Source organism: Lutra lutra, chromosome 4, assembly GCF_902655055.1.
Source record: "Lutra lutra chromosome 4, mLutLut1.2, whole genome shotgun sequence".
Classification (NCBI taxonomy): domain Eukaryota; kingdom Metazoa; phylum Chordata; class Mammalia; order Carnivora; family Mustelidae; genus Lutra; species Lutra lutra.
This window is the reverse complement of record NC_062281.1, coordinates 149,982,759-150,126,937: the sequence shown is the minus strand read 5'-3', so window position 1 is coordinate 150,126,937 and position 144,179 is coordinate 149,982,759. Positions and strand designations below refer to the sequence as shown.

Sequence of the window (144,179 nt, the reverse complement as noted above, 5' to 3'; positions counted from 1 at the left end):
GAGACTTGAGGAAGAGCCAGTGCAGTAAGCCTGCCTGGAGCCAGCTCTTTCTTCTCCCCTCCCCTAGGTGGCTCTCCAGGAGGACTGCATATCAGTGTGGCAGCTTCCCCCATGCTCTGTTCTTGTCAAGAAAGAGAAACCCACCAGAGCCAGCCAGGATAATAGGGTCTGGAGGATTGTGCTCAGAAGTCTCAGGGAACCTGATAGGAAATCAAGCACAGCTAGTCCCGAGGGAAACTGAGGCATGGTCGCCAACTCACGGGCCCTGCAGGTCTCTGCTTTTCTCCCTGGGTCTGCCCATTATCCATTATCCTTTCCTTCCCTCTTCTGCTTGCACATCTGCTGGTATTTGTCCCCTCAGTCCTCCAGCTGCGGGTCCACGGAGCCTTCCACATAGTGGCAGCAGTCTCTCTAAGTTTCCCACTCCAAACTTGGGGGAAATAAATCAATGGGCTCTACTCAACTTTTAAAGTTTGCCACACAATTCTGGGCTGGGGTGACGTGCTCACCTCTGGCTCAGGAAGCAATCGGGTGAAGTAGAGGCTCAAATGGACCATGAACTCCTCCTTCCAGAGGTGGTGACAAGGGCAGACCCTTTGAAAAGTGTCCCTTGAAGTCACTTACAATGATGTTGAGCTATTGATCTACAACAGCCCCACAGGCATAAAGTCCAAACCATGCATCCAGCCACAGGGACAACTGAAGGGTAGGGGCAGCCAAGGAAGCCTCAGTATTAAGATATGGTGACCAGAAATACCTTTCAGAGGAGCAGAGCCAGGGCATTCGGGGAGGGTGAGCCCAGGAGGCCTGCTGCAGTAGTTGCTGACCCAGACTCAAAACTCACCTTGAGCAAAGGCAGCCACAGCAACACAGAACAGCTTTGCTGACAGATGAAGGGGCAGGCTTGGGGAGGGAGTGGGAGGGCGGACCTGTGAAGGGCAAGCAGGTGCCAGGGCAGGCAAGGAGAGGAAACCAGACTTTGAGGGGCACACCTCCTGCTTTCAGAGTGACCGCCTCCTCCTCCCCACGACCTCAGGACCCTCCTTTCTCACTCAAGTCTTGATGGAGACCCTGCTGCTTTGTCACCTTTGGTACAGACCTTTCTGAGACTTCATTCTGCCTGCTCCCGGACACCATGATCCTCCAGACCCAGTGTGTGACAGTAAAGTGCTGTCCTCCTTTCTGAGGAAAGGAGATATTTTGTCACACACTCTTCCTACCTTCAAGTATTCGCTTATTCTGGAAAACTCAAATTCCTCTCCTTCTCTACCACCTCATGATCACTACAACATGATATCCAAAACTGATACTAAGAAAGAAGGAATGAATGCTATCATATTTAATTCTTCATGAATTTGCTGGGAAATCTCAGGCTGGTTATTCAAACATGCTATTCCTTCCCACTTATGCTTCCTCAAAAACAAAAACAAAAACCAAAAAACCCCAAAAACCTGCCACAGATATATCCTGTAATTTGATATCTGTCACCCAACAGAATTGGTTCAGAATCTGTGGTCAAACAAGAGGGTGGGGGGGGGGTGCCTCCTTCCTCCCTGCTCCACACTACAGGCATAGCTCCTAGAGTTGTGAGTTCAATCAAAGCAGAGGAACGTCCCCAAAGGAATGGCCCTTCTTTTTATATCAGAAGCTCATAGCATGGATTCTGGTGTTGGTTAGTCTTGGGCAGAGGGACTCTGGCTCTGCCTCTTTTCGTTGCATGACTTTGGACAGGTTAAATAACTTTTCTGTGCCTTGCATTTGTCTTCTGCAAAACAGGCATAGGATGCTTGCTTCTGGGGGGATGAAATGACATAGGGCTGGAAAATATTCCATGTTATGCTTAATACCTCTATTGTTCAATTTTCTTTCCTTCTCCTAATAGGACAACACTGTAAGAGAGTCATATAGAGGAGAAAAACTGATTTCAAACAAAGATTGGGATCCTTGGATCCCTAGGAATCAGATGAGGGAACTAAGCACAGAAGGGTTTAAAAAAGCATCCAAGGCCACACAGCTAGTAAACACCTCAGCTGGGATTAGAACCCAATGTGGGTCCATAGTCTATGTTCATAACAATTGTGTCTCCCTGATCCCTCCTGAGAATGAATGCTGGAAGCCGGAATATAATTTAATAGGCTAGTAAAGAACCCAGAGGTACATTAATGATAGTCCAGAGCACTGAAGGCATGGCTGGGGATGGAGGAGTCTGACTACGAGGGAAGAGGATGGGAGAAGGAGCGATCAATGGGGATTTATATTTCACAAGCCTGGGGCTGGTTTTTGGCCTGTGTAATTTAGGGCCAGACAGCCAGGTTTGGAGAAAGATGTGATGGAAATGGTCTTAAAAATATGCATTGAATCACCAAATACTAAGTTCCAGCTATGTATGAGCAAATGCCTCCCCATTAGGCCATAAGTAAGATTCAGAAGCACCGGTGCAGCTTTTTCAATCCGAGCCCTTAGACCTCACCACAGACAATTAAGTCATAATCTCTAGGGGTGAGGCTGTAGACACTGTTATTTTTTAAAAGCACCCCAGGTGATTCTAATATGCAGCCAGGATTGAGGCCACTGAAATTCATGATCTCATCTACTCTTCACGGCATCCCTCTGAGGTTCTATTATTACTGTCCCAGAGAGGCTAAGTAACAGCTAAGAAGGAGCAGAGCCAGGGTTCAAACTTTACTTTCTGTAACCTCAAATCCCATACTTTTAGCTCCTATGGAAGCTTAGAGCTTAAAGAGGTTTTCAGGATCGCCACGCCCACTCCCCTCCCATTTTGCAGAGTAGAAAACTGAGGTTCAGGGATGAAAGGTGAATTGCCAGAGGTCAGCCACACCTGCGTGGTCCACACCTGTGTGGTCCACAGAGTCCAGACTATCTGTGTCTCTGAACCCCTGGCCCAGAGCTTGCGGCGCTCCCAGCCATGATTAGTGTTTTACACTAGAATAATGACCTAGAGAAGAAGCAACCAACAAACCAACCAACAACCCAGTGTTGTTGGGTCAGAGAGTCAGACGGCGCTCTCTCACTGGCAGGAGTGGAAAGACAAACGCTGCATAATAGGTGGGTAAACATGAAGGGGGCCCCACGAGGCCGCTCTCACCCTACCACCTCTTCATGTCTTCACAACAGCTCCTGCTCAGTGACAGCCAAACCCCTTATTAAGCGGCCTGTGCCATCTTGTCTCTTGCCCTCGCTGAACTTACAGCACTCATGTTGTAGGGATTAGGGGGAAAAAATCCCTCCACCCTGAGGCAGAACAGTAACAACACGGAAGCTGACTGGGAAGGCAGGTCATCGTGCTGGCTTGAAAAATAACGAAGGTGACATTTAGGGGGCTGCTCTGGCCTCCCTGTCACTGAGCCTCATCATTAATTTAACCATCTCTGTTACAGACAAACTTTCTAGTCAGCCTTGGAGGGATGAGGAGAGGGCTTCTTGTCCTCTGTGGCCCATTAGAGATGTAGGGGGCTTCTCTCCCTCCGTCCCCCCAGTCACCTGAAATCTAGTCTCTGTCCAATTCCCAGCTCCAATGACATTTCTGCAGGAGAGCATAATTGGCTGCTGTTGATGAGGGGAGAAAAGGCGAGAGGCGCACAGGCAGGAGGGGTCTGTCAAACATCAGTGTTCTGCCCAGCGGATGGATTCCATTGATCAAACCCCGCAACGGGCTGCTCACTCATTTGTACATCTATTCTTTCATTCAACAATTAACTACAGGGACCTTTTTTGTGCCAGGCGCTGTGGTAACTGCTGGATATGCTGTGGTGAGCCAAACAGGCGTGGTCCCTGCCTTCCTGCAGCTTACAGTTCAGAACTATGCTGCATAGTATGGTGGCCACTCGCCATGGGTGGCTACTTGAATTTAAACTGATCTTAACTAAATACAATGAAAAATTCAGTGCCTCATTTCTATGAGCCACATTTCAAGTGCCCAGTAGATACATGTAGATAGTGGCTACCATGATGGAGAGATAGAAAACACTTCCACCGTCAAGAAAGTTCTGTTGGACAGCACTGGTTTAGTGGGACAGGTGGACACATCGCAGGTCTTCCTGCATTGAGCCCTCACAGAAACTTTTTTTTTTTAAGATTTTATTTATTTGACAGAGAGAGATCACAAGTGGGCAGAGAGGCAGGCAGAGAGAGAGAGAGAGGAGGAAGCAGGCTCCCCGAAGAGCAGAGAGCCCAACACGGGACTCGATCCCAGGACCCTGAGATCATGACCTGAGCCGAAGGCAAAGGCCCAACCACTAAGCCACCCAGGTGCCCCAAGCCCTCACAGAAACTTTTGAGGTGGATGCTGTTTCCCTTCTTTGAGAGAGGAGGGAACGGTGATCACCTGGTGAGCTGTGAAGCCAGGAATTGTCCTAAAGACCCTAAGTAAATGAGGGGAACCAGGATCAAAGCCGCAGGTAGAAAGGCAAGGTAATTTAGAGCATATGGCTTCAAGTGTGACCTATCAATGTTTAAATACTAATGTGGGTCAGTTGATTTTTTTTTAACCTCTCTGAGCCTCGGTTTATTCACCATGTGGGGATAATCATATGGTCACTTCACATGCTGGTAGAGATGAGTGGCAGAATAACAGGTGCGCACACCCTTAGAATGGGATGACTGTTCAGTATTCAGTAGCCCTTGTTGGTGCTTGGATGAGGAAACTGAGCTCTAAACAATAGAGGTAGTGATAGTGGTTTGGCACCAGAAACAGGCAATAAAATCAGAAATCATTTGTTATAGAAAACTCAAGAAAGCAAAAATTAAAATCAGTGAGGAACAAAGAAAGTGGGCCCAAGATTTTGAACATTCTATTATTGATCTCATTCTATGTAACAAATTGCCCCAAAACTTAGTGCCTTAAAACAACAAATATTAAGGGAGAGGAAGCAAGATGACAGAGGACTAAGAAACTGAAATACCTACCATCAGGTCCAGATAGATAGTTATCAAACCATCTTGAACACCTACAAACACAACATGAGATCGAAGAGAAGAAGAGCAGCAATTCTAGGAACAGAAAAGCGACCACTTTCCAGAAGGTAGGACGTGCAGTGAAGTGAATCCCAAATGATGGGAAGATAGACCGCAGGGGGAGGAGCCGGCTCCTGGCCAGTGGCAGAGTAGTGGAGCACAAAATCAGAACTTTTAGAAGTCTGCTCCACTGAGGGACATGGCTCCACAGGCTTAGCAGGGGATGGAGCATTTATGGGGACAGTGTAGTCTCAGGTACTATGGGGTCACAGAAAGACGGGGGTGTCTGAGTGTGGTAGAGCTGCCAGGTATTGAAGCAGGGAAGCCAGCTGCAGAGACGGAGCTGAAGGGTGAGCTTTCAGCTCTGGCTTACCTTAAACTGATCCAAGGCACAGTCGGGCCACTGCTCTTCAAGGAGGGACCCTACAAGTGGCAGATCCAGGGAGAACGCCTCCTTCCTCCTTCAAGAGGAGCAGCACGGCAGCACGCTGCAAGAATCTGCTGGGTTTGGAGACTCCAAATGGGCCCAGGTGCCAGAGATAGAAACGTTCGGTCAAAGGCTGGGCAAGCATGGAGTGCAGCTGGAGACCAGGGAGACAGGAGGGATTGACTGCTTTTCTCCAAGGGCACACTGAGGAGTGGGGCCCTGAGCTCTCAGCTGCTATGGCCAGAGATTGGGAGGCCGCCATTTTCATTCCCGTCCTCCAGAGCTCTACAGAAAGCATTTAGGGAACAAAAGCTTCCAAGACCGAACCCGAGCAGATTACTTAGCCTGGCTCCTGGCAAGGGCGGCGCAATTCTGCCTCAGGCCAAAACATTTGAGAATCGCTGCAACAGGTCCCTCCCCCAGAAGATCTCCAGGAACATCCAGCCAAGCCTAAGTTCACTGATCAGTGAGAACTCCAGAACTCCAGAGTTAGGGGAAAGCAACACATAGAATTCATGGCTTTTCCCCCATGATCCTTTAGTCTTTCGAAGTTAAATTTTCTTAATTTTATTTTTTTCTTATTCTATTTTTAAAATTTTTTCCACTTTACTATTTTGACATTTCTTAACTATTTTATCTTATCAATACCTATTTTAAGAAATCTTTTGAAATTTTCATGGTTATACTCATATTATATCCCTTCATTGTATTTAACCTTATTTTTTGTATATACATAGGTTTTTTTTTTCCTTTAAAATTTTGGGATACAATTTCTTCTAATAGAGCAAAACACCCTAAATCTAGCACATGGCCTTGTTCTAGTCTCCAGCCTGATCACATTTTTTCTTTTTTCAACCAAATTCTTATCTTATCAATTCCTTATTTAGAATCTTTTTAAATTTGCATCTTTACAGTCATATTCCATCCCTTCATTGTGTTTAACCTTATTTTTGTGTGTTGCATATATATATATATACACATATATATACATATGTATATATATATATATATATATACACATATATATGGGAGGTAGTTTCTTCTAAGAGACCGGAATACACCCTAAATCAAGTGTGTGGCTCTGTTCTATTCACCAGCCATATATATATATATATATATATATATATATATATATATATATTATGCTGTCTACAAGAAACTCATTTTAGACTGAAAGACACCTCCAGATTTAAAGGAGGAGGTGGAAAATCATATACCATGCTAATGGACATCAAAAGAAAGCTGGGGTGGCAATCCTTATAGCAGATAAACTAGATTTTAAGCCAAAGACCAAATAAGAGATGAGGAAGGACACTATATCATACTTAAAATGTCTGTTCAAAAAGAAGATCTACCCATTATAAATATCTATGCCCCTAACATGGGAGCTGCCAATAATATAAAACAATTAATAACTGAATCAAAGAAACACATTGATAATAATACAATAATAGTAGGGACTTTAACAGCCCCCTTACTCTAATGGACAGATCATCTAAGCAAAAGATCAAAAAGGAAATAAAGGCTTTAAATGACACACTGGACCAGATGGACATCACAGATATATTCAGAACATTCCATCCCAAAGCAACAGAATACATATTCTTCTCTAGTGCACATGGAACATTCTCCAGAGTAGATCACATTCTGGGTCACAAATCAGGTCTCATCTGGTACCAAAAGACTAGGATCATTCCCTGCATATTTTTGGACCACAGTGCTTTGAAAGTAGAACTCAATCACAAGAGGAAAGTTGGAAAGAACTCAAATATATGGAGGCTGAAGAACATCCTACTAAAGAATGAATGGGTCAACCAGGAATTTAAAGGAGAATGTTAAAAATTCATGGAAACAAATGAAAATGAAAACACAACTGTTCAAAATCTTTGGGACGCAGCAAAGGTAGTCCTAAGAGGAAAATATACAGCAATACAGGCTTTCTCAGGAAACAAGAAAGGTCTCAAGTATACAACCTAACCCCACACTTAAAGGAGCTGGAGAAAGAACAGCAAAGAAACCCCAAACCCAGCAGGAGAAGAGAAATCATAAAGATCAGAGCAGAAATCAATGAAATAGAAACCAAAAGAACAGTAGAACAGATCAATGAAACTAGGAGCTGATTCTTTGAAAGAATTAATAAAATTGATAAACCCTGGCCAGCCTCATCAGAAAGAAAAGAGAAAGGACCTAATTTAATAAAATCATGAATGAAAGATGAGAGATCACAACCAACACCAAAGAAACACAAACAATTATAAGAACATATTATGAGCAACTATACACCAGGAAATTTGACAATCTGGAAGAAATGGATGCATTCCTAGAGAGATATAAACTACCAAAAGTGAACCAGAAAGAAATAGAAAACCTGAACAGACCCATAACCAGTAAGGAGATTGAGGCAGTCTCAAAAATCTCCCAACAAACAAGAGCCCAGGGCCAGATGGCTTCCCAGGGGAATTCTAACATTTAAAGAATACAAACATTTAAAGAAGAATTATTATGTATTCTCCTGAAACTCTTCCAAAAAATAGAAATGGAAAGAAAACTCCAAACTCATTTTAGGAGGCCAGCATGACCTTGATCCCCAAACCAGACAAAGATCCCATCAAAAAGGAGAATTATAGACCAATATCCCTGATGAACATGCATGTAAAAATTCTCACCAGAATACTAGCCAATAGGATCCAACAGTACATTAAAAGGATTATTCACCACGACCAAGTTGGATTTATTCCTAGGCTGCAAGTTTGGTTCAATATCTGCAAATCAGTCAATGTGATATAATATATTAATAAAAGAAAGAACAAGAACCATATGATACTCTCAATAGATGCCAAAAAAGGATTTGACAAAGTACAGCATCCTTTCTTGAGCAAAACTCTTCAAAGTGTAGGGATAGAGCACACATACCTCAATATCATCAAAGCCATCTACAAAAAACCCACAGCAAATATCATTCTCAATGTGGAAAGACTGAGAACTTTTCCCCCAAGGGCAGGAACATGGCAGGGATGTCCACTATCACCACTGCTATTCAACATAGTACTAGAAGTCTTAGCCTCAGCAATCAGACAACAAAAGGAAATTAAAGGCATCCAAACTGACAAAGAAGAAGCCAAACTCTCACTCTCTGCAGATGATACAATACTTTATGTGGAAAACCCAGAAGACTCTGCTCCAAAACTGCTAGAACTCATACAGGAATTCAGTAACGTGTCAGGATATAAAATCAATGCACGAAATCAGTTGCATTTCTATACACTAACAGCAAGACAGGAGGAAGAAATTAATTAGTCAATCCCATTTACGTTTGCACCCAAAACCATAAGATACATAGGAATAAACCTAACCAAAGAAGCAAAGAATCTGTACTCAGAAAACTATAAAGTACTCATGAAAGAAATTGAGGAAGACACAAAGAAATGGAAAAACGTTTCATGCTCATGGATTGGAAGAACAAATATTGTGAAAATGTCTATGCTACCTAAAGCAATCTACACATTTAATGCAATTCCTATCAAAATACCTTCAATTTTTTTCAAAGAAATGGAACAAATAACCCTAAAATTTATATGGAAACAGAAAAGACCCTGAATAGCCAGAGGAATGTTGAAAAAGGAAACCAAAGTTGGTGGCATCACAATTCCGGACTTCAAGCTCTTTTACAAAGCTGTCATCATCAAGATAGTATGGTATTGGCACAAAAACAGACACATAGATCAGTGGAACAGAATAGAGAGCCCAAAAATGGACCCTCAACTCTATGGTCAACTCATCTTCAACAAAGCAGGAAAGAATGTCCAATGGAAAAAAGACAGCCTCTTCAACAAATGGTGTTGGGAAAATTGGACAGCCACATGCAGAAAAAATGAAATTGGACCATTTCCTTATACCACACACAAAAATAGACTCAAAATAGATGAAAGACCTCAATGTGAAATAGAAGTCCATCAAAATCCTTGAGGAGAACACAGGCAACAACCTCTTCAACCTCAGCCGCAGCAACTTCTTCCTAGAAACATCGCCAAAGGCAAAGGAAGCAATGGCAAAAATGAACTATTGGGGTTGCATTAAGATCAAAAGCTCTTGCACAGCAAAGGAAACAGTCAACAAAACCAAAAGACAACTGACAGAATGGGAGAAGATATTCACAAATGACATATCAGATAAAGGGTTAGTATCCAAAATCTATAAAGAACTTATCAAACTTGACATCCAAAGAACAAATAATCCAATCAAGAAATGGGCAGAAAACATGAACAGACATTTTTGCAAAGAAGACATCCAGATGGTCAACATGAAAAAGTGCTCAGGAAACAAACTGAGGTCTGCTGGGGGATAGGAGGTTAGAGATAGGGTGGCTGGGTTATGGACATCGGGGAAGGTATGTGCTATGGTGAGTGCCGTGAAATGTGTAAGCCTGATGATTCACAGACCCGTACCCCTGGGGCAAATAATACGTTATATGTTAACAACAACAACAACAAATATTATTATCTCCTAGTTTCTGAGGGTCATGGATTTGGAAGCACTTGAGCTGGGGGGTTCTGGCTCAGGATTTCTCACAAGTTTACAGCCACGCCATTGGCTGGGCTGCATTATCTGAAGGCTCAACACTGACAGGAGAATCAACTTGTAAAAAGACTTAGTCATGGGTACCTGGATGGCTCAGTGGGTTAAGCCTCTGCCTTCGGCTCGGGTCACGATCTCAGGGTCCTGGGATCGAGTCCTGCATCAGGCTCTCTTCTCAACAGGGGCCCTGCTCCTGAGGGAGGAGCTCTCTCTCTGCCTGTCTCTCTGCCTACTTGTGATCTCTCTCTGTCAAAAAAATAAATAAAATCTTAAAAAAAAAAAAGACTTAGTCACAAGGCTATTGGCTGTTGGCTGGTCATGTTGGATATTTGCCATGTGCGCCTCAACACAAGGCTCCCTCAGGTTTCTTAAGACATGGAAGCTGACTTTCCCCATGGCAATTACCCAAGGGGGAGAGAGAGCAAATGAGACAGAATCACAGCTTTTTTTTTTTTTTTTAATAATCCAGTCGCATAAATGACATGCCATCACTTTTTCTTATTCTAGCTTCTTAAAATCAAGTCACTAGATCCAGCTCACATTGGACCAAGAGATGAACTAAGCTCCACATCTTAAAAAGAGAACTATCAAAGAATTTGTGGACATCTGTTAAAACTACCACAAGTATGAATTGGGCTGAGTGCCCAGACCTCCCTTCAAGCATAACGCATGGATGGATCAACCAGAGTTAAAGGCACAAAATCTACATACATAAACATCACTTAACCATCCATGAGCTGGAGTTAGATCTAGGAGGGCAGTTATTAGCCTTATCAGATGAAGAAGTTGGCATCAGTGGGAAAGACCAGCAGTATACATGTTTATGTGGAGCAGGCTAGGAAGGGCATATCATCTGAATTATAATAGGATGTTATTGTGCAGGCCTTTCTCCTATTTGGGGCATTGTGGCCTGGGAAGAATCACCAGAAAGACCAAAACAGAAATATCCAAAATTGTACTGTTTTACTTCTAGCCAGAATATCTTCCCTGAATCCATCTCCTTTCTTTAATTTGGCCTCAGGTTGAATAGCAGAGAAGGGGAAAAAAAGAATTAATACTCATTGAACACTTACTATACCATTTTATTTATTTCTCACAATTATCCTATCAGATAGGTGTTAAAGACAGAAATTAAAATATGGTACCCTCCCACTCAAGTATGTAACTGTCCATCATCCTGAATCTCATTGTTCTCCAGCCCAGTGGTCTCCAAAATGAGGTTGACCTACCCAGACAGCATGCACTATGATTCATGGAAGCTTTAGGGGACAACATATTAGCCCTCTATTTACATATTTAAATGTAAAATATATAAAATATTAAGGTCTACTAAGGTGTAATATACAGATGGACACTGATGCTGTGATATCTTATTTGTTACCTACTCTCTGTGAGGGATCCTGAGGAAACTGTTAAGTGTCTTACAAATGGCAGAAGGGCTACCTGTGGAGTCCTCATTCAATTTTAGGTTTTTGGTATTTCCTGGCTTATTTTAATTGGCATATGCACAGTTAAGTGGATTTACAGATTATATTATCTAAACTACTAGAGCTGGGTAAAGATAACAAAAACCTTCTACACCAAACAGAGGTTCACTAGTTATCCTAAAGCTAAGTTTTGAGGGAATTATCTAAAGTAAAGATGAAATATGCAATTGTTTTTCAAAAAGTCAAGAGTTTGCAACATTTTTGAAAACATTTTCTATGATGAAACTCGCTGTTGGTAGTCTCTTACAGCAAAGATAGTGATTAAATTCAACCTCTGGTATAAACTGAACATTGGACTAGGTCTTTAAATAACTATCTCAGAAAGTGTTAAACCAAGATCTTCAAAAACACAATATTTTAGTGTGCGCAAACATTTTTGTCTCATTAATAAATTATTTTTAATTATTGTTTATTTTTATCTCATTTTTTTTTAAAGCCCCATCTTAGAAATCTCCACTTGTGTCTGTCTCATGCATAAAGTATTAGTAGAAAAGTAACAATATAATTTGTGAACAAAGAAATATGCATACATTGGTACTAGATACTCAAAATTTCCAAGGCCAGTAGAGGCTCATGATCAAAAAACCAGTTGTTTCTCCTAATGTGGTTGAGACTTGCACTCACTCTCTTGAAATAATTCTAAATAAGAAAAAGATAGGTGAGATAGGTGAGAAAGGAGAGAGCAAGGATGGAGACACACCACAGATGGAGGTTTTAGAAGGCCAGGACTCCTCAGGGATTGGCAAGGAGAAAGTAAGATTTGTTCTTGCTTTCACATAAGCACAATACCTAAGGACAAAACCACAACTGACTCTTGTTAAACTACCAAATAGCTAAAAGAGTCAGAAGGTGTGCATCAAGTGACACAGAAGCAGACAAGCATGGAGATGAACAATGGTGGTCCTGGGGAGCCCCAAGAGAGTGCCCATAAAGAGAATGAAGGCTCTCTGCGGCTGAGTTATTCCAAAGAGCTCCTGGTTTTTCTCTGTTCTTATTTTCTATCCTGATGAGAAATATGCTGATTTCCACCCTGTCTCAGGACAAATACAACTTTGACATATAGTTCATAATTTACGTAACTGATTTCATATACCTCTGCCGGCCGTATCATGTTTCTGACAAATACAAATGTTGTTTTCCTCACTCAGAGGTGTTGTGGGGGCATCTGTGATCCCCCTCCTGTGCCCTTGTTGTTCCACTTACGGGTGCTATGGTTTCCATCTGACACAGCAGGGAAGCGAACCAGACTCAGGCAGGTGTGTTACCTGCCCAAGGACACATAAGAGGTAAATGGCAGAGGCAGGATTTAAACCCAGGTCAATCTTAGGAAGTACCTTAGCTAAATTCTCTTCCATATCTCGGGGGTCTCCAGCCTAGATCACCTCGATCCCAAAACACCTCAATCAGTAGCAATGTCTGGGATGTTCAAGGTACCTCAAGCTATTTCAAAACTTCAAATATCTCATAGAAATGGCATAAGACAAGCTATATCTTAAAAAAAAAAATTATTTATTTGAGAAGGGGAGGGACAGAGGGAGAGAGAAGCTGAAGCAGACTCCACGCTGAGCATGGAGACTGAGGTGGGGCTCATTCCCACGATGTTGTGATCATGACCTGAGCTGCAACCAAGAGTCAGAGGCTTAACCTACTGAGCCACCCAGGTGCCCTGAGACAAGGCATTTCTTAGTGACTGTAATGAATAAAATCTCTAAAGGGTGGAGTCAGCAATGTATGAAAATCCTATATGTGCTCATTGGTAGTCAGAACATGGGGAGTCATTGCTTTAGATTTTTACCCAAAAGACAAATACCCTGTACCAAGTGGCTTTAACTGCATACAGCATCTGACGTACCAGACTGCCCACCAAGTAGGTAACCTCAGTCTGTTCACATGACCTTATGGTGCTTCAGTTTCCTCTCTGTAAAATAGGGCTGACGACAGACCCACCTCTTAGTATCACCCTAAGAATTTCTAAAAATTGGGCACCTGGGTGGCTTAGTGGCTTAAGTCTCTGCCTTCGGCTTAGGTCATGATCTCAGGGTCCTGGGATTGAGTTCCGCATCAGGCTCTCTGCTTGGCAGGGAGCCTGCTTCCTCCTCTCTCTCTGCCTGCCTCTCTGCCTACTTGTGATCTCTCTGTGTCAAATAAATTTTTAAAAAAATCTTAAAAAAAAGAATTTCTAAAAATTTGAAGCATACAAAGTATTTAGCACAGGGGCCTGACACACAGTGGGAAGTCAGTGATAACTGTTGTTGCTGTTTTGGCCTCGCTGTCCTCATCTGTAAAATGGACTTACACCACCTTTCCCACAGGCTTATTGTGAGACTCAGATGAAATGGTACACAAGAGCCTTACAAGCCAGAGCAGGCTCTGAAGAGGGGAGCATGTGCTGTAATTTTTACTCCTATGACTCACTCGTGAAACAAATCTAAGAACAGCATATCCCAGCCAGGAAATTAAAAGCTTTGTTCCTTCGGAGTCAGAGTGTGCGCTTGTACAGATTAATGTTGCTGAAGTAAAGAGAGAGATTTAATTACCTCAAGCCTTAGCGCCTTCCCCGCTGAGAGCAGAGTGTGCTTGGTGAGAGGAGTGGAGGGAATGTGGAGGTAACAGGCCAGAGTGTGGCACCTGGGGACTCCCGGACCACAAGTTCTGGCTCTGCTCCAAGGGCCAGACAACCTGGCAAAGGCAGAGCTGGCCCCAAGAAGAAGGCACGAGACTGTGTCTTCCCTGCTGGGATGGAATCTTCCTTGGGAGGGGGCAGCTATGGCTGCCTTCCTTGCCCTTCATGCATGTGCGTGTCTCCACGTGGAGCACGCGGCACTGTGTTTGCACACCCTGGGGGATGTGCGCCCCAGGCAGCCTCAGTGGCACATGGTTACCGTGAGAGTCTTGTCTGTACATGTACTCTTCATCTGGGCATGCCTGTTGTGTATAAAACATGAGTGGGTTTGCACGTGGGCTCTTTGCTCCCCAGGACACATTGCGTGTCCCTGTATCTGCTCTTGGCCCAGTGGACAAGGATCGTGTGGCCGGGTGGACCCATCTGTGTAAGTCCGCAGCTTCACAGGTACAAATGAGTCTGCACCTGCACTTGCCATGTGTCTCAGCAGTGCCCGAGAATCTGAGACAGGGCAGGCTGTGGGGCTGCCCATGGACATCTGTGAAGCGGGCTCTGGGAGATTCCAGGTGAACGCTCCTAAGCTAGGAGGAGGCAAGTTGAGAAGAGAAACAGCTCACAGCTTGAGGGGTCAAGCAGGTGGGGATACGAAGTGAGAGGAAGAGCAGAGCCTGGGCTGCGAGGAGGAGAGAACAGGGAAGAACACAGTGCAGAAACAGGGAAGCCGAGCACCTGGCTAGCAAAACCACAGTCACTGGCAGGAAAGACAGGAGAGCAGTTGTTTTTTTCCATGGAGTTGTCCCCTTAACGGCGTCATACCAGCTACACCAGGCGCATGCATAGACGGTATCAGCTTGAGTAGTGTCTTACACGCCTGGGATCTGTACTTGCGGGGGGCTTTTCTAGAGTTCCACAGGTGATGGGGTTGCATCTCAAGCTTGTTGGCTTTTCCTCAGACAGCATTTAGGCAGCACCTACTGTGTATGTGTTTTAGAGGAACTAGAAGGAAGTGCAATCCTGTTCTTAAATTCTAAACAGAGGAATGAAACAGGCAATGCAGAGAAAAGACATAAGCAACATAAAGAAAGCGGGTAGGAACTCTAATTTTCAGAGTTGTGTTCATCTGAACTCTGCCTTTTACTAGCTGTGTGGTCTTGGGAAAGTTATTTAACCACTCTGAGATTCATTTCCTTCATCAATAAGATGAGATGAAAACACAAACATCACTAGGTTGTTGTGAGAATACAGGAAGTAATGTCTATAAAGTCAACTAATAAACAATAAAGTATGAAGCAAATGTGGTAGATGTGGGCTTGATCAGACAGGCTCCCTGGAGGAGGAAGGAGCTGAGCATGGGGATGACAAAGGCTCACCCTTATCCAAGAGAGGATGTGGGCAATCCTAAATTCCCACACCTCAGTAGGCACCAGATACCTGCTCTCACAAATCCTTAAATGTCAGGGCAGAAGAGTTCCTTAGAAGAACACAAATGGAACTCCTCATGTTACATAGGCAGAAACAGACTCAGAAGAGTTCATCCAGAAGTTTCTAGAAGGAGAGCTAACAGGCTGTGAGGCACGGCACCATTCTTTTGCACACGTTCGGAGCCCTGCTGATGGACAGAGCTTCTGTTAGCTGACAGGGCACCTTTTACAAATAAGGAAAGAGCCCTCCTCTGGGTAGGTACAGCTCTATGATGCCCAGCTTAGTGAGCAGTCAGCAACTTTGTGTGAATGCAGAATAGAACACTGTGCCTTCCCCCCGGGGCAGATACAATGCCCCTGAGCACACTGCTCAGCATCCAGAGCTTGAGCAAGAGGGCAGCCTCACTCCCCTCCCAGTTGGACGCCCTGCGAGACCATGCAGGATGGCCCTGTGTCTGAGCCTTGTGAGGGCTGGAACCAGCCAGCATGCCAAGCTCTGAAGACACAGCAGTGAGCAGGACAGCACCCCCAACCCCCGCCACGAACTCTCAGTTCAGTGGAGGGAATGACAGCCATGACAAAATCGCAACCCGTCATTGCAAAAAGTTCCACGGGAGAGGAGACTGCAGGATCAGAGAACACCAAACCAAGCCTCAGGGTCAGGAGAAGCTTGGCAGAGACATGGACAAAGGGTCAAGACTCCAGTGAGCCTGGCACACAGCATTTACAGGGGTACAGAAAAGGTTTTTACATTTTGATACAGCCCTGTAAAACCGATGCATGGAAACAACCTCTGAATCACAACGGCACCATTAAAATGATAATGGATAATGCTCATTAAGCACTCACCATGTATTTCAATTCATTGACTCCTACAACAATCCTAGGAGACAGGAAGTACTGTCATCCACATTTTCAGATGAGGAAACTGGGGGGCCAGGGACCCAGCCAGTAAGTGGCAGAGCTGGGGAGATGGGCTCCAAGCAGCCCTCCTCATCCTCCTCCTACACCACCTCTGGTCAGATGTGTTTCCTCTGCTGCAGTTCAGGAATAAGGACCAAAGGAGATCTGGACTTTGGGTGAAAGACCTAGGGCAGCAAGGTGGCTTCAAGAATGTGCCTCTTGGGGGCGCCTGGGTGGCTCAGTGGGTTAAAGCCTCTGCCTTTGGCTCAGGTCATGATCCCAGGGTCCTGGGATCGAGCCCCGCATCGGGCTCTCTGCTCAGCAGAGAGCCTGCTCCCCACCGCCTTTCTCTCTGACTGCCTCTCTGCCTACTTGTGATCTCTGCCTGTTAAATAAATAAATAAAACCTTGGGGCGGGGGGGGGGAAGAATGTGCCTCTTGGATGTCCAACCTCAGAGAGTGTCACTGACCGATGGTCCTACCAACTGCTCTCTGAAACCTGGCACCGCCTTTGTATCACACTTGCGCCCGACCTCTCCCAGCCAGTGGCCAAGCCAGGGAGGGCCACTCATGCAGGGCTTCTCCCAGGAGACTCAGCTCTCTCATGGGCAACTTTATCTCAAGGAACCCCAGGAAGTCTTGCTAAACCTAGCACTAAGATATTTCCTCCCAACCTTCCTTCCCTCTCTCCCTTGCTGGCAGTCAGGTCGGCATCATGGTCCACAGCTCAGCTGGCCTTCCCTGACCTCCCCCTCATTTTCTCTCATAGGCCGTTACCCTTCTGGATGTCTGCATGTGTGGTTCTGTCTCAGTTTCTGCTCTCTGCTTTCTCGGAGGACCTGGCCTCACACAGCTGGGGTGGGTAGGTCTGAGGAGAAGCAAAGTAGGTGCCCAGGAAAGGTCCCCGAAGCCTAGGATCCTGAACCTAGGGGACAAATGAGAGGGATACTCAGGGAGGACGCCCAAACGGTTGTCACGTAAAGCTCTGTCATTCTATTTCCCCCTCTTCAGACCTCAGAGAAGCTATTCTTTCTACAGGAAGGAGCCATTTCCCTCGCCGGCCACACACCATCTCTTGCCTTCACGTGGCTTTACCTGGCTCCCGTCTGGAGGTCACATTTCTAGGAAGACTTGACACCTTCTCTGGGTGATACAGCTCGTCTTCATTCTGCCACTGCCCCCTGGCCTTCCCCTACCATGCAACTCCCTCCACAGCACTGGCAACCTGGTTACGCCTCTGTCTGCCCTGCTAGGTGGGTGCTCTTTGAGGGGCGGGCTGAGACTGTGCTGTTTCTCACTGTCTTCTGGTGCCTGGGGCAGGAGCGCCTGCAAAATAGACATGCTGAATAAAGGGACACCTTCATACATGGAAGAGTGGCCTCTCAGAAGACAGACACATCATTTCTTCTGCAAAACAGACGACCTGGATGCAGAATCCCATAGTGGACAACTGAGACCACCAAGACTTTTGTGTGAACCTGAGCCTGCTCATTGGCTGCTGGGGGACTCCGGCTGCTCTCTACTTTGCCGAGCTTCCCAGTGCCTTTAACTTTAATAAGGGGTGATGATGCCCAACTCTCCAAGTGAGGAAGACTAAAAATGAAACCCATGAAGCCTTTGATAAAGTGGCTGGTAGAGTAACAGGAAGTCAAGTGTGTCAGACCCTCCAGCCTGGCCCCGGAGGAACGTCACCACGGATCCCACATGCACGTGCAGTGGGGCTCAGCAGGGCTCAGGCTCCGGCCTCCTGGCTACGTGGTAGACCTGAGTTACGTCTGCTCTGCCGTCTGCTCTACCTGCCCTCCTTCTCTCTTGACGATCCCATTTTCTTATCTCCTGATGATTAAAAACATAATAATATACGTATTGCTCCCCTACTACTTGTCATAGCCACTGGGGATTCAGAAATAAGGAGTTGAGCATCTTCTTTCTGAGAGCTCATGGTCCAGGAAGGGGCTGGGAGAGGGAGAGAGAGTAGAAACCAGCACAAAAATAAGTAATAAGTAATTGCTGCTCAGGGCAGGAACAGCCACAAGAGATGAAGCCCTAGCTACTGGCATGGGACAACACGGATCCCAGATTTTCCACGAAAGCCAGTTCCAAATCGTTTTAATGTTTGTTTGTTTGTTTGTTTGTTTTTTCAAAACAGGCACAGGGTTGGGTATGATTTAGTATGCATTAATTTTTTATGGAATACTTCAGGCATATAAAAAGTGTAAGTACAATGCACCACCTTGTACCCACTATCTGGCTTAAAACAGAAAAGCTGATTTCCTTCTCCTTTCTTTCTATCCCCAGTGGTCACCTCTCTCCTGAATTTGGTGCTTATCATTCCCTGGTGTGTCTTTTATATTTTTATTATATACATATCTACAAACAAGGTATCACCTTGTTTTACACATGCTCTTTTTGGCCCTCCAGGTATTTATTTCCATTCTTTTGCCTTTTTTCAAATGAAGCTCTACACATGTTAAAACTTCATAGAAACGTTACATACTGTATGTATCACTCTGCACCACTTTGGGGGTTTTGCTCTGCATTATTATATTTTTAAGATGTCTCCATGTTGATATCTATATTTCTAATTCATTCATTTGCACCATTCTATAGTATTCCATTCCATGACAATATCGCCCTACTGATCTGTGTTCCTGGCAGTAGACAGTGGGCTGGGGAAATAGAATCACTGAGTCTGTCCCTTAGAGCTCTCCAAGAAGCAGGCATGAAGACAGGACCAGATGTGTAAGAGAGTCATTGGGGAAAACACATGAGTGATGAAGGGTAGGGTAGGTGGAAGTAGGCAGGCAGAGCCTTCAGACCACGGGGCAGGGGACTGGGGAGGAAGGAGGATGGACTCAGAAGAGCTTCTGATTCTAGCATAGTTCTAAGAGACCCCGCAAGACCAACAGGAAGTCCCTGAGCAATCATCATCCATTACAGGTACCTCACTATAGGCAAGAGTGGCCCTGCCCAGCCCTGGCCCCCTGCTGCCCTCAGTCACCGGCTGGGGGCAGTCCAGGTTAAGCATCACTGGTGGATCTGGAGGTATGGCAGCGGGAGCATTGGTCTCCCATGGTCCCCACAGTGGGTTCTCTTGAAGAAGGGGAGGGGTCTGAGTGGTGCCACACCTTCCACGACTACCATACTGTAAACCAGGAGGTAGATTCTTATTCTGTTTGGCAGATATTCATTCATTCATTCACTCACTCATCTGCTATCCTGGGGTTGGGGGGAGGGGAAGTGAGATATTCAAGAAGGCCGTCACAGAAAGCCTCAATAATGATGGGTCCTGAGGGACTCTTTGAAGCCTCACTGCTGGAACCAGCAATCTCACTAAGTCACTTCCATTGATTCATTGCTGACTACATGGAGTTTGGCTGCCAGGGAGCTCCAGTTAAGGCTCCAAGAGGCTCTATGCTAAGGTTCTAGAGTCAAACAGACCTGCATTTCATTCTCTTCTCTGACACCTGGTCATTTACACAAGCCATCTTAAAGCTAGAGGTCTCACTCCTCTCCTCTGTAAAATGAGGATAACCAGACTTATCTCACAGAATTGTTACAGGGACAAAGAGAGGACATAAGCATAGTGTTTGATACACATAGTAGGTGCTTTCAAACTCTGTCCCTCTAGGTCATTGTTATGGATAATTTTGGATGCAATATATTTTCTCAAACTGAGAAATATTTAAAAACTTAGAACCCTAGCTCTGCAAACTCCAGCTATCTGTAGCAATCGGAGTGAATCAAAATGATGTCCACTGAACCTTCTTATTCATACCCATCACTCTTTCTAAAGCAGCATTTGTGATTAATCTCACTCTACAGCTAAATCGGTCCCAAGCGTGTCCGAGGCACTTGATAAAGAAGCTCTCTGATTTATAGCAAACACCATTATTGAGTGGTGGCAGAGTGAGGCCATTGGGGGATTTGTCTTGCTGGAAACTCTGCCTGTTGGAGCCATTTCTTCTATTTTCCTGGATAAGAGCTAAATTTATTTCAAAACAGATGAATGGGGTCCTTTTTTTTTTTTTTGCTTCCTTGGTGGGGTAGGAAGGAGAGAGAAATTGTACAAATTTTAAAAATAAAGAATAATACTTAATATTTTAAACTTGGAAAGCTCTTTGCAGCTTACACACACCTCAGGATTCAGCGGAAGGCTAGGCCCATAGTAGGTCCTCAGTAAATGTTTGTGAAAGTGTATCATCATTCATCATCTCCTTTAATCCTCACAGTGGCCCTGTGAAGTACACCAAAGCCATTCTTCCCATCTGGCAAAGGAGGAAGCTGAAGTTCACAGTTAAGGAATGGCACAGCCAAGACTCTGAACTTGACCAGTCATCACACCATGGCCCCCAGAAGCCCAGAAACAGAGCCATCATGCCCATTCTCTGAGAACAAATGCCTGAGACACTTCATCAGAGTGAAAACCTGGTCAGCCAAGGCTGCAACTTCTTTTTTACCTGGTTTTTGATTCATTTGGTTCTACTGCAGAATACATTTTTGGAACGTTTGCCTCTTAGAGTCCATCTTCCTTACCTAGTCTGCTCAGAGGCTGACTCTTCCCACCAACAACACTTAGAGATAGTCATCTTGGCTTGAACACTTGCAGTGACAGACATCTCCCTACCCAGTGGAGCTGTCCACTGCTGAGAGTGCTTCTTATTTGATTGGGCTAGTACACTGCCCCAGAATGTAATTCCCTGGAAGGCATTTAGACTTGGCTCCAGGCAGAAGAGCAGCAGTGAAAAGCTTAGGCTCAGAAGACCTGGCTTAAAGCATAGCCATTCCACTTGCTAACTCTGTGACATTGTTATTTAACTTGTAAAATGTATTATTTAACCCATAAAACGGAAAATGGAAACAGCAATATTTTATCAGCAGGAATTCGTTTGGGTACAAAGTAAGAAAATAATTAATAGTGGCACAAACAGTAAAGACATTTAATTATCTCACTTCACAAAAAATTTTAAGGGAGGCAGAGCCAGTGTTGGCTAAACAAGGTGATATTAGGGTTCTTGGTTGGTATTTTCATTATTCTTAGTTTGTGGGAAGGCCACAACAGCAATAAACTTTTTTTAAGATTTTATTTATTTATTTGACAGAGAGATCACAAGTAGGCAGAGAGGCAGGCAAAGAGAGAGAGAGAGAGATAGAGACAGAGGGAAGCAGGCTCCCTGCTGAGCAGAGAGCCCAATGCAGGGCTCGATCCCAAGACCCTAAGATCATGACCTGAGGCGAAGGCAGAGGCTTAACCCACTGAGCCACCCAGGCGCCCCTAAACTTCATATCTTACCACAGTACTTGCAAAGCAGAAATGGAAAACACGACTTACCAGAAAAGAAAAAAAAAAAAAAAAGATAGCCTTTATGTGGCCTCTCTCTTATCAGGGAGGGAAATATTTGCCATCTCTGGAAAATATCACATGTTCCTTTATTCCTCATTGACCAGATCTGGTCACCTGCCTAACTCCTAGATCAACCACTGTCTTTGGGGGATAATGTTGCCTTGATTGACTTAAATGATCATGATTTGTTATGATAAATAAAGACCTTGGGCAGAGTACAGCCACCTAAACAGAAGAAAGTTTTGCTAGAAAGGAAGAAGAAGAATAGCTGTTGGCTGGGCAGCAATAGTACTAGAGTTGAGGGTAAAAGGGAAGAACATACGCAAATTGTTTAGTAGAGTTTCTGACACATTATAAATCCATGCTAACTATAACTGGCTACTATTGTTATAAATGTTAATAAAAGTATCCAACTTCTCTCTGACCTTCTCCCCCAGCTAGAACTTGAGTTCACCATAAATTCTGTTCTACATTGATGGTCATGCTTCCTGGCAGAAAGGATAAAGGGGTTATAAAAGATAAGGCTGTTGTTGCTCAACTATACTGGGTGTTACCTACATTGTTCTGTGGTTGGATGGTACCCCCTGGAGGTGTGCGGTTTATACCTTGCGTGACCATAAGATTCAGTTCTAATTGGAGTAAAATAATTATTTCTGCATCATTTGTCTTCACATACCATCTTCTCCCAGAAGTGGTCCTCTCCTGCCCTTGGTATATTTGGTCCCAACATAACCTTTAGTTTTAGGGCACTTTTTTTTTTTTTTTTAGTTTTAATTTTTAGCTTTTTTAGTTGTTTTACTTTTTATCATAATTACTTTTTCTAAGTCTCACTTCAAAAATTAGCCTGAATCAACATCTTGTCAACATCTTGGGTAAAAGAGGCAGTTCCCTTTAAGGGAGAAAGTCAGTGATCAGTCATGGTCCTGGAACTTGACCGTGGGAGCTCTATCTACCCTTCATTTTTCAGTGGGGCCTGGGGTGAGGAAGACTCTCTGGCTCTACCAGGACATTTGAAATAGTTCAAGGAGAGAGATCTTGCCAGCAGAGGGCAGAAAACAGAGCAAGTAATGCCCCATTAATACCTAATGTTATCTTGAGCAGAAAACAAATGACTTTATTGAAAGAATACTCTTATATTTGTCTCTTGACATTCTCCACCTTACAAAAGAATCTCTTAATTTGAGGCCTGGCCTCAAAGAAATGAATATCCTCTCAGATTTTGGCCCCAAACCTTCCTTTGTAAATCATCTTCAGAAGTAAGTGGACTAGAAGCCACAAAGTTCAGAGGGAAAGAGAAACAGCAAGGAGGGACCATTTACCCAGTGCCAAGCTTCTACATGGACAAACCCACTGCCTTCTCACAGGTGCTCTGGGAGGCAGATATTACCAAATATTTAGTAGGAGTGAAATTAGTCCTGGGAAAGTGAAGTAATATTAATCTAGGGTCTATCTGGTTCGAAGACATTTCTCTACATCACACTGTATCTTTGTGCACTGTATCTCAACCAACCAGCCAAAGAGCCAACGTACTACCACCTAACACCTCCAGATGGCATTAATCTGGGGCCCCAAATCTTCGAAGGGCTAGGTTGTCCAAACCGTGATGTCTACATGAGGTCACAGAGGCTCTCTGGGTTTAGATTTTGTCATTCCTATATAAGGTGGGACAATCACAGGACCTCATGCAGGTCCTGTTGCAGGAATCCAATATGTCAAGTGTTTGGGGGCCTGGTTTGTACGAGGCCTCAGTGATGAATGGTCACTCTTATTATTGCTCAGTTTACTGATCTTATAGTCGTTAACGTGATCTTGCTGAGCTCTAATGACCACATCTCCAGAACAATCCAATCCCAAGTTCCTCTGCAGAATAAGTCTGAGTGCTGCTAAGCAGGCCTCTCCAAGCCTGGCATGTCTTCCCAGCGTGCCTTTCCTTCACGTTTTGACTCCTGATGGATTTCTATGCTCCGGACAAGGCTGCTGAGTGGTAAATTTACAATCTGTTCCAGCTGTTAAATGAACTTCTCCTGCTCCCGGACGAGCTGTCACATGTGCATCAATACCCCTTTATGCCCGGACTATGATTTCCAAGTCAAAACTCCCACTGCATGGGTAGCTATTAGGGTCACTCCAGATCCAGAGCCCATGAATCACAGATAATAGGTTCCAACGGAGAGGCTGCTCTGGGAATTGACTGTGGCCTGAAGGAGGGAGGACCAGCTATTGTACTTTAGGCATGTTCATGGCTACTCTGGGCATCTGAGGACCATTGTCCATGTCACCATCATTAGAGGAGGTAACATTCTGAAGGGAAAATAAGGAACTCATGGCCAAGACGGCCATTTACAGGACCCATTTAGAGCTGATAGTTGACTTATGACTTCCTCAAGACAATCCACACAGGGATTATTAGAACCATTTGTGATGCAGCCATGGGACATTACTTTATCTCTCTGAACTTTAGTTTCTCCTTCTGTTAAGTGGGGTTGTTATGGGAAGTCAAGAACAACAAGTTTGACAGTGAACTTCACAGTTTGGCCCCAAGGCAGGCGCTAAGATAGGCTAGGTGGGCACCAGGTCATTTGGCAGTGATCCTGGGGAAGCACATGCGGAGGATTGTGTGGAGAGAGAGGGAAGGGGGAAAAGCTTACAGAGTCTTCATTAAGGAGTGGGTTAAAGTTCTGGGCAATGGCGGATCTAGTCCTATCCACTAGCAAACTGCGGATCACACCCTAGAATCATCCTGAAAGGATGAGACATTTACTACTGTTGCTGATCCCCTGGATGTGGGACACCCTGAAAGAGTCAAACCCCCTGTTTTCCTAGGGTACCCCTGCTGGTGATGGAGCAAATCACGGGGTGGCAGAGAAACCCCTCAACAGTGAAGGAAGCAGCTGGGTGAGAATGGCACTGGAAACTCTGCCCCACCCCCCCACTCCCTCCTGGCTGCAGGTGAACTCCGGTGGGCCAAGGGGTGGGGTTGGGGCCTCCCACATGGTCCTGACGCACACTCCTGATGCATATACCTCCTACATGCTGGCAGATGCCTGAACCCCAGGCATACATTTGGGCCTCCCCACATAACCCCATGAAGCCCCAACTGTTACTACCTCCATTTTTCCAGAGGAAGAAAAGTGAGCCTTATGGAATAAAGTGACTTAGAATGAGCCTGCCCCAAATCTCGCCAATTGGGAAAATAACCTATGCCTTGAGGAGGTGCTGTGAGGATTAAACAGAGAGAGAGAGAGAGAGAGAGAGAGAGAGAGAGAGAGAGAGAGGTTGTGATGTCTTGTCTTTATCAGGGCTCACCAAACATGAATTTCCATTCTTTCAGTCCATCCTCTGGAGAATGGGCTGGACAGGAAGAGGCTGACTTAAGCATCAGAAAATAGAAATTGATGGAAACCAGGTATACTCTCTAGACCAAGGTCATTATAGGACTAATAGAATAACTAGGGTAGACACACACACACATACTCATAAATCAGACTAAAACAAAACATGGTACAAAAAAGGCTTCGCTTTGTCTCACACATCTTCAATTCTGTGTTGTACTAGATCAGGCAAATGGCCATCCTTTTGGAAATGCCCTCTGCTAACTAACGATCTTACAGTCCAGACTAAGACAGTGCTAGAATATAAGAATTGGCAGGGGGAGAGCAGTTTGGATGCTGCCCAAATCATATCCACATTGCTATATTCAAAACCCATAGTAATCCTGAGAAATAATCAGGGTAGATGTTACTATTCTGCACTCCATAAGACTGGTCATGTTGCCCTTGATTCTCTCAAGGCTACTATATCATCAGAGGAATAGCTGTAGAAAAATAAAATTCAACTTGTTTGAATTTGATTCAACTGTACAAAAACAATAATTAAAGAAATATATCCTTAAATATAGAACAACAGAATCTTTAAGTGGATCATCCATCATCCCTAACCCACAAAAATATGGTTCTACTTTGATATATTGGTCAAAATTAATACATGTCAATTTTACTTTCTTTTATAGTCTGAAGAAAAAAACAAAGCAATCTGCTTTAAACCCTTGTCACCCAGGATGAGGTCTCTGGCTCCTCGTGGCCCACAAAGACGGTGCTGGGCATCTGCCAGCTGTGCTTAATATTTCAAAAAGCCTAACTAAAATTTTTGCATTTTCTTTCACATAATTAGGCCACCCTAATTAAAATCACAAATTTTTCTTTTGGCTGGAATTTTGATAATAGCAGAGATCACGTGATGATCGGAAGTCCTGATTGGTCTTTGATGATATCACAGAAATTCCCAGACATGGAAGCAGGACTACACTGTGACTTCCGCCCCGCGCCTAACAAACTCATCCCCTAAACAGCCAGCACGGCAAGAAGCCCTGGTCATGAGCCGGGACCCTACACCCCTTCAAGACAGAACTCTGCTGTGAAAGTCCATGCACACAGCCAGGCCACACAAAAGGAGTCCTTGATGACTAAAAGGCTGGGAGTCACTGACCTACCTTTGGAGGCTACTGGTCTTCTGATAGAAGTTTGGGGGTAACTGTGAAGGGGTGAGTATATACTGATAGGGTTCTTTCCAGTAATGAAGTGAGAGAGATTTCTCACCACAGATTAAGGAACTCTCAAGGCTCCAATAAAAACACGTTATAAAGATGATTAACAGGAATTTTATCCCTCATGTATATGAATATACTTAAAATGACTATTTTTACCACCTGTCATAGAATATTAAAATGACTGCTCTTAAGAGAAAGGAGGGTATTGGCCCTGCTGTTCACAAATGAGGGGTGAAGGGAAAAGAGTTTTCACTACCACTTCCTTTATGAGATCTGTCAACCACAGTGGCAGTAACTGGATGACGAGCACAGACTTTGGAGTCGGAAGATGAGGGTTTGAATCTCAGCCCGGCCATTATGAGCTGAGCAATGCTGAGCACGCAGTTGCTTAGTATCTCCGAGCTTCAGTCTCCAGAGGAAACATGGAGGTAATACGTCCCTCTCCAAACGTGGTATGATTGAAGGAGCCCTGGATTACAAATCAGGAATCCTTTCCTTCTCATGCCAGGCCAGTCATTGACTTGCAGTGCATGCTGGGAGAACGTGCCTAATCCCCCCAAGCCTTAGTCTTCCCCTTTATAAGGAAGTAACACCACATGTCTTTCCAGTCTCTCAGGTCGGTTTTGAGGTTAGGAGATACTTCAGGTTGTAAACGATGAAGTCAATATACTAATGAAAATTTACTGTCATATCAGCATTGTTTTTACTCAGATTAAATATCGTTTTGGACCAAATCTACCAATTATCTTGTTTCTTTGCCTCCTTAAAGAAGATGAATGTAACGGGTTTTTATTCCAGTCACTTAGTAGACCCTGCGGTTCCATGCTGGTCACTTTGTTTTGTTTTGTTTTTTATGTTCAGTTAGCCACTGTATAGTACAGAATTAGTTTTTGATGTATTGTTCAGTGATTCAAGTGCTCATCACAGCATGTGCCTTCCTCAATACCCATCACCCTGTTCCCACCCACCTACCCTCCTCCCCTTTGAAACCTCCAGATTGTTTCTTGGGGTCCCCAGTCTCTCATAGTTCATCATTCTTTCTCTCGTTTGAATGGTGCTGACTGTAACCATCCTCAGCTCCAGCCAGTCAGGATTATCCCATCCCCTGTGCTGGTCATTGCTTCTGGGTTGCTCTTCAGAGAGTGCAATTAGTATTGAAGGTTCTGTTTCAATAGCTGTGAGGCGAGCCACTGTTTCCAACTAGAAGTGCATGAAGCATGTACCTCTGGCAGCTGCTGGCAGCCATCTTGACATCAGCAGGGAAGAGTGAAGCCAGAGCTGAGAAAAATCACAGAGAGAAGGAACTACTGCTCTCTGGACTGAATCATGTCCAAAGCTAGTGTACTTCTGGGCTTTTTTGTTAGGTGAAGCAATAAATTTCCTTGAGTTTCAGGGTTGTTGTTTTTTTTTTCTGTTCTTGCAAGTAAAATAATCTCAAGAAATATGTCGCCTAACATTGAGCAAGTTTCATTAACCCTCTAAACTTTAGTTTCCTGGTCTATAATGGGGCTAATAGAATATCTATCACATATAGGGCTGCAGTGAGGTTCAACAGTGCTTGAAAAAGGTTTAGCACAGTGGTTGGTACGAAGTAAGTATTCAATAAATCGTGGCTATTTTTATTATGTTTGGAGCTCTACGCATTATGCTAAATGATTTCAGTACATCATTTGCCTTAATCATCATGTCAACCTATGAGGTGGGACACTTATCCCCAATTTACAAATGAATAAATAAGGGTTAGAGAGTTGAAGTGACTTTGCCCAGGGTCCCATGGCTACAAAGAGGCAGAGATTTCATAAAGTGCCTTTCTTTCTTATTTTTCATCATCCTTTGACCAGAGGATATTGAGTGTACGGTATCACTAAAATACTAACTGAATACCTATAATGTGCCAAAAGTTATTAGGTACTAGAGACATAGCAGTAAATATATTCTTTTTTTTTCTTAAAGATTTTATTTATTCAGTTGACAGAGATCACACGTAGGCAGAGAGGCAGGCAGAGAGAGAGAGGAAAGCAGGCTCCCTGCTGAGCAGAGAGCCCGACACTGGGCTCGATTCCAGGACCCTGAGATCATGACCTGAGCCAAAGGCAGAGGCTTAACCCACTGAGCCACCCAGGTGCCCCTACATATTTTCTTTGAGTTTAGAGGGCAGTCCTACAACTACCTAGATTATAGGAGAGATTTGATTGAATCTGTGCCTCTATTTATTGGCATCACACTCCTAACCACTGAGCAACTAGCCAATGACACCTAAATCCTCTGGCCACATGAAAAGCCTTGACAGTATGGTATGCAACAAAATGTAGAACTTGAAGGGGTCGTTTCCATATACAACTTAGAGCATATGTATACATATTACATGCCAACTGCCATTTAATTTCCCCTAAAACCTTGAGCTGAAAATGTAACATTTCTTTAATATTTATCAATCCCATGGGTTAAAAATATTGTTTTCATATGCGCTATAAAGTTATTCTCTCTATATTTTCTCTGCTTTTTCTGACATGTCAACTTGTATATGTTTCCTAGGAAGTCTGACTAGTACAATTACATGTGATAATGGGATGGAAGGAGAAAAATAGACTAGGGCCTCCACACTATTTTCTTACGAAATCTACAGGGAAATCTAACAGTGTGCTTTACTGTTTACCTCTAGGTGACATTCTCCAAATGTCTTTACATGTTATGGAGTGCCTCTGACAGAACGGCAATCGCTAGGAGCATGAACAACAACAACGAGGAGAACAGTTCTTCTGAATCTCCTTCTTACAAGTGTTGTCTTGTGTGCAGATCAAGAAATTCCTTACAGCAATCTTCAGTAAGCCTGAAAAATTTAAAGGGTCCTTGAAATTCTCTTAACAACCAGGCACATATCGTATCTAAGGAAATGTGTCAGGACACATCCCAAATGAGAAATCGCCAGCTTTCACAGACAGAGGGAGAGGTTGTAGTCTCCTAACCTGCACCCAGGCTTTTCATGTACAATTTTTGAGAGAAGGGTCTGAGAGAAGGAAAGCCATCCTACAGGTAAGTGATCCTGATTTTATAATTAGATGTTTACCTGTACTAGCCATACATGAGGAAGCTAACACCTGAAAATGGTGCTTATTCCCTCTGGGAGCTCAGCTTTAGATACCTGCGAGTTGTGGAGATGGAGAGATGTGCAGTTAGACAGATCTAGGTTTGCTCTTTCTAGCTGAGAGGCACTGGGTGTACTACGTAACCTCTCCAAAATCCTGTTTCTCACTGCAAAAGGAAACTGCCACAACCTACTTCACAGGGTCTGGGAATAAATGGGCCCAGCTCAGAGAAGACACTCAATAAAAGATAGTTTCTTTCCCCTTTAATTCTCTAAGAAACTATGGAATATAATGTGTTTCAAGAAAAATGTCCCTCTCAGGAATAGAACCGCAACATCACTACACTTCACCAGTTTGGAAGTACAAATAATTTTATACAAATAGTACATTTTAGAAATTTATTTCCAGACTAATATAATATAGTAACTTCTGAGTATCACCAGGGATGTGCCTTGTGCTCCCTGTTCCATCTTCTTCCAGCCCTTGGCTGGTGTCTGCTGCCCAGGAAGGTCCACTTGGGGGTAGCACCTTCTCTGCCCCCCCCCCCCCGCCCCCGATGGTCCTCTCAGTGAGTACAGGGTGGATGCCTTGCCTGCGAACTCCCGAGATTCCCAAATCATAGTATTGTGAAGGAGCCAAGATGACACAACTTACTGTTAGGACCTCAGAACATCAGCGGCACACTGGATCTGCAAGGAAGTGACCCTCCCTTACCATTTTGTTTTGCAATTTGTCACCTGTACCACAACGAGCACTACTTTTGCCTCCCACTAAAACAGCTTCTTTAGCTTCTGCCTGTGTAGCCCTTTTCCCCTCAGAGTCCCTAAGTGAGGACCAGGAAATTCTCCATCCCAAGGTCCCCTATTCCACATAATCCTATCCCAGAGCAAATCAATTCCTGCAAACACATGCTTCAGATTGTCAGTTTCCCAGTTCATCATAAGCACCCAGACTCTGAACCCCAGTTTTGGCTCAGCTGGAACTCTCTCCACATTAAGAATTATTGCACATTCTGATTTCTCATCCACTAGAGGTCTGCCTTCCAAATGAAAAGCACGTATGAGACAGAGTAAAATGTGTAATATAAATTTATTCTGTGACACTTTCCTCATTGAAGATACTTTAAAAGAGAATAAAATACATCAATATTTCATGAAAATACCTAGAAGAATTTAGATAATACTTGTAATACACATGATTTGACCCTGAATATACATTTTTTAAATTTCAAACATCATTTTTTAAAAAATAACATAAAAATGGTAAGGACCGCTACATTCTTCATATATCCTGTGTCTCATAAATTTTAATTCAACTGCTAGTTCTTTTCTCAATTATATACGTTAAGGGTATTTGCTTCTGTTGTTGAATGGTGAGAGTATCCATTTTCTGTTTCTCGGCAGTGACTTTTAGGTCTTCTTTCTCTGATTCTTCCAAGAAATGCTTCATGCTGAGTTTGAAGAGTAATCGAGGGTCTGGTCCAGAAAGTGGTGGGCAATTACAGATCTCTCTAATTTTAAGAGCCTATAAATAAAGAATACAATACAATATTCTTTATTTAAATTTATTTATCTTGGGGCGCCTGGGTGGCTCAGTGGGTTAAGGCCTCTGCCTTCGGCTCGGGTCATGATCCCAGGGTCCTGGGATCAAGCCCTGCATCGGGCTCCCTGCTCAGCGGGGAGTCTGCTTCCTCCTCTCTCTGCCTACTTGTGATCTCTGTCTGTCAAATAAATAAATAAATAATCTTAAAAAAATAAATAAAAATAAATTTATTTATTTTAAACAAAATATATATACAAAACATATATATTTATTTAAATTTACTTATAAATTTAAATTTATTAAAATTATTCCAGTAATTTATAATATGTTCTTTGTAAAACAATGAAATATAAAAATACATTCTATATTTTTGGAATAAAAGGTATCTTAATCATAACATATGAAAGAGAACCATACAGAAATTTATGGTACAGAGTTATATTTTCATTGTTTGTTCACATAGTAAGTATTTGAAACAAACAACTCTATGGGCAGTGACTGCCCAATGTCCTATAAGCAAGCCTTCTTAGAGGTGTCTCTATGATTTCAGTCAAATGGGGCCTGTGAGAACACCCATCCAGATTTAAAAAGATCTGAAGACTCAACCTAAAGCAACAGCATACAGAAGTGGGAATTATGGAGGGCACAACTACACAGAGTATTGGGTGTGGTACATAACCAGTGAATCTTGGAACACTGAAAAAATAAAATTAAATTAAAACAAAAACAGAGGTGTGAACATACTGAAAGAAGATACATATAACTAGGGCAATCTGAGGGAGCCCTGATGCTAATAACTCAGAAAAGTAAGCAATTCAAAACCATCGTAATTTTTAATTCCAGGAAGAATAAAGTGCTAGAGGAAAAGTAATCATAATCTACAACATGGCTCAGCTATGACTGGTGTTTACAGTTCGGAAAGCACTGAATCTTGATCTACCCCAAATCACAACTCATACTGGGAAGAGGGAGAGTTGGATCATGTGTGTGTGTGTGTGTGTGTGCGCACGCACGTGTGCCAATGATAAAGGAAACCTTAGTTCTCATCATTTAAAGGAGAAAGTAGATTGGTAATGCCTAAAATTAAAAAGTTAGGAAGTAGCAATAGAAGTATGTTTGTTATGTAGATATGGTGGGAAATACTAAAAGAATCATTTAAGAGAGCTGATAATGGTTACCCTTAAAAAATTGAGGGTACGACAGTAGGGGGACTGCAGCTTTAAAAAAGTATACTTGGGAAGGAGGAGTCAAGATGGCGGAGAAGTAGCAGGCTGAGACTACTTCGGGTAGCGGGAGATCAGCTAGATAGCTTATCTAAAGATTGCAAACACCTACAAATCCAATGGGAGATCGAAGAGAAGAAGAACAGCAATTCTAGAAACAGAAAATCAACCACTATCTGAAAGGTAGGACTGGTGGAGAAGTGAATCCAAAGCGACGGGAAGATAGACCGCGGGGGGAGGGGCCGGCTCCCGGCGAGCGGCGGAGCAACGGAGCACAAAATAGGGACTTTTAAAAGTCTGTTCCACTGAGGGACATCGCTCCAGAGGCTTAACTGGGGTGAAGCCTGGGTGGGGTCAGCGCGGCCTCAGGTCCCGCAGGGTCGCAGAAGGATCGGGGGTGTCTGAGTGTCGCAGAGCTTACCGGTATTAGAACGGGGAAGCCGGCTACAGAGACAGAGCCGAGGAGTGACTCTCAGCTCGGGGTTGCCTTGAACCGGTCGCAGGTTCGGTCAGCTCGGAGCGCGGCTGGAGGCCAGGGTGACGGGAGTCATTGGGTGCTGTTCTCTGAGGGCGCACTGAGGAGTGGGGCCCCGGGCTCTCTGCTCCTCCGGGCTGGAGACTGGGAGGCCGCCATCTTCATTCCCGCCCTCCAGAACTCTACGGAAAGCGCTCAGGGAACAAAAGCTCCCGAAAGCGAACCCAGCAAACCCGAGCGGATTACTCAGCGCGGCCCCGGGTAAGGGCGGTGCAACTCCGCCTGGGGCAAAGACACTTGAGAATCACTACAACAGGCCCCTCCCCGAGAAGATCAACGGGAAACCCAGCCAGGACCAAGTTCACCTACCAAGGAGTGCAGTTTCAATACCAAGGAGAGCAGCAGAATTCCAGAGGAGGAGAAAGCAAAGCACGGAACTCATGGCTTTCTCCCCATGATTTTTTAGCCTTGCAGTTAATTTAATTCTTTTTTCTTTTTCAATTTTTTTTTCTTTTTCTCTTCTTCTGCTAATTTTTTTAACTTTTACCGTTTTCTTTTTTAACGTTTTTTAAATAGTTTATCTAATATATATATTTTTTTTTCCTCTTTTTATATTTTTTCTTTATTGGCTTTCTTTTTTTTATAGTTTCTTTTTTTTTTCTCTTTTTTCTTTCTGAACCCCTTTTATCCCCTTTCTCCCCCCTCACGATTTGGGATCTATTCTGATTTGGCTAAAGCATATTTCCCTGGGGTTGTTGCCACCCTTTTAGTATTTTACTTGCTCCTTCATATACTCTTATCTGGACAAAATGACAAGAAGGAAAAATTCACAACAAAAAAAAAGAACAAGAGGCAGTACCAAAGGCTAGGGACCTAAAAAATACAGACATTGGTAATATGTCAGATCTAGAGTTCAGAATGACGATTCTCAAGGTTCTAGCCGGGCTTGAAAAAGGCATGGAAGATATTAAAGCAACCCTCTCGGGAGATATAAAAGCCCTTTCTGGAGAAATAAAAGAACTAAAATCTAACCAAGTTGAAATAAAAAAAGCTATTAATGAGGTGCTGAGGTGCAATAAAAAATGGAGGCTCTCACTGCTAGGATAAATGAGGCAGAAGAAAGAATTAGCAATATAGAAGACCAAATGACACAGAATAAAGAAGCTGAGCAAAAGAGGGACAAAAAGCTACTGGACCACGAGGGGAGAATTCGAGAGATAAGTGACACCATAAGACGAAACAACATTAGAATAATTGGGATTCCAGAAGAAGAGGAAACAGAGAGGGGAGCAGAAGGTATGTTGGAGAGAATTATTGGAGAGAATTTCCCCAATATGGCAAAGGGAACAAGCATCAAAATCCAGGAGGTTCAGAGAACCCCCCACAAAATCGATAAGAATAGGTCCACACCCCGTCACCTAATAGTAAAATTTACAAGTCTTAGTGACAAAGAAAAGATCCTGAAAGCAGCCCGGGAAAAGAAGTCTGTAACGTACAATGGTAAAAATATTGGATTGGCAGCAGACTTATCCACAGAGACCTGGCAGGCCAGAAAGAGCTGGCATGATATATCCAGAGTACTAAATGAGAAAAACATGCAGCCAAGAATACTATATCCAGCTAGGCTATCATTGAAAATAGAAGGAGAGATTAAAAGCTTCCAGGACAAACAAAAACTGAAAGAATTTGCAAATGCCAAACCAGCTCTACAGGAAATATTGAAAGGGGTCCTCTAAGCAAAGAGAGACCCTAAAGTAGTAGATCAGAAAGAAACAGAGACAATATACAGTAACAGTCACCTTACAGGCAATACAATGGCACTAAATTCATATCTCTCAATACTTACCCTGAATGTTAATGGGCTAAATGCCCCAATCCAAAGACACCGGGTATCAGAATGGATAAAAAAACAAAACCCATATATATGTTGCCTACAAGAAACTCATCTTAAACCCGAAGACACCTCCAGGTTTAAAGTGAGGGGGTGGAAAAGAATTTACCATGCTAATGGACATCAGAAGAAAGCAGGAGTGGCAATCCTTATATCAGATCAATTAGATTTTAAGCCAAAGACTATAATAAGAGATGAGGAAGGACACTATATCATACTCAAAGGAACTGTCCAACAAGAAGATCTAACAATTTTAAATATCTATGTCCCTAACGTGGGAGCAGCCAACTATGTAAACCAATTAATAACAAAATCAAAGAAACACATCGACAATCATACAATAATAGTAGGGGATTTTAACACTCCCCTCACTGAAATGGACAGATCATCCAAGCAAAAGATCAACAAGGAAATCAAGGCCTTAAATGACACACTGGACCAGATGGACATCACAGATATATTCAGAACATTTCATCCCAAAGCAACAGAATACACATTCTTCTCTAGTGCACATGGAACATTCTCCAGAATAGATCACATTCTTGGTCCTATATCAAGTCTCAACCGGTATCAAAAGATTGGGATCATTCCCTGCATATTTTGAGACCACAATGCTCTGAAGCTAGAACTCAATAACAAGAGGAAATTTGGAAAGAACCCAAATACATGGAGACTAAACAGCATCCTTCTAAAGAATGAATGGGTCAACCAGGAAATTAAAGAAGAATTGAAAAAATTTATGGAAACAAATGATAATGAAAACACAACGGTTCAGAATCTGTGGGATACAACAAAGGCAGTCCTGAGAGGAAAATATATAGCGGTACAAGGTTTTCTCAAGAAACAAGAAAGGTCTCAGGTACACAACCTAACCCTACACCTAAAGGAGCTGGAGAAAGAACAAGAAAGAAACCCTAAACCCAGCAGGAGAAGAGAAATCATAAAGATCAGAGCAGAAATCAATGAAATAGAAACAAAAAAAAACAATAGAACAAATCAACGAACTAGGAGCTGGTTCTTTGAAAGAATAATTAAGATTGATAAACCCCTGGCCAGACTTATCAAAAGAAAAGAGAAAGGACCCAAATAAATAAAATCATGAAGGAAGAGGAGAGATCACAACGAACACCAAAGAAATACAGACAATTATAAGAACATACTATGAGCAACTCTACGCCAACAAATTTGACAATCTGGAAGAAATGGATGCATCCTAGAGACATATAAACTACACAACTGAACCAGGAAGAAACAGAAAGCCTCAACAGACCCCATAACCCAGTAAGGAGATTGAAACAGTCATCAAAAATCTCCAAACAAACAAAAGCCCAGGGCCAGACGGCTTCCCGGGGGAATTCTACCAAACATTTAAAGAAGAACTAATTCCTATTCTCCTGAAACTGTTCCAAAAAATAGAAATGGAAGGAAAACTTCCAAACTCATTTTATTGAGGCCAGCATCACCTTGATCCCAAAACCAGACAAGGATCCCATCAAAAAAGAGAAACTACAGACCAATATCCTTGATGAAACACAGATGCAAAAATTCTCGCCAAAATACTAGCCAGTAGGATCAACAGTACATTTAAAAGGATTACTCACCACGACCACGTGGGATTTATTCCAGGGCTGCAAGGTTGGTTCAACATCTGCAATCAATCAATGTGATACGACACACTGATGAAAGAAAGAACAAGAACCATATGATACTCTCAATAGATGCTGAAAAAGCATTTGACAAAGTATAGCATCCCTTCCTGATCAAAACTCTTCAAAGTGTAGCGACAGAGGGCACATGCCTCAATATTATCAAAGCCATCTATGAAAAACCCACGGCAATATCATTCTCAATGGAGGAAAAACTGAAAGCTTTTCCGCTAAGGTCAGGAACACGACAGGGATGTCCGTTATCACCACTGCTATTCAACATAGTACTAGAAGTCCTAGCCTCAGCAATCAGACAACAAAGGGAAATTAAAGGCATCCAAATCGGCAAAGAAGAAGTCAAACTATCACTCTTCGCAGATGATATGATACTATATGTGGAAAACCCAAAAGACTCCACTCCAAAACTGCTAGAACTTGTACAGGAATTTAGTAAAGTGTCAGGATATAAAATCAATGCACAGAAATCAGTTGCATTTCTCTACACCAACAACAAGACAGAAGAAAGAGAAATTAAGGAGTCCATCCCATTTACAATTGCACCCAAAACTATAAGATACCTAGGAATAAACCTAGCCAAAGAGACTAAGAATCTATACTCAGAAAACTATAAAGTACTCATGAAAGAAATTGAGGAAGACACAAAGAAATGGAAAAATGTTCCATGCTCCTGGATTGGAAGAATAAATATTGTGAAAATGTCTATGCTACCTAAAGCAATCTACACATTTAATGCAATTCCTATCAAAGTACCATCCATTTTTTTCAAAGAAATGGAACAAATAATCCTAAAATTCATATGGAACCAGAAAAGACCTCAATAGCCAAAGGAATATTGAAAAAGAAAGCCAAAGTTGGTGGCATCACAATTCCGGACTTCAAGCTCTATTACAAAGCTGTCATCATCAAGACAGCATGGTACTGGCACAAAAACAGACACATAGATTAATGGAACAGAATAGAGAGCCCAGAAATGGACCCTCAACTCTATGGTCAACTCATCTTCGACAAAGCAGGAAAGAATGTCCAATGGAACAAAGACAGCCTCTTCAATAAATGGTGTTGGGAAAATTGGACAGCCACATGCAGAAAAATGAAATTGGATCATTTCCTTACACCACACAAGAAAATAGACTCAAAATGGATGAAGGATCTCAATGTGAGAAAGGAATCCATCCAAATCCTCGAGGAGAACACAGGCAGCAACCTCTTCGACCTCAGCCGCAGCAACATCTTCCTAGGAACATCACCAAAGGCAAGGGAAGCAAGGGCAAAAATGAACTTTTGGGATTTTATCAAGATCAAAAGCTTTTGCACAGCAAAGGAAACAGTGAACAAAACCAAAAGACAACTGACAGAATGGGAGAAGATATTTGCAAATGACATATCAGATAAAGGGCTAGTGTCCAAAATCTATAAAGAACTTAGCAAACTCAACACCCAAAGAAACAAATAATCCAATCAAGAAATGGGCAGAGGACATGAACAGACATTTCTGCAAAGAAGACATCCAGATGGCCAACAGACACATGAAAAAGTGCTCCACATCACTCGGCATCAGGGAAATACAAATCAAAACCACCATGAGATATCACCTCACACCAGTCAGAATGGCTAAAATTAACAAGTCAGGAAATGACAGATGCTGGCGAGGATGTGGAGAAAGGGGAACCCTCCTACACTGTTGGTGGGAATGCAAGCTGGTGCAACCACTCTGGAAAACAGCATGGAGGTTCCTCAAAATGTTGAAAATAGAACTACCCTATGACCCAGCAATTGCACTGCTGGGTATTTACCCTAAAGATACAAACGTAGTGATCCGAAGGGGCACATGCACCCGAATGTTTATAACAGCAATGTCTACAATAGCCAAACTATGGAAGGAACCTAGATGTCCATCTACAGACGAATGGATAAAGAAGATGTGGTATATATACACAATGGAATACTATGCAGCCATCAAAAGAAATGAAATCTTGCCATTTGCGACGACATGGATGGAACTAGAGGGTATCATGCTTAGCGAAATAAGTCAATCGGAGAAAGACAACTATCATATTATCTCCCTGATATGAGGAATAGGAGATGCAACATGGGGGGTTGAGGGGGTAGGAGAAGAATAAATGAAACAAGGTGGGATTGGGAGGGAGAGAAACCATAAGTGACTCTTAATCTCACAAAACAAACTGAGGTTTGATGGGAGGAGGGGGGTTGGGAGGGGGGGGTGGGGTTATGGATATTGGGGAGGGTATGTGCTATGGTGAGTGCTGTGAAGTGTGTAAACCTGGCGATTCGCAGACCTGTACCCCTGGGGATAAAAATATATGTTTATAAAATAAAATAAAATAAAAAGCAAAAAAAATGTATACTTGTAGATCTAGGTTATCCTCTAAAGTGGCTACATAAATGACTTTAAGACACAAAAACTAAAATAGAAAAAAAATTTTTTTAAAGATTTTATTTATTTGACAGAGAGAGATCACAAGTAGGCAGAGAGGCAGGCAGAGAGAGAGACAGGAGGAAGCAGACTCCCCGCTGAGCAGAGAGCCCGATGTGGGGGCTCAATCCCAGGATCCTGGGATCGTGTCCCGAGTGGAAGGCAGAGGTTTTTAACCCACTGAACCACCCAGGCACCCCTAAAATAGAAAATTTTTAAGGAAAAAACATTTTATATCTAAGGAGGAGTTAAAAGAAAGATATTTAGGAAAGGGACTTAGTTTAATTTTTAATTACTTCTAACTTTTTTATAGTGATGCATGTTAAGGGAAGTAAGTAAAGCAGGGAAGGAGACAGTCAGTGTTTGTGGGGATAATAAAATTCTGGAAAGATTAGCCTTGGGAGGTCTCATTGATAAAGTAATGATGGTGGTGGGGAGGGGGTGCTGCTTGAAGGGGGCCACAGGGAGGAGAGGGGGAGTCGGGGAGACCTGAAAGACATGAGGTCACATGGATATCTGGAAGAAGAACATTCCAAGAAGCAGCAGCGGGGAGTGCAAGGACCTGACACAGAAGCACACCTAGACTGTTCCGGAGCAGTGAGGAATCTAACACAGCTGGAGCCAAGCAGGGCAGGGGCAAGAGCAGATTATATAGGATGTCTTGTGTCATGGTAAGGATTTTAGGTTTTACCATGAGTGGGCCTACCCCCGATATTTGTGGGGTCCATGTCAAGAAATGTAAATGGAAGATACCATGTGTTTAAATATCTAAAAGTGGTAAGTCAAGCTAATAAACCACTACAAAAAGTATGTTCTATTCTCCTACTTTTAGGAATACACATTCAAAATGACCTTGAAGGCCAGGTAAAAATTAGATTCTTGAATTCTGCAATGTGTAAGGTTGCAGCAAGCCTGCCGACCTCCTGTCCCTAACCTGCCATCCACTCCCGTCTCCTCCCATCCCTGGCTTAGCGGGCACTAAGAGGGGCCTTGTGTGCATATATCCAAGGGAAGAGATCCACAAGTCCCCAGAATTAGGCTCAAATGTGTTTGGGCAAGGAATTCCATTATCCTAAATACCCAGAGTGCCACGTGGTAGGGGCACAGGTTCTTAGGAATATTCCTTTAAGTTCCACAGGAGAGGAAGGCATGCAGCCAGAGGCAAGCCAGAAAAATGTCTTCTAAAAGGATGAGGTGATAGAAGGAGCCTGGATGTAGGAACACCTGATTCTGAAGGAGGCTAGGAGTAACCAAAATAAACTATCAAGGGAAAAGCATTAAAGGAAAATTCTGTGGTGACAGGGCCTTATCTGATTTTCTTTGTATGTCACAATCATCCATTGAACATTAAAAGAAAATGTTCATTAAAGTAAACTGAACTCGAAAATCAAGAAAATGTTTCACAACTCTAGCACTGAAGTAAACAGAAAGAGCCTTAGCTAAATGGCACCCTACTGTCTGAACCCAGCAACCTTTGCGCATGGAAGCTGCTCCTAAGTTTTACACTGAGACATCAGGCACAGACTGAGACTGCCCTGGCAAAATGGGGACACACAGGCTGCTCTGTTTTAACTCCTCCACAGCCGTGGTGATGTCCTTTTCCAAGGAGAAGCTGCTATGCGATGGTGGCTACATCACATACCTAAGACGTTCATTGGGGTCACTGAAGAGGCAAGTGTGGAGTCCAGCAGGTAACAGCTAGTACAGCTGAGTGGAGCAAAGAGAGATGCAAAGCAGCAAATGAAGGGAAAAGCAGAATGCCATCGAATCTTCTCTCTCCCCTAAGTTCTTTCTTCAGTATTTTTACACTCAGCCAATATTTAGAACACCACACTGAATGAGGTGCTAGGCACACATTAGTCTGAATAAATAGTCATGATCCCTGCCCTCACACAATTTACTCGGCATTTCCCCATTTCTGGGCACTTGAATTGTTTCCATTGTTTTGTTTATCTTATTTGACTTTAATAAATTGCCCTATAGGGACACCAGGGTGGCTCAGTGGGTTAAGCATCTGCCTTTGGCTCAGGTCATGATCTCAGGGTCATGGGATCAAGCCCCACATGAGCTCTCTGCTCAGTAGGGAGCCTGCTTCTCCTTCTGCCCCTCCCCACCACTCCTTCTCTCTCTCTCAAAGAAATAAAATCTTTAAACATTTTTTTTTAAAGATTTTATTTATTTTTTTGAAACAGAGAGAGAGAGAGATCACAAGTATGCAGAGAGGCAGGCATAGAGAGAGAGGAGAAAGCAGGCTCCCCGCTGAGCAGAGAGCCCGATGCGGGCCTCGATCCCAGGACCCTGAGATCATGACCTGAGCCGAAGGCAGAGGCTTAACCCACTGAGCCACCCAGGCGCCCCTAAACATTTTTTTTTAAATTAACTACACTATGAAAATCTTTGCTTAAAGAAAAAATGTTATAACTTCCATTTGGGTTTACTTGAAGTATACCCTCCAAAATAGAATGATCTGAACAGAGTATAATTTTAGTTTCTATAGGACCAGACTGCTTTCTATCAGAAAGGCTTTACCAACTTATGTCTTCAGCATACAGGCCTAAGTTATTCATAATCAGTATAATGTAAGATTTCATGACTGTTATCTAGATAATCATATCATTTCCAACCTCAGAACCCTTATAAATCATCAGCTACAGTTTAGAGATGGAAGAAACTGAACCCCAGAGAGGTGGTGAGTGGCGGGGAACAAAAAGTTGCTTGGCAAATGTTTACTGCAGCTTTATTCATAACTGCCCAAACTTGGAGCAACGAAATGTCCTTCAGTAGGTGAATGGATGAATAATCTGTGTTACACCTAGACAATGGAATATTATTGACTGCAAAGAAGAAATGATCTATCAAGCCATGAAAATACATGCAGGAAACTTAAATGTGTATTTTTAAGCAAAAAAAAAAAAAATCTATCTAAAAAATTTATATAGTGTATGATTCCTACTACATACATAACATTTTGGAAAAGGCAAACTATGGGAGATACTAAAAAGATCCATGGTTGTCAGGGCTAATCAAGGAAAAAGGGATGAATAGGCAGAGTATTTTTAGGGCAATGAGACTACCCTGTGTGACACTGTAGTGATGAATACAAGTCATTATATATTTGTCAAGACCTAAAGAATATACACCAAAAGTGAAACGAATATAAATTAGGGACTTTGGGTCATAAAGATGGGTTGGCATAGGTTCATCTTTTGTAATAAATGCACCACTCTACTGCAGGACTTTGATATAGTGGGGGAAATTGAGCAGAGGCAAGGGGTATATGAGATGTTTCTCCTGTACCCTCTGTGAAATTTTATTGTGAACCTAAAACTGCTCCTAAAAATAGTCTAATTTTAAAAAAAGGAAGCACCTGGGTGGCTCAGTGGATTAAAGCCTCTGCCTTCAGCTCAGGTCATGGTCTCAGGATCCTGGGATGGAGCCCCACATCGGACTCTCTGCTCAGCAGGGAACCTGCTTCCTTCTCTCTCTCTCTCTCTCTCTGCCTGCCTCTCTGCCTACTTGTGATCTCTGTCAACTAAATTTTTTTTAAAAATCTTAAAAAATTAATAATATAAATTTTAAAAATTAAGGAGGCATAGAGTAAAAAGGCTTAGGAAAAAAGGGATTAGAACCCACTTCTGTCATTTTTGTTTTTGATGCTTTCAAACTATAATGCTTTTGCACTAATTATTTTTTGCACCACACTTTTAAGTAAATCTTTTACTTAAAAAAAGTCCTTGCGATGTCTCAGCTATGCTCCCTTCTTATATATTCTTCATAGAGGCTTTCTCTCAATATTTCTACATGTTTGAATTGTTTCTCTCCTCCAACTACCTTTCAAAACAAAACCCTATTACAGACCATACACACTTCTATCAAAGCATCTATTTTGCATAGTAAGGTTTTATCACATATGTTGGTAATTTTATTTTTTACTTTCCTTTCCACATTTATTTTATTACACTTCAGGGTGTCAACATCTTTTATTTTTATAAGTTCAAATCTATCTTATTAAATGCACTTATTAGGGTATTATGCTAAGTGAAATAAGTCAATCAGAGAAAGACAATTATCATATGGTTTCACTCATATGTGGAATATAAGAAACAGTACAGAGGATTGTATGGGAAGGGAGGGAAAACTGAATGGGAAGAAATCAGAGAGGGAGACAAACCATGAGAGACTCCTGACTCTAAGAAACCAACTAAGGGTTGTGGAAAGGGAGATGGGCTGGGGGCTGGGGTAACTGCGTGATGGGTATTAATGAGAGCATGTGATGTGATGAGCACTGGGAGTTATATGCAATTAATGAATCACTGAATGCTATATAAAAAACTAATGATGTACTATATGCTGGTTATTGAATTTAAATTTTTAAAAAAGATGCTAACAAATAAATGATACTTTTTAACCAGGCAAAAAAAATAAATAAAAGAACCTATTAAATATCTCTTCAAAAGTGAGCAATATTTTCACACTATACAACTAGAATATGCCTTCCCATTGCCTTTATTTTCTGCAATTTAACTTTATGCACTGCACATAACAGATACTTAATAAATGCATGCAGAATTTTAAAGAAACACCTATAGAACACAAGCTTTGAATAAATCATTATGATAAATGTCATAGGGAAAACACTCTTATGAATTGAGAGTCTAGGAAAACAAGAATGTACTCTAAGAGCATACAGTTCTAAGAATCCCAAGGAAGACTGGAGTTAAATATGGAATTGACCAGCCTACAGATTCCCACTAGAAGTGAAAGAAACGAACATACACTGTTCACTTTCTACGTGCCTTCAACTACGTGCCAGGTATTTTACTTATGTTGTCTCAAATGGTAAAATAGTATGAAGCACTTTTGAAATCTTGGCCCAATGTAGAATGTTTAGCATTAAAATGTCTCAAAAGACAGGGAAGGAAGGAAAGAGGGAAGGAGGCAGGACCTTACCCACACAAACACTCACGTATGTACATCAAACAGCCAGGAAATGCTGTTATCGCAATTTTGCAGGTGAAAAACCTAAAGGTTAGATTAGGTAACTTCTTCAAAGTTAGGTGGGTGGATCAGAACTAAAACCCGTAGCTCCCAAGACCACTGCTATTTCTTTTTTTTTTTTAAAGATTTTATTTATTTATTTGACAGAGATCACAAGCAGGCAGAGAAGCAGGCAGAGAGAGGAGGAAGCAGTCTCCCCACTGAGCAGAGAGCCCGATGCGGGCTCCATCCCAGGATGGTGAGATCATGACCTAAGCCGAAGGCAGAGGCTTTAACCCACTGAGCCACCCAGGTGCCCCGACCACTGCTATTTTTATACTACTTCCTATGAGCAACCTTTTCCAATAATCAACTATTAGTTTGCTACATGCTAAATTTCTATAAGGGAATGTAACCGCTACTCAACTGCATTCATTGCCCAATTTTCCTATTTTTAACCCAATATTATTTTACTTCTCTTGCTTTATGACCTATCATGCAATCATGTAACAAATATTCATTAAGCATCTCAGAAACTGTCACAGGCACTAAGGAGATAGCAGTGAGCCAAGGGCCTTACATTCTTAGAGGAGGAAACAGGCAATAAACAAGCAAACAAGATCATTGTACTTAAGTACATGAAGAGACAAAACCATGAACTGTGTTAGAGCATGCCTACATGGAAGAAGGGCTATTTGAGACGGGAGGAATCAAGGAAAGCCTCTGAAGGGAGATGGCATTTGTGTAACAAGAGCTGAGGGAAGAATATTTCAGGCAGAGAAGTCAGCAAGTAGAGGAGCGGTGAGGAGGAAAGCAGCTCAGTGTGAAATATCTGCAGTCAAGGAAAACCTGGGGGAGAGGGACATGGGAAAAAGTTGAAGAAGGAAGCAGTGGCCAAATTTCCTGACTTAAAGACAGCGGGGAGTTTGGATTTTTATCCTGAATTTGAGAGATGCCACTAAAAGGTTTTACACCGGGAAATGACATTTAAAAGATGGTTCTGGCTATTGTACTGCAAACATGCTGTTGTTAGGGGATGAGGTGAAAAATGTAAGAGGAAGATTAAAATATGAGATGACCGCAGTTAACTCAGGCGAGGGATGATGGTGGTGGAGAAGGGGCAGTAGACAAGATCTTCTTGTGGGTAGGATATAGAGAAGGAATCAGAAATGAGTCTTGAGTTCCTTCCTCTGTGTTAACAGCACTGCTTTTATTACGCTACCCATGTATCTGAGGATAATTTACTTGCTCCGAGTAAATAATTATTATTACCTAGTACTGTACTGTTTGCTGGTTAATGACCCCAGTCTATAAATTCTGTTAAAGGTGGTATTTTTATCAATTTGTCAAAACAAAATGTTCAATCGAATAATTAACAATGTCCCTTTCTGTATTTTGAAGCTAGAGTTACTTATTCATCGAATAACTGTTCTTTAAACTTTCAGAAAATTCTCCAAAGTAAATCCCCATCAGGGTTAGGTGCTCTTTTCTTTGCTAATGTGTTATGACTCTGGGTTGCTGATACAGTTGTTTTCATTTATTTGATTTAATTACACCTTACCTCTTCCTTCAAAAACTAATTTGAGGAGGTTCATTCTAGTTACAATTTCTACTTCTAGCTGTACCCACTTTGGCAGTTCTCTCTCACATACACACACTCATGCATGCATACACTTTAATTACTTCTGATTTTGACCTGAGCCATTAATTAACATCATCTATCTAAAAATAACATTCTCTCAAGTATTTTGGTTTTCCTGCATGCAAATTATTGTAGCTCTTCTCCTGATCCTATTTACCTTTTACTCTTTGTCTAACTGATTTGATAATTTTCACTTTGACAAAATTTCCGAAACAATCAACTATTATAATTTTGTTTATTCCTGCTTAATTTTATTTTCCCTGTCTGGGGCATACTACGTGTCTCGATTTCCTTTCTCTTTTCTCTCTAATATAGACATTTAAATTGGTAAAGTTTTTTGGGGTTTTTTTTTTTTTTTTACATAAAGGTTTGACAGCAATCCATGAAAATACAAGTAAAACCGGGCACCTGGGTGGCTCAGTGGGTTAAGCCACTGCCTTCGGCTCAGGTCATGATCTCAGGGTCCTGGGACTGAGTCCCGCATTGGGCTCTCTGCTCAGCAGGGAGCCTGCTTCCCTCTCTCTCTCTCTCTCTCTGCCTGCTTCTCTGCCTACTTGTGATCTCTCTCTGTCAAATAAATAAATAAAATCTTAAAAAAAAAAAAAAGAAAATACAAGTAAAACCATTATGAATCTTTTTTAAATTTTAAGGCATCTTCATATTGTTATGGATTTCTTTCTTGTCTTATACATATAAAAATTTTAATTTTCATGTGGCTGCCCTTATTTCAGTTTTTGTTATATTAACTTTTAATATTCTGATAATCAAACCATAATATTTTTATATTAAGTATACATGTTTTTGTCGAAGTTAATGACCAATATTTTTCTGAAAGATATATGTACACTTGGGAAAAAAATACATCTTTTCCCTAGCATTTAGTTGTGTCAGTTGAATCTTATTTATCATAATTTCAACTCAACTCTTTATTAGTTCCTTACTTTATTTATGGTTTTATAAGAATAGGGTGCAAGCTAGAATCACATTCATATATAAACAGACTAAACTATAAATTCTATCAAATTTTTGATCATCCATGAATTCTGGAAAGAGAACTCCAGATACTAAGTACTTCAGTGATATATTGTTCTATCTGTTCCATATATTAAGTAAGGGATCTTCTATCTTAAAAGAAAGAAAAGTGGGTTTGGCTAGATGCATACCAAAGTGTATTGTTTCCACTGTTTTTTTTTGTTTGTTTGTTTAATTTCTTTTCCCCTAAACTCTAACACTTCTCCAAAACGTAAAAGGTAAAATCCAAAATCATTCTTACTCATATCCATCTTTATATTTTCTCTCTACACTTGGCAGCTTACAAAATCCTATTTTTGCAATGAAGATTGCAGATTTAAATCTTGGCAGATTGAAATATCTAGGCATTGTCATTTCGGGGCATCTCGGGCATGATGCTCTGAGGTTCTAAAAACCCATCTTGAGAAATGTTATCTAAATCAAATGTGTTATAGAAACCACAGCCAAAGAAATTAAGACATAAATGAAGGTACTGCTGCTTTCTATTGTTCTATGTAGCTTGATTTCATGTCTTTTCGGTGTTCTTCCATTTTTCAGACTTTTTTTTTAAGCTTTGGGTATTTTAATTTGGCTGGGCTATGTTCCTTTCTCTCCAGCATCAATGAGTCTTGGCTCCGGGGCATTAATTTTGTTCTTCGCAGCCTCCACTGAAAGTTTTACAGCTTGCCTGCCGTATTCACAAGTTTAGCAATTTTCTAGAATGGATGTATCTTACATTTGTAAAGTCATTCTTTCTTCTTCTGTCACTTTCAGTGTAGTTAAATCAGCCTTCTCATGCCAGCTTCAGGGGGCACCTAGGCTGTCCTCTTCGATGTAGGAAAGCTTTTAAATTATATCTGAGATTTGTTTTTTTACATTTCTCTACTCTTTGAAGCTTATCTTATTGGAAGAAAATGGGCATTTCAGAGGCTTTTTGTTGTGGCTATTGTAGATTTAGTTTAGATAAGGGTCCTTCTGGTATTATTAGTTAAGGACACTCATACACAAATGTCTTTTAAATACAATACCTATGATCATTTTTCTTTTCAACTCTTATGTACTCATCATCATTCTGATTTTTTAAAAATATCTTCCATCTACCTCTTAAGTCTACTCTTGAATGGGAGAAAATGTGGCCGTAACATCTTTTTTTCCATAAGATTTCATTTGACTGGTCTGAGTTCCTTCTTCACTGTTCTATATAGATTCCTCCTGAAGACACACATGTAGGTTAGCCTTTTGAGTCAGAGGACAAGACAGTTCCTGTCAATCAAAAAAACTTACCAGAAGACAGACCGCGTGGGGAAGGGCCGGCTCCAGGCAAGTGGCAGAGCAACGGAGCACTAAATCAGGACTTTCAAAAGTCTGCTCCATTGAGGGACATCACTCCAGAGGCTAAACCGGGGTGAAGCCCACAGGGGCCAGTGTGGCCCCAGGTCCCACAGGGTCACAGAAGGATCAGGGGTGTCTGAGTGTCACAGAGCTTGCAGTTTTAGACTGGGGAAGCTGGCTACAGAGACAGAGCCAAGGAGTGAGCTCTCAGCTTGGGATTACCTTGAACCGGTCGCAGGCTGGATGAGCTCAGAGGGCGGCCGGAGGCCAGGGAGACGGGAGCGATTGGGTGCTTTTCTCTGAGGGTGCAGTGAGGAGTGGGGCCCCGAGCTCTCAGCTCCTCTGCGCCAGAGACTGGGAGGCCGCCATTTTCATTCCCATCCTCTGGAACTCTACGGAAAGCATTCAGAGAACAAAAGCTCCCCAAAGTGAACCAGAGCGGATTACTCAGCCTGGCCCCTGGTAAGGTCAGTGGAATTCCGCCTCGGGCAAAGACACTTGAGAATCACTACAACAGACCCTCCCCCAGAAGATCAACAAGAAATCCAGCCAAGACCAAGTTCACCTACCAAGGAGAGCAGCGGAATTCCAGAGGAGGAAAAAGCAAAGCACAGATCTCATGGCTTTCTCCCCATGATTCGTTAGTCTTACAGTTAATTTAATTTTTTTAAATTTTTTTTCTTCTGCTAAATTTTTTTTAACATTTACCCTTTTCTTTTTTAACTTCTTAAACTAGTTTATCTAATATATATATATGTATGTATATATATATATTTCTTTTTTATATTTTTTCTTTATTTGTTCTCTTTTTTAAATTTTTTTTTTTTGAACGGCTTTTTATCCACTTTCTCCCCCCATGACATGGGGTTTCTTCTGATTTGGTTAAAGCACACTTTCCTGGGGTCTTTGCCACCCTTTTAGTATTTTATTTGCTCCCTCATATACTCTGATCTGGACAAAATAACAAGGTGGAAAAACTCACCACAAAAAAAAAAAAGAAAAAACAAACAAGAGGCAGTACCGAAGGCTAGGGACCTAATCAATACAGACATTGGTAATATGTCAGCTCTAGAGTTCAGAATGACGATTCTCAAGGTTCTAGCCGGGCTCGAAAAAGGCATGGAAGATATTAGAGAAACCCTCTCTGGAGAGATAAAAGCCCTTCCTGCAGAGGGGTGCCTGGGTGGCTCAGTGGGTTAAAGCCTCTGCCTTCAGCTCAGGTCATGATCCCAGGGTCCTGGGATCAAGCCCCATATTGGGCTCTCTGCTCAGCGGGGAGCCTGCTTCCCCCGCTCTCTCTCTGCCTGCCTCTCTACCTACTTGTGATCTCTGTCTGTCAAATGAATAAATAAAATCTTTAAAAGAAAAAAAGCCCTTTCTGGAAAAGAAAAGAACTAACCAAGTTGAAATAAAAAAAGCTATTAATGAGGCGCAATCAAAAATGGAGGCTCTTACTGCTAGGATAAATGAGGCAGAAGAAAGAATCAGTGATATAGAAAATGAAATGACAGAGAAGAAAGAAGCTGAGCAAAAGAGGAACAAACAGCTACTGGACCACAAGGGGAGAATTCGAGAGATAAGTGACACCATAAGATTAAACAACATTAGAATAATTGGGATTCCAGAAGAAGAAGAAAGAGAGAAGGGAGCAGAAGGTATACTGGAGAGAATTATTGGAGAGAATTTCCCTAATATGGCAAAGGGGACAAGCATCAAAATCCAGGAGGTGCAGAGAACGCCCCCTCAAAATCAGTAAGAATAGGTCCACACCCCATCACCTAATAGTGAAATTTACAAGTCTTAGTGACAAAGAGAAAATCCTGAAAGCAGCCCGGGAAAAGAAATCTGTAACATACAATGGTAAAAATATTAGATTGGCAGCAGACTTAGCCACAGAGACCTGGCAGGCCAGAAAGAGCTGGCATGATATATTCAGAGCACTAAACGAGAAAAAGCATGCAGCCAAGAATACTATATCCAGCTAGGCTATCATTGAAAATAGAAGGAGAGATTAAAAGCTTCCAGGACAAACAAAAACTGAAAGAATTTGCAAACACCAAACCAGCTCTACAGGAAATATTGGAAGGCGTCCTCTAAGCAAAGAGAGACCCTAAAGTAGTAGATCAGAAAGGAACAGAGACAATATACAGTAACAGTCACCTTACAGGCAATACAATGGCACTAAATTCATATCTCTCAATAGTTACCCTGAATGTTAATGGGCTAAATGCCCCAATCCAAAGACACAGGGTATCAGAATGGATAAAAAAACAAAACCCATCTATATGCTGCCTACAAGAAACTCATTTTACACCCAAAGACACGGGCAAAAGTAAAGTGAGAGGGTGGAAAACAATTTACCATGCTAATGGACATCAGAAGAAAGCAGGAGTGGCAATCCTTATATCAGATCAATTAGATTTTAAGCCAAAGACTATAATAAGAGATGAGGAAGGACACTATATCATACTCAAAGGATCTGTCCAACAAGAAGATCTAACAATTTTAAATATCTATGCCCCTAACGTGGGAGCGGCCAACTATATAAACCAATTAATAACAAAATCAAAGAAACACATCCACAATAATACAATAATAGTAGGGGACTTGAACACTCCCCTCACTGAAATGGACAGATCATCCAAGCAAAAGATCCACAAGAAAATAAAGGCCTTAAATGACACACTGGACCAGATGGACATCACATATATATTCAGAACATTTCATCATCCCAAAGCAACAGAATACACATTCTTCTCTAGTGCACTTGGAACATTCTCCAGAATAGATCACATCCTGGGTCATAAATCAGGTCTCAACCGGTATCAAAAGATTAGGATCATTCCCTGCGTATTTTCAGACCACAATGCTCTGAAGCTAGAACTCAATCACAAGAGGAAATTTGGAAAGAACCCAAATACATGGAGACTAAACAGCATCCGTCTAAAGAATGAATGGGTCAACCAGGAAATTAAAGAAGAATTGAAAAAATTCATGGAAACAAATAATAATGAAAACACAACGGTTCAAAATCTGTGGGACACAGCAAAGACGGTCCTGAGAGGACAATACAAGAAAGGTCTCAAATACACAACCTAACCCTACACCTAAAGGAGCTGGAGAAAGAACAAGAACGAAAGCCTAAACCCAGCAGAAGAAGAGAAATCATAAAGATCAGAGCAGAAATCAATGAAATAGAAACCAAAAAAACAATAGAACAAATCAACGAAACTAGGAGCTGGTTCTTTGAAAGAATTAATAAGATTGATAAACCCCTGGCCAGACTTATCAAAAAGAAAAGAGAAAGGACCCAAATAAATAAAATCATGAAGGAAAGAGGAGAGATCACAACGAACACCAAAGAAATACAGACAATTATAAGAACATACTATGAGCAACTCTACGCCAACAAATTTGACAATCTGGAAGAAATGGATGCATTCCTAGAGACATATAAACTACCACAACTGAACCAGGAAGAAACAGAAAGCCTCAACAGACCCATAACCAGTAAGGAGATTGAAACAGCCATCAAAAATCTCCAAACAAACAAAAGCCCAGGGCCAGACGGCTTCCCGGGGGAATTCTACCAAACATTTAAAGAAGAACTAATTCCTATTCTCCTGAAACTGTTCCAAAAAATAGAAATGGAAGGAAAACTTCCAAACTCATTTTATGAGGCCAGCATCACCTTGATCCCAAAACCAGACAAGGATCCCATCAAAAAAGAGAACTACAGACCAATATCCTTGATGAACACAGATGCAAAAATTCTCACCAAAATACTAGCCAGTAGGATTCAACAGTACATTAAAAGGATTATTCACCACGACCACGTGGGATTTATTCCAGGGCTGCAAGGTTGGTTCAACATCTGCAAATCAATCAATGTGATACGACACACTGATGAAAGAAAGAACAAGAACCATATGATACTCTCAATAGATGCTGAAAAAGCATTTGACAAAGTACAGCATCCATTCCTGATCAAAACTCTTCAAAGTGTAGGGACAGAGGACACATACCTCAATATTATCAAAGCCATCTATGAAAAACCCACCGCAAATATCATTCTCAATGGAGAAAAACTGAAAGCTTTTCTGCTAAGGTCAGGAACACGGCAGGGATGTCCATTATCACCACTGCTATTCAACATAGTACTAGAAGTCCTATGCCTAGGACTAGATCAGCAATCCTAGCCTCAGCAATCAGACAACAAAAGGAAATTAAAGGCATCCAAATTGGCAAAGAAGTCAAACTATCACTCTTCGCAGATGATATGATACTATATGTGGAAAACCCAAAAGACTCCACTCCAAAACTGCTAGAACTTGTACAGGAATTTAGTAAAGTGTCAGGATTTAAAATCAATGCACAGAAATCAGTTGCATTTCTCTACACCAACAACAAGACAGAAGAAAGAGAAATTAAGGAGTCAATCCCATTTACAATTGCACCCAAAACTGTAAGATACCTAGGAATAAACCTAACCAAAGAGGTTAAGAATCTATACTCAGAAAACTATAAAGTACTCATGAAAGAAATTGAGGAAGACACAAAGAAATGGAAAAATGTTCCATGCTCCTGGATTGGAAGAACAAATATTGTGAAAATGTCTATGCTACCTAAAGCAATCTACACATTTAATGCAATCCCTATCAAAATTCCACCCATTTTTTTTTCAAAGAAATGGAACAAATAATCCTAAAATTTATATGGAACTAGAAAAGACCTCGAACAGCCAAAGGAATATTGAAAAAGAAAGCCAAAGTTCGTGGCATCACAATTCCAGACTTCAAGCTCTATTACAAAGCTGTCATCATCAAGACTGCATGGTACTGGCACAAAAATAGACACATAGAGACCAATGGAACAGAATAGAGAGCCCAGAAACAGACCCTCAACTCTATGGTCAACTCATCTTCGACAAAGCAGGAAAGAATATCCAATGGAAAACAGACAGCCTCTTCAATAAATGGTGTTGGGGAAACTGGACAGCCACATGCAGAAAAATGAAATTGGACCATTTCCTTACACTACACACCAAAATAGACTCCAAATGGATGAAGATACTCAGTGTGAGAAAGGAATCCATCAAAATCCTTGAGGAGAACACAGGCAGCAACCTCTTTGACCTCAGCCGCAGCAACGTCTTCCTAGGAACATCGCCAAAGGCAGGGGAAGCAAGGGCAAAAATGAACTATTGGGATTTCATCAAGATCAAAAGCTTTTGCACAGCAAAGGAAACAGTTAACAAAACCAAAAGACAACTGACAGAATGGGAGAAGATATTGGCAAACGACATATCAGATAAAGGGCTAGTGTCCAAAATCTGTAAAGAACTTAGCAAACTCAACACCCAAAGAACAAATAATCCAATCAAGAAATGGGCAGAAGACATGAACAGACATTTCTGCAAAGGAGACATCCAGATGGCCAACAGACACATGAAAAAGTGCTCCACATCACTCGGCATCAGAGAAATACAAATCAAAACCATAATGAGATATCACCTCACACCAGTCAGAATGGCTAAAATTAACAAGTCAGGAAATGACAGATGCTGGCGAGGATGTGGAGAAAGGGGAACCCTCCTACCCTGTTGGTGGGAATGCAAGCTGGTGCAACCACTCTGGAAAACAGCATGGAGTTTCCTCAAAATGTTGAAAATAGAACTACCCTATGACCCAGCAATTGCACTACTGGGTACTTACCCTAAAGATACAAACGCAGTGATCCGAAGGGGCACGTGCACCCGAATGTTTATAGCAGCAATGTCTACAATAGCCAAACTATGGAAAGAACCTAGATGTCCATCAACAGATGAATGGATAAAGAAGATGTGGTATATATACACAATGGAATACTATGCAGCCATCAAAAGAAATGAAATCTTGCCATTTGCGACGACGTGGATGGAACTAGAGGGTATCACGCTTAGCGAAATAAGTCAATCGGAGAAAGACAACTATCATATTATCTCCCTGATATGAGGGAGAGGAGATGCAACATGTGGGGTTAAGGGGGTAGGAGGAGAGTAAATGAAACAAGATGGGATTGGGAGGGAGACAAACCATAAGTGACTCTTAATCTCACAAAACAAACTGAGGGTTGCTGGGGGGAGTGGGGTTGGGAGAAGGGAGGTGGAGTTCTGGACATTGGGGAGGGTATGTGCTATGGTGAGTGCTGTGAAGTTTGTAAACCTGGTGATTCACAGACCTGTACCCCTGCGGATAAAAATACATTATATGTTTATAAAAAATTTAAAAAAAAAATTAAAAAGGGGCACCTGGGTGGCTCAGTGGGTTAAGCCGCTGCCTTCGGCTCAGGTCATGATCTCAGGGTCCTGGGATCGAGTCCCGCATCGGGCTCTCTGCTCAGCATGGAGCCTGCTTCCTCCTCTCTCTCTGCCTGCCTCCCTGCCTACTTGTGATCTCTTTCTGTCAAATAAATAAATAAAATCTTTAAAAAAAATTAAAAAAACAAACCAACAAAAAATTTCCCAGGCTGCTGAAAAACTGGATATTTACCGAGTGCTAAATCCTTACCCTGCAATCACTTGCTGGGCAGATGAGGGAGAAACATGTTGACAAAGGAAGGGTCAGGCCATCATCATCCAAACCCCTGATCAAATAAAGCATCACTAAATGTGGAGCAGCCAGATCAAGAGAATCCTGATGTGAAACAATATGAAGCACAGATGCACTGCCTATAAAATATTCTTGCCAAAATTTAACTTCTGCTTACAGGTATACAGAGAAACAAGTGTTTAAAAAAAAAAAAAAAAAAGAGAGAGAGAGAGATAATAGGCCCAAAACAGACTCGCTTGGGGTAAGCCCCACATCACCAAACCAAGACTTAACAGCGAACCTACTACTTCCAGTAGTTCCAGCGAACTACTTCCAGAATGGAATCTTAAACCAGTAAATATGGAATTTCCCTGTTAGCATTTAGTGCAGTAATCTGCTGGACAGACCCCTTCAGTCACGCAAAGAAAGATGAGGTTACTCCTCTTTCCCTGTCCCAGCCCCTTTCTGCTTACAAAAATCTCCCATTTTATTCAATTTTTTGGAATTCCTTTCTATTGCTAGAAGGATGCTGCCCAATTCATGAACTGCAGAATAAAACCAATTTGGTCTTTAAATTTACTCAGTTGACTTTTGTTTTTTTACACAATTTAGATGATATTATAAAAAAGCAATCACATAAATCTAGAATGTGAGGCTAGATTTATTCAAGTCAATGGCATGTTTAAAAACAAAACAAAAGGGAGGGGGCACTGTTCTGAAGTCAAAGAGACTAGGGACAAAATAAGCAAATGCAACACATAGATTTGATAGATCAGGATTTGAATAAACCAATGGGAAAATTATATTTTGAGACAGAGAACTCTGCAAATGGGCAGGATATGATATTAATTTTTAATAAGGGATTACTGTAAATTTTCTTAGGAATAATAGTATAATTGTGGATGAAAATGGTACACTTTCTAAAATACATCATATTGGAGTAACTGGGGAGAAAGCCCTCGTCTGCATTTACATTAAAATACAAATGGGAAAAAATAAGAGAAGATTCAAATGAAACAAATGTACAAAAAGGTTGATACTAATGAATGTGAGTGGAAAGTGGGGATTCATTACATTATTTAAATTATTCTCTATCTTTACATGTGTTTTTAAGATTTATAATAAAAATTCTTTTAAAGATGTTTTTCCTACCTATCCTCCATTGTCTTGTCATTTCTGCATTTCTGTGCCCTCATTCTTGATTTTATATCTATAACTTTAGTTCAAAATAACTCATCAAAGGTTTAAATGTTTTTCCTTGAAGGGGTGCAGAAAAAGTTTCCCTAAAATGTGCCATTTTGGCATGTGGACTGTTTTGAGTTGAAGGCAATAAAACCCTTTGTCCTCAAGAGAAGATTTTGCTCCTCTCCTAACTACCTTTAGAAGAATATTAACTGGGGGGGGGGGGGGGGGGGTCCTTCCCCAGAATAAGAGTTATTACCAGAAATAAATTTTATCTCAGTGACCCATCTGTATGAAAGGGCAAACATCTCCTTACCAAGTATCTGTTCTTCCTCTTGCCCTGTGACTTGCTCTCCACCCCTCTGAAGCCATAAGGCCTTATCCCATTCCTTAGCACACAATGGCAAATATACTTCACTTTACCTGTCTTTGAACCTCTCAAGTATGCAAGGTTCCCATATTTACAAAATTAAACTCGTTTTTCTCCTGTTACTCTATTTCATGTCAATTTAATTTAGATCAGCCAGAAGAACCTTTGAAGGTATATAAAAATGTTTTCTCCCCAACATCCTAAAAAATGAAACCAATCCCTCTATACCCCACTTCAAGCTCTCTCCCTTAATTTCCATAGGCAAGCATACACAATAAAAAGAAAAAAAAAAGCCTAGGATTTTAACATCAATAACATCAATCAAAATCTCATTAGAAACAAATTTAACATGAATGAATGAGAATAGTAGTTTGTTACTTTAAGAGACAGAAAAGAAATACAATAAGGATAATGGCTATGTGGCTACTTACAAACAACAAAACAAAAACTTCTGTTTATATATTAGCCTGACAGATGATTTGATTTAGTGTCTTCACTTGAAAGGCAAATGGATGACCATAGAAAATAAAAACAGAAGAAATTGTGAAAAACTTTCAAGTGGCGAAAAAGAACACTGGATATCCTATCAAGTGCATCCTTGAGTGTCACCTCTGCCTTTCAAGGCCTTAGAGCTGTTTTACAACTCCATAATCTGTAGAAAACTAATAACAATGCAAATAATACATGTCTGTAGGAATGTAGGCAAACTGGTGGAATGCAATTGATCATTGTCTCATGAATAGATCAGTTTTGCATCTGTCTGTAAAGTCAGTTCAGCATTCCTGATTGTCTATGTACATATGGTTCTGAAATTTTCTGGAGAGCAGCTCTAACATATTACTGGCTCCCTCAGTAATAATAAGTTAAAGAAAATCTCAGATATTGTTCACCTTACATTTGTGTAAGTCATGATTTTACCTCTAAAAATGTTTTCCCTCTAATTCATTTCATTTCCTTTCATAAACTGCAATGGGAATTGGAATCTGACTAGTTTTTGAAGTGGTCTTTAAAAAGTTAATTAATTAATTAATTAATTATTTTTTAAGATTTTTATTTATTTATTTGACAGACAGAGATCACAAGTAGACAGAGAGGCAGGCAGAGAGAGAGAGGGAAGCAGGCTCCCTGCTGAGCAGAGAGCCCGATGCGGGACTCGATCCCAGGACCCTGAGATCATGACCTGAGCCGAAGGCAGCGGCTTAACCCACTGAGCCACCCAGGCACCCAAAAGTTAATTATTTAAGTAACTAAAAATTTTAATAAATACAAAAAATTTAAAAATTAAGACCACCTTGACACATGTCAATCTTCCTCTAGAACTATGATAAATATGAAAAAATTTTCAAATAAATTTTATAATCAACCACTCCTGACATAGAGGAGCAATATATTATGAAATGGCTGTATTTATTCCTGATAACAACTGAAGTATTTATGAAAAAACTGCTGGTACACATCAGGATTCTTCTAGGTACTACATATCAAGTAAAACAGCAATTACTTTTTCATAAAAAATAAGCCACAATAATTATGTTTAAAAAAAAGAGAAAAAAAGGAGAAAAAAACTTAGTGGCCAGAGAAGCTTCATAATTAGATTAAAAGCTTCCTTCGAAAGTAGAAACCAAGTCATTTCAAGAAAAAAAATCACCTCCATTTTTTTAACACGTTTTTCTAAAAATATCATACTTTTCTTTCCCCCTAAAAGTAATTTTTTCTAACAGCCCATTCACTTCAGCCTCAAGTAGATACACATCCCATGAACCATAATATTTTTTTAAGGTTTTAGACAATGTTACTGTCAGGCTTCCTGGCTTTATATGATTCAGAGGCCAATTCAATTACAGTAGCTGCTATGATATTTGCCTTTTCCTCAACACTCTCCATGTCAGACAAAATGAAATTCTGTAAGGTGAACCGTGTATGTTTGTGTACACTGGCCAACAACGACATTTCACTTCAATGTTAAAGACTCATATTTTCTACTCATGAGATTTATAATATTAATGATTTATGCATTTACTTTGTCCAATTATAAATGCATGGGAATGATTTATAAGATCTCAACCCCCAGCTTCCTGAAAGTTTAAAGAATTCAAGATAAAATGAGATTAAAATGAATGCATTTACAGCCTGCCAGTATCTATAAAAACTGAATGCTGTAAATGTGAACACCAAGATTTAAAAAACAGTTTACAAATAAGGCTGACATTGAAAGTTCTAAGAGTCATTAAAAAATAAATCCTACTCAAAATTATTATAACATAACCCTAAACAAAAGTAAGGCCAAATTAAATGTTTTTCCTAGACATTCTAACATTCTCCATATCCTTCCCCCAGATGGCAGAGAGTAAGTCAGTGAGAGAAACAGAAAATAAAAAATTCAGTCTGAATCCTTTCCATTGTACAATAAATCTTTCAAGTAAATTTCTATCCTGGGTTATCATACCATTTCCTTTATTCACATCTATTCATCCATATTTTATAACAATCTTTATAGAAAGAAAGTTAAATAAGGGATCTCTTTCAAGGACAACTTATGTTACACATAAATTTAAAATCTGAACAGTGTTAAGTATAATTTTAAAACTGTCATACCATTAAACATCAACAGGTTGATTTAACATCTGTTCTTCAATTTTTCACCCAAGTTGTTATGGTAACCAAAATGTGTGGAATATTTGTTTCTTAAATTTAACTGATTATTTCAAGTAAATAAAATTATAGCATATCATCTTATTAACTATAAATATTATTAATACTATAACCCTATATTTATCATTTTTAAATGCTGGTGGATTACAGGATTATATTTAGGCATTTATACATGCTTCATTGCAGAATACACATTAAAAAATAGCAAAGGTACATTTTTTTTCTAACTTGGGGGCATTTTCTTGATTTTTAAAAGCAAAACAAGGGGCACCTGGGTGGCTCAGTGGGTTAAGCCTCTGCCTTCGGCTCAGGTCATGATCTCAGGGTCCTGGGATGGAGCCCCACATTGGGCTCTCTGCTCAGTAGGAAGCCTGCTATCCCCTCTCCCTCTGCCTGCCTCTCTGCCTACTTGTGATCTCTCTCTCTCTGTCAAATAAATAAATAAAATCTTAAAAGCAAAACAAAAGGAAATCAGTCTATATTCTGAATGACATACTATATTAAAATACTTAAAACAATATGATTTTAGTGCTTTGTAGGAGCTATTTATCACATTCTTTCCAAACATAAGTCAATCCTGTTACTCCTCTAGTTCTCTGCTTAAAACTTTCCACTGGTGTCCCATCTGTAAGCAAAAGCCAAAGTCCTTATACTGGCTTCAAAATCCATCCTCTCCACTTTCCCTTGTTTACCCCATCCAGCCACACTGGTCTCCTTGCTGTCCCTCAAATACACCAGGCTCAATCCTACCTCAGAGCCTGCTATTTACATTTCTTCTGCCTGGAAGCGTGTTAGCCTAGGAAGCCACATGGCTCATTCTTTCATTTATTTCATTTCTTCCTTTAAATACCATCTTCTCAGTGAAACCTTCTCTGACTAACCCCATTTCAAACAGCTATTCCAGGACCTTGACCATGTCTGCTCACATATTACCTATTCACTATAGACTGGCTGTCCCCTCACCCCAGATTCTTATGTTGAAGACTTAATCTCTAATGTGATTATTTAGAGATTATTAGAGATCATTTAGAGATGGGGTTTTGGGAGGTAATCTAGGTTTAGATGAGGTCGGGAGCCTTCATGAGGGATTAAATCCCCTTACAAGGAAAAAGAGACACCAATACACTCACTCTCTCCACCAGGTGAGGACACAATGCTCTAGAAGGCAGCCATCTGCAAGCCAGAAAGACCTCACCAGAAACTGAATCTGCCAGGAAATTATTGGACTTCCAGCCTTAAGAATTCTGAAAAAATTAATTGCTATTGCTTAAGTCAGAACCTTGACCTTAGACTTCTACCCTTCAGAACTGTGAAGAAATAAATTTCTGTTGCTTAAGTCACCCAGTCTCTAGTATTTTGCTATGGCAGCCCAAGCTGACTAATACATTTGTTCTTCCTTTATTTTCCTCTTAACACTCATTACTGACTAGTATACAGGATATCAGTGATCTAGTCTATACATTACTAATTAATGTTATTTATTGTCTGTCTCCTTTTACTGCATAAGCTTCATGAGGGCAGGGATTTCTGTGTATTTTGCTCACAACACTTATAACACCTATGGTCTGGCATTAACAAATAATCAGTAAGTATTTGTCAAATGCACAAAGTATAGATTTAAAATATCTTCAATCTTGATATGCTATGGTAGGAAATAATACATTTCTTTGATGATATTCAGGGAATCCAGTAAGAAATAAAAAATATACCATCTTCAATAAGTTAATTTAAAAAAAATAAAAAATTATCAACATTTGTGTTTTCATAGAACCAAAGAATCTTACTTTCCTGATTTTCTTGATCTTTTCTCCTCCTATAAATCTGATTTATTACAGGCTCACTCTTCTTCCTACCAGTCAAATAGGTAACCTACTTTATACTGTTAACTCTGCCCAGGATCTTTTTCTGTTTACTTCCTAAGTGAACTCATCTACCCTGCTTCAACTATCACATTTTTCAGGTGATTCTGAAATCCTCATCTCTTGCCTAGATTTTTCTGTGTTCTGGTGCTGTATTTCCAACTACCTTTGAGACATACATCACTCAAGCATACTGTCAGGAATGTCAAAGGACAGGAGCTTTATAGGTAGAATGTAACACTGTACTCACGTAAGTTAAAAAAACAAACATACAAAAGCAAAAGAAAAAATCCCTTAAATAAATCTTAACTACAACAACAAAAAAAGTAGTCCTTAGTAGTAGTCTATAGACTCACATAATTCTATAAATTGCCTGAGGAATCACTTTGTTTCATTATAGAAATTAGACTTACAATGGTAGGGAATTCCAATCTAAATTATGACCATGTCTTCTAATTAACAGTATACTCTTGCACTATCAGCTTCACTTCAACTGCTGAATTATTCCCAATATTGTAGTAGAGTTTTATTACTTTCAACTTGAATTTAATCACTTGGGGGGAAAATATAAGAAATTATATGAGGTTTTCAAATTAAGTTTCTGAACTAGGATAGTTTATTTTTAGAAGAAAAAAAAAACCTCCCAGTGTTTTTCATCATTGGTTCCCAAATAACATATTTGTTTCTCCAACCACTTTTCCTCATACACACTAATCAATTCATTATTATTTTAAAGACTTCGCTAAAGCACATTTTTTTTCAGAATTTACAACACGCTTCAGATGAAAGTTGGCTAGAATTCATTATTCAGTTTAAGCAAGCCATGTATTTTTAGAATTTCACTGAGCAAAAATGCAAAGGAAGGGGATTCTAAAAGAAAACCATGTGATTATTATGTCTTTAGAAATAGGCTAAACTTCCCAGGGTAGTACAAGGTCCCTGAGTTGTGGGTATCACTAAGAAGACTCTCAGAACCAGTGAGCTTCAGTACACATCACTCACTAATGAAACACATATGATCCCAATCTTATGTTGCCCTTTTAAGATGAATGATTACTATCTATTATATCAAGTAAATTTCACTGCTATATCTTTCAAAAAAATTTTTTTCTCTGAATTAGGAGCATAAATGAAATATATTTAGGAAAGGTCTTAAGAACCCATGTGTGGCCATCTCCAATGCTCATGAAAGATACAAAGCATGCCCAAGCTGTCAATAAATTCTGTCATCATTCCTTTCAAAATATATCCAAAATGTGACCACTTCTCTTACTCCCTTCTGCCTCCATAATGTCTTACTAGGATTATTGCTAGAGCCTCCTAAATCGTCTCCCTGATTCCACCATTGCCCCATTACATTCCACTTTCCACACAGGAGCCCCAGTGATCACTATAAAACACATGAGTCAGGTCAACTCATTCCTCTGCCGAAAATCTTCTACTAGCTTCCCTCGTCACTTGAAATAAAAGTCCTTACAATGGTTTAGAAAACCCTTCATGGTCTTGTCCCTCCACATCTCAACCATTTTCCCCACCTCCCTTATTCAATTCAGCTGCCATGTCTTCCTGGCTATTCCTTGAACAAACCAAACTTACTCTCACTTTAGGTCCCATACACTTGCTACTTCCTCAGCCTAAGAGACTCCCTCCATATAGTCACAGGATTTGCTCCAGGGATTTTCCAGGTTCTACTCAGTGGGGCCCTCTCTTTGACCCATGAACACAGACCAGTAAATTTTCTCTGCTTCCCAGCCCGCATTACTACCTTTAACCTGCTTTATATTTCCCCCTCATGCATATCACCGCTGGACATATTGTATGTTTGTTTATTATTGAATTACCTAATGAAAATGTTTGCTCCAAGAAAACAAAGACTGTTTTGTTTTGTCCTCACTCACTCCCTGGCTACAGAACACATAATAGCAGATTAGAGATGAGTATCAACAAATATTATTTTTAATTTTTTATTTCTTTTCAGCGTTAACAGTATTCATTGTTTTTTGTTTGTTTGTTTTTAAAGATTTTATTTATTTATCTGACAGAGAGAGATCGCAGGTAGGCAGAGAGAGAGAGAGGAGGAAGCAGGCTCCCTGTGGAGCAGAGAGCCAGATGTGGGGCTCGATCCCAGGACTCTGGGATCATGACCTGAGCCGAAGGCAGAGGCTTTAACCCACTGAGCCACCCAGGTGCTCCAGTATTCATTTATTTTTTCACCATACCCAGTGCTCTATGCAATCCCTGCCCTCCCTAATACCCACCACCTGGTTCCCCTACCCCTTCAAAACCCTCAGGTTGTTTTTCAGATTCTAGAGTCTCTCATGGTTCACCTCCCCTTCCAATTTCCCTCAACTCCCTTCTGCTCTCCATCTCCCCATGTCCTCCATGTTATTTGTTAAAATGTCTATACTGCCTAGAGCAATCTATACTTTTAATGCCATTCCGATCAAAATTCCACCGGTATTTTTCAAAGAGCTGGAGAAAATAATCCTAAAATTTGTATGGAATCAGAAGAGACCCTGAATTGCTAAGGAAATGTTGAAAAGCAAAAATAAAACTGGCACCATCACATTACCTGATTTCAAGCTTTACTACAAAGCTGTGATCACCAAGACAGCATGATACTGGCATAAAAACAGACACATAGAGGAGTCAAGATGGCGGAGAAGTAGCAGGCTGAGACTACTTCAGGTAGCAGGAGATCAGCTAGATAGCTATCTAAAGATTGCAAACACCTACAAATCCAACGGGAGATCGAAGAGAAGAACAGCAATTCTAGAAACAGAAAACCAACCACTTTCTGAAAGGTAGGACTGGCGGAGAAGTGAATCCAAAGCGACGGGAAGATAGACTGCGGGCGGAGGGGCCGGCTCCCGGCAAGCGGCAGAGCAACGGAGCACAAAATCAGGACTTTTAAAAGTCTGTTCCGCTGAGGGACATTGCTCCAGAGGCTTAACCGGGGTGAAGCCCACGCGGGGTCAGCACGGCCTCAGGTCCATCAGGGTCACAGAAGGATCGGGGGTGTCTGAGTGTCACAGAGCTTGCAGGTATTAGAACTGGGAAGCCAGCTACAGAGACAGAGCCGAGGAGTAAGCTCTCAGCTCGGGGTTACCTTGAACCGGTCGCAGGCTCAGTCAGTTCGGAGCGCGGCCAAAGGCCAGGGTGACGGGAGTAATTGGGCGCTGTTCTCTGAGGGCGCACTGAGGAGTGGGGCCCCAGGCTCTCGGCTCCTCCGGGCCAGAGACTGGGAGGCCGCCATTTTCATTCCCGTCCTCCGGAACTCTACGGAAAGCAGAAAGCGCTCAGGGAACAAAAGCTCCCGAAAGCAAACCCGAGCGGATTACTCAGACCAGCCCCTGGTAAGGGCGGTACAATTCCGCCTGGGGCAAAGACACTTGAGAATCACTACAACAGGCCCCTCCCCCAGAAGATCAACAAGAAATCCAGCCAAGTTCACCTACCAAGGAGTGCAGTTTCAATACCAAGGAGAGCAGTGGAATTTCAAATGAGGAGAAAGCAAAGCACAGAACTCATGGCTTTCTCCCCATGATTCTTTAGTCTTATAGTTAATTTTTTTTTCTCTTCTTCTGCTAAATTTTTCTTAACTTTTACCCATTTCTTTTTTAACGTTTAACTAGTTTATCTAATATATATATATTTTTTTCTTTTTTATATTTTTTCTTTATTCGTTCTCTTTTTTTAATTGTTTCTTTTCTTTTTTTCTTTCTGAACCTCTTTTTATCCACTTTCTCCCCCCGCCCCATGATTTGGGATCTGTTCTGATTTGATTAAAGCATATTATCCTGGGGTCTTTGCCACCCTTTTACTATCTTACTTGCTCCTTCATATACTCTAAACTGGAGAAAATGACAAGGCAGAAAAATTCACCACAAAAAAAAGAACAAGAGGCAGTACCGAAGGCTAGGGACCTAATCAATACAGACATAGATAATATGTCAGATATAGAGTTCAGAATGACGATTCTCAAGGTTCTAGCCGGGCTCGAAAAGGCATGGAAGATATTAAAGAAACCCTCTCTGGAGAGATAAAAGCCCTTTCTGGAGAAATAAAAGAACTAAAATCTAACCAAGTTGAAATAAAAAAAGCTATTAATGAGGTACAATAAAAAACGGAGGCTCTCACTGCTAGGATAAATGAGGCAGAAGAAAGAATTAGCGATATAGAAGACCAAATGACAGGGAAGAAAGAAGCTGAGCAAAAGAGGAACAAACAGCTACTGGACCACGAGGGGAGAATTCGAGAGATAAATGACACCATAAGATTAAACAACATTAGAATAATTGGGATTCCAGAAGAAGAAGAAAGAGAGAAGGGAGCAGAAGGTATACTGGAGAGAATTATTGGAGAGAATTTCCCTAATATGGCAAAGGGGACAAGCATCAAAATCCAGGAGGTGCAGAGAACGCCCCCTCAAAATCAGTAAGAATAGGTCCACACCCCATCACCTAATAGTGAAATTTACAAGTCTTAGTGACAAAGAGAAAATCCTGAAAGCAGCCCGGGAAAAGAAATCTGTAACATACAATGGTAAAAATATTAGATTGGCAGCAGACTTAGCCACAGAGACCTGGCAGGCCAGAAAGAGCTGGCATGATATATTCAGAGCACTAAACGAGAAAAAGCATGCAGCCAAGAATACTATATCCAGCTAGGCTATCATTGAAAATAGAAGGAGAGATTAAAAGCTTCCAGGACAAACAAAAACTGAAAGAATTTGCAAACACCAAACCAGCTCTACAGGAAATATTGGAAGGCGTCCTCTAAGCAAAGAGAGACCCTAAAGTAGTAGATCAGAAAGGAACAGAGACAATATACAGTAACAGTCACCTTACAGGCAATACAATGGCACTAAATTCATATCTCTCAATAGTTACCCTGAATGTTAATGGGCTAAATGCCCCAATCCAAAGACACAGGGTATCAGAATGGATAAAAAAACAAAACCCATCTATATGCTGCCTACAAGAAACTCATTTTACACCCAAAGACACGGGCAAAAGTAAAGTGAGAGGGTGGAAAACAATTTACCATGCTAATGGACATCAGAAGAAAGCAGGAGTGGCAATCCTTATATCAGATCAATTAGATTTTAAGCCAAAGACTATAATAAGAGATGAGGAAGGACACTATATCATACTCAAAGGATCTGTCCAACAAGAAGATCTAACAATTTTAAATATCTATGCCCCTAACGTGGGAGCGGCCAACTATATAAACCAATTAATAACAAAATCAAAGAAACACATCCACAATAATACAATAATAGTAGGGGACTTGAACACTCCCCTCACTGAAATGGACAGATCATCCAAGCAAAAGATCCACAAGAAAATAAAGGCCTTAAATGACACACTGGACCAGATGGACATCACATATATATTCAGAACATTTCATCATCCCAAAGCAACAGAATACACATTCTTCTCTAGTGCACTTGGAACATTCTCCAGAATAGATCACATCCTGGGTCATAAATCAGGTCTCAACCGGTATCAAAAGATTAGGATCATTCCCTGCGTATTTTCAGACCACAATGCTCTGAAGCTAGAACTCAATCACAAGAGGAAATTTGGAAAGAACCCAAATACATGGAGACTAAACAGCATCCGTCTAAAGAATGAATGGGTCAACCAGGAAATTAAAGAAGAATTGAAAAAATTCATGGAAACAAATAATAATGAAAACACAACGGTTCAAAATCTGTGGGACACAGCAAAGACGGTCCTGAGAGGACAATACAAGAAAGGTCTCAAATACACAACCTAACCCTACACCTAAAGGAGCTGGAGAAAGAACAAGAACGAAAGCCTAAACCCAGCAGAAGAAGAGAAATCATAAAGATCAGAGCAGAAATCAATGAAATAGAAACCAAAAAAACAATAGAACAAATCAACGAAACTAGGAGCTGGTTCTTTGAAAGAATTAATAAGATTGATAAACCCCTGGCCAGACTTATCAAAAAGAAAAGAGAAAGGACCCAAATAAATAAAATCATGAAGGAAAGAGGAGAGATCACAACGAACACCAAAGAAATACAGACAATTATAAGAACATACTATGAGCAACTCTACGCCAACAAATTTGACAATCTGGAAGAAATGGATGCATTCCTAGAGACATATAAACTACCACAACTGAACCAGGAAGAAACAGAAAGCCTCAACAGACCCATAACCAGTAAGGAGATTGAAACAGCCATCAAAAATCTCCAAACAAACAAAAGCCCAGGGCCAGACGGCTTCCCGGGGGAATTCTACCAAACATTTAAAGAAGAACTAATTCCTATTCTCCTGAAACTGTTCCAAAAAAATAGAAATGGAAGGAAAACTTCCAAACTCATTTTATGAGGCCAGCATCACCTTGATCCCAAAACCAGACAAGGATCCCATCAAAAAAGAGAACTACAGACCAATATCCTTGATGAACACAGATGCAAAAATTCTCACCAAAATACTAGCCAGTAGGATTCAACAGTACATTAAAAGGATTATTCACCACGACCACGTGGGATTTATTCCAGGGCTGCAAGGTTGGTTCAACATCTGCAAATCAATCAATGTGATACGACACACTGATGAAAGAAAGAACAAGAACCATATGATACTCTCAATAGATGCTGAAAAAGCATTTGACAAAGTACAGCATCCATTCCTGATCAAAACTCTTCAAAGTGTAGGGACAGAGGACACATACCTCAATATTATCAAAGCCATCTATGAAAAACCCACCGCAAATATCATTCTCAATGGAGAAAAACTGAAAGCTTTTCTGCTAAGGTCAGGAACACGGCAGGGATGTCCATTATCACCACTGCTATTCAACATAGTACTAGAAGTCCTATGCCTAGGACTAGATCAGCAATCCTAGCCTCAGCAATCAGACAACAAAAGGAAATTAAAGGCATCCAAATTGGCAAAGAAGTCAAACTATCACTCTTCGCAGATGATATGATACTATATGTGGAAAACCCAAAAGACTCCACTCCAAAACTGCTAGAACTTGTACAGGAATTTAGTAAAGTGTCAGGATTTAAAATCAATGCACAGAAATCAGTTGCATTTCTCTACACCAACAACAAGACAGAAGAAAGAGAAATTAAGGAGTCAATCCCATTTACAATTGCACCCAAAACTGTAAGATACCTAGGAATAAACCTAACCAAAGAGGCTAAGAATCTATACTCAGAAAACTATAAAGTACTCATGAAAGAAATTGAGGAAGACACAAAGAAATGGAAAAATGTTCCATGCTCCTGGATTGGAAGAACAAATATTGTGAAAATGTCTATGCTACCTAAAGCAATCTACACATTTAATGCAATCCCTATCAAAATTCCACCCATTTTTTTTTCAAAGAAATGGAACAAATAATCCTAAAATTTATATGGAACTAGAAAAGACCTCGAACAGCCAAAGGAATATTGAAAAAGAAAGCCAAAGTTCGTGGCATCACAATTCCAGACTTCAAGCTCTATTACAAAGCTGTCATCATCAAGACTGCATGGTACTGGCACAAAAATAGACACATAGAGATCAATGGAACAGAATAGAGAGCCCAGAAACAGACCCTCAACTCTATGGTCAACTCATCTTCGACAAAGCAGGAAAGAATATCCAATGGAAAACAGACAGCCTCTTCAATAAATGGTGTTGGGGAAACTGGACAGCCACATGCAGAAAAATGAAATTGGACCATTTCCTTACACTACACACCAAAATAGACTCCAAATGGATGAAGATACTCAGTGTGAGAAAGGAATCCATCAAAATCCTTGAGGAGAACACAGGCAGCAACCTCTTTGACCTCAGCCGCAGCAACGTCTTCCTAGGAACATCGCCAAAGGCAGGGGAAGCAAGGGCAAAAATGAACTATTGGGATTTCATCAAGATCAAAAGCTTTTGCACAGCAAAGGAAACAGTTAACAAAACCAAAAGACAACTGACAGAATGGGAGAAGATATTGGCAAACGACATATCAGATAAAGGGCTAGTGTCCAAAATCTGTAAAGAACTTAGCAAACTCAACACCCAAAGAACAAATAATCCAATCAAGAAATGGGCAGAAGACATGAACAGACATTTCTGCAAAGGAGACATCCAGATGGCCAACAGACACATGAAAAAGTGCTCCACATCACTCGGCATCAGAGAAATACAAATCAAAACCATAATGAGATATCACCTCACACCAGTCAGAATGGCTAAAATTAACAAGTCAGGAAATGACAGATGCTGGCGAGGATGTGGAGAAAGGGGAACCCTCCTACCCTGTTGGTGGGAATGCAAGCTGGTGCAACCACTCTGGAAAACAGCATGGAGTTTCCTCAAAATGTTGAAAATAGAACTACCCTATGACCCAGCAATTGCACTACTGGGTACTTACCCTAAAGATACAAACGCAGTGATCCGAAGGGGCACGTGCACCCGAATGTTTATAGCAGCAATGTCTACAATAGCCAAACTATGGAAAGAACCTAGATGTCCATCAACAGATGAATGGATAAAGAAGATGTGGTATATATACACAATGGAATACTATGCAGCCATCAAAAGAAATGAAATCTTGCCATTTGCGACGACGTGGATGGAACTAGAGGGTATCACGCTTAGCGAAATAAGTCAATCGGAGAAAGACAACTATCATATTATCTCCCTGATATGAGGGAGAGGAGATGCAACATGTGGGGTTAAGGGGGTAGGAGGAGAGTAAATGAAACAAGATGGGATTGGGAGGGAGACAAACCATAAGTGACTCTTAATCTCACAAAACAAACTGAGGGTTGCTGGGGGGAGTGGGGTTGGGAGAAGGGAGGTGGAGTTCTGGACATTGGGGAGGGTATGTGCTATGGTGAGTGCTGTCAAGTGTGTAAACCTGGCGATTCACAGACCTGTACCCCTGGGGATAAAAATATATGTTTATAAAAATTTTAAAAAAAGAAAGAAAAACGAAAAAATAATAATAAAAAATAAAAAATAATAATAAAAAATAAAAAATAAAAAAATAAAAACAGACACATAGACCAGTGGAACAGAGTGGAGAGCCCAGATATGGACCCTCAACTCTATGTTCAAATAATCTTCGACAAAACAGGAAAAAAGACAGTTTCTTCAATAAATGGTGCTGGGAAAACTGGACAGCTATATGTAGAAGAATGAAACTTGACCATTCTCTTACACCATACACAAAGATAAACACGAAATGGATAAAAGACCTCAACATAAGGCAGGAATCCATCAGAATCCTAGAGGAGAACATAGGCAGTAACCTCTTCGATATCAGCCACAGCAACTTCTTTCAAGATATGTCTCCAAAGGCAAAGGAAACAAAAGCGAAAATGAACTTTTGGGACTTCATCAAGATCAAAAACTTCTGCACAGCAAAGGAAATAGTCAACAAAACAAAGAGGCAACCCATGGAATATGAGAAGATATTTGCAAATGACAGTGCAGACAAAAGGTTGATATCCAGGATCGATAAAGAACTCCTCAAACTCAACACACACAAAACAGATGATCATATCAAAAAATGGGCAGAAGATATGAACAGACACTTCTCCAATGAAGACATACAAATGGCTATCAGACACATGAAAAAATGTTCATCATCACTAGCCATCAGGGAGATTCAAATTAAAACTACATTGAGATACCACCTTGTACCAGTTAGAATGGCCAAAATTAGCAAGACAGGAAACAACATGTGTTGGAGAGGATGTGGAGAAAGGGGAACCCTCTTACACTGTTGGTGGGAATGCAAGTTGGTGCAGCCACTTTGGAGAACAGTGTGGAGATTCCTCAAGAAATTAAAAATAGAGCTTCCCTATGACCCTGCCATTGCACTACTGGGTATTTACCCCAAAGATACAGATGAAGTGAAAAGAAGGGCCATCTGTACCCCAATGTTTATAGCAGCAATGGCCATAGTCACCAAACTGTGGAAAGAACCAAGATGCCCTTCAACAGACGAATGGATAAGGAAGACGTGGTCCATATACACTATGGAGTATTATGCCTCCATCAGAAAGGATGAATACCCAACTTTTGTAGCAACATGGACGGGACTGGAAGAGATTATGCTGAGTGAAATCAGTCAAGCAGAGAGAGTCAATTATCGTATGGTTTCACTTATTTGTGGAGTATCAACAAATACTGATCACATAAATGAATGAATGAATCTTGTGATTGCTTCCCAATCCAAACTAGATGCCAGTTATTATTCCTTCAAGTTGCATACCACCACATTTCTACTTTTCTTATGGTAAGTCATATTCCCTGTTGTATTAAGAATCAATTTGTATCTTATCTTAGTATGAAAGTATCAAGAATCATGTCTTATTTCTCTTTGTATCCCTTATACTTACTAGCATCATTTCTTTCTTACAAAAGAAACCCAGTATTTCTTAACTGAATTTTAAATCATACTGAAAGTCCTGGATCTCTTTTTATCCTTTAGCAAACAGACCACTACCAATTCTTAAATTCATAAAGTATATTCTGCATTTATAACCAACCAGCAAATTTAATTCAAGAAGAGAGATGTAGCCTGGCTTAGAGATGCCTGACATCCATTTTGTACTGATGTGGTAACTACAGAAAACATTTTGAATGATGTTAAGTCGAAAGATTTTTCAGAAGACAGTAAAAACTACTTGTGAGAAAGCTGCTTCAAACTTGATCCATTCAGGGGGGTATAGCTCAGTGGTAGAGCATTTGACTGCAAACTTGATCCATTCAGGAATTCTACGAAAAAAGAACGAACACCACACAGCACATTTCTTATAAACAAATAACCAAAAAGCAAACTAATACAAAAAGATTTTTTTCTAAGAAAACAAATTCCAGCATCACTATCAAAATTAATAATTAATTGAGCCAAACACAGTTCATTAACTGGTATTTTTTTTGAAAGATTTTATTTATTTATTTGACAGCCAGAGATCACAAGTAGGCAAAGAGGCAGGCAGAGAGAGAGAGAGCATGGAGGAAGCAGGCTCCCTGCTGAGCAGAGAGCCGATACGATATGGGGGCTCAATCCCAGGACCCTGGGATCATGACCTGAGCCAAAGCAGAGGCTTTAACCCACTCAGCCACACAGGCGCCCCATTAACTGGTATTTTTAACAACCTTTTTAACAAAACTGAAATCACCAAGACTAAATTATGATCAATATGTTGAAAAATACATACTTTGAGTTTTAGACTTTCGCCAAGTCAGTTAAAATTAAAAGGTATGATTCTAAAAAGGTTAAACTTTCACCATCAAGAAAAGTAAACTGAACAGGAATTTATTTCCCAAGACTTATGGACAAGCAGGACTTTTATTTTTTCGTCAAATTCTATGAAAACCGATAATCCATAATCACAGTGATCAAAATTTCTGATAGGCTAGACTAGAACTCTCTAAGCACAAGAAGTAACTACATTAAAAATAAATGATACAGTAAAAACAATGTCTTGCCTTATACAGTGTTAGCTCACCTGAGGTATGAGTCTATCCAAGTGCTCAGCTCGATTTCCATGAGAAGGGTGTGTGGATAACCATTCTGGCAACCTGGGATGGCCCTGGAGATGATCTGCAAATTCCATCTGCTGCCAAAACACCGAACTGGCTCTGACGTCCACACAAGCCTAAAACCGGAATTAATTTTTAAAAAATGAGCCTAGTTATGAGAACATTTTTAAAAATGTATATCATTATGTTTTAAAGATATTTTCTATCATTATTTGCAAATGACGTATCTGATAAAGGGCTAGTGCCCAAAATAGAAAAAGAACTCATAAAACTCAATATTCAAAAATAAATAATCCAATTAAAAATGGGCAGAAGACATGAACAGAGATTTATTTCATCAAAGAACACACACAAATGGCCAACAGACACACAAAAAGATGTTCATCATCACATCATCAGGGAAATGCAAATCAAAACCACAATGAGATACCACCTCATACCTGTCAGAACGGATAAAATAAAAAACAAAAGAAACAACAGGTAATGGCAAGGATCTGGAGAAAAAGGAACACTCGTGCACCGCTGATGGGAATGCAATGTGGTGCAGCCACTGTGGAAAATAGTATGGAGGTTCTTCAAAGAATTAAAAGTAGAGCTACCCTGCAATCCTGCAATCACACTACTGGGTACTTACCCAAAAGATAGAAGAACACTAATTCAAATGGATATATGACCCCTATATTTATAGCAGCACTACTTATAACAGCCAAGATATGGAAGCAGCCCAAGTGTCTAGTGATCAATGAATGAATAAAGAAGATGTGGTATAATACACACACACACACACACACACACACACACACACACACACACACAGGAATATTACTGAGCCATCAAAAAGAATCTTGCCATTTGCAGTGACATAGATGGAGCTAGACAGCAAAATAAATCAGAGAAAGACAAATACCATGTGATTTCACTCATGTGCAGTTTAAGAAACAAAACAAGCAAAGGTAAAAAAATAAGAGAAAGACAAAGCAAGAAACAGACTCTTAACTACAGAGAACAAACTGATGATAACTAGGTGGGAAGAGGATGAGGGGAAAGGTGAAATAGGTGGTGGGGATTAAGGAGTTCATTTATCATGATGAGCACTAGGTGTTGTATGGAACTGCTGAATCACTAAATTATAACCTGAAAAAATATAACTCTGTATGTTAACTGGAATAAAAAATAAAAACAAAATAAAACAAAGCAAATGAAAAGGTAGCAAGAAACAAAAAAAAATAAAAATGATTGCAATGAAAAAAAATTTTCTAGCATTTTAATTAAAAGTAGAATGTGCTCATTGCTTTAAAAAAAAACAACTCATACAACATGGTATTAAAGAAGCCAAATCTACTCCTGTACAATACTCAACAGTAATCGCACTCCCAGAGATAACCCACTATTTTCAATATGACAGGTATTAAGAACACATATTGAGGGCAAAAATCTTCCACACAAATTAATATTTTGTTTTCATAAAAATAAGGATTTAAAATCTCATCTATTATTAAACTGCATTATAGAAATTTTATTCTTAATCTATACCACTAGAATAATTAAAAGACTTCAACTTAAAGAAATGAAATTATATTTTATTTTTAATGTGCCTATCAATTTTCCTAGTTTTCCTCAGTGTGTGTGCTAAAGAACATACTTAAGTCATTCAAAATATTTATAAAAGTTTATCTTTTTTAACAAATAAGATATACATGTCTTGTATATTTGTGCATAATTCCATCAGACACTCATACACATATACTTATCTATACAAAGAACAATTCTAGAAGGAATTTAAGAAACTGTTAATAATAGTAGCTACCCTAAGAGTATAAGTAGGGTGTTTGATGATGGAGAAAGAGCAGGACTTTTATTTCTGAATTATATGAAGTATATTACTTTTATAATATAATTATTTCCAAATCCTATGTAGGGTGATTCACTAAATATTATAATAAGCCTGTTCAATTTATTGACATTTCCAATTTTTTCTGTAAGCAGTGATTGGCTAAAGTGATTATATTTCTCAACTAGCTTACTTTTGATTATGACAATTAAGAAAAAACTCATACTGTACTGTAAAATGTGATATCAAAAAGCATTAATATGCTTTTGGCCTTAAAACAGTGAGATTGTGACACACAAAAAGGCAAATACACAATATCACGCTGATCTAGTCAACATCCATGCCACTCTGTTTTTAACAAACACCATCAAAATATTTTCAAATGCTGGGAAAATGAAAAGAAAAAATAATTTGAAATCCAAGTAGATTTTATTCAGTGTTTAAAACATAATTGTTTTTATTGTGGTAAAATATATGAAAAAATTTGCCATCTTAACCCTTAAGTGTACAGTTCACAGGTATTAAATACACTCACACTGATGTGCAGCCACCGCCATGAACCATCCTTATAGCTCATTTTGTATACAGCTCTTAAATAATTCCCCCTTCTCCTCTCACCCCCATCCTGGATGACTACCATTACAAACTCTGTCTTTATGATTCTAACTACTCTAAGTACCTCATACAAATGAAATCGTACACTATTTATCATCTTGTGACTGCCTTACTTCACTTAGCTTCCATGTCCTTAAGGTTCATCCAGTATTAGAGCATACTGCAGAATTTCCTTCCTTTTTGATACTGAACAGTATCTTGTATGTCTATACCACATTTTGCTTATCCATTCTTTGGTCAGGGGACACTTGGGTTGCTTTCACATTCTAGCTACTGTGAATAATGCTGCTATGAACACGGGTATACAAATACCTTTTTGAGGACATTTTCAATATGTTGAGGAATATATCCGGAAGTGGAGCTGCTAGATCGTATGGTCGTTGAATTTAAATATTTTTGTGAAACTACAACACCATTTTCACAGTGGCTTACCATTTTACATTCTCACCAACAATGCACAAGAGTTCCAATTTCTTCACATTTTCACCAACATTTGTTAATTTCTGTTCTTATCACAGTAGCCATCCTAATGAGTATGAGTTAATATCTCATTATAGTTTTGATTTGCATTATCTAATGATCAGTGATGTTGAGAATCTTTTTCTGTGCTTAGTGGCATTGACGTATCTTCTTTGGAGACATGTCTATTCAAGTTCTTTGTCCATTTTGCAATCAGATCTTTTGTGTTATTGTTAGGTTTTAAAAATCCTCTGTATTCTGGATATTAATTGCTTATCAGATATATGATTAGCAAATGTTTTCTCCCAGTCTGTGGGTTGTCTTTTTACTGTGATGGTGTCTTTTGATGCAAAAACTTTTTTTAATTTTCATGAAGTTCAATTTGCCTAATTTTTTTCTTTTGTTACCTGTGTCTTTGGTGTCATATCCAAGGTATCATGATCAAATCCAATGTTGTGACATTTTGATCCTGTATGTTTTTTCTAGGAGTCTTACTATTTTAGGTTTTACACTTAGGTTCCTGATCCATTATCAATTATTTTTTGTATACAGTATTATGTAAGGGTCCAATTTCATTCTTTTTCTGGATATCCAGTTTTCCAGCATTATTTATTGAAAAGACTTGTCCTTTGCCCAGTTTCCATCCTTGACAAAAACTAATTTCTAGGCTATTTTATTCCATTGGTCCATGTCTTTCATGTCAATACCACAGTTTTGATTACTGTACCTGTGTAGCAAGTTTTGAAATCTGAAGTGTGAGCCCTCCAGTTTTATTCTTTTTCAAGACTGTTTCGGCTACTCAGGTCCTTTAAGACTGCATATGAATTTTAGATTTAGTTTTCCCATTTCTACCAAAAAGCAAGCAAAAAAAAAGCTCTGGGATTTTGACAAGTACTGTAAGGAATCTATAGATTATTTTGGGCACTACTGACATTTTTAAAATATTAAGTTTTCCAGTAAATCAACATAGGATCTTCCTATTTCTTTGTCTTGTTTCAGCAATGAATTTTTAGTTATCACTGTGTGTCTTTCACCTCCTTGGTTAATTCCTAAATCTTTTATTCTTGCTGAGGTTATTGTAAGTGGAGTTGTTTTTATAATTTCCTTTTCAGATTGTTCATTGTTCATGTACAGAAATGAATTTTTGAGTGTTAACACTGTATCCTGATACTTTGCTGAATTAACTAAGTTCAAACCGCCTTTTTTGCAGTCTTTACAGTTTCCTACATATACGATCATATCATCTGCCAACAAAGATAATTTTACTGCTACCTCTCCAATGTGGATAACTCTTACTTCTTTTTCTTGCTCTAACTACAAACTTCCAGTATTATGTTGAACAGAAGTCAAAGTGGACATCCTCGCCTTGTCCCTGAACTTATACAAAAAGCTTTCAGTCTTTTACCACTGAGTAATACGTTTGTTGTGAGTCTTTCATATGTGGCTTTTATTATGTTGATGTCGTTTCCTTCCATTCTTATTTTGTTGAGTTTTTTAATCATGAAAGGTGTTAAATATTCTCAAAAAATTTTTACATCAATTGAAATGATCTTGTGGGGTTTTTTCCCTTCCTTTTGTTAGATGTGGCATATTACCTTGATCAAGTTTTATATGCTGAACCATGCTTGCATTCTAGAAATAAAGCTTTCTTGGTTATGGTGCATATCTTTTTAGAATGCTACTGAATTCTGTTTGCTAGTATTTTGTTGGGGACTTCTACATCAATGTTTTTAAGGAATACTGGTCTATAGTTTGCTTGGAGTATCTTTGTCTTTGTATCAGGATGATGCTAACTTCAAAGAATGAGTTAGGAAGTATTCCTTCCTCTTCAATCTTTTGGGAAAGTTTGAGAACTGGTATTAGTTCATCTTTACATGGTTGGTAGAATCTACCAGGGATGCTGTCAGACTTTATTCTTAGATTCTGATTACTGACTCAATTTTGTTATTAGTCATGGGTCTATTCAAGTTTTCTATTTCTTCACGATTTAATATTGGTAAGGTTTTTGTATTTCTAGGAAATTGTCCATTTCATCTAGATTATCCAATGTTTGGCATGCAATTGTTCATAGTATCTTCTTATAATCCTTTTATTTCTTTAGAATCATAAGTAATCTCTGTACTTCCATTTCTGATTTCAGGTAATTTGAATTTTCTTTACTTTTTCCTTTTTCAGCTAGCTCAAGTTTTGGAAATTTTGTTGATCTTTTAAAAGAACAAATTTTGATCTTAATGATTCTAATGGTTTTTCTGTTCTCTATTTATCTCTGCTCTAATCTTTACTATTTCCTTCATTTTACTAGCTTTCGGTATAGTTCTTTGTCTAATCCATTAATTTGTAAGTTAGGCTGTACATCTGAAATCTTTCTTGTTTTTTAATGTAAGCATTTATAGCTATAAATTTCATACTCAGCACTGATTTCACTGCATCTCATAACTTTCCGTATCTTGTTTTTATTTTCATTCATTTATAAAGGTTTTTTATTAAATTCCTTCTAATTTTTTCTTTAATCCATTAGATATTTAAAATTATTCTGTTTTGGGACACACAGCTGGCTCAGTCAGAAGAGCATGAGACCCTTGATCTTGGGGCTGTAGGTTTGAACCCCACATTAGGTGTAGAGATCACTTAAAAAAAATCTTTTAAAAAATTTAAAAATATATCCACAGTTTTGTGAATTTTCCAGTTTTATTTTTGTTACTTATTTCTAACTTCATCCCACTGTGGTCAGAGAAGATACACTGAATGGTATATACCTTAATCTATGAGAATTTGTAACCCAATGTATGGCCTATCCTGGAAAATGTCCCATATGCCCTTGAGAAGAATGTGTACATTCTGTTGTTTTGGAATAGAGAATTCTGTAGGTTCTCTTAGATCTAGTTGGTTTACTGCATTAAGTACTTTATTTCTTTATATTCTATCTGGTTGTGCTATCCATTATTCTGGGTAAAGCCACTAAAGTCTCCAACTATTATTACAGAACTATCTATTTCTTTCATCAGTCCTGTCAGTTTTTGCTTCATGTATTTTGGTAGTATGCAATTAGGTACATCAATTTTTGTAAATGTTATATCTTCTTGTTGTTTCAAACCTTTTTTGCTACATAATGCCATTCTTTATCTCTTATAATCTTTCTTAATAAAAGTCTATTTTGTCTGATATTACTATAGCCACTCCTATTGTCTTTTGGTTACTATTTGCATGGAATATCTTTTTCCATCCTATTACGCTCAACCTGCTTATGTCCTTAGGTCTCAGACTAGTCTATTATAGACAGCATATAGTTGAACCACATATTTTTTAAGACTTTTTTTTATTTATTGATAGACAGAGATCACAAGTAGGCAGAGAGGCAGGCAGAGAGAGAGAGGAGGAAGCATGCTCCCCGCCGAGCAGAGAGCCCAATGTGGAGCTCGATCCCAGAACCCTGGGATCATGACCTGAGCTGAAGGAAGAGGCTTTAACCCACTGAGCCACCCAGGCACCCCGAATCACATATTTTTATCCATTCTAGCAATCTCTGTCTCTTGACTGGAAAGTTAATCCATTTATATTTAAAGTGATTAATGATAAAGAGGGACTTACTTCTATGAAGGTGCTAATTGTTTTCTATATGTCCACTATCCTTTTTGCCCTCATTTTCTACATTACCCTCTTCTCTGTTTAGTTGATTTTTTGTAGTGAAACATTTAAATTCCTTTCTCATTTCCTTGTGTGCATATTCTATAACTATCTTCTCTTTAATTACCATGGAGATTACATTTAACAACCTAAGTTTATAACACTCTACTTAGAATTTATACCAGTCAACTTCAGTAACATATAAAAACTCTGCTCCTTCACGGCTCTGTCTCCATTCTCTTCAGTCTCTAATGTAACAAAATTACATCTTTATATATTATATAAACAAAATAATAATAATAAAGTAATTCTTTTAAAAGCATTAGTCCCCTAAATTACATAGAAAACAAGATTTGGAATTACAAACTAACCTTACAGTAACACTAGCTTTTATACTAATAATTTTTTTTTCTTTAAAGGTATTTCCTTTAAAGGTATACATTCAAAGGCATTTTTAAATTGTACAGAAACAAAAAAGTATAGTTACAAACAACTGTTATAATAATACTAGCTTTTGAAAATATCCACATATTTACCTTTACAAAGATATTTATTTCTCCAAAAAGGTTTGAGTTACTGTCTTATATCCATTCTTCTTACCTATGGGACTCTCTTGAACATCTTTTGCAGAGCAGTTCTGGTGGTCATGAATTCCCTCAACTTTCATTTAACTGACAATGTCTTAACTTCTCCCTCACTTTTAAAAAACAGTTTTTCTGGACACAGGATTCTTAGTGACAGCTTTATTCTTTTATAGCACTTTGGATATAACAAACACTGTCTTCTGGACCACAGAGTTTCTGATGAGAAATCTGCTGATAATCTTAGTGCAGTTACCTTGAATGTGATGATTCACTTCTCTCTTGCTACTTCAGGATTTGCTCTATGTCTTTGGCTTTTTAAAGTTTAATTATAACATATAACCCCTGGTTCATCTTTCTTGAAGCTCACTGAGCTTCTTGGACATTTATATTTATGTATTTCTTCAAATTTGGGAAGTTTTCAGCCATTTTTTTTAATTAACATATAATGTATTATTTGTTTCAGGGTACAGTTCTGTGGAATCAACAGTCTTACACAATTCACAACACTCACCATATCACATACCCTCCCCAATGTCCATCACCCAGCCATCCTATCCCTCCCACCTCCCTCCTTTCCAGAAATCTCAGTTTGTTTCCTGAGATTAAGAGTCTCTTATGGATTGTTTCCCTCCCTGGTCCCATCTTGCTTCATTTTTTCCCTCCCTTCCCCCCAAAACCCCTGCTCTGCCTCTCAAATTCCTCACATCAGAGAGATCATATGATAATTTTATTTCTCTGATTGACTTATTTCGCTTAGCATAATACCCTCTCGTTCCATCCACGTCATTGCAAATGGTAAGATTTTTTTTTTTGATGGCTGCTTTTATATATATATATATATATATATATATATATACACACATATTCAAAGAATCATTAATGTGAGATAACATATATATATATATATATATATATATATATATATACACATACATACATACATACCACATCTTCTTTATGCCTTTAACTATTGATGAACATCTAACAGCCATTATTTCTTGAAATATTCTCTCTGCCCCTTCTCTCTTCTCCTTCCGGGACTCCCACACTGCATATGTTGGACACACTAACACTTGTTAGTGTTAGTGTCTAGCTATATACTGATATTTTCACTTTGTTCATAATCACTTTTTGGACTTACACTTTCCTTTAGTTCTTTAAGCATCTTTAAGACAATTGTTGTAAAGTCATTGTCTAGTATGTCTGCCATTAGATATTCTTAAGGGACAGTTTCTGGTAATTTAATTTTTTTTTTCTATGAATAGGCCATACTTTCCAGTTTCTTACATGCCTGTCCTTTTTAGTGAACACTGGACATTTGAATCTAATAATGTAACTCTGGATATCAGATTCTACCCCTCCAACAGAGTCTGCTATTTTTGTTATTGTTTTGTTATTGTTCTTTTCCTTCTTTTTCTTTTTCTTCTTCCTACCGCTATCTCTGTGCCTAGGGTTAGCCTGGGACATAAATATAATGTCTCTTTGGGATTTTTCTGAGCATGCACAGTCATTTTCTAATTTTCCCCAAATATGCAGTTGTTTTAAAAAGTCCTAGTCTTCAGTATCTAGCTCCCCTCACCAAAAAGTGAAAAAAAAAAAAAAAATGAAGTGGGGAGTTGGTGGGAGAGGAATGTTACCAGATGTTTAGGCGCAGGGCCTGCTAAAATGAGGAGAGGTACAAAACAATGGCTGCCCACCTATATGCACCTGAAGATCAAAAGCCACATTCAGTGAACAGAGCACAGATCACTGATACTTGAAGGACAGGGACCTTTTCCTTACCCTGGCTCTGGCAAGCTGTGTACATGCTGCTCCAGAAACCTGTGCACTGCCATGTGACACAGGTAGGACAGGTGGCAGGTAATGTTGTAAGAGGTGAAACTGACCAAACTTAGGCACAACTCATTGTCCAGTATTCCCCTGGAAGGTACAAGCCTTAAACAGATGCCAGAATTCCAAAATAGATACAATCAGACAGACTCTGTTGGTTTAATTGTAGTCTATCTGGGGAGACAAATCCCTGGTGTTTCCTACTCCACCATCAGAACTGCAACATAATTCTTTAAGACCTCTGAATACTCTAAATTAAAAAGAATCCAAAGTATTTTACCTTATTGTACATATATAGACAGATATATATACATATTTATAAATAGGAATATATATTTAAGATAAAAATAAATACGTGACCCATTTAAGATAAAAATAAATATAAATATATGTATATCTATATATGTGTAAAATACATAAGTAACATATGTGTGAGCTTGTGTGTGTGTTTGTGTGTCCACACATAAGTAGTTATTTGATACTGAATTCTAAACACACACAGAAATATGTCCTTCAACAGCAGGTCAACATATTCATAATAATATAAATACAAGATGAGACAAGCAAGCAAGATATTCTTCTAAGAGAATTCATAAAAATATGAGTTGAAACAGTTACTACATTTTAAAAAGCACAGCCCATATAGTAGCTCAAAACAAAACAAAACAAAAGAACCCCTGAAAACTAAGATTTTTGAAAAAAATAAACATTTCAAGAGACATTACAAATCCAAGAATTATCTACTATGAGGTATTCTGTTACACATACCAAAATAATATCCAAAATTTTTTCACACTAAAAGTGTTAATCAGGGGCAATGGGTGGCTCAGTCCATTAAGCATCCAACTCTTGTCTGTGGCTCAGGTCATGATCTCAGAGTCACGAGATCAAACCCTGCATTGGGCTCCACACTGAACACAGAGCCCACTTAAGATTCTCTCTCCCCCACCACTTGCATGCTCTCTCTCTAAAATAAAACAAAAATAAATAAAAGTGATAATCAAAAGTAAAATAAAGTACCTCCCTCTTCTTAAAAAACACAAAGGCAATCTTTAAAGCAATATTTGGTATTCAGAAATAGAAGAAAATAATTACCCCACAGACTGAAAAATATTCCCAACTTAAAAGTATTCCAAAAGGACTGACGATATCTGCTTTAATAGTAAGATAAAGATACTGAAGTGTGTCTGTATTTCCAAAACCCAAGTCAAAGAACCATTAATGTGAGATAACTTTGTTTTCAAAAGGGGTATTTTACTTATATTTTCCTAGTTTGTGAAAAATAAGTGATGGGATATCAGTAAGATATGGGAATAAGAAGCAACGGACCCTTCTTCCCAACACAAACACAGTGATTTAACAATATACAGACAAATTCTCTTTCTGAGAGATCCAGAAACTAGCTTAGATGCTCCTGTACCTTAGATAACTGTGAATCATACACATCAAAGCCAGTAGGAAGATTTGGGACAGCCTCTTGCCATAATCCCTACCCTACACTAGCTTCTCCCTAGTAAGGGAAAAAATTGGATGATGTATCCAACATTCCAACTTTTCCAGGGCTGTCCAAGGAACTGGCTTCTGTCTTGTCTCAAAGCACTGATGAAATGCAGCACATGGTTAGCCTGGAGGCCAGTGAGAATAAGGATAGCAGTCTCAACTAGCACACAAACAACTGCAATAGCCGCTCCCTCCAATAGAGTGAATGGCAAAATTCCCCAGATCTGAGCTTCTCCTCCCTGGGGAGGAAAGAAAGTGAACCATATATTTAATGTTCCAACATTTCTGGGAGTTGCCTGAGAAAATGCCTACAATTCACCTATCACAGAGTAATGATGGGATCTGGTGTACTTTATTTATATGAGGGGCAGAGAGAGAGAATCTTAAGCAGATTCCACACCCAGCAGAAAGCCCAATATAGGGCTTAATCTCACCACCCTGAAATAATGACCTGAGCCAAATTCAAGAGTTGGAAGTTCAGCCCACTGAGCCACCCAGGCTCCCCAAGGACCTGGCATACCTGAGATGTCTAGGTTCCACTAAGAACAAAAATGGGGTTGGACTGGCACAAAGGTTTGAGAGGGCCACAAAGTCTCTGGCTGGGCTAATTGGTTAGGATCCTCTCCTATGGAAGGCCAGTTCACGAAGCCTGGAAAAGCTGGCTGTTTTTTTTTCTAATGTAAATATACCAACTCAGGGTCAAGGAAAATGAACAGCCAGGGAAATATATCCCACAGGAAAAAAAATCTTCAGAAAGTGATGCTAATGAAACATATATGTAATTTACCTGAGAGAGTCAAAGTAACCCTCATAAAGATAGTCACCCGGGTCAGAAGAAATACATAAACAAAGGTGAGAATAACAGAGATAGAAATATTTTAAAATGCCAAACAGAAATCTTAGAAATGCAAAATAAATGCACTGAAAAATTTACTACTATAAGAATTCAACAGCAGACTTAGATCCAGAAAGGATCAGTGAACTCAAAGATAAGTCACAGGAAATTATCCAGAAAACTAAAAAAAATAAATAAATAAAAATAAAAGAATGAAGGAAACTTAAGCATTTATAGAATACCATCCAGTAGACCAATATATGCATTATGGAAGTCCAGAAAAGGAAAGAGAGAGAAAAGAGCACAAAGTTTTCTCAGAGAAATAACAGCTGAAAATTTTCCACTTCTGGGGAAGAAAAGGATATCCAGATCCAGGAAACCCAGAGACAAACTGTGAAAGATGAACTCAAAGATATCAATTATATAGACACATTGTAAGCAATTTTTAAAAGTCAAAGACAAAGAATTTGGGGGGAAAAAAAAGAAAAGAAAAAGAAAGAAAAGTATATCAGTATGTACAAGGGCACCTCCACAAGTCTTCCCAGCAGACTCCTTGAGGGCCAGATGGGAGTGGGACATTATTCAAAGTGCTGAAAAAAAAATTGCCAACCAAAACTGTCCTTCAAGAATGAAGGACACAGACTTTCTCAAACAAAATCTGAGGGATTTCATTGCCACTAGAACTGCCTTACAAGAAACATTAAAGAGAACTCTTCAAAATGAAGAAAAGAACTATAAACAGCAATACAAAAGCACTGAAAGTATAAAACTCACTGGTAAAGGTAAATATATAGACAAATACAGAATACTGTAATATTTTAATAGTAGCAGATAAATTATTTTAATTCTAGTTCAGTCAGTAGTATTAAAAATAACTAAGAATGTTAGTGAATATACAATATTAAAATGTGTAAACTGTGAAATCAATAACATAAAGTATAAAATTTTTGTATATAACTGAAGTTAAATTATTATCGGCTTAAAATAGACTATTATAACTACAAAACATTTTCGTAAGTTCCATAGTAACCACAAAGAAAGTACCCATATAAGATATACAAAAGAAAAAGGAATCAAAGCATGTCAATATAATAAAAAATCAACAAAATACAGTGATGGCACCAGAAGGAAAGGACTAAAGAACTGTAAGACAAAGAGAAAACAATTAAAAAAGCAACAGTAAGTTCTTTCCCTATCAATTTCTTTAAATGTAAATGCATTATGCTCCTCACTCAAAAGACAGAGTTTCTGAAAGAATGAAAAAATAACATCCCACTATATGTAGTCTACCAAGACTTATTTAAAGGACACAGATAGTTTGAAAGTGAAGGGCTAGAAAAAAAATATTCTATGCAAATTCGTAACCAAAAGAGAGCAGGGGTGACTATACATAAATCAGACAAAACACAATTCAAGACAAAATCTGTCACAAAAGCAAAGAGACATTATACAATGATAAAAGGATCAATAAACATGGAAGATATAATAATTACAAATACATATGCACCAACATCACAGTAAACATTGGTAGAACTGAAGGGAGAAACAGACAACAATAGTGGGAGACTGTAAGGACCTACTTTAAATAATGCACAGAAAATCCAGACAGAAAAATCAAGATGGAAACAGCAGACTTTAACACTATATGCCAAATTGATCTAATAGACATCTACAAAACATTCCAATCAACATAAGGAGAATACTCATTTTCTCAAGCACACATGGAACATTCTTCAGGACAGATCACGTTAGGTCACAAAACACATACCTTTTCCAGTCAGAGTGAAATGAAACTAGAATCCAATAGCTGAAGGAAAACTGAGTATTTACAAGTATGTGCAAATTAAACAACATACTCCCAAAAATCCAACAGGTAAAATTAGAAATGAAAAGGTAAATTACAAAATGTTTTATGACAAACAAAAACAAAAATATAACATATGAAAACTTACACAATGCAACAAAAGCATTATTAGGAAGTTTATAGCAATAAATGTCTACATTAAAAAAGATCTCAAATAAACAACCCAGCTTTACACCTCAAGGAACTATTAAAAAGAACAAACTAAGTATAAAGTTAGCAGAAGGAAGGGAATAATGAAGATTATAGCAGAAATTAACAAAATAGAGAATAGAAAAGCAACAGGAAAAGAAATCAATGAACTAGTAAAAGCTGACTTTTGAAAGGAGAAATTAAATTAACAAACCTTTAGCTAGACTAAGATAAAATGAGAAAAGAAAATCAGAAATTAAAGAGGAGACATTACAACTAAAGTCAGAGAAATAAACAGGATCATAAGGATCACTATTTGTAACTACAAATAGTTACATGTCCCAAAATTGGAAATCTAGAAGAAATGGACAAACCCTAGAAACACACAATTTACTGAGACCAAATCATGAAGAAACAGAAAAATGTGACAAGATCTAAAACAAGAAAGAAGATTGAATCAAGAGTAAAACACCTACTGAAAAAGAAAAGCCCAGAACCAGATGGTTTCACAAATGAGTTCTACCAGACATTTAAAGAAGAGTTAGAGTGGACATCCCTGTCGTGTTCCTGATCTCAAAGGGAAGGCTGTCAGTTTTTCCCCATTGAGGATGATATTCACTGTGGGGTTTTCATAGACAGATTTTATGAAGTTGAGGAATGTTCCCTCTATCCCTATACTTTGAATCGTTTTAATCAGCAACTGATGCTTTTCTTGTCAAATGCTTTTTCTGCATCAACTGAGAGGACCACGTGGTTCTTCTCTCTTCTCTTACTGATTTCTTCTATCATACTGATTGATTTGCAAATGTTAAGCCATCCTTGCATCCCATGGATAAATCCCATCTTGTCATGGTGGATAATCTTGTTAATGTACTGTTGGATCCTATTAGCTAGGATCTTGTTGAGAATCTTGGCATCCGTATTCATCAGGGATATTGGTCTGAAATTCTCCTTTTTGGTGGGGTCTTTGCCTGGTCTGGGAATAAGGGTAATACTGGCTTCATAAAAAGAGTTTGGAAGTTTTCCTTCTGTTTCTATTTTTTGAAACAGCTTCAGGAAAACAGGTATTATTTCTTCTTTGAATGTTTGGTAGAATTCTCCAGGGAATCCGTCAGGTCCTGGCTCTTGTTTTTTGGGAGGTTTTTGACTGGGTATTTACCCCAAAGATACAGATGTAGTGAAAAGAAGGGCCATCTGTACCCTAGTGTTCATAGCAGCAATGGCTACAGTCGCCAAACTGTAGAAAGAACCAAGATACCCTTCAACAGACGAATGGATAAGGAAAATATGGTCCATATATACAATGGAGTATTATGCCTCCATCAGAAAGGATGAATACCTAGTTTTTGTATCAACATGGACAGGACTGGAAGAGATTATGCTGAGTGAAATAAGTCAAGCAGAGTAAATTGTCATATGGTTTCACTAACTTGCGGAGCATAAGAAATAACGTGGAGGACCTTGGGAGATGGGGAGGAGAAGTGAGTTGGGGGAAATCCGAGGGGGAGACAAACCATGAGAGACTGTAGACTCTGAAAAACGAACTGAGGTTTTTGGAGGGGGGGCTTGGGTGAGCCTTTTTGCGGTGGTATTATGGAGGGCACGTACTGCATGGAGCACTGGGTGTGGTGCATAAACGATGAATTTTGGAACGTTGAAAAAAATAAAATTTAATTTAAAAAATTAAAAAATAAAGAAGAATTAACACCAATTCTTGTCAAATTCACACAAAAAAGAGTTGACAAGGAGGGAACACTTCCAAGATCATTTTGCAAAGTCAGCATTATCCCGATCCCAAAGCCAAAGACACTAAAAAAACTATACACCCAATATCCTGATAAACACAGATTCAAAACTCCTTAACAAAATACTACCAAACTAAACCCAATAGCACATTGAAAGAATTGTACAACAGGGGTAGTGGGGGAAAATGGCAGAGTAGAAGATCCTAAGATTATCTCCTGCCATGGATTAATCAAGGTGACAACTACAGGTATTGCTACTCACTGTGAAAATGACCTGAAGACTGGCAGAACAGATCTTTCACAGTCAAAATCATAAAAGGAAGGCCACAACAAGAAGTGAAGGAGGGACACAGACACTGTAGGGAACCAAACCTCTGGCACAGCAACCAGTAAAGAGGAGAAACAATAACAAGTACGGAAGAGGAAGGGTATTAGGCCTAACACTGGGCACTTCCACGCCTAAGGACCTGAACCAAAAAGACAAATCTCCACAATATCTAGCTTTGAAAATAAATGAGAATGTGAGGACTGCAGGAGATGCATTTATTAACACACCAAAAAACTACCTTCTTCACTCTTTAAGACTATAAAAAATAGCTACTGTATTTCCTAAATATAAGTTTAATGCTTCCTGTCACTCCCCAGTATGTATGTGTGTGTGTATAATTTGTTGTATATAACTTCTTACATAAAACCTATTATATAAAATACACACACACACACACACACACACACACACACACATGATTTTTAACTTACATGTACATCTAATAAATACAGAGGAAAAGTGAAAAAAAAAAAGAAAGAAAGAAAGAAGAAAAAAAGAAAATCAATGAGGCTTAACTATAAGGGAGCCAGAAGGCTACAGGAAAACAAGTCTCTGTCTTTAAAAGCCTAGTGCACTATATCATTCAGTCAGAGACCCAGCACAGAAGCATGAATTTAAAACGTCTTTGTTATACATGAAGATTTATTGTCTAATTTTAGGACGTATGCCAGAGAGGCAGGAATCTGCAGATTTCTCTGGGAAGAGAAGTTATGACAGGCTCCATTCTTCTTGCCTTCCTTTAGCCTAGCTAGCAGGATGCTTGTAGGAGCCAATTCTGACACTATCACCTTGCTATCACCATTTGCCCCACTGCAGCATTCCCCTACACCCATCCCAGCAGGCACCACTCCAAAGCAGCACCTGCCCTGCCACATGGTAAGCAGCAGGCCAGGAGCAGTGCTCCTCTAAAGTGACTCCTGTCTAGGGGAGGGTAGAAGCAAATGCTACCCTCCAGCATGCCTACAGTATCTACAGCCAGGTTCCTCAGCCAGCTATGCCAATAGCAATTCCTGCTCACCAAATGCATCCAGAGCAATCACAGCAGAAAGCTAGGTTAAGGGCTGGCCTTATCCACCAGCATGCTCATCATGATAACAGCCAACCCTCAGCCAGCTGCACCAGGGGCAAGCCACGTCCACTGGTGTGTCCACAGTAGTTTCAGCCAGTCACTGTCAACAGGCAGGCTAAAGGCCAGCTCCAGCCACCAAGACATCCTTAGCACTCACAACCAAGCCACAACAGGAGAGTGCATTCAGCTCACACAGGTGACACCCATGGACCATCTGGTTCTGGCAACCAGAGTAACTGAGCTACTGGGCACTACATGACACCTTTCACATAACATTACTACTTTTAAGACCAAGAGACATATCAGACCTAGTTAATACACAGAAACAAACACAGAGAGTCAGACAAAATGAAAAGACAGAGAAATATGTTCCAAACAAAAGAACAAAGCAAAACCCCAGAAAAAGAGCTACATGAAATGGAAATAAGTAATCTTATATGATACAGTTCAAAGTAATGGTGATAAAGATATTCACCACACTTAAGAGAAAAATAGATAAATTCAGTGAGAACTTTAATAAAGAAATAGAAAATATAAAGATAAAGATAATAAATATAAATATATTATAAATAAATATGATATATTTATATTAAATATTAAAAAATATGAAGAGCCAATCAGAGCTGAAGCATACAATAACTGAAATGAAAAATACACCAGAGGGAATCAAAAGCAGATCAGAGGATGCAGAAGAACACATCAGAGATCTAGAAGTCTGAATAATGGAAAGCAACCAAGCTGAACAGGGGAAAGAAAAAAATATTAAAAAATGAAGATATGGCACAAATATAGACACATAGATCAATGAAAAATAATAGAAAGCCCAGAAATAAACCCATGTTTATATGGTTAATTAATCTGTAACAAAGGAGGAAAAAATATACAATGGAGAAAATACAGTCTCTTCAATAAATGATGCTGAGAAAATTGGATGACAAGATGCAAAAGAATGAAACTGCGGGCGCCTGGGTGGCTCAGTGGGTTAAAGCCTCTGTCTTTGGCTCAGGTCATGATCTCAGGGCCCTGGGATCGAGCCCCACATTGGGTTCTCTGCTCAGTGGGGAGCCTGCTTCCTCCTCTCTCTCTCTGCCTGCCTCTCTGCTTACTTGTGATCTCTCTCTGTCAAATAAATAAATAAAATCTTTAAAAAAAAAAAAAAAGAGTGAAACTGGACCACTCTCTAATACCATATACAAAAGTAAACTCAAAATGGATTAAAGACCCAAGTGTGAGACCTGAAAACATAACAATCCTAGAAGAGAACACAGGCAGTGATTTAACATTGGCCACAGCAATATTTTTCTAGATATGTCTCCTAAGGCAAGGGAAACAAAAGCAAAAATAAACTGCTGGGACTACCTTAAAACAGAGCACTTTTATACAGAGAAGGAAACTATCAACAAAACAAAAACTCAACCTACTGAATGAAAGAAGATATTTACAAATGATACACCTGATAAGGGGTTAATAGCCAAAATATATAAAGAACTTACATAACTCAACACCAAAAAACCCCCCAACAATCCAATTTAGAAATGGGCAGAGGATATGAACAGACCTTTATTCAAAGAAGACATAAAAATGGTCAGCAGACACATTAAAAACTGCTCCACATCACTAATCATCAGTGAACTACAAAAAGGAAGCACCATAAGATACCATGACACACTTTTAAGAAGGGCTAAAATAAAAAATCAAGAAATAACAAGTGTTCGTGAGAATGTAGAGTAAAAGCAACCCTCACACAAAGCTGGTGGGAATGCAAATTGGTGCAGCCACTGTGGAAAAAAAGTATAAAAGTTACTCAAAATTAAAAATAGAAATACTATATTATCTAGTAATTCCATTACTGGGTATTTATGCAAAGAAAACAAAAAATGTTCATTTCTAAAGATATATGCACCCTATGTTTATTGCAGCATTATTTATAATAGACAAGATATGAAAGCATTCCAAGTGTCCACTGCCAGATGAATGGATAAAGAAGATATGGTATATATACACAATGGAATATTACACAGCCATAAGAAAGAATGAGATCTTGCTATCTGTGACAACCTGGATAGGCCTAGAGGGTACTACACTAAGTGAAAAAAGTCAGACCAAGAAAGACAAATACCATATAATTTCACTTAATGTGGAATATAAAACAAATGAATAAATAAACAAAAAGCAGAATCAGATCTGCAAATACAGAGAACAAACTTATGGTTGCTGGAGGGAAGTAGGTAGAGGAATAAACAACATGGGTAAAGGAGAATGAGGGATATAAGCTTCCAATTATGGAATGAGTAAGTCACAGGAATAAAAGGCACAGCATGTGAAATATAGTCAATGCTACTGTAAAAGCAGTGTATAATGACAGATTGTAGCTACGCTTGTGGTGGGAAGGGCATAACATATAGATATTGAATCAGTATGCTGTACACCCAAAACTAATACAACTTTGTGGCTCAACTGTACTCAAATTTAAAAATTAAAAAATTAGGGGCACCTGCGTGGCTCAGTGGGTTAAAGCCTCTGCCTTCGGCTCAGGTCATGATCTCAGGGTTCTGGGATCGAGCCCCACATCGGGCTCTCTGCTCAGCAGGGAGCCTGCTTCCCCCTCTCTCTCAGCCTACCTCTGCCTACTTGTGATCTCTCTCTCTGTCAAATAAATAAGTTTAAAAATCTTAAAAAAATAATTAAAAAATTAAATATTAAAATCAAAAGTTTTAAAATGAGGATAGGTTAAGGTACCCCTGGGAAAACATCATACTAATATTTGCATTATAAGGGTCCCAGAGAGAGGAGAAGGAAAGATGCAGAAAACTTATTTGAATAAATAATAGCTGAAAACTTCCCTAAGCTGGGGAAGGAAACAGACATCCAGGTACAGGAAACCAACAGAGACCCAAACAAGGTGAACTCAAGGAGGTCCACCAAGACAAATAATAATTACAATTAAAAGATAAAGTGAGAATCTTAAAAGCTTCAAAAGAAAAGCCAATAGTTACATACAAGAAGAACTCTATAAGGCTGTAAGTGATTATTCAGAAGAACTAAGCCAGAACAATATAGTATTATATATTCAAAATGCTATAAAGAAAATACCTACAACCAAGAATATTCTACTTGGTGAGGTTATCATTCATAAAGAGTTTCCCAGACAAACAAAAGTTCATCACCACTGAAGAGGCCTTACAAAAAGTGCTGAATAGTCTTCTTTAAAATAGAAAATAAAAGGCCACAAATAGAAGAAAATTATGGAAGAAAAAAATTTTACTCATAAAAATAAATATATACTTAATAAACATACATCTATATGCTACCTATAAGAGACTCACTTCACGGCTAAAGACACACAAAGACTGACAGTAAAGGGATGTAAAAGATACTCCATGCAAAGGTAAGCAAAAAAAAAAAAAAAGGAAAAAAAGAAAAAGGGGGTTACCAATACTTATATCAGACAAAATAGACTTTAAAAAGAGACTGTAATGAAGAGCATTACATAACAACAAAGGGATAAATCCAATAAGAGAATGTAACAATTGTAAATATCTATGCCCTCAACATAGGACATATAGAGTGGGGAAAAGACAGTCTAGTTTCTTCAACAAATGATGTTGGATGGCTACACGCAAGTGTACGGCACCACTTTCTTATGGAACATACAAAAATAAACTGAAAATGGATTAAAGACCTAAATACAAGACTTGAAACCATAAAACTCCTATGAGAAAACATAGGCAGTAATCTCCTTGACGTCAGCCTTAGCAATATTTTTCTGGCCATGTCTCCTCCAAGGAACTCAGAGGCAAAAATAAACAACTGAGATGACATCAAACTGAAAAGCTTTTTCACAGTAAAGAAAAGCATCAACAAGACGAAAAGGAAACCTACTGAATAGAGAAGGTTTTTTCAAATAATGTAACTGATAAGGGGTTAATATCCAAAGTATATAAAGAACTCATACAGTGCAACACCAAAAAAAAAAAAAAAATCCAATTAACAAAAAAGCAGAGGATCTGAAGAGACATTTTTCCAAAAAAGACATAAAAATGGTCAACAGACACATGAAAAAGATGCTCAACATCACTAATCATCAGGGAAATGCAAATCAAAGCCACTATAAGATACCACCTCACACCAGACAGATGGATAGTATCAAAAAGACAAGAAATAGAACATGTGGGCAAAAATGTGAAGAAAAGGAAACCCTTATGCATTGTTGGTGGGAATGTAAACTGGTATAACTACTATGAAAAACAGTATAAAGGTTCCTCAAAAAATAAAGGTAGAAATAACATATGATTCAGTAATTTCACTTCTGGGGATTTACTAAAAAAAAAAAAAAAAAAAATGAAAACACCAATTCACAATAGACAAGATACAGAAGCAAATTAAATGTCCACAATAAAGAAGATATGGCATATATATGCCATGGAATATTACTCAACCATAAATAAAAAATAATTAAATCTTGCCCTCCACGGTAACATGGATGGACTTAGAGGGTATTATGCTAAGTGAAATAAGTCAGACAGAGATACAAAACACATGATTTCACTTAATATGGAATCTACAAAAATCAAATGAACGAACAACAACAACAACAAAAACAGAAACAGACTCATAAATATAAAGAACTGATGGTTACCATGGGGAGGGGTTGGAGGAGTAGGAAAGAAAGCTGAATAGGTAACTGAATAGTTACAAAATAAATAAGTCCTGAGGATGAAAAGTACAGCATAGGGAATATAGTCAATAATATTGTAATAACTTTGGATGGTGACATATTGTAATAACACTTAACACGAACATTGTGTAATGAATACAATCATTGAATCACACTATGTTGTATGCCTGAAATTAAAGTGGACCATACTTCGCTAATTTTTTTTTCATTTTAAAAATAAGCTGTATTTAGCCTGAAAAAACAAATCATACACTATGACCGAGTAAGATTTACTTCTAGGATGCAAGGATGATTCGCCATATAAAAATCAAGTAATGCAATACACTACATTAACAAAATGAAGGATAGAAATTATATGATTATCTCAACAGATGCAGAAAAAACACCTGACCAACTTCAACACCTTTTCATTAAAAGAAAAAAAGTCAACAAACTAGGAATAGAAGGCAATTACTTTAATATAATAAAAACCGTATCTGAAAAAAACCCTAGCAAACAACATAATCAATGGTGAAAAACAAAATTTTTCTTCTAAGATCAAGAACACTCTCATCATTTCTATTCAACACAGTATCAGAACTAGTAAGAGCAATTATGCAAAAAGAAAAAGAAGAAAAAGTACACAAATCAGAAAAAAAGAAGTAAAATTATCTCAGTTTGCAGATGGCATGATCTTGTACATAGAAAACACTAAAGATGCCACAAAAGAAAACTGCTAGAAAATGAATTTACCAAAATTTCAAGTTACAAAACTAACATAAAATTCAGTTGTGTTTCTATATCCTAAAAACAAACTGTCTGAAAAGCATATTAAGTCAATAATGCCACTTAGCATCAAAACAATAAAATACTTAGGAGTAAATATAACTAAAAGGATCAAGACTTATATACTACAAGCTATGAAACAATGATCAATGAAATTAAAGAACATACAAATAAATTAAAAGATATCCTGTGCTCATGGATGGGAAGACTTAATGTTGTTAAAATCCCCATTGTACTCAGAGCAACCTACAGATTCAGTACAATTTCTATCAATAGTATTTTTTACAGAAATAGAAAAAACAATCGTAGGGCCTCCCAGGTAGCTCAGCCAGTTAAGTGGCTGCCTTTGGCTCCACTCATGATCCCTGTGTCCTGGGATCGAGCCCACGTCAAGCTCCCTGCTCAGTAGGGAACCTGCTTCTCCCTCTCCCTCTTCCCCCAATTATGCTCTTTCACTCTCTAGTTCAAATAAATAAATAAAATCTTTTTTTTTTAAATCCTAAAATCCACAAAGAACCACCAAAGATCCCAAAAAGGCAAAATAATCTTAATAAAGAAGAAGAAAGGTAAAGGTATCATACTTCCTAATTTCAAAATGTGTTACAAAGCTGCAATAATTAAAACATAATCAATAATTAAAACATAATTATACTGACAGAAAGACAGACATACAGACCATCTGAACAGAATACAGAGCCCAGAAATAATCCAGTCAAGTGATCTTTGACAAAAGTGTCAAAAATATACAATGAACAAAAACTAGTCTCTTCATTAAATGGTGTTGGGAAAACTGGATATTCACATATAAAACAATGGAACTGGACCTTCACTTTACACCACAGACAAAAATGAAATCAAGATGGATTAAAACCTTAAACATAGAACTTGAAACATGTGAAACTCCTCAAAGAAAACATAGGGGAAAACATAGGGGGAAAAGCTTCATGACATTGATCTTGGCAATGATTTCTTGGATATGACACCCAAAGCACAAGCAACAAAAGCAAAAACTGACACATGGGACTACATCAAACTAAAAAGCTTCTGCACAATGAAGAAAATAATTAACAGAGTGAAAGGCAACCTACAGGATGGGAGAAAATATTTGCAGACCATACAACTAATAAGGGGTTAATACTTCATACAAAAAACTCCTATAACAATAACCAAAAAACAAATTAACAATTAAAATTGGGCAAAAAACGTAAATAGTCCTCCAAAAACAACATAAGAATGACCAACAGGTATATTCAGAAATCCTCAACATCACTAGCCGCCAGGGGAAAGGAAACCAAAAACCACAATGCGAGATCACCACATGTGTGTCAGGATGGCTGATTAAAAAAAATGAACAAATAAAAGGGTAAGTGTTAGTGAGAACACAGAGAAAAGTGGAACCCTAGTACACTGTCAGTGGAATGTAAAACAGTACAGCCACTACAGAAAACAGCATGTGCGTTTCTCAAAAAATTAAAAATAGAACTATTATATGATCCAACATTCCCACGTATGGGTACTTATATAAAAGAACTGAAAGCAGGATCTCAAACAGATATCAGCACTCTTATGTTCACTGCAGCGTTACGCATAACAATCAAGATGTGGAAACAATCTAAATGTCCATCAGTAGAAAAATGGAGAAAGAAAAGTGGTATATACATACAATAAAATATTACTCAGTTTTTAAAAAGAAGGAAATCCTACCACATGCAGCAACATGGGTAAACTTTGAGGATATTATGCTAAGTGAAATAAACCTAGTCACAAAAGGACAAATATAGCATGATTCCACTTATGTGAGGCATTTAAAATACTCAAACTCACATAAGCAGAGGGTAGATGGTAGCTGCCAGGGCTGGGTATAGGGAGATACAATGTTGCTATTCAAAAGGCAGAAAGTTTCAGTTACACAAGATGAATAAATTCTAGAGATCTGGGGCGCCTGGGTGGTTCAGTGGGTTAAGCCGCTGCCTTCGGCTCGGGTCATGATCCCAGGTCCTGGGTTCGAGCCCCGCATCGGGCTTTCTGCTCAGCAGGGAGCCTGCTTCCTCCTCTCTCTGCCTGCCTCTCTGCTTACTTGTGATTTCTCTCTGTCAAATAAATAAATAAAATCTTTAAAAAAAAAAATTCTAAAGATCTGCTGTACCACCCTGTGCCTACAGTTAATAGTACTGTATTATACAAATTAAAAATTTGTTAAGATGATAGATCTCACATTAAATATTCTTGCCACAGTAAAAAAAAAGATAAAATGATAATTATCAAATTATAGATCAATTATAGATCAAAATAGAAATATTTAGAAAATAAATATTCAGTTCATCACAAGCCTAACTCACTTGCCTCAATACAAGTTATGACAGGGGTGCCTGGATGGCTCAGTTGGTTGAGTATCCAACTCTTGATTCTGGCTCAGGTCACGATCTCAGGGTCCTGTGACTGAGCCCTGTGTTGGGCTCTCTGCTTGGCATGGAGTCCACTTGAGATTTTCTCTCTCACTCCCTCTGCCCCTCCTTCTACTTGCATGCTCTCTTCTCCCTCTCTAAAATAAATAAATAAAATCTTTTTTAAAAGAGTAAAGTAAGGAACTTGTGTTTACCAGGTGTCCGCAAGTACATTAAGAAAAAGTGGATAATTTCTAGACTAGGTTTTCTTCTTAAAATAGAACTATTTACTGTCAGAGTTAACCAGGGAAATATAAGAAAATTTGTCTCAGCGAAATACATAGGTCCCAGAATACTTTTTGAGGCATTATACTGGGACAATGGGAAAAGGAGAAACAAAAAGACTGGGTTCAAAATACCATTTATTTTATTTAACTAATAATTACTTACATGGAGCTAAATGCCAGGTATTGTTCTAAGCGTATGACAAATATTAACTCACTGAATCATCATAACAAACTTCTGAGTTAAGTACTATTATTACACTCATTTTACAGATAAGAATAAACCAAGACCCACGAGGTCAAGTAATTTGTTGAAAATAACATAACTAGTAAGTGACAGAGTTAGGATTTAAACACAAGTAAAATGATTGAAGTGTTTGTGACCTTGGGCCAATAACTTAGTCTCCAGGGGTCTCAGATTCATCTATAAAAATGAAATGAGGGGCGCCTGGGTGGCTCAGTGGGTTAAGCCGCTGCCTTCGGCTCAGGTCATGATCCCAGGTCCTGGGTTCGAGCCCCACATCGGGCTTTCTGCTCGGCGGGGAGCCTGCTTCCTCCTCTCTCTCTCTGCCTGCCTCTCTGCCTACTTGTGATTTCTCTCTGTCAAATAAATAAATAAAATCTTTAAAAAAATAAAAATAAAAATAAAAATGAAATGAGAGCAGGGGATCATTAGGATTAAATGTGTTAACTTTTATAAAGTAGTCAGTCCAGATCCAGAACACAGTGGATACTATTTCTACTCTTACTTTCCCCTGGTGAGCAACCAATATTATAGGATATTAGGTTTGGTCATAAGTAATGATATCACAAATTTACAACTGAAGGATTAAGTTTAATTATCAACATGCATGAATATGCATTAAGGGACATATTAATTGAAAAAGAATTTGCTACTATTCAATTAGAAACTCAGTGGGATATGATATTCATAAGAGTACAATAGCAGAAAAGCTATGCTTCTATTTGAACATTTTCCAATGCCAAAACAACACTGGAAAAAATGTATAAATAAATCCAGACCCAGTATATCCTACCTGTAGCCAAAATTTTCATTAAAAATGTAACGATAAAAGCATCTCTGAATTTTGCTTTCTATTCACTGAGACTCTCCAACGAAACTCCTGTCAGCAATAACCCTAAGAGGTAAAGTCTGACATTAGCAGTTCAGAGTCGTTTTTTAGAAAGCCATTAACAGTTTACACTTGTCTCAGTCCTTGTGACATCCTCTCCTGTATTTCGCAGACAAGTGGTTGGTAAAATAGTTATCTGAGATAACACTACAAAGGACTATGGCAGAAGGGTAGTTTGACTCCCAGAGGTAGAAGAACACACTGAGGCTATTTTAAGATACCATTTAAAAAGACCAAACATAAACCTGATGATTCACATACCTGTACCCCTGGAGCAAATAATATATGTTAATCAAAAAATTTAAAAAATAAAAAAAGACCGAACAGATTTTTAAAAAATGGCGATCTTAAAGGTTGTGCAGCAGAAAACCAAAACTGTTCCTGATGCATTAAGATAACAGTAGAAAGTTCCACTTCATAAACAAATGCACCTTTGTTGAAAAATATTGCTATCTGTGAGACCTTTATCAGGTTCCTTGGTTTCTCTATCCCTGAGTTTCATCTGTAAGATGAGGATAATAATAACACCTATACTTCACAGGGTTGTTATGAAAATTACAGAGTTAACACATGCAAACACATGCACGTGCCCTGCACATAGAGATGTTAGTTTACATTACTGCCATTTGTTGTCAATATCATCATCAGTGTTATCAGCACCACTGTCATCACTGTCACCACCAACTGCCAGGAAACTGGTTCCCCTGGTCTCTCACTTTCATACATTCACTGTCCCAATACCTCTGATGGCATCACTCACTAAAGCTCACTTTACGGTGGAACCCATTTCTTGTATAAACAACATTTTACAGTCAATACTTAAAAATTGCTCTCTTCCAACTGAAAGTGACATAGGCTCGAGATGGTTTCAAGTAAACCATTCTCAGTATCTGCCAATCCCTCTCATTAAAAACAAAACAAAAGAACCTTGACTTAACAAAACCATTTTATATGCCCTAACAAAGAGACATAGGAAGACTTGCATCATTTTGTTAATTCATTTCATTTTAAAGTTTTTTGCATCTTTTGATTGCCAACATGTCAGTTTATCAATCAATACAATAAAGTTTTAATAAATTTCCATGTACATATTTTTCCCCCCATCCTAAAGTTTTATCTTAAGATTCAACATTTGGAGCTTAAATCATTGCAACTAAAAAAATGAAATGAATACACAAAACCTTGTCTCATTTGTCTAGGTGATACAATGAGGTTCACGCTTTATGAAAATCTACATTGTAACACACCTAGTAAATGAGATGTTCTCCCCATTTACTGTTTTTTATTCTTAAATAACTAAGCAAAGCACCTAAGATATTAACCCAAATAGAACACAAAAATAGTGTTCTATGACAAAGGCTCAGATTACCAACTTGGAAAACTCTGAGACCTGGGCATAGGCTCTTTCTAACTAGGTGCATGTTATAGGAGAAATCACTTCACCTCTTTGGACCCCAATTTCCTAATCTGTAAAAGGAGAAGATGGATTAGATTATCTCCAACTTTCTTTCCTGTTCCAAAAGTCTATGATTTTAACCTATTATTTACAGAAATTTTAGAATTTTTATTTTATTTTTTTGACGAAAGTAGATTCTATTACCTATTTCCGTCACTAGATGGTGCTATCTGCATAGTTATTCAGGCTACTTGAAGAACCCATCCGGCAGCACCTCTGTACATCAACACTTAACAAATTTGGGGGCTCTCCAGGCCATTATAGCAGATTCAAGATCTCTGTCTCCATCCCCACCCCGCATCCCCAATAAACACCAGTAATCTCTACTACCTAATCACTGTGATAATCACAGTCACATACAGTGAGTGCCCTACTAAAAGGCAGCTCCTGCATTAAAACCACAGGAAAAAAAAATTAGTTTCCTTTTTTATATTTAAAAAACAGATACTAGGGGCGCCTGGGTGGCTCAGTGGGTTAAAGCCTCTGCTTTCGGCTCAGGTCATGATCCCAGGGTCCTGGGATCGAGCCCCGCATCGGGCTCTCTGCTCAGCGGGGAGCCTGCTTCCTCCTCTCTCTCTGCCTGCTTCTCTGCCTACTTGTGATCTCTGTCTATCAAATAAATAAATACAATCTTTAAAAAAAAAAAACCAGATATTAAAGAATAAAAATGACTTAGTTGTGGTGAGATCACTCATTTATGTAAATGACTGTAAAGTGTCGAATTATCTTTACAGTGACAAATGAATACACACCTACACACATAAAATCAAATACTTAGTTTGATTGTCAGCTGGTAACTGTACTTCTAGTTATGATTCTCTGGGTCACACCTTAGCCCAACCAGTTTTTAACCAACCCTGTATTAGTCTTTCTGATAATTTATGTAATGATAAACTAAATGTCTTATAAATGAAAAATTAAAACCATAAAAATATAAACATACAAAATAAACTCAAACCTAATAACAAAGCGCAACTAGAGAGCACTCTAAGGGAGGCAAGCTGCCTATTTTCAGAGACCTCCTGAATAACCTGATTTTAATGAATTTTCCATATTCTGTCTAGTTCATGGCCTTAAAATCTCATAAATCTAATGAGACAGCACATGACCAATAGATCCATCTCACAGGAACAGTTCCCATTAACCAAGTCCACAAGATTGATAAAAAAGCAGAATATCAACTTGTTTAAAAACAGAGCTACCCTGTGACCCTGCAATTGCACTACTGGGCATTTACCCCAAAGATACAGATGTAGTGAAAAGAAGGGCCGTCTGTACCCCAGTGTTCATAGCAGCAATGTCCACAATAGCCAAACTGTGGAAAGAGCCAAGATGCCCTTCAAGAGACAAATGGATAAAGATGATACGGTCCATATATACAATGGAATATTACTGAGCCATCAGAAAGGATGAATACACAACTTTTGCATCAGCATGGATGGAACTCAAGAGTATTATACTAAATGAAAAAAGTCAAGCAGAGAAAGTCAATTATCATATGGTTTCACTTATTTGTGGAACGTAAGGAATAGTATGGAGGACATTAGGAGAAGGAAGAGAAAAATGAAGGGGGAGTCAAAGGAAGAGATGAACCATAAGAGACTATGGACTCCAGGAAACAAACTGAGGGTTTCAGAGGGGAGGGGTTTCAGCGGATGGTTACCCCCTTGATGGGTATTAAGGGAGGCATGTATTGCATGGAGCACTGGGGGTCACACACAAACAGTGAATCATGGAGGAGTGCCTGGGTGACTCAGTCGTTAAGCATCTGCCTTCGGTTCAGGTCATGATCCCAGGGTCCTGGGATGGAGCTCCACATCGTTGGGCTCCCTGCTCAGTAGGAATCCTGCTTATCCCTCTCCGACTCCCCTTGCTTGTGGTCTCTCTCTTTTTCTCTGTTAAATAAATAAATAAAATCTTAAAGAAAAAAAAAACAATGAATCACGGAACACTACATCAAAAACTAATGATATACTATATGGTGACTAACATAATTAAAAAAAAAAAAAGAAGTCCTCAAAAAAAAAATCAACTTGTTAATGTGTGGCAATAACTACTACTGCCAAAACTACCAAGGGCACAGGGCACCTGCATCCTCAATTCATCATGTTCTTTCCCTTTTAGGCATGGGACCAAGGAAGCCAGGCTATAATGACAAGGTTGCCTAATAAGGACAGAATTAGGAATAAGATAATTACATTCTCTGATTTAAATATTAAATGGCAAGAAGTCAAGAAAGTCTCATGCATCAATGTCTAAAAAGAGGATACAAGCCACAACTAAGAATCAAGTGGAGGACATGTAAAATAACCCTCTGAGGTAGTAGTTATCATTATTCCCATTTTTTAGACTAGAAAAGAGACTTAGAAAGGGTAAGTGATTTGCACATAATGACGAAAAGAGACAAGAGGTCAAACACAGGTCAGTCTGACTCTGGAGTCCAAGGTTCCAACCTCTATGCTGGGTAAGATATAAAGATATAAAATCTCTTGCCACTGGTGCTCTTGAACTCTACATTTTAGCACAACGAGTTTTTAACTCCTGGACTAAGCAATCATTACTTTTGCCTTTGAACATGCTGTCCGCCATGCCAAAAACACCCCCATCAACATCTTCACCAGGAAAACTACTACTCAGCTTTCAGATGTCTTCTGTAAATATCTTTTTCTCAGTCTAATCTCTAGGCCAAGTTCTCATCCCCAGCTAATGTTACATTTCTGCTCTCTTTTTTCAGGGGATCTTGTGTATCTCTGTCACAATACTTTAAACTATAAAAATCATTTATTTAATGTCTCTGCTTTTTACTCAAATTCTGACCTCCATAAAGGTATTGTGTATCCCTACATTCTAGAAGATGATATATACACTGAATCAATAAATAGAAATCAACATAATAGGTCAGAAAAGGTCTATGCATATCAATGTAAAAAGTGTCACCTTGGTCTCAAAGATGTCTTCTAATAGGGTTTATTAACAAATATGAAAAAGAATGTGCCAATCAAAAGTAGAATACGAAAAATCTGATGGCAAATGCTGGCCAGTGTCCACTTAAGTCTTACCTTGAGAAAGTAAATGTCCTAGCTGACTGGACCTAACTATTATGAGAAGGGAAATATGACTGGAGTCAATGAAAGCTGTAATGAGGCTGGCACAGAAGTTCAGGTAAAATGCCAATGGTGGAGACAGAAACATACTGAGATACATTTTTATAGATATAACTACCGACACTTGGTAAAAAATTGCACATGAATGATAAAAAAGAAGGAAGTATTAAGGAGGACTCCAGATTTTTTCCAAAAGTGACTGAATAGAAGGTGGTTTGTTTATTTATTGGGGAAAGGAAGACTAGAAGTAGATGTGAGGGGAAAATTAAGGATATACTGAACATATTAGGTTTGAGATACTTATGAAATAGAAAGAGGAAATAACAGGCAGATATTTTGTTTTTTTTTTGTTTGTTTGTTTTTAATTTTTTGACTATAGCTGAAACACAGGCATATATTTAAGTATAAATGATTAGAAGACTAGTGCTCCTAGGACTTTAATTGTATTGATTCTATAATATAGACCCAATTACCATTCCTATCCTATAGATGGGGATAACTGAAGTATAGAAAGGATAAAAAGCTCACCCAGGATCACATAGCTAGTTCTCTAGAGCTGGCAAAGCAGATCCTCAGACTTGGCCAGTCAAGTTCCTGAGCTTGCTCATTATCATTATACTACATTGCTTCTTTGGCAGCTGATATCTCCACACCATGGGGACTCCAGAAAGGTTCTGTATCTAATACTCAAGAAAAAAGGGCTCAGGTGTAAGATCCAAGTAGAGAATTAAAGAAGAGTCTCCACAATGAATGAGATAACCCCACCTCCCTCTCCTTTTCCAACCCTTAAATGACAGCAGCCAGTTTTACAGGATTCTTCTGCAAAGACACTTTAACAGCCACAGACAGGGGCTACATATATTCCATGTGGAAGTTCCCAAAGAGAGAACTAGCTCACTGCCCTATCTATCTTACAGTGGAGTCCGCTATCCCTAGGTTTGGATACCTAGGTATATACAGAGCTTCTGAAAAGTTTCTTAGTAAGTTCTTAAAAGATATGGACAATCACGAGTTACAAATTTGGGGATGTACACACTTCCATTCATGAGACTAACTGGTATTGGATTTGTCCTCCGACCACAAATAACCATAAAACTGGACAGACTACATGAGGCAAATATTTTCAGGTACTGGACAAAAGGTAAGACTAGACCATGATTCTTGAGAGAAAGAGACACACTGCGTACTGCAATTCCTGGATTTGCATCTGCTCTCTGTTTGGAGGCAGTTTCCTGACCACACTGTAAGGGGTAGAACCCAAGCGGAACGTGAGAAGTTTGGCTAAGCTAAGGAGTTAGAAGATAAGAGTTTAGGACTGCAAGGAGTAGCTGGAATTTGTGGGTTAAGGTATCAGAAAGAAGCTCGCCCCAGAAACTGGCAGAGTTTCTGCCAATTGGGGGTACCTTAACCTAGATTTCATCAAAATTTAAAATGTTTGCTCTGAAAAAAAAGAGAGAAAGAAAGAAAACCAAAAAACACAACACACATACAACTTTGTTAAGAAAGATGAGCCACAGACAAGGAACAACCATTTTCAAATCACATATCCAACAAATGACTGTATCCAGAATACATAAAAATACTCCAAAGTCAATAATAAGAAAACAGACAATCTAATTAGAGTATGGAGGAGAAAAAAAACTGAACGATAATTAACCAAGACGGAATACAAATAGCAAATAAGCACACAAAAACATTAATCAGGTTTATAAAAGATTAAATCTTCCGTAACAAGAAATCAATTGTTTAAACCTACTGATTCAAGAAATTACAAAATAAACACAGTATGTGGAAATATAGAGAGAGGTAAACAGCTAAAGAAATTAAGGGGACTTTCACTTCCAGAGTATAAGGCAGAGGTACGGTAAGGGCTATTATTTCCCATTACAAGTTTACAATACTAAACAACTTTTTATACTATCATGAAATGCGTAGCTAATCACACAAATATATACATTATTTTTAAAGGAGAATGGTGTTAATAGTGTCAAGTGCTACTAAGAGAAAGAACAAGATAAACATAGAAAAGCATGCATGGGATATGACAACATGGAGACTAGTTGATCTTGAGAAATATAACTGTGGTAGAGGGATAAGATCAGAAACAAAACTGTAGCAACAGACTTTGAAATCATACACCCTTGGGTTTGAATCATGGTTTTACCATTTTGTACCTATAAAAAGGTAACTTATTCTATCTGGGCTTCAGTTCCTTTATCAGTGAGATGGAGATAATGATACTTATCACTAGTTCAGAGAGTTACTAAAGGATTAGGCCAGACAATACATGTAACATACTAAGCACGGTATCAGAATATAGTGTTAAATGACAAATAATGGCATTATCATCTAAACAGGTGATATCACAGAATAAATGCTGGTATCAATATAATATCTAAGGTTCTTATACTGTTCCTCCCTTTTGATAGGAAATAAATACTTGTACTGAGACACAGCATTTTTATATCCTTAGTACTCCAGGGGCACCTGGGTGGTTCAGTCAGTTAAGTATCTGACTTTGGCTCAGGTCATGATCCTGGCGGCCTGAGATCAAGCCCTGTATCTAGTTCTTTGCTCAGCGGGGAGCCTGCTTCTCCCTCTGCATACCCCCACTTGTGCTCATGCTCTATCTCACTCAAATTAATAAATTTATTTTTTAACAAAGAACATTATAGCCTAAGTGCTCCATAACAAAGATATTGCCTGTATCACTATGGATCAATGACTTAATACATGTAGCAATGTTGTTTTCTCCTTCAAACCAAGTATGATGTCACAACTGGCAAAAGGCCACCTCATCCACAACACAATTATTTAGATATGCTTTAGAAAATGATATCATAGTTGTATCTATCCAGATACACTCTTAAAAAATAGATGGCTTGCATATTATAGATAATCAAAGGAATATCAATATTTGCTAACCTAATTTCATTCTTCTTTCTTAAATACCACAGAAAATTTATCTTACCAAGTCACCCAAAAACATAAAATTGACATTTGATCACTCAAAGCAGTAATTTCCAAATCTGCCTAGATAGCAGAATCACTTGGAAGTTCCTAAACATATACAGATTCAGGGTTTCATCATCCTGCTACTGATCCAAGTGTGGGGCCTAAAATATGTATTTTTAAAATCTACCAAGAAAAACATTAAGAAAAAAAAAAGGCCATCTTCAAAAGAAGAAATAGTCAATAAAAATGAAACAATTATCTCAACTTTACTACTAGGCAAGAGAATGCAAATATTTAAAAGCAATGAGATTCCATTTTTTGTCCAAATTAACAAAAATTAAAGATATTGAAAACAGTGCTGATGCAGGTATTTAAAAAAAGGGTATTGTGATGTGTCATTGGTTAAGATTTGCCATAACATTCTGTAATAACAGGAAGTATCTTTTAAAAACAAACATAGCAGTGCCAGCAATCCCACCCTACTGCTATGTAAGTGCAAGGAACATAAGGATATGGGAATAAGGATGCCAACTATATTTGAGACTGTTCTTGTTTCTTGAGAAAGGCTTGTATTGCTATTTATTTTTCTCTTAGGACTGCCTTTGCTGCACCCCCAAAGATTTTGAACAGTTGTGTTTTCATTTTCATTTGTTTCCCTGAATTTTTAAAATTCTCCTTTAATTTCCTGGTTGACCCATTCATTCTTTAGTAGGATGTTCTTCAGCCTCCATATATTTGAGTTCTTTCCAACTTTCCTCTTGTGATTTAGTTCTACTTTCAAAGCACTGTGGTCCAAAACTATGCAAGGAATGATCCCAATCTTTTGGTACTAGTTGAGACCTGATTTGTGATCCAGGATGTGGTCTGTTCTGGAGAATGTTCTATGTGCACTAGAGAAGAATGTGTATTCTGCTGCTTTGGGATGGAATGTTCTGAATGTATCTGTGAACTCTACCTGGTCCAGTGTGTCATTTAAAGCCTTTATTTCCTTGTTGATCTTTTGCTTAGATGATCTGTCTACTTCAGTGAGGGGGTGTGAAAGTCCCCTACTATTATTGTATTATTGTCAATGTGTTTCTTTCATTTGGTTTTTAATTGGCTTATATCATTGGCTGAGCCCATACTAGGGGCATAGATATTTAAAATTGTTAGATCTTCTTATTGGATAGACTCTCTAAGTATGATACATCTCTAAGTATGATCATCTCTTATCATAGTCTTTGGTTTAAAATCTAATTTGTCTGATATAAGGACTGCCACCCCAGCTTTCTTTTGATGTCCATTAGCATGGTAAATGGTTTTCCACGCCCTCACTTTAAATCTGGAGAAGTCTCTGAGTTTCTTGCAGACAGCATACTGATGGGTCTTATTTTTTTATCCATTCTGATACCCTGTCTTTTGATTGGGGCATTTAGCCCTAATTTACATTCAGGGTAACTATTGAAAGATATGAATTTAGTGCCATGTATTACCTGTAAGGTGACTGTTACTGTATATTGTTTCTGTTCCTTTCTGGTTTATGTTACTTTTAGGCTCTCTTTGCTTAGAGGATCCCTTTCAATATTTCCTGTAGGGCTGGTTTGGTGTTTGCAAATTCTTTTAGTTTTTGTTTGTCCTGAAGATTTTTATCTCTCCTTTTACTTTCAATGACAGCCTAGCTGCATATAGTATGAAAGAAATTGAGGAAGACACAAAGAAATGGAAAAATGTTTCATGCTCACGGACTGGAAGAACAAATATTGTGAAAACGTCTATGCTACCAAGAGCAATCTACACATTTAATGCAATCCCTATCAAAATACCATCAACTTTTTTCAAAGAAAAGATTTCAGTGAAATCTGTTAAATTCTAAGCAATGAAGAGCCAGAGGCTGAGAATATAAGTAGAACTCAAAAGAAATCCAAGTAGAAAGAGGTGACTAAGGAGAGTTTTCAGCCATCCAGCAGGGCTAGAGAGCCAAAACTTACAAGTCAGGCTTGACAAGGCAGCCAAATTTGAGAAGCTAAGATTTGAAAGATAGGAGGGCAAAGACACCACTGGATGCCAGTTCAACAAGGCATCTTATTAATTCTTAAGCTGCACAGGGCACTTTTTAAAACAAAAAGTTGATGAAAACTGAATAGAAATTTCAACAGTCTCATGGTGCTAGTGAATCAAACACTGAAGTTCAAAAACTACTACACAGGAGGAACTTAGTAAATACTCCATGCCTTCAGCAGACTTCCCTGTACAGCAATACTCTTATAAATGAAGGTGAGTACAGGTAAATTGAAACTTATGAAGACTCAGCTCAGGCTCTGACTGACTGAAATAATCTGCTCTATTCTAATTGTCCTCCAGACTAAGGGAGAATCACCTACAATGGATGAAATTATCATTCAGAGCCAATAGTTCTGTGTTCAGGGGTTAAGCCAGTGTCCTGGGATCGAGCCCTGCATCGGGCTCTCTGCTCAGCAGGGACCCTGCTTCCTCCTCTTTCTCTCTGCCTGCCTCTCTGACTACTTGTGATCTCTCTCTCTCTGTCAAATAAATAAGTAAAAGTCTTTTTAAAAAAATTTTAAAAATACAATAAAATTTAAAAGTCAAAGATGTGTTTAATGGCAGAATGGACACAGCTGAAAGTAGGATTAGTGAGCTACAAGACAGTTACAGATAATATACAAGCTGAAACATTTGTTATCTATGGGAAAGAACCACAAGACAGATCTGCTAAAACCATCAAAGAACTAACAGTCAAATTATTTTAATCTTAGGTATTAGCATATCCCAATTATCTGTACCATTCTAGAGGGTGATAGTTCAGGAGTGAATACAGCTTGAACTTATTCATGTTTAGAGGGTGTCTGAAATTAAGAACTAAGCAGATCCATCTACTCAGACCCTCAACGTGGCCCTAAAGTAAACTGCTTAAAGAAACTGGATCCTAAATATTACAGCTGGTGAAGTTCTGAAGCATGTCCATATTCAAGTGGAGATCCAAGAAGCCAAATTGAAAGAACTGTGGACTGAGCGAATCTTCTTTGAAAAGATTCATTTATTTATTTTGAGAGAGAGGGGGGCAGAAAGAGTGGATGAGCGGGGAGGAAGGGCAGAGGGAGTGAGAATCTCAAGCAGACTCCCCACTGAGCCCTGCACAGGGCTTGATCCCACAACCCTGAGATCATGAACTGAGCTGCAGTTAATGACTGGACGCTTAACTAACTGAGCCACCCAGGCACCCCACAAAATTTTTTTTAAAAAGCGCTACCTCGAAGATTATGACTTAAACTTTAGAAGAACTAAGGTGATTGGCAGTGGAAGGAATCACAACATGTGTAACTACTTAACTAAAACTGTCTTAATTTTTGAATCAACAAATAAACCAAATATATCTGAAGAATGCAGTATCCTTCAGACATTAAAAATATAGTACAGGTAACAAACTGACGGTTGCCAGTGGAGAGGGGCAGGAAGTGGCAGCAAAATAGATGAAGGAGCTGGAGAAACAGGCTTCCGGTTATGGAATGAGAAGCCACAGGATGAAAGGTACAGCATAAGGAATACAGTCAACAGTACTGTCACAGCATTGTATGGTGACAGACGGTAGCTACACTTACGGTGAGCATAACATATGGAGTTGTCGAATCCCCGTTTTGTACACACGGAATTAATGTAATATTGTGTGTCAACTATACTTCAATTAAAAAAAAAACACAAAACACAAATATATATGTATATTAAAAAACTTTATACCAGTAATGTTTAGAATTTAAACAAAACATACGTTTCTAGAAAAACAAAACTTATAAAAACTGACACAAAACTGGGGCACCTGAGCAGCTCAGTCGGTTAAGCCTCCAACTCTTAATTTCAGCACAGGTCATGATCTCAGGGTCATGAGATCCAGCCCCGCATCGGGCTCTGCAGTCAGCATGAAGTCTACTTCTTTCCCTCTCTCTTCCTCTGCCCCTCCCCTCACTCATTCAATCTCTCTAAAATAAATCTTTTTTTTTTTTTAAACCTGACACGAAACAGAAAAATGTGAATTAGTTCTTTATCTGTTAGAAAGACTGAATCCATAACTAAAGACCATCCACAAAGAAATCTGTAGGCCCATATGGTTTTACCCGTGAAGTCTCCAAACATTTAAAAATAAATATCACTAATATTACACAAACACTTCCGGAGAAAAGAAAAAAAAAACAAAAAAACAAAAAAACTTCCCAACTCATTTTATAAGGCCAGCATAATCTTGATACCAAAACATGACAGGACATTACAAGAAAAGAAAATTCCAAGCTGGTATATCTTATGAATATAGATACAAACATTCTAAGCTATATAGCAAACCAACTGCAGTAATATGTGGAAAGGATAATATAATTGATAAAATTATATTTCAAAATAACAAGCTGTCATAATGTGTAAAATAATTTCAAAATAACAAGTTGTCCTAATGTGTAAAATAATAATCAATGTAGTCTGTCACATTAACAGATTAAAGGAGAAAAACTATATACTCATCAATACAGAAAATGAATTTGATAAACTTAAACAGTTACTCATAATTTTAAAAAAACTCTTAGCATATTAGGAATAGAAGGGCAACTCTTCTAAAAAGTCAGATTTAAAACAAAAACAAAAACAAAAAAAGTTATAACAGACACCAGAATGGTGAAATACTGAATGCTTTCCCCGTAAAGTCATGAAGAAACAAAAGTGCTCCCTGCTCACCCTCCACACTGTATTGAAGTTTCTGGCCATTGCAGTATTGATAAAAGAGAGAAAGTACATAGATTGGAAAGGAGGAACTAAAGCTGTCATTATTCACAGTAACACAAATGTGTATATATAAAATCTAAAAGAATCTACACACTATTAGAATTAAATGACTTTAGCAAGGTTGTTGGATACTAGTTCATTTACAAAAACACAAAATGCACTTCTATCTATGAGGAAGCTTATTTCTTTTTTTTTTTTAAAGATTTTATTTATTTATTTGACACAGAGAGATCACAAGTAGATGGAGAGGCAGGCAGAGAGAGAGAGAGGGAAGCAGGATCTCCGCCGAGCAGAGAACCCGATGCAGGACTCGATCCCAGGACCCTGAGATCATGACCTGAGCCGAAGGCAGCAGCTTAACCCACTGAGCCACCCAGGCGCCCAAGGAAGCTTATTTCTTAAATGACACTTTATGATAACATCAAAAAGTGTCTAACACTTAGCAGTACATTTAACAAAGGATTTGTAAGTCCTATGCACACACATACACACAAACCATTTGGAAACAACACTGAAATTACAAGAATATCTAAATAAATGGACAAATAGTTCACTCGTGGGCTGGAAAACTCAATACTATTGACAGTAGTCAACTGTCCCCAAATTCACACAATTCCAATCAAAATCCCAAGCATGTTTTTGTATAGGCATGTGATTTGATAAGCTGATCCTGACATTTATATGGAAAGGAAGAGAACCAAGAATAGCCAAGTCAATCTAGCAGAACCACACTGGAGGACAGAAGTTATCAGATATCACAGCTTACTACAAAGCTACAGTGACAATGTGGTATTGGCTCAAAGACAGATAACAGGCCAGTAGAATACAACAGGGAGTCCAGAAATAAACCTCTCTATAGCCTCCCACATTTATGACAAAGAGACGCTAAAGTATAGTGGAGAAAAGATAACTCTTCAATAAACAGTGCTGAGGCTTTTAGATATCCACATGGGGAAAAAAGTATCCTGACCTCTTCCACATATTATATTTTTAAAAGGTAATAAAATAATAAGCTTCTTGGAAATAAAACAGTAAAAACTTATTGAAATGGGCAAAGATTTCTTAACCAGAACACAAAACACACTTATATTAAAAGGAAAATTTCACAGACTGCAGTACATTGAAATTAGGAAACTCTTGTTACAGCCGATCTGTGGCCCACTATTTAGGAACCTCTTAATCTATACAGTCAGATAATTTACTCAATTCTCATTATGTAACATTCACATAACTACTTTTGCTTTTGTGATGGATAATATCTTCATTTATGAAATTAAATCCATAAAACTCATAATAAGAACTTCAAATAATAGTGATTTCTAACAGCTAGGATTTTTAATAACTACTGGAAACTCAACAAGGAATCAAGTACAATTTGAATTTAATGTACCAAGTGGCATTGTTTTTTACTTATTTCTAAAAATGCAGTTTTACTTCTAATATTAAATTCTACTAATAATACTCAGTTATCACAGATGATAAAAATGGCAGGGAGGCACCCAGTGCCCTATAAAGGAGACATGAGGAAAAGCCAACTTAAATCATAGTAAAGGCCCAGAGCTGCTCTCTGGCTAGCCGAGGTCAGTCATTTGCTGCAACAAAAATAATCTCAAAGATACAAAGTAATAAGCCTGTTCTTCTGTTTATTCAAATTATAAAATCAGGTGGTTCATCTAGGATCATAGCTATAATAGAACAAACCTTTCTCTGAGTGGGGAAAAACAATTACACATTATTTTACTCAGAAAAGCCCTTAGATAGGCAAGAAAGGGAGAGAAGTATAACAAAGATAGTATATCAGCTTCTAGAATGTACAAATTTAAAAAGGTATTAATGAAAAATTTCATACGGTTCAACTCTCATTCTCTGCTCATGCCACAGCTCATAAAGACAATGTATATTTATCTTTTACTGTGTGAAGGGCACTGTGTTTTCTCAACTACCAAGCATTTACCTTTGCAGCAAGCTGTAGTCCAATTTTGTCAGCTTCAGCCTCTAATGTTCTACTGTACGGTCTATCAAACATATACTAAGAAGAAATAAGAAAGAGAAGCTCCATTAAGGATATTTATTTCATAGTAAAAGGAGTAACAAAATGCAATTTTTGAAATTAATTTCATGGAGCATCTAGGATAAAGTTTTTATGCTCCCCATGATTAACATTTAAAGAATACCATGATATAAAGTAGAAAGTGCAGCCTTTATTTCCTCCATCACAGATTAATATTTTAAAACATGAAAAGAATATTAAAAAAATTATGCCTACAGACTTCTGGAGACTCTACAATATCACGTGGAGTACAGCAATCCCCCTTACCCACGACTTCAGTTTCCATGGTTTGAGTTACCCACAGTCAACAGGGGTCTGGAAGCAGATGGTCCTTCTGACACACGGTCAGGTCTCTAGCAGCCTAGTGCTACACCACAATGCCTACATCATTTACCTCACTTCATCCCGTCACATAGGTATTTTACATCTCACATCATCTCAAGAAGTTGATGCAGTACAATAAGATATTTTGAGAGAAGCCACACTCATAACTTTTTTTTTACAGTATGTTGTTATAATTGTTCTATTTTATTATGAGTTACTGTTGTTAATCTTTTATTGCGCTTAACTTATAAACTTTATCACAGATATGTATGTACAGGAAAAAACATAGTATATATAGGATTTGCTACTATCTGAGGCTTTAGGCCTATCCACTAGGGGTCTTGAATATACTCCCCTCCCCACACCCCATGGATAATGGGGTAGGAGTATTACTGTACAGGTATCCCCCATTTTCCAAAAGTTTGCCTCACATTACTTTGCTTTTACAAAAGACCTACATTAGTACCTGTTTTCACTAACCAAAAAAAATCCAAAGAGTATGTTTACTTTTATGAAAAAAAAGCCTAAGTGATAGAACATGAACTTTCAGAAAGCAGTGGATACCCACACTTCTATTTTCCCAATTATAATCTCTACCTACTGTGTAGAGGATCCCCTAAAGAAAGCTCATTAATGTAAGTTTTAATATTTTGATCATTTTGTTCTTACAGTCTTAAATATTTTTTTAAAATTTTATTTATTTGAAGAGAAAGAGAGAACACAAGTAGGCAGAGCAGCAGACAGAGGGAGAAGGAGAAGCAGACTCCCCAATGAGCAGGGAACTTGACACAGAACTTGATCCCAGGACTCTGGGATCAAGACCTGAACCAAAGGCTTAATCGACTGAGTCATCCATGTGCCCCAGATCTTACATTTTTAAAGAAAACTGAAAAAATATAGCTAGATAATAACTACTGACACTACTAGAGAATTTATTTCAGTTAGAAAATTAACCATAGAGCAGACTTTTCTTTCTTTGATAAATTATCTTAATGCTATCTTTCTCTGCTAAGTATTGATTAGTTAGGGAAATGAAATTTTCTTTCAACTTCAATAAAAAAATACAAATAGATATCATAATTTTAACTTTCCTAATTACTTGTATTTATGTGAATGCTTTCCAGTTAAATTCTAATTTTCAGTAAGTACTAAAATTTGTATGCGATGGATCAATAGGCAGGACTTTTGAGAACAGAGTTATTAATAGAGGAACACTTTTTCAGAGGTAGCTACATGTCAGTGATGTCTAGAAATAATATAATCAATCTAATCCATAGTACATGGACTACTAGATATGACTTTCTTCCTTCTCAATCATGTCTTTTTTAGGCTGCTTAACTGTATTGTATCATGTCTTCACTCTCAATGAGCAGTCTGCAGGGGTCCATCAAGTCTACTGATAGCATAACTGGTTAAAAACATGGGCTTTAAAGGACAGAAACTTACACTCAAGTCCAAATGCTGACACTTACTAACTGTGAACACCTGGCTAATTGTTTAACCTCTCTAAGCCTGGTAGCATCATATATAAAATGGAGTAGCAATAGCACCAACCTCCTAGGGTTGCAGACAGGATAAATTGAGGAAATAATAATAGCAGCGCCTGTTTAATGAGTCCTTACTTTGTACTGGGTACTACACTAAATGCTTTATAATCACTGGTTCTCAACTGGATATGATTTTGTCCCCCAGGGACATTTGGAAATGTTTGGAGACTTTTTTTTTTTTTTTTTTAAGAGAGAGAGAGTGCACACAAGTGGTTTAGGGGCAGAGGGAAAGACAGAATCTTAAGCAGGCTCTACACTCAGCACGAGCCTGATGTGGGGCTCAATCTCATGACCCTGAGATCATGACCTGAACCGATCAGGATCAAGAGTCAGACACTTAACTGAGCCACCCAGGTACCCCTGGAGACATTCTTGATTGTCACAACTGTGGGGGAGGGCAGTTGTGGGTGAAAGTACTACTGGTATCTAGTGGGTAGAGGTCGGATGTTCAGAGTAGATGTTTAGAGGCTAAACATCCCACAATGCATGGGACAATTCCCCACAACAAAGAATTATCTAGTCCAAAATGTCAACAGGCTTAGATTGAGGGATCCTACTTTAAAATGCATCATTGGGGCGCCTGGGTGGCTCAATGGGTTAAAGCCTCTGCCTTGGGCTCAGGTTGTGATCCCAGGGTACTGGGATCGATCCCCACATTGGGTTCTCTGCTCAGCAGGGAGCCTGCTTCCTGCCCTCTCTCTGCCTGCCTCTCTGCCTACTTGTGATCTCTGTCTGTCAAATAAATAAATAAAATCTTCAAAAAAATAAAAATAAAATAAAACAAAATGCATCATTAAACCCACAACAGTGCTCTGAGTTAGCCAGTAATATGCCAATTTACAGATGAAGAAACTGAGACCTATAATTGGTGAAGTAATCTGCCTAGGTTCTACAGAATTTAGGTCTAACAGAGCCTAAATTCAAACATAGGTCCATCTGCTCACAGCTAGTATTCTTAACCCCTATACATAATTAATCTAGTGTTTATCCTCATACCTAACATATGGTAAGTAACCAATAAATCTTATCACTAATAGCTTCTAAAACCTACCTGGTAGCACTCTATGTGGGCTACTATATTATACCTAAATCTTTTAAAATTACAAAAATATGACTCCCCCATGGTTATGTGAAGACTCCTGTTTCTTCTTTTCTCTGACAAATGAATGTCAGCAATTCCCCCTCCTTTATGACTTCACTATCCGCATCCCCTCCTGCTCTCCAATCATAAGGAGCAAAGCTTTCTAGAGAAACTTTTCCTCATCACCAAAATTACTGGGGGAGTCTTGATTTAGGGAAAAAGAGCTCAAAAAGAAGTAATCCCTACTTTATTTTTAGTTTAATTATTAAAGAATTATATGAAGTAGCCTGATTCATAAAGTATTTCAAGGGAGAAACAGCTACAAGTTATCTTTCTTATGACAAAATCTTCAGAGTACATTACAGAAAAAAGCTATGTACTGATAAATGAGGGGAAAACCACATTAATTCCTTTGACTTCCCAGCATATCAATAAAAGAAATAAAATTCTAAATATGAGACCCTATAACCTAAGTAATTACAATTCTTTTTTTTTCCTTTTAAGAACCTTTATTTCAATATAAATGCAGCCAGACGATACAGTAACACTGAATACAAGACTTAGTTATCCAATTTCAAAAGCATTTTGTCTCATTTTACACATTAGATTTAAATAGCACCCAGATGGCACAATGATGGGTCCTCCACAAATCATTAAATAAACAAATAACAGATTGTTTCTGAATAACCAAACCTCCCAGGACAAGAGAAAATATATGAAAAAAAGATGTAAAATAAAATAATTAATTGTAGTTAACAAAGCAAGACCTACTTTCAGTAGTGAAGTGTTCTGAACAAAATGAGGACCCCAATAAATTTTACAAGGACTATCAACATACATAAGTACTAAAATAAAAGTTAACAAACACCTAATAAGATTATCCTTTCAGGGGCGCCTGGGTGGCTCAGTGTGTTAAGCCTCTGCCTTCAGCTCAAGTCATGGTCTTAGGTTCCTGGGATGGAGCCCCGCATGGGCTCTCTGCTCAGCAGGGAGCCTGCTTCCCCCACCCTCTCTGCCTGCCTCTCTGCCTACTTGTGATCTCTGTCAAATAAATAAATAAAATCTTAAAAAAAAAAAAGATTATCCTTTCAGTATTTTCCAGGTAATTTTAATTTAACTGGGAGTAAGGAGACAAGGGTGGTAAAGCAGCTTCAGCAACACTGTGCCCATAAAAATTTACAGGTTTTAAGAGTTTCCCATCAGAATGCAAATATTTGGGGAAAGGGAGAGTCATAGTAAGTACACCACAGTCACTATGAGAGACAAAACTGAAAAGTCTGAAGGTAAAGTGATAGAAAAAAGGAAAGGATTTGTGACCAGGTTTTCTCTCCTTTAGACCAATAATTATGTACCCCCCCACACACACACAGTATTGTATTAGCCAAAAGTTGCTAAGCCCTTGTAACACATCTATCCCCCATCATTTAAGAGATATAGTATCTTCTAACTGGAATGCTCATTATTAAGAATATCCCCTAAAGGGACGCCTGGGTGGTTCAGTTGGCTAAAGCCTCCGACTCTTGATCTCCGATAGGTCATGGTTTCATGGGTAGTAAGGTTGAACCCCGATGGCTCTACACTCTGTGGGGAATCTGCCTCTCTCTCTCTTTCTTTCTGACCCCTCACCCTGATGATGCCTCTGTGTGTGTGTGTGTGTGTGCATATCTGCGTAGTGCTCTCTCTCTGGAATAAATCAATCTTAAAAAAAAAAGAAGAAGAAGAAGAATATCTCCTAAAAATGAGAAAACTTAGACACTAAAATTTAGTAGCTGTATTTCATGGTATGTCAAAACATCTCTGGTATATCTCTGGTATCTGTTACTTTATAGTAATATTTAAAATATCCTCATCACAGGCCATTACAAATTCAACTTACTGTCTCACACTTACCTCCTGCAGTTTAGACTGTATCCACTGGCCCAAAAGTGCCAAACTATCTCGAGGGCAAATGGCCCAAATCATTGTGAGAAAAATCAGACCTAGGAAATCCAATAAATGAACCAAGCTAGCCTTTTCTGCCTGAGAATAATCAAAATAATGAAAATTACTTTTAATAAATTAAGAATATACATCAAAAAATAAAAAGACAGTATATACCTATATTTTCTAGTTCATCAAGTATAATTACATTAAATAATTTACATTTTAACTGACCTTCACCAACTAAAATCACATATTCTTCTTCTTCTATGTGCATTAATTCATTCCCTCCCTTGCTTACATACTTGCTTATGTGTATATACATTCATTCATTCATTCATTTACCGAGCCACATAACATCATTTAGACACAATGACAAGTTCATGGATATGAATGTATATTCTTATATAGATATATAAGAATGTATGCTTCTTATATTAACAAGCATAATAATCTTGTGAAATATGTACAATTACCCTATTTTATAAAGAAACTAAGATGGGGAAAAGTTAACAGAGTTGCCAAAATTCACAGAGCTATTAGTAAAAGGACAAACCCAGGAAGTTTTAGTTTCTAATATACTCGTTACTTTTTAAAGCAACCAAATGTGCTCATTACGCTTATACCTTTGAACAGACTAAATACTACCTAACATATGAAATAGTTCAAACACAGAAAATTCAGAAAAATATTGGAAATTTATTTCAAACAAAAGTCTTTTGGACTTTATGACCTAATGTATGAGGTATGATTCATCTATGCAAGTTTGCAATTTTATCACTCTGGTATTTCTCACTAGGAAATAGAGTTCTATGAAGTTTTATATTTATTTAGAACAGTAACCAATTTTACTTAAAATAGCTGTTTTGAGTAGTAATTTCTAAATGCAAGTTTAACACACTGGATTGTTTATCATTCCCTACTAAAGCTGATTAATAAATGTTAATGTAATGCTGATATTGACTGTATAGGAATCATTACTTGAATGTATGAAACAAGGCTGACAACTAAACATAATCACTTAGAACACTTCTCTTAATGATATAATCTACCCTCACAAAGCATTCTTTGCTTTATTATATGAACTGTATATTATGAAAAACAATTATGGAATTACTTTAGCACAAAAGAGTAAAACTACAAATGATAAAGTCATTACTGAAAAGAACATCCTTGTTATTAATTATTAAAGAATATAATTGCTATTAGAGAGTTTTAGAAAACTAAAAAAATTTTTTAAATATGTATTTGTAGAAGAAAGAAGACATTAAAGGCTATATGAAATCAAAATGGAGACTGCTAAAAGAGAAAATACACTGCTGATAATGTGTAAACCTCTACAAAAAATATTAATAGCTATTTTCAATTTTTAAGACTGGTATTTTCTTTTTGTATCTTATCTAATTAGCATTCCTGTCCTGACCGAGATGACGACAATATGCTGAATGAGGCACTGAACTAGAGGCCAGAAAGGTAAAGGCACAGAATATGAACATCTCTTAAATGCTAAAAATAACCAATATTAATTGACAGGTATGAAGCCCTTTCTTGAAAGACAATCTATTTTGATTGTTTAGATTTATTCTTATACATATCTGTTCATGGAAAATGTTTTTTCTATTTTTCCATAACTCAAAAGAAATGATGGAGATAATTACTATTTGTTCTTCAAAAAAACACAACTGTGGCCAACCTCAATTTATTAATACTTTAAGGAATAGACAGAATTTGAGATGACTTTTAGAGAGATTAGTAACATTATCATTTCCATTTAAAATTAGTGTTACTTGCATTTCCAACATAGCATTTCATGATTCTTTCACTATTTATCTTCTTGTTTTCAATTAGGAAATATATGTCTTTCTAATTAATGTGGACAAAAGAGATATGTTTATTTTTAATGAATAAAAATAAATATATGAGTAAATAAATATATTGGGTTTTTTGGACTCATACCAAGTCAAACAGATGGGTATTCACAGGAGTATAAATCAATCTTAATTCTATGGTCCATTAAAATAAGCTCTACCAATAATCAGGTAACTATGGTAGAAGGAAGCAGGGTTGGATTTACAAACACAAGAACTGGGTTAAAATCCCAATCTGTCAGTTGGCCTCATTACTCATGTTACTTACAGTCTTTTTAAACATGAGTTTCCTCATACAGAATATAGAGATATTAAATACATACTTAATGAGAATGTTATTAAAATTATAATTGAGAAGGTATGTATTTAAAAGCTCAGCAAACTACAAAATGGCAAGATATCATTATTATTACTCTGCATTAATTATATATGGCATATCAATCCAGAGATTTTCAGAGATGCTCCAAGCAATCCTCTGAGAATGAATAAAAAGGTAAGAAAACTGATTTACCCACTTAAATAGTAATATCACTTTCATATAGTTAATTTTCTGAACAGATTACAAGTATGTTAATAATTATGGAAAGTTTAAAATCTAATTTGAAGTAATTAGAGGTTGAGAATAATTACTTTTTAGCAAAAGAGACAGGTGATAACAATACTATTTAAGAGAAATACTAATTATTCAGGTATCAAATACTAAAGACCATAAAAATTCTCACAATTACCCAATCATATTTTTTCAGGTAACAGAATAAATCAATTACTAAAGATTAAAATTCTATCTTTTAAAGAAAAAGAAAACTGAAAAGTTGGTGTTAAAAGATTTAACTTGTTAACTTCAAAGCAGTATTGTAAGAACTGAATATTCATTCTAGGTACTTACAGCATGCCCAAGTACTGCGTGTGCTATTTCATGGCCCAGAAGGAAGGAAAGTTGATGGATATCAGTCACACTATTTAAAAGCCCGGTGAAGATAAACACTTGTCCATTCTGCACCATAAAGAAAACAATGTAAGCAAGTGGACACCTTAAAAAAACAAGGACATTAAATTGAACAATTAAACATTAGGTGTGAGAACTTTCACTTACTGGAAGCACGAAGGCATTTACATCTGGGGAATCAACCACATGAATAATCCAATTGATCTCAGAGACCCCTGGAATATCTTTATTGCATTCAATCAAATGATTAACCACCTCCTTAACCATTAGGTATCGGGCATCCTTCTCAGTGAGCATATCATTTTTAAATTCGTCCATCCACTGAAAGATTAAAGAGTCATCTTTATCTTAAGAGAGTTGTAGCTCTACTACAAAATGTTTATACTGCTTCATGAAAAGTTATATGGCTACTTATTGTTGAACATTTTAATTTTTAATTATGTAAAAATCTACATATACTAAACACTTAGATCCTTAAATCTGAATTATTCAGGCAAAGGCAATGTGATTTCTCACAAATGGAATGAATTCTAATAACTAAGATTTTTCATATAAATTGGTTGAAATAAAACTTTTATCTTTTCTATTAGCCTATAAACAAATAAAATGCTTAAATATGATTTCTACTTTTCCTAAATATTTTGGAAAACAAAACATTGCCTAGGGGACAAAGATTTCACGTAAGGAAATATAAAACAAAATTACTTTCATAACCTACTGAATAGAACAGCCTATACTTAATGAAAAAAAACTTCTACCAAAAAAAGGACACTTCATTAATTTTAAAGGTTTATTCACACAGAATCAAAGGAAATTTCTGAAATTTTAGAATAGGCATGTCATTTTCTCTACACTATGTTGAGTAAGAGTAGCCACCATATGAAGACACTTTTCTGAAGCTACATTCATGAGAAACCCTTTTAAGTGTAGGAAAATTAAAGGTGTTCTGAAAATATTACTTTAATTTCCACAAAATGTGTAACTTCTTTCACATATGGAGCAAAAAGTTTATAACCTTCCCTGAGATGTATTAAAAATAGATGTTTTTATAGCACTAGAATCTAAATAGTCTTTAGAATCAATAGCATTTTTAAAAAGCACAAGTCACCACTGTAAACTGAAACAACAAAAAATATTATTATACTTCTGAAGTAGACAAAACAAGCAAAATTATACATAACAGCACTTTATAATATCTCTATAAGAACATGTGCTTCAATTTTCATATCAAGCAGGTTATTACATTTGTAGGAAAAAAAGGATATATATGAACACATAATTATTTAAAGCGTCTAAGTGATATGAATGGTAGAAGACATACTAATTTAACACTAGGCCTGCCTCAATCTTTCCAGAACATTTTCCTCAAACTTGCTTCAGGTAAGACTATCCTAAGAAACACCTCCAATCTCTGTATAAGTTCTACTAGAAGAGATGCATCTTATCTTTACTAGGAACAACTTTTTTAGTGAAAAAACATTGTTATTTCTTTTTTAATGGTAACTTTCCACCAACAAACTCAGAAGCTTCACAGAAATAAAAAGCCACAAAGATTCAGCCATGCCAAAACTGTCAAGTGAGACTATGAGACTTTAATTCAAAAAATACTGAGTACATGCTATATATGTGTGCTAAGAACTGGAAAAAGAGGATCTGTCCTCAAGAAACTCTCTAGTGGTATAAAATGCTTAACTTACCTCATACTTGCTAAGGAGTTAAGGCTTCTGAATTCCAACTTTATTTTGCATTCAAAAAATATAATAAATTGCCAGAAATGATATTTTAGAAAAAAATCCTATTCTACATTACTTTCAAGGTACAAAATTCTATTACATACCTACTTATCTAAAATATATGTATACTAAGCACTACTTTGTACACTGTGCTAGTACTTAAGATAAAAATGATGAAACAGACAGGGTCTGTGTTCCCACAGAGCTTAGGCTAACAAAGGAGACAGATCAGCAAATAAATAATTATGCAAATAATTATTATGTTACCCTCATGATAAGTGATTTAAGGGAACAGTACAGTATGCAAAGAGAAAACAAAAGTAGGAGACTGGACCACAATAGAGCCAAGCACTGGACACAAATACAAATGAGCTCATTCATAATTTAGTCTGTATGAAGGATACCCCCTAGAGCCTAAAGTAGCCAACCTGCATAACCCAGCCTGCATAATCAAGGGAGGCTTTCCAGAGAAAGTGACATTTAAGGTGACATGTGATGAGCAGGAGTTAGCTGGGTGAATGAGAAGAAAAGCAATGTAGGCAGTAGGAATACTAAGTACAAAAAGTTGGGGGCCTTTTGGGAAAATGCTAATTTTCTATCAAAGATCAACATTAAAAAGTAGTGCATCTTTCATCTGAAGAAACTTTCCTGCTTTGAGTATTATATTAAGCAATCTAATTACAAACAATTCTTAATACTTACTGCTTCATATTCCAGTTCTGATAAAAGTCTGAAATGCTCTTTCCCCAATAATAGTAGCTTCCTCCTTCCCGTGACAGGACTCACTTCCAGGTGAGTAAAATAAAACACTACAAAGAGCAATCCAAAACTACTGAAACATAGGAGTAACTTCCATTTATTCTTTCTTAAACTTTCTTTAAATAGTTCTTTCTTGTTAGGAGGAAGTGCCTGCCACCATTTCCTTATGCCCCTAGAGTAAAAAGAAAATTCAAAGTCCTGAAAAGAGTATCAGCACATATCACCAAAACTTAATCTAATGCTGGGATTTTATGTCTTCAAACACTTGAATTTTTCTGATATATTTCTCTGTATAGATGAAATTTTTTTAATTTATAAAATTTAGTTAAATGATAACAAGTAATCAGTTATATAGAACTATAGTTAAAAATTCTAATGTTCATTACACACATTTTATTCTTCAGTTATTTTAAAGGTGAACACTGAGTATCTATTTTACACAACTTCCATTAATTAACTTTTATTGACTGTTTACCACATGCAAATCACTATTCAAATTGTTACACATATGTCATCTAATTTAACCTTCACAATAACCCCGTTAGACAAGAGAAAACTGAGACAGAGAGAGAAGTGAAGCAACTTGCCCAAGGCTGCAGAAGTGATAAGGGAAAACTAGGCAAGGAAGACAATGTGATCCCAGAGTCTGAGCACTTAACCACTGAGTAGGGATGAACTGCCCCCATAAACATCTGAGTAGATTATGGTAACAATAACCTGTTCCTTTAACCATGATCCTCCCCACTGCTCATGAGACTTCTGGAACTACTACTATCCGCCAGTACTTCAGCAAGGAAACTACCTCAGGATTGATTTTAGATGTAAGTATTGCTCACCAGAAAAAAGTCCACTATCCCCTCAAGAACATGACAAAGGAGAAGTAATAAGGGCTTAAACACTATAAATAAAGAAATGAGAGACCGTATGGTTAACACAGGAGGAGGTCTACTTTCTACCAGGCAACAATACTCTCTGTTGTTTACTGGGGTTCACAGACATTTTGATAAGCAATGTTTTCAACACCAGGGCAAAATTTTCCCTCGTAAGTTCATCTGTGAAATCATAACAAAAATTTAAGATAAATACATTATTCTCTTGACACAATTCATCTTATAAAATAACTTCAAGTTATCTTAATTTTATTAAGTGACACACCTAAAATGCCTCAAAGTGTTTCAACCTGAAGAAACTTAGGCCAGACTCATTTCCTACTTAAACTTTATATGACTTATTATTTTTTGCTTAAAATTATGAAAACACAGCTTAAAAGAAAATGTTAAGTTGTTATAATAGTAACAAAAACAAAAAGTTAAAAATAAGATTAAAAAGGACAATAAAGAGCCATTGGCCTAAGAACCTAGGCTGAGCTGTGACAAAGATATTCTCTTCCACCAGAATCTACTCAGGCTTTTTTCAACAAGGCCTCACCTTTGGACTTCTGTATTTCTCTCTCCATTGTCCAGTTTCAGCAAGAGTCCTGCTAAATCAGTTTACCCAGAATCCCCCATCCTCCATATCTGATCACCCTCAGTATCTGATTAGGTTTATCATCATTCACCAGCCCCCAAGTGATATCTGATCACCCTTACCTGTCTTCGGCAAGAAGCTTGGTAGGGTCATGTTAGAGAGAATTCCCCCTTATTCCTAATGATTCGTCTTAGCAATTTTCCATCCACCAAACCTCACCCTGCTCCTTGGCTATAAATTCCCACTTGCCCATGCTGTATTCAAAATTAACTCTATAAATTCCCTCTTGCCTATGCTGTATTCAAAATTAACTCTGGTTCTATACTTAGGTCTCTCTTCCCCTATTGCAAAAGTCCCGCATAAAATCTGTATTTACTGCTTTAACTATTGTCTAGCTCTGGTTTTCTCTGACAGCCGTTACTTACATCAAGAGCTACCACAGCTGTATTTTTTTCTGGGTGCCAATGTCAAATCATAAGCAACACAATATATTAAGAGAATAGAAGTTTTCAGTTTCTGATAGAAAGAAAATTGATTTAGTTAGTATGGGAGTAAGAGGGCTAGAAGGGCCTTCACAATCATCAAATGTCAGAAAGCTTTATGAGGAGACAATGTTTGACTTTACCTTTCTTTAATAAATGGGGCAAATAAGACAAAACAAGATTATTTATGGGGGGAGGTCTAAATTAAATATAAGGTACTATTAACTGTAAAAACATAATTATTATGAAGGACTACCCAAGAGAAAATAACAAAGATGTGTTGGAAATAGAATAGAAAAATATTGCCTAGAAAAATAGAAGAGAAAAAATAAATGCTAGTTAAGCATTAACCTGGCTAGGAATGAGCCCATTCTTAAATAAGTAAAGTTCTTCAGTTTCATGACCCAGTGCCTCAGATTCTATAAACTAAACACATATGTTTGTAAGTACTGCTCTTATTACAAGCTGTAACCAACATTTCTCATTCTTGTAAACAAAAACATAAGATCTTTTAAAAAGCATCTATATAAGATAATTTTTTAAAGATCATATTTTTATACTATAATATGCAGTAAATTGGGGCACCTGGGTGGCTCAGTTGGTTAAGCATTCAACTCTTGGCTTCCGCTCAGGTCATGATCTCAGGACTGTAAAGCTCAGAGATCTCAGGCTTCGTGCTCAGTGCAAAGTTTACTTAGGATTCTCATCCTTTCCCTCTGCCCCTCCCCCTTCTGTCTGTCTTTCTGTCTCTCTCTCTCTCTCCCCCAAGTAAATAAATAAATAAAATCATAAAAAAATAATATGCAGTAAATCATTTCAAAATTACTAAATCATACTTAACAAAACTGGATAGAACCATCTGTTTAGAAACTGAATTTTGAGCTAAATATGGGTGGGAAATCTAATTAAAAGTACAGTTTTATAAATACATTGTAATATAAAAGTTTTTCCTTTTTTTTTTAAGTTTTTTTTACCTGCCTACAATGATTGCAAATAGTTTCTGCACTGGCTTGAGAATTATCAACAAGAGAGGAACCGGAGCAGCTTGACACTGAGGAGAAGTGTGGAAACTCCTGATGTCTCTTTCATGAAGACAGTTTAGAGGATGCAATAGTGAAAGAGCAGGAACTCCTGTAACTTCTTTTATCTGTAGTTGTCTTGATAAAGAGTCATTCCACACAGTACATTTTGGGGTAACCATCCCAATTTCCTTACATCTCGTGCTCAAGAGGCATCCTGGTCTTTCATTACTGAAGGTCTTAGAGAAAGAAAAATTTTCAGGCAGAAAAGTCAACCTATCATACTGATTTACTCCCAGACCCTGATACGTATTAACTATATGATTAATTTGTACTTGATGACAGTCCGGTGAGGTTACAGCTCGTGTGTTACATTTTCTCCAGTGGGCCAGCAAATGAAATCGGAAGAAAACACAGTTTCTAGTAGCAGATTGCAGTCCATAGATTAAGTTCATCTTTCTTCTCCTTGATTATCTGGAACACACACACACAAAAGTAAGTTAAAAATATCTCTGGAAAATATGTATTTACAAAACTGGGAACATAACTCTTAAGAAATAGGTGTGTCAATTGTTCTTCCCCTGACATATTTCAGACTGAATTACCTTGGGTTTCTACCACCACGCCCATGCAATACAAACCAAACAGCTTTTACTCACTTTTTTTTCCCCTCTACAACACATCCTTAGAAATTTGTATTTTTTTCTCCTTTTCATTTTTTAGTTTCAGCTGGGGGAAAATCTTTTTATTTTAACAGTTAAATTACTGGGGAATAAGAAATGAATTAAAATAACAGTAGGTTTAGCAACTGGCAATAAGTAAAGGGAAAAGCATGTAATGGAATAGTAAAATCTAAGTTTAAAAATGTATTTTTTAAAATACAATCTGATCCTTTCAAATATAATCCTCATACTAATGACTGGGGTCAAGATGGAATAAGATGAACTAGACTTATCCTCCCACTGAAAACAAATGAAAAAACAGAATAAATAAAACAATGGTTTCAACACACTGGACATCAGGCAATGAAGACCAGTACCCCTGAGAGATGGAAAACAAATGTGATGAGCCCTACAGTTGACCCAGCTTCCTACCTAGAGAATTTCCAGGCCACTATGTAGACAGGGGAAACCTAGCACAGCCCAACAATGTTCCTAAATTGGAGAGATGAAGTTGGGAGTTCACGTAGGCCACAGAAACGAGACCCTGCAGAGCAGAGTACAAGAGAAGACACAACTGTGCAGAGAAAGAATTCCAGAAGGTGATAGGCAGGGAAATCTGCTTGGTGTCCTCAACTGAGTTCTAAACAGGGCATTCATGTGAAGAAAGTCCCTAAAGATGGGAAAGAATCACTTGACAGGATTAGAGGAGCAATATTCAGGGCCCATGGAGGGCAGACAAGAGTGCCTATTTCTACCCTTCAAAGTGGAAAACCTCTGAATTCATGGGGCATTGGGTAGAGTACTCAGAAGAGTTTTGCCCCACTAGAGAAAAATTAGTCCTAGACTAAAAGCTACTCTGGCGTACCCAACCAAGATTAAAAGCAACACTAGCCATACCCAACCAAGATTAAAAGCAAGACTAAAAAAGATCAAACTGTTTTTAAGGAACTTAACCACATCCTAGAAAAAAGCTTAAAAACAGTTAAAAGAATATAAAAATATCTACCACTAATAAGGTAAAATTCATAATTAAAAATTACCAGCAGCCAAGATGCAGGATATGTGAACCATAATTAGGAAAAATAAAAACTCAGTCCCAAATAACATGAGTGACAGCACTGACTGATTAAGGACATTAAAGTAGTTATTACAACTATATCCTATGTGTTTAGGAACTTAAAGGAAAATCTGAGAACGTTATGTAGAGATATGGAATATGTTTTTTTAAAAAGACCTACAAAGAACATCGAGACAAGAAAAGTACAATGCCTTCAATGAAAATTAGAGTGGATGACACTAACAGCAGATTAGATATTGTAACAATGAAATAAAAACTTGTGAACTTGACATATCAATAGGGACCAAGAAAACCAAAATAAAAAACCAAGGGGGGTAAAAAAAGGCACAGAGCATCAGGAAGATATAGGATAAGTCAAATGGCCTAATATATGTATAACTGGAGTCCCTGAAAAGAGGGGAAGGGTGGTAGTAGATAGATAGATAGATAGATAGATAGAAAAAAGGAGGGAAGGGGGGAGGTAAGAAGTGAGGAAGGAAGAAAGAAAGAAAGAGAAAAAGAAAAACTTGGAAAAATAATAGCCAACATTTTCCAAATTTCATGAAAACTGTAAACCCGCAAATCTAAGAAATTTAAAAAGCCATACACATAGTAAACCAAAGGAAACTTACTTAAAGACATATCCTAATCAAATTTCTTAAAACGAGTGGAAGAGAAAAAATTAAATTTCACACCTTTGATAAAATGGACCAATTCCTTGACAAACACAAACTACCAAAGCTAATTCAGAAAGAAATGGATATATCTGAAAAGCCTTATATTTATTTTTTTAAATTGAACTTGTAGTTAAAAACCTTCCTGCAAAGAAAGCTCCCAGCCCAAATATCTTCACTGGGCAATTCTACCAAACATTTAAGAAAGAATTAATAAAAATTCTATTCAAACTCTTCCAGCAAATTGAAAAGAAATTAATAGTTTATATTTTATTCCATAAAATCTGCATTACCGTGATACTAAAGCCAGAAAAAAATTACAAGACTATAGAGTAATATCTCTCATGAACATAGATACAAAACAACATTTTAGAAAATCGAATTCAACAATATATAAAAAGACTACTTCATAACCAGCTGAGATGTGTCCCAGGAATGTAAGTTTGAATAAAAATTCATAAAGCAATGTAATCCACCCTATTTATTGAAAAAGAAACACTACCTGATCATCTCAATAAAGAAAAAGCATTTTTTTAAAGATTTTATTTATTTATTTGTCAGAGGGAGAGAGCAAGAGAGCACAAGCAGGGGGAGCCACAAGCAGAGGGGGAAGTAGGCTGCCCGCTGAGCAAGGAGCACAATGCAGCACTTGACCCCAGGACCCCAGGACCATGACCTGAGCTAAAGGCAGACACTTAACTGACTGAGCCACCAGGGTGCCCTAGAAAAAGCATTTGATAAAATTCCACATCCAACCCTGATAAAAAACAAAACAAAAAAAATCTCTCAGTAAACTACAACACCTCTAGAAAACTATAACCAACAGCGTATTTATTGGAGAAAGACTATAGTTTCCTCCTAAGATCAGTACTGAGTCAAGGATGCTCACTCTTACCACTTAAATTCAATATTGTACTGGAGATCCTAGTCAACACAATAGAATGAATAAATGTCTAATTAAATAAATGGCACACAGACAAGCAACATATAAGCTAACTGGCCTTAATGCCTACGTAACATGATCATCTATTTTTAAAATCCAAAGATGGGGCACCTGGGTGGCTCAGTGGGTTGAAGCCTCTGCCTTTGGCTCAGGTAATGATGCTCAGGTCATGATCCTAGGGTCCTGGGATCCAGCCCCGCATCGGGCTCTCTGCTCAGCAGGGAGCCTGCTTCCCTTCCTCTCTCTGCCTGCCTCTCTGCCTACTTGTGATCTCTGTCTGTCAAATAAATAAATAAAATCTTTAAAAAAAAATAAAATAAATTTTAAAAAGAATCCAAAGATATAATAATGAATTTAGTTAGGGGGCAGGATACAAAAGCAATATACAAAAACAATTTTATCTCTATATACTATCAAGTGATAGAAGCAAGACCCTACATCCTCCAAAAAAGTGCATACTCTATGATTCCAGCTCTATAATATAAACTGTAGAAAATGCAAAATAATTTATATTTCAAAGAGATCAATGATTGCCTAAGGATGGGAAGGTAAAAATCAGGAAAGAGATTATAAAGTTTTGAAGATAACAAATATGTTCACTATTTTTACTGTGGTGTTAGTTTCACAGCTTCACACACATGCCAAAACCTATACTACAAAGCTTAAATATGTACAATTTATTTTATATCAATTACATATCAATTGAACTATTTTTCAAAAGATACTAAAAAGAGACAACAATAAAATGCAATGTGTGAACTCTGATTAGAAGTTAGTTTGAAAGAAAAAAAAACAGCTTTAGGAGATAACTGGGACTCTGGGGGAATTTACACATGGATTTGCTTTTAGGTTATTTTAGGTAAGTACTGCTTATTAGATGATAATGATGTGGTTATGTAGGCAAATATCTTATACCTGACTGAGTACTCGCTGAAGTAACTATGATGAATAAAATTCATCATTTCAAATTATATAACGAAAACACTCACACACACGCGCGCACGCGTGACATAAAGCCAATGTAGTAAAATATTAACGATCGTATCTAAGTCATGTTTATAGATGTGTTCATTAAATTTTTTTTCAACTTTTCTGCTTCAAAATCTTCACAATAAAGGTTGGAGGAAAATATGTAAATCTAACTCAAACTAGACTAATACAATATTATCTACAAAGATGCTTCAAAACATCAGTTTTAATACGCCACATTACCTATATATCAACCTATTTGGAAGTCACTCAAAATTTGTATATACTTTATATATTCCAACCTTGAATTATTAACATATCATGTGAATAAAGGGCATGCTAAGTAAACATCAATTCCAAGTACACCTTTTGGAATCACTATCCATTTTAAATCAGAGACCAGACTTGATACATAATAATCTGATGTTATTAACAAGACACTTTCCAGGTTTTGTTTTGTTTTGTTTTTTTTTTTTTTTTTTTTGGAACGAGGCTGAATGTAGTAAAATAACTGAGGCTTAAAAATCATTTCAAAATTAGTATTTGAGTAGCTAGTAAGGTTCTTCATCAGCTAGGTAGCTTGTCAGTTACAGATGCAGCATAAAATTCAGTCCCTGCCTTCACGGATGTTATGGAGTTGACGGGGAAAATGTATCTAAGCAAGACTATTAAGGGATATTAAGATATAGTTCCTCATTAAGTGTCACGCATTAAATGAATTTTTAAAAAAGAAAGGAAATCCATGAGTCGCAGAAGAGTTCAAGGCAACTCTTCTTTTTTATGCCATATGGAAAGATGGAGAAAAAAACTGTTTCAAATGGGAAAATATACTTAAGGTTTAAAAATTTGCTAGAAGTCAAACTGCAAAAACAACACAAACCCACATTCTTAGATCCTTTACTATAGGAGATAAGCTTCAGACACTTGCCCGACCACACTCCCTTTATAATGGCATCCTACAGCCTCAACTTAAGGGACAGGGCTGGACTTTCAATCTTTCTCAGTGGCCCCTGCCACTGGCCACAGAACCAGGAGTGGATATGCGACACAGAAAAGACTTTTGGTGAGGCAGTGTCAGGCAAAGGAGTAAAGGCATGTATAAACTGAGTTACAGTCGGTGCTATGGCAACACAAAGCAATATGCAAGCAAGAACTGCAAACAAAAACCTTTACAAGAGATCAACAGAAAGGACAATGGAATCAATGTGAGGAAAGGAAAAGATCGCGAAGTCTCGGAGAAAAAAAGGGTGGGGAGCAAGATTCAAACCATCCTGTTCCCAAGAGCCCACTGTATTTCTAAATTTAACTGAGCTTCACGAACTTTTATTTTCTTCCAAAAACAATTCCCTCTCTTCAAAGAGTTTCTGTATCTTGTAAATAAGTGATCTCTGACTTAGGAAGTTACACGGTGTAAGTTACACCTTTCATATACAAGCTGATAACATTTTGACATTACACATGCTGCTTATTAGAATTAGCTAAGGGTTCCTTCTAGACTTTGTAAAGCCAAACTCCCAATTTTCAACACTGAATCAGTTCCAGATAATCAGTTCTGGGTAATCTCTGCAGTGACTTTACCATACAAAAGATCTCAATCCACATGAAATCAGTCATGTCAATTCTGCCTCCTTAATATCTCAATCTACCCTTTCCTAGGCTCTGTGGCCTTAAATTGTGGATTACTATATACCCTCCACTCTCTCTGCCTATTAAACCACCAACTCCTACCCCTCCAGCTCATCACCTCCCCCCAAACTAGAACTAAGCAATCTTTCTAAAATGCAAATCAGACAACAGAATCCTACTCCCACAACTCACATAAAGTCCTACACTGTTAAGTACTATCCAGCCATTTTTTAAAAATTGGAGATCTGTGTAATGGCAAAAAGAGACACGAATCTTAAAAATTCTTAAAAATAACAACAAATGCTACTTGCAAAAATTCTGTAGATCAGGAATGGCAAATTCAGATGTGTAAACCGGCGCGGCACGACAGAAATTTCTGCAATGATAGAAATGTGTCTGCCTTGTTCAATATGGTAGCTCCTACCTATTGCTACTGAGCACTCAAAATGTGGCTGGTGTGACTGAGGAACAGAATTCTTAATGAACTCAACTTTAGTTCATTTGAAACAAAATGGCCATAGGTGACGAGTGGCTACTGTACTCAATAGCGTAAGTCTGTAGGGTCCAGGCAAAGTCATACTTAAGTAAATGCAGATTCATGTCCACCTAAAGAAGATGCAACAAGTGTAAAGGAACTTGAGCTTAGTGTTACCACAGTTCAGTATTTTCAAGAAAAGTCAGAAATTCAAGCCTAGTGTGAGAAAGTTATCAGTTTTAAAAATGCTGGCAAAGAACTTAAAAAACAAACAAACAAAAACCTTTTTAACCACCTCGGCCCAACAAACCTACACTAGACCCCATTCAGTTTTTGATCTCTGAATGATGTTATTCATTCATTAAATATTTAATGAGTGCCTCCTACATGCCATACCACACGCCATTCTGGATTTTTGAGATACCACAGAAAATAAAGCAAACAAAAATCTCTGCCCAACTTACAAAAATAGCAATGCTGCAATATGCTAGTATATATAGATATAAATAAATGTAAAGCAAAACACAGCAAACTATTCATTATGGTTATTTTGAGTGGCAGAATGGTAGATGTAAAGGATTTAGTATTTTCATCTCATGTATTTCTGTGCTGTTTAAATTTTTACAGGATGTATTGTTACTCTTATAAGTCCCAAAACCAATAAAGGCAACTACTTTTGTAATTTCCAGTGGTTTCCATGGGCTTCCATAAACTCCTCTATATAGAAGACCAAGCCTCTCATAACACCACCTCCCACTGTTTCTCCAGGCATCTTACCCCAGCTCTCCCTCGCCCATTGCTAAACTCTAGACCCACTGATCTACTTAAACCCTTCAGAAAAGCTTGCGTCTCTATTTCTATGCACATCTATGACACTGCTTAGCTCTGTGACTACCGCAAGCAAACTCCCGCTCATCTCTCATGTCTTGCGTGAAATCTTTAAAAAATTTTGACACAGAAGGTATAAGCAAAAGCCCCAAACATTACATGAACATAACTAGAAACATTATCATCTGTTTCACTGACAGTCAAGTGTCATTTAGAACAGAAATAGTGCCTGATATTTTGCAATCCCTGGTTTATCCTTAAGAAAGAGTAAAGGATTGGGGAAGAAATCTATGTATATGTTTTCAAAGAGCCAACACTAGTCTACACAGAGCCTAAGAAAGAATCAGGGTTGACACTTCCTCTTCAAAGAACCGTAGCAGGTCAAGAAACAAAACTGGCAAACTTCTAAGATTACTGAATTAATGATGTGAGAAAAATCACACAACTTGGATTGTTAGCCTCTAAGAACATTTCAGATCCTTAATTCTTCAAGCGCCATCTCAGAACGAGCAAGGACAGCACTCACTGGCACTCGCAGCCGAAGCCTGGAAGACAGTTTTAACAACTCTGCTGAAGATGACTATTTCTTCTCTGGTTTCTATGGAAACAGCTGTCAGATTGGCAAAAATAGGACGTGTACTTTAAAATAATCATTCAAGCAAAGTACACCCATGATGGAAGGCTTTTAAAAAAATAAATAAATTGGAAGGCAACAGACTTGGTTCTTAAGCTTCCAAATGCCAGGCTGCACCCCTTCGCCCCCACGCCTGAGAGGATGGAGAGAGACCCACATCACTTTCTCGAGGGTTACACAGCACTGGCTGCAGTCACTAGAGCCCGTCAGTCCCTGAGTTCCCCATGAGCTATTCTCATCGCCCGGGACTCAAGTTTCTCACTGAGGACCTCAGAGCGCAACAACACCGTTGCTCCTCTTTACGCAGGCAAGTGACATTCTTTAAAGAGTGTAAAGAGCAGCATCCGTAGACGACTTCATGAAGGAATTATCACAACTCCGGGGAACTGTTTCGACAGGAAATGTCCCGTTCTTCGTGGCAGGGCTTAGGCAGGAAAACTTTTATGCTCTCGGCTTTCAGAGGGAGGAGGTAAGAGAGGGATTGCCTCCCGGGCTGCTTCAGGCGGCTAGAAGCGGTTTTCCACAGGGGAAGGTGTCAGCGTGAGGCACGCCGGGCTGCGTTAATTATACTACTTTAAACAAACAGACAGAGAGCCGCTGAAGAGAAGGAAAGGCTGAGGCTCCGGAGAGGCAGGGTTCTCTTCCCGGAAACCACATCCACCTGCCGACTTGCACTTCCCCGGCCGGCTGGGCATCCTGGGGTCCCTGCACTTCACGCCGGGAGGGGAGGGACGGCTGAGGAGGGACTTTCCCGTACCCCTGTTCCACTCGCCCCTCTCCCCCGACCGCAGACGCCGGCCCTCCCCACTCCCGCCCGGACGCCCCTTCGTCCCTGCCCCCCAGGCTCCGCCACCCCAACCTTCCCTTCGGTGCTCACGAGCCCCGCCCCCGCCCCCGAAGTCCTTCCACCCCAACTCGAGCACTCTGCCCCCGCCCCTTGGGCCCGGCCCAACTCGTAAAAGAAGGGCAAACGCGTCCCCACCAGGACAGACCCTAGCGGCGGCGAAAACGAAGACTCCGCGGACCGGACCTTTGCGCAAGCGCCTACCCCATCGCAGAAGCCCCGCCTCCTCACTTCCTGCCCCCTGTCCGGGCCGGGGCGCCTTTTGCTCCGCCCACACCCGCAGAGTAGTCCCCCTAGCGGGCCACTGACCGGGAGCCCACGGAGGCGCTCTCACGCCCCCGCGTGGCCGGAGGAGGGACGTGGCTGCGGGCTAGGCTGTTTGCCTGTCAGGTCTTCCCTCGTGTCCTTGGAACCTGGTTTGGGACCTCTAAAGAATGATCTAGGCAAGGCTGTGACGGCTCAAGAGTCTACCGCAGGGCCGGCCAAAGGGAAAGAGACTCGAGGGCTGCCGAAAGACTAAGGTTTCTTGGTTTTGAAGTTGCACTGATGAAAGTAGTCTCTGGAGTGAGAGCTCTCTGCTTCACGTGACTTCACATGACTTCCGGAACGACACATTTTAAGAAAAATGAAGTACAACCTGAAGCAGCTGGAAGTTCGTTGAAAATAACTAGCTACAAAACAATGCGTCTAGTATGTATGGTTTATGCCACCAAAAAATACTTATCCAGCACCAAGTGTGTTCTAGGTGCCAGGGGTGCAGCAGTGAACAAGAGAAGGACGTGACTTTCGTGGAGTTTGTATACACAGTGAGGAGATCTAGGCAGTGAGCAAACGAACAAGGAAATAAACACGGTATCAGATAGTGGTATGATTCTGTATTTGTTAGATTGGTATTCTGCGCACGATGAAAAACATCCTAAAACACTAAGGACACCTTTAGAGGATTATAAGGTTTTAAAGATTATAGGCACTATTTTCTTGAGCCTTGCTTATTTGTGTTTTCTAATTTGCCTTTTACTTTGAAGGAACTATCCTGGCAGATCCCTGATCACTGATTCCCTGAAAACGGAAGTGGCAGGTCCCTGAATCTTCATGGGCTTTTCTGAAGGGCATGTGTCTGACCAAGGGTTGCAATGTGCTAGCTATCTCCTGCTCAGCATGCCTGAGGAGCACGCTGCTATCAGTGTAACAGATGGGGTGGGGCTCTCTGCGATGTCCAGGTGGTTCAGATCCTTTTGGACTGTATTATGACAGATCACCAAGATGGCACAGTGACTGTCATCAGGTCAACTACATGGTTAAGTCCACAGTCAATAAACTGTTCTCCTGGTTTCTGAAGCGGCCAGACTGGCAAATTAAATGGAGATGTGACAGGACAACTACTCTGTATACTTTAGGTATTTTTTTTCTAAGATTTTATTTATTTATTTGACAGACAGAGATCACAAGTAGGCAGAGAGGCAGGCGGGGGGGGGGGGGGGGGAAGCAGGCCCCCTGCCAAGCAGAGAGCCCAATGCAGGACCCAATCCCAGGACCCCGGGATCACCGAAGGCAGAGGCTTTAACCCACTGAGCCACCCAGGCACCCCTCCTTTAGATCTTTAATGGTGGCATTAATCTCTACCATCCTCGTCCTGTCCCCTTGGGTGAAATACTGGTTTTGCTTTATTAGCTCATCTTGGTAGGGAAGGGACAGTTTTAGTGGCTTTCCTTGGTCTTCCCCACCATGAGTACTCAAGGCCAAGGACCTAATGTGGAGCTTGCTCTCAATATATCATCCCAATAATACACTCAGGGACAGAGGAAAGACCAGTGGATGGGTCTGTGCTCCCATGGACTCGTCAAAAGCTGGATATCATCCAGGACTCTGCTTACCACGTGACCCCCGTAATTACAGAGGGACCATGATAACACTTTGGGTTTCTGGCTAATGAGATCCTTTCAGACCCTGCAAAATTTCTGGGTGTTTCTCTTTCCCCAACATACAGCTAGCCGTGAAAATGGTCACAGTCCATAGAGTAATCATTATAGTAAATATTTGTTTCCGTGTTGCGGCGTCCTTCCTAAAGACCCAGCCACCTCTTCAGTTGATGGGTTCTGTGGTTTTGGTCTGAAGATTGACTGAGATCTGAGAACTGAGCAAGAAGCATGACTTTTTTATTAGGGCAACCACCTTCAGATTCCTGCTCCCCCATTCTTGCCTTCTTCTGGTTATAGATATTAAGCATCACCCTGCTAGCTGCCCATCTAGTTTTCCCCTAGGCCCACCTTATACTATTAAATACCTTCAGAGCCCGGAGGATCCGATTCCCTGTGAAGCCTCTCTTAACTTGGCAGCTTTTCTGGTAATTACAGCCTCCAGGCTTCTGGTGGTGAAGGCCACCACCTGGCTTCTGTGGCCCCAGGATGCTGTCATTACCAACCAAGATATTACCAACCCCAGCCCTATGACTGCTTCTCTTCCCATCATCCCTGGCCTGCAGAAAAGAACCCGCTCTGAACTTCTTAGTGATGCTGGTACTTCTCTCACTAGTGCATTTCCCATCGCCATTGTGGATGGTCTGTCCTTTGGACCTCCGGTGGAGCATACCCATCTGTCTGGTCTTCTGGCTCCACAAGAAATCCTTCCAGCAGGCCCACTTCTCTCGGGACCTTCTTTTCTTCCTCAATAGTCTGCTTGGACAATTCAGCGGCCTTCCTCCCTAGAGACTTCCCTTGGCAAAGACTGATATAATCTGCCTCATCCAAAATATGATTTTTCCCCAGAACAGCATGCATCCAGTGACTGGTTAATTTAGGGGATACAAAGGCCTAGCCCCTGTGCCTCAGTTGAGGACCACACTACAAGGTCACCGCACTTCCAGAACTCTCCATAGGATTATCTGAGAAGCACCATTTCTCCGTCTGCCCAGTCCTCTGCCCCTCACTTGTGGGTGTTGTCCCTGAGGACCCCTCCATCGCACCCCCAACAACTACGCACACAGAGACTTATCTCAGAGGCTATTTCCAGGGAACCCATCCCAGGGTAACTCGGTTTTTTCCAGAGGTAGAAGCTGCCTGGATACAGAGAGACTTTCATCTACACCTCCCAGAGAAAGTACCAGAAGCTGAATCCTCAGTTAAAGAGAGAGTAACTGAAGAATTGTGAAGCTCAGCTTGGTTTAAAACCAGCTGTAGACAGTAGCTCAATAGACTACGTAACTCTCTGCTGATCTCGATTCATTTTGAGAGCCAAGCAAGGTGGCCATGGGATTTGATAAGGGTCACACACTTGATAGGCTGCAGTGACCCAGTGATACGTTGACTGAAGGGAACTTTCATTTTTCTTGAACATGGGCCAGGCAGGACTGTTCTAAATGTTGGAACAGACCGGTTCTGATTCTGAAATGACCCCAGTGAAGACAACTACGGCATCTCCATTTGCCTGTTCCACTTCAACAAACACTCGCTCAGCATTTTCTTCATCCCCAGGCTTGAATGATTTCACTTTTTCTTCTGGTAACCCAGCCTTTCTTCCCACAGAACACAATCAGGCATCAGGCATACCTTTAGTTTTTTTTTCTTTCTTTTTTTTTTTTTTTTTGTTTGTTTGTTTGAAGAGAGTAGTCACACCAAGTTCTAGTGTGTTGTTTTCATAAATTGTCACCTGGATTGTTAGGCTCCCACTTGCTAAGTGGTCTCCGTGACTTGGTCTCATTCCACTTGTCCAAATAGCAGCCACCTGGCCTCGGGTCCTGAAGTTAGGGCCAAGATGATGCAATGTGGGTCAGCAACTGCAAGCCAGGTCCTAGAGGAAGCCCATCGCTTTGACATGTCCTTTGCTCCTTCCCCAGGAATGAATTCTCCAGAGATATCAGTGGAGCACTCTTTTAAGAGTCAGCACAAACTATTATTCCTTTATTATAAAAGTAAACTATTAATACCAAGAAAAATCAAACAAGTGAAAAGTGCCCTTAACCCACTACTCACAGATAATTAATCACTGTCAACACTCTGATATGCAACTCTCTTGAAATGCAAGATTAAAATTACTTTAGATATTTGAAACTTTGATAGAATGAAAGGTTCCTCACTGTCCTTTTAATGTGCATTCCCTTGATTTTTCAACGATGTAAACATTTTCCTGCTTGTATGCTGTTTGGATTTCTTCTTTGGCAAATATCCTTACCATTTGTAAGCATGTATCCCTTTGTATCCTTCTTGTATCCTTTTTTATCCATTTGTATCCTTACCAAATATCCTTACCCATTTGTCTATCAAACATTCCTTTTAATCTTATTGTCTTGTGAAAGCGCTTTATATACTTAAGAATTTTCTGTCATTTATGTAATAAACATTTCCCCTGCTTGGTATTTGTCTTTCAGCTTTGTTAATTTTGTATCCGCGGATACGCAAACTTTAAAAAATTTTGATAGAAACAAATCTGTCTTTTCATCATGGTTTCTGCCTTTAAGATTATATTTATAGTCTATCTCAAGCCCAACATTATATATTTACCAATATTTTCTTCTCGTATTTAATGACTTTGTTCTTTTTTCTTTCATTAATTTAGCAGGAATTTATTTCATTATAAGGTCAGACAGAAAAATACAACCTAAACTATTTTCTGAATGATCAGGCTAGTGAAACTTTTCTAGAAAAGATACATACAGGTGTCTTGCCCATGGGAAGGACCACCAAGGCAACTGCTGTCCCAGCAGTTTATTGAATAACCCATCTTTTCCTGACTGACTTGAAGCATCACTTTGTTATATACTAAATTCTCTGCTTCTGGGGTTTTCTCTTTTGTTTCCTTTTTTTTGTTCTAGCTCTAGTGTATGATGCTGTTCTAACCTTACAATACAGATTTCATTTTCAAATACTTTCTGACTCTTCTTAATACATTTGAACTTCAGGATGAATTTTATAAGACTTTTTCAAGTCCTCCCCAACCAAAAATGCCCTGGGATATTAATTTTGTTATTGCTGTTTTAAAACTTGGATTTATTTTGAGGAATGTTCTATTTCTGCAAGGTTGACTCTATCAATCCAGGACACTTGACATGTGTCTTCATTTAGCCAGGTCTTCTTTTATGTCCCTCCATAAAGTTTTACAGTTTTTTTATATGGGTCAAAGCAATATATTTTTTAAAGGAACTATAAACTTTGGCTTCATGGGATTACAGAATCTCAGAACTGGAAGGGATTGAAAAACCTTCTTGTCACCCCACCCAGTCTGTTGCTGAGCCCACCTCTCAAACAACCAAAGATATAGGGGGTATTTTCCTTTTGTTTTAACATGATGACATTATACTATATGTATTTTCTGTGATTTCCAGTTTATTTTCCAGATTATCACATGAACAACGGGTCCTGGAAAAATTTGGTGTCAGTGCATATAAATCAACTTAATCCATTTTGATAACGGCATGGTGTTCTATGAAGATGATATCGCATCATTTAACTTATCATGCCCCTGTCCGTGAACATTTAAGCTATTTCTGTCGTTTTGCTGTTACAAGTAACTCAGCTTCCAACCTTGAACAGTAAGTAAAATCAAAGTCCCCAAAATTCTGGAGCACAAGACTAGCGCCTGCAAAGCCCCTTCTCAAAATCACCACTAAGTGGCACAATGCCTATTCAAAAAAAGTCCGACTTTGCAGTGTCTTTTAATTCTGTTCAATAAACTTTTATTGAACATGCATTACATACTAGGCACTGAAATTTTTTTATACACTAATTTAAATAAAATAGACAAGTTCAGTAATTCAAAATCACTCATGGAATGCATACTACGTGCCCAACACGGCGTAGGTCTGAGGAATCCAGGGAAAATTAACAATCCCCTGGGGTTCTAAACTCCAACAATTCCCAAAATAAAACAGGAGGCATTACAACGTGGTACACACTGATTTCTAAGCCTCATATGAGTCCAGACAGTTGACCAAGAGACCAGGATAGCAGATTCTCAAATAATTTGGACAATCACTTTAAAGGTGTCATGAGATCTCCACGCTTATGTCCCCAGGCTCTTGAACAAGCCACTTTCTCTGTATGAGATACTGTCTAATTTGGTGTTCCTTCAGAGGGATACCCTGAGACAAGGATTCAAATGCAAGTCATTCAATGGGAACTGATTCCAGAAAGTACCACATGGGGTGTAGGGAAGTGAGACAGGCAAGGAAGCCAATAAATGATGCATTAACAAACGAGTTACAATGGGAGCAGATGGAGGGGAATCCCTCTGATGAATGTGGGAAGACCACATAACACACACCTCAGAGTTCCCAAACTGAAGGCCGAAGTTGCTGGTTTATTTATCCACTAATTATAGCTAGTCATTGGTTGAGGGCTATCTTGTGGATGATTAATTCTCTAGCACATCCAGCCTCCTTCATGTGCTCCTGGGAGGCCAGAAAAAGCCTCAAGCAAAGGAATTCAGATGCTGGCAGTTGCCAGTTGGACGCTCATGTGCAGAAATATGGGCCAGGCACCAACATGCCAGGAGATAGGAGTGGGCACCAGTGGCATCTGCTATGAATGCCCTTTCTACTGTCATCTGGCTGATTTATTCTTCAAAATGTGGGGCAGAAATCACCCATGTGGGGAAGTCTTGCATCTGCACCAAGCCTGGTGAATTGCCCCACTTTTCTGTGCACCAGGAGCGCTCTGTGCTCATGTCACTCCTACTAAGAGATTGTAAGTATTGGCTCTGAGGCCCAGGTTGGTCTCACTCCAAATGCCAGGACAAAATCACCAACATGCTTCCGGACAAGTGAGCTCCTTGGCTGGTAAAGGTATCCCTCCAATCTCTGCCTCTGCCTTCATATCACAATCAGCTCTGTTTTTCTGGGTGTTCTCTCTTTTTAATAAGGACACTGGCCATTGTGTTGGGGGGGCCTACCCTAAGTCCAGGATGATCTCCTCTCAAGATCCTTAGCTTAATTAACATCTACAATGACTCTATTTCCAAAGGAAAGCTAAAGGAGATAACATTCTTCAGTGGCCTTTAAATTAGGAGAATGTGGGCCTGGAACTGCTGGTGTCCATCTTGCCCATGATGAGGAGAAAGTTGGACTAAAGAACGACACCAAATTGAAAACAGAAAAAAGATATGAAGAGAGGAATAGAAACTGACATTGTTTGAGCCCTTGGATCCAGCCATGCCTAAAGCCAATGTCTCCCTTTCACTTTCCACTTACCAGTTAACAAATTTCTTCTGCCTAAACTAGTTTGAGTTTAATTGTTAACACCTGAAATGGAAACAGTCCTCACTGACAGACTCTTGGTTTCATCCTCAATCCATTTCCTCTTCCTCTTCTTCTCAACTTCTGGAAGCAGATCTTCCCTAAGCTGATACCCACCTCCTTATCAGATTTCATCAGTTCTCCCTGACCAATGTTGTCAGAGCCCAGGACTCCCTCATTGTAATGATGAGGAAATAGGGTTTGGAGCTGATGCCAAGAAAGAATTCTTGAGACATCTTTGGAGCAAAAAGGTGGTTTTATTAAAGCACAGGGACAGGACCTGTGAGCAGAAAGACCTGCACTGGGGTCATGAGGAATGGCCGATTATATCCTTTCAAGATGGGAGGGGATTAAAGATAGATTAAGTTTCTAAGGTATTTTGGAAGCAAGGTTTCCAGGGACCTAGAGAAAGCTAGCTATTGTTGGGAAAAGGTCATTTCTTATTGTCTAATAAAACTTTAGTCGTGAGACTCTTCAGATGTTTATCAGTGGGCCATATGCTTGGGGGATGATTGCTAACATATATCTTGGGGAAGGTAGAGATAAAGAAACTTTCCAAAGGGATTTTTATATGTGAAACTAGACTCACAGGGTCCTGGAGTGGGGAGGAGGATCAGGATAATGTTAAGCGAAGATTACCTTTTGCCCTTAGCAAAGTGTGAACATCAAGGCAGCTGAGCTGTGGGAGGAAGTTCACTCTACCTATTTCAGAGTCTTGTCAATAGGCTGTAGGCAGGAAGGAAATGTAATTTTTTATTTTGCCCCTGTCTCCCACATCAGTAACTCTTGCCCCACACACTATTGCAATGACCTGTTTAATGGATCCTCCAATCCCAACACCACTGCTGCTTTGACATATAAGATCTTTGAGGGCAGAAATTGCTTATTGCTCTATTCCTGTTTCTAGCATAGTGATGCAACATAGTAATTGGCTAATGTCTACTCATTCACAATTTTGAATCTTCATTTGTTTTTCAGAAGTATAGTAAAATAAATGATGACCAAGTGTTTTTGTGTGGCTACTAGACAGTTGTAACATGTGATGATTAATTTATAGTATAAAAGCTAGTAATTGCTTTTACTTAGGATTTCTTAATGAAATAATAATAATAATTTTTGTAAACTCCCCATGCTGATCAAAGAGAATAATTTGAATAAGATAATTATACTCATGAAGGATGAAAATTATTGCTTTAATAGTATTTAGGGGTCTGATTAGACTAAATAAAGGAAGAAGCCAGCTCGCCAGGTCTTTGAGCATTTTCTGGAGATCTGGATTAAAGACTAAATAATACATCACCATGTACTGCTCTTCTTTTAAATAATTTTTGGGATTTTCCTTCCTGATTATTAAAATAAATTATAATCATTATGGAAAATTTGGGAAATATGTAAAAGCATAGTCCGAAACAACAGAAAGCCCTATTCTCCCCCCATCAATGAATCCTTGCATTTTATTTCTGTGTGCGTCCATAACCAGATACCAGCTCAGATCCCAACTCTCACTTGCAGGGATTCTCCTGCTCTTACCTTATGCCTCTTTGAGGTTCCTGATTGCACTTCTCATGGTTGTTCCCTTTTTATCTCACAGAAACAAAGAAATGCTTTTACCTTGATTCCCACACAAATGACACTGCCCATAGGGCACACTTGCATGGCCAACTTATACTGAAATTTTGGGGGTTAAGGCAAGGAGGAAATTCACATTACAGGTCCATATACATCATTCATTCATTCAGCAGAAAGAGCCTTTAAAAAAAAAAAATGGAGTACTGGGGGAGCCTGGGTGGCTCAGTCAGTTAAGCATCCAACTCTTGATTTTGACTCAGGTCATGCATGATCTCAGGGTTATAAGATACAGCTGGCATAGGGCTCCGTGCTGGGTGTGTAATCTGCCTAACATTCTCTCTCTCCCTCTCACTCTGACCCTCCCCCAACCTCCTTCTCTGCAAAAAAAAAAAAAAAAAAAAGGAATATTAGAATTCCTATCTCCGTCAAGTCCCACACTAGGGGTCTGTACTGAATTGAACAATAACCCCCCCACCCACCAGCCCCAACAAATCCATATCCACCTGAAACTTGTAAATGTGACCTTATTTGGAAATAGGGTCTTTGCAGTCATGTTAAGATGAGGTTTTACTAGATTAACGTGGGTCCTAATCCAATGACTCTTGTCCTATAAGAAGACAGAAATTTAGACACAGACACACACTGAGGAAGGACCACCTTTGGAAGAAGGCAGAGATTGAAATTATGCTGCCATAGGCCAGGGAAGACCGAGGACTGCTTCCCAAGCTCCATAAACTAGAGAATGCAAAGGATGCTTCCCCAGAGCCTTCTGGGAGTACATGGTTCTGCTTGATTCTGAACATCTAACTTCTAGACTGTGAGAAATTGTTATTTCAAGCCACCAAATTTGGGGAGCTGGATCCCGGAAGCTCCAGGAAACTAACAGACTCCAACACCCTGCTAAGTGATCCTTCCTTTCCCCCATCCTCCAGCTTCTGCCCTCCAAATTCCCTCCCATTTCTTCACACAAAGCAATTTAGGTTCTTTTGCTCCTCCTGCAAGCAAGGGCCCTCCCTCTGCCCATGCAAAGGCTCATTCTCAGCATCACCAAATGGGAGGGAGGTGGCCAAGGAGGGCTTCCTTTCTGCGGCCTCCCTCAGCAGGCAGTTCAGAGAAAGCTGAGTGGGGCAAAGACTGATTCCTACCCTGATAAAAATTAAACCTTTCCACTTGGAGATTTTAGGAAAAGGGAGAAGAGAAAAAGAGGGGAAAGAAAGCAGATACGGTCAGCTTAGATGGAAAACAGCAAATGGTGCATTCAAAGTAACAACTGTGTTCCAATTTCTCTTTTTTGAAATGGAGTAGGATCATTCTATAATTTTGTTACTCTTCCCTGGCCCCATATTAGAAAGTCTTCAAAAATTATACTGTAACTTTCACAGATCCACGATCCCTTATCGACAAGTTCAAATTTCTCCGAAAACCAAAAGCTGTTTTGAAATTTCAGGTACTGACCTGAAGTGGCCTAGGACTATTTCTGGTTTATTTATACCAATTAGTGTGACTATAAATAAGTTTCATGGCAGAAACCTGGACGTGTGGACCATGCTGCCACAGACCCTCCTGAGGGAGCTAAGTAACATGCCCTAAACTATCCTTCTAAAATTCCAAAAATTCTGAATTCAGAAACATGCCCTCAAGAAGCTGTGGACATGTAGGACCATCTCCCTGTTGTTGCATATTTAGGTTCCTTTCAAGGTTTTGCTATTACAAAGTTGCTGCAGGGAACACGTGTTCTATGTGAACCTTTGTGTGCATCACTGTTTTATTTCCTTAACATAAGTTCTTTGACATGGAATTAGGA

At 38.8% G+C, this 144,179-nt stretch overlaps 1 protein-coding gene across 4 annotated transcripts; it reads right to left on the bottom strand.

The window, feature by feature from the left end:
* Nucleotides 1-30,456: 30,456 nt before the first annotated feature.
* OMA1 (OMA1 zinc metallopeptidase) lies at nucleotides 30,457-133,822 on the bottom strand. 4 transcript variants are annotated; one of them, XM_047727272.1, is made up of 9 exons: nucleotides 133,730-133,822; nucleotides 124,825-125,343; nucleotides 121,845-122,073; nucleotides 119,557-119,730; nucleotides 119,350-119,457; nucleotides 116,566-116,694; nucleotides 111,628-111,702; nucleotides 71,707-71,856; nucleotides 30,457-30,910 (listed from the first exon to the last, which is right to left on the bottom strand). In XM_047727272.1, exons 2-9 carry the CDS (start codon nucleotides 125,322-125,324, stop codon nucleotides 30,698-30,700), a joined length of 1,578 nt encoding a protein of 525 aa, XP_047583228.1. In that variant the 5' UTR covers nucleotides 125,325-125,343; nucleotides 133,730-133,822; the 3' UTR covers nucleotides 30,457-30,697. The 4 variants fall into 4 exon arrangements, with proteins under 4 accessions (XP_047583228.1, XP_047583229.1, XP_047583230.1 ...); XM_047727273.1 differs by lacking the exon at nucleotides 133,730-133,822 and adding an exon at nucleotides 132,630-133,570; XM_047727274.1 differs by lacking the exon at nucleotides 71,707-71,856.
* Nucleotides 133,823-144,179: the final 10,357 nt, after the last annotated feature.

Coding starts and splice junctions, on each gene's coding strand:
- OMA1 (XM_047727272.1), bottom strand. CDS start 125,324: ATGAACTTAATCTATGGACTGCAATCTGCTACTAGAAACTGTGTTTTC. Junction 119,731..121,844: donor CAGAACTGGAATATGAAGCA/GTAAGTATTAAG, acceptor TTAATCTTTCAG/TGGATGGACGAATTTAAAAA. Junction 111,703..116,565: donor TACAGTCTAAACTGCAGGAG/GTAAGTGTGAGA, acceptor ATTTCTTCTTAG/TATATGTTTGATAGACCGTA.